Source organism: Emydura macquarii, unplaced genomic scaffold (assembly GCF_026122565.2).
Source record: "Emydura macquarii macquarii isolate MOO-44397 ecotype Brisbane River unplaced genomic scaffold, CSIRO-AGI_Emac_v2 contig_306, whole genome shotgun sequence".
In the NCBI taxonomy this organism is placed as follows: domain Eukaryota; kingdom Metazoa; phylum Chordata; order Testudines; family Chelidae; genus Emydura; species Emydura macquarii.
The window spans coordinates 6,286,252-6,428,084 of NW_027130443.1; the positions used below are offsets into that span (position 1 = coordinate 6,286,252).

General features: G+C 48.9%; 5 protein-coding genes and 1 long non-coding RNA gene across 6 annotated transcripts; 3 read left to right on the forward strand and 3 right to left on the reverse strand.

The window, feature by feature from the left end:
- Positions 1–426: 426 nt before the first annotated feature.
- On the forward strand, positions 427–12,438 carry AMH (anti-Mullerian hormone). The gene is made up of 5 exons (XM_067554348.1): positions 427–1,125; positions 6,273–6,451; positions 9,691–9,814; positions 10,188–10,368; positions 11,388–12,438. The coding sequence occupies exons 1-5, from the start codon at positions 492–494 to the stop codon at positions 12,316–12,318; spliced, it is 2,049 nt and encodes a 682-aa protein (XP_067410449.1). The 5' UTR covers positions 427–491; the 3' UTR covers positions 12,319–12,438.
- Positions 12,439–15,869: 3,431 nt separating this feature from the next.
- On the reverse strand, positions 15,870–74,058 carry JSRP1 (junctional sarcoplasmic reticulum protein 1). The gene is made up of 7 exons (XM_067557824.1): positions 73,640–74,058; positions 29,721–29,858; positions 26,458–26,504; positions 21,236–21,389; positions 20,310–20,462; positions 18,612–18,706; positions 15,870–17,752 (listed from the first exon to the last, which is right to left on the reverse strand). The coding sequence occupies exons 2-7, from the start codon at positions 29,836–29,838 to the stop codon at positions 17,183–17,185; spliced, it is 1,137 nt and encodes a 378-aa protein (XP_067413925.1). The 5' UTR covers positions 29,839–29,858; positions 73,640–74,058; the 3' UTR covers positions 15,870–17,182.
- Positions 24,894–26,090, forward strand: LOC137157142 (uncharacterized). The gene is made up of 2 exons (XR_010921006.1): positions 24,894–25,130; positions 25,842–26,090. It is a non-coding gene; the product is annotated as an uncharacterized lncRNA (long non-coding RNA).
- A 24-nt stretch (positions 74,059–74,082) lies between the features above and the next one.
- Positions 74,083–79,623, forward strand: OAZ1 (ornithine decarboxylase antizyme 1). Its single transcript, XM_067557836.1, is given in 6 exon segments — positions 74,083–74,305; positions 77,599–77,656; positions 77,658–77,744; positions 77,940–78,112; positions 78,921–79,006; positions 79,192–79,623. Coding segments are annotated over 6 exon segments (648 nt in total). The 5' UTR covers positions 74,083–74,189; the 3' UTR covers positions 79,320–79,623.
- Positions 79,624–85,746: 6,123 nt separating this feature from the next.
- On the reverse strand, positions 85,747–91,943 carry PEAK3 (PEAK family member 3). The gene is made up of 2 exons (XM_067562042.1): positions 91,260–91,943; positions 85,747–88,118 (listed from the first exon to the last, which is right to left on the reverse strand). The coding sequence occupies exons 1-2, from the start codon at positions 91,941–91,943 to the stop codon at positions 87,075–87,077; spliced, it is 1,728 nt and encodes a 575-aa protein (XP_067418143.1). The 3' UTR covers positions 85,747–87,074.
- Positions 91,944–138,012: 46,069 nt separating this feature from the next.
- LINGO3 (leucine rich repeat and Ig domain containing 3) lies at positions 138,013–140,479 on the reverse strand. The gene has a single exon (XM_067554369.1). The coding sequence runs from the start codon at positions 140,477–140,479 to the stop codon at positions 138,662–138,664; it is 1,818 nt and encodes a 605-aa protein (XP_067410470.1). The 3' UTR covers positions 138,013–138,661.
- Between the last annotated feature and the right edge of the window lie 1,354 nt (positions 140,480–141,833).

Genomic DNA, 141,833 nt, shown 5'->3' on the forward strand with positions numbered 1-141,833 from the left:
TTCCCACTAGAGAGAGCTGATCAGTCTCTAAACTTACCTCTGCTGAATTTCTTCCCATTACCCCTGCGTGCACCCATTCTTTCCAATCTAACCAATTCCGCCCCCTGGATAGTTCAGCCCCTAAGAGAAATGTCTGCCAATCCCAGTGAAGATTCAAGTACAGACAGGTTCTCCCCCCCCCCCCCCTTCTTTAAAAACATCTTAAGTCAAGGACAAGCATCCCTACAAATAAGGTAAACAGCTTTAATTTTATAACATTTCCAAGCACTGGATGCAAAGCCAAAAATAGAACAGAAAAACTCCTTTGAATCGGCCCTCCCTCCTTTATAGCACATTGGCCTCTGAATTTTTCTCAAGGGAGGTGTGTTGTGTGTTGTCAACTCAAGGTCACTTTGTTTTAAAGGGAGATGCAGTCCTCCCCTTACATAAGTTTCAAAGGATGCACTCGAGCAATTCTAGTCTGTGAGTTTGGAACTGCTCGGAGCTGGAACATGAGGCCCGTGCTTGGAATGGCTTTGCAGTGCCTGCTGCTGCTGCTCCCATCTACTGCTCTGCCGAGAAAAGGAGGTGTTGGGGAAGGAGTCTCACCTGCAGAAGAACTGAAAATAACCTTTCCAAAGGAGTTGGGACTTGGAGAAGAGCAGAGAGAAAAGGAAGATGAGAGTATATATGAAGGACCAGATCCCAACTTCATGGCATCGAAGTCCAAGGCCACAGCCGCTACTCATCTCATCTTAAAGCGTGACAGCCCAGGAGATGATTCCAATGGAGCAAAATGCCAGCAGCTCATCCCTGAGGAGGTAGAAGCTTTCCCAGATCTAGGGTCAGATTCCAGCTTCCACGCTTGGCCCATGGATGGGCTAGAAGGGCCAGTGTGCACAGTGAAAATGGACAGGAGGAACAGCTTGGGCCAGAGTCAGTTGGAAGTTGTGGGTGTCCTTACCAGCTACGAAAGTGATTTCCTCCAGGTGGTGAGACATTCCAGCTGGGATGAAGGCCACCTGGAGACCTTTGGGATCTGTCCTACTGGGGGGGGACATGCTGCTCTCCTGTCTCTGAAACACATCCAGGCTCACTTGGCTGACCCAGGGGAGAACAGGTTCCTTGTGCTGCATCTTGAGGAAGGTATGTGTTTTGTTAAATCCTAGAAAGAGTTAGCTAAGAGAATCCTGAACTGGCTGGGGTTGAGAGCAGCTCAGATACCATGCTGATAAGTGTGGTATTAAAAACCTACCAAGCAAATATTGCTTTGCACACCAAAGACAGATGTTAGTAGAAAATGAAATGGGAGGGACGGGGAGTCCCTCTCTGAGAGTAGAAATTACCTAATCAGTATAATTAACTTCCCATTTGTCTGTAAGGTAACCACAGTTCCGATGGTGGTGATCACCCCAAGTGTGGTTGCCTGTCCTCATCCATCCCTAACAGTCTCCCATCTGCTGATGTGACTTCCAGCACTGCTGGGTTAATGGACTCCACCACTGCCCTCTTCCTCTTGACAGGAAGTCTTGCTTGCCTCCTGGCCCTGAAGGGCCATCTCACTCGTTCTTCCAATATTTACGGTGAAATCTAAAGGCTAAATTTAGACAATGTTCTCTTTTTGGAAAAGAGAGGGGCGAGAGAGGCTGTGTTCCGAAAGGTAAAGGGATAACAATGTTCTTGCACGTTCCTAGCAGTGACCCAGTTCAGAGGAGCTCTTTATACCCCAGTGGGGGGTGCGGCATAAAATCCTCGAGAGAGCCGATTGCTGAGAACAGTACGCTCTTGTTCTTTCCCCAGTAGTGCCCATCTCCTGTGTAATGTCTCCAATCCCATTCTTGGCAGCAAGGGCTGAGATATGCTTCACAGTGAGTTTGCCTGTGTGGAAACCGTGCAGTCCCTCCTGGGCAGTAGATAGCATGAGGACTCTTATGCAGGCAAATGTGAACGGATCTGTCCAGGTGTAGCCGCCTCTCACGCTTACTCTGGGGTGTGAGGGAGGAAAGGGCAACATTGACTCTCCTAAATCAGTGGTGTTCTGTCTTTGGCCCTGTTCACACTGGGAACCATGTCCTGTGTCTGAGGGATCTCTTACCAGCAGCGTTCTAGCATGGGCAGGGTTTTGACCTGGCTGAGAACTATGCTAGCCAAACCGGGTTCACCTTCCCACCCCCATACACCCAGCCAACAGCATATTTAAATATATATGAGAGAGAGAGAGATCGTTTGTTCGTTCGTTCTCAACTTTTCTAAAAGCAATGTGTTTGAGGCAGGAGTCACTAGAATTCTTTGGTCTTTGTAATGCAGGTGATCAGATTAGATGGCCATAATGGTCCCTTCTGGTTTTGAAATGGGTTTAGTCATACGCAGCTGCAATGTCAGTGTTCCCTCGCTTTGCTTCGCCCCTGAGCCAGAGGGCTCATTTCCAGGGAATTCAGTCTCCAAGGTGTGTCCAAGCTTTTGGCCTGTCTGCTGAGCCTCCTTGTGCAATGGTGGCCAGCTGAGGATTTGAACCAGCCATATAGAGCTGAATAGTGCTGTCCCTGGTCAGCGGTGCCCCGATCTACCCAGTTCATCCTGAAGCATGGCTCTGTATTACTGTTCTCAGACTAAAAAAAAATCTAGGGCGTACTTGGTGAGGGAAACCATACTATAACACTGCTCCCAGGACAGTTGTTTGAATGTGTGTGGCTCTGAATAATCCAAGTTAGTTCAGGACTTGGGAAAGCATCCCAGGGCCTGCGAAACAACAGGTAGCTTTTGTCGTTAACTATTTTTTGTATTTTTTAAATGAAAACAAATTTGCCCCTCAATTTAGCGAAATTGTGTCCCCTAAGCATTCAACCATGTTTTGCTGCATTATCACTTGCATTTGCTACTAGTCACTTTACTTAAGTAATGCACAGTGTTAAGTTCTTCAAAACCAAGTTTACGGAGGCTGTGTGGTTTACTGGGTTGAACAGAGGCCTGGGAGGCAGAACTGGTTCAATTTAATCTTGGCTCTGATGCCTTTTCTAATGTGCTGATCTCTCCAGGATCTCCACACCCAACACACGGTAGCCGAGCTCCTGGCTGGACTCCGTGGCACAAGTCACTTAGCCCACATTGGGTACCCATCAGCTGAGGCACCCCAAGTCAGTGGCTTGAATGTTTTTGGTCTTAAGCGCTTTGTGACTCAGTTTCCACAGCTATAAAATGGGAACGTACTACAGAATAGTCACCTGCTCCTCAGATCTCTGGTGAGCACAAATGTCTTTCCAGGGTTTTGAAGGTGTAAAAGATGTGAGGAGGATCTCTTGATGGACCACTGCTTAGTGGCTACAGCAGAGATCTAGCTGTCCGTAGTTCTGGATTCTATTCCTGACTTTGCCGTTCATTTGCTATTTATTATTTGTATTGTAGTAGCTCCTGGGAGCTTCAGTCATGGACATTGGACCCCCACCCTTGTGCTAGGTGCTGTAAAAAACACAAAACAGAGGGTTTATGCCCTACAGTGCTTTGAACTTGGGCGAGTCGAATCCCCGCCCTGTGCCTCAGTTTCCCCATTTGTAAAATGGGGATAATTCTACCTCCCTCACAGGGGGAGAGGGGTGGTTTGCTCTGAGTGAAAAATCCCAGTTTAGATGACTTGCTGTGCAGCAGCCATGACAGTGACACAGCATCCTGCCCGTTGACTCTGCAGGATCTGTGCCTGGCTTGGACATCCGCCTTGTTCTGCGCTGATAGAGACAGAGAAAGGAAGTCCTTTGTGCTCTCTTGCTTAATCAGCCATCAGCCCCTTTGCCAGTGCTCTGAAGGCTTGCTCTCCTGGGCCAATGTGGGTCCTTCTTCCCTCGTACTTTGCCTTCAGATTCTTGGGAGCATCATTTCTCTCTCTCCTGTTCAAGTGAACTCTGTGCAGATTGACAGCCTGGCACATCCACTGTGCAAGCAGCAGTCATGTAACGTTCCCTACATACCACCCCTGCCAATCCACCTAAGCCCTGTGCAGAGGGCCTATGGGCAGGAGCTGTCTTCATGGCCCAGCCAATCCTTCCATTGCCTCCTAAGGTGGTTAGCAAAAGACAGTGGAGGATTTCACAGGGTGGCCACCTGTGCCCTAGACCCTACAATGAGGTCATCAACTAACACAAACAGTTGGTAGATAACTTACAGATGCTGACATCCCTGCCTGGCCCTGTGTTTGGGCAGGGAAGGGCTACATAGCCCATTTCCTGTCATCGATCCAAACCTTTCCATGCAGCTCCGCTGAAGCAATGTCTTGACCTTAGCTGCCAATGTTACATGCTCAGCATGCTGTGGTGCTGTCAGACGCTCTGGGAGCCATGCAGTCTCTAATCAGAGCAACTCATGTTTTGCCATCCCAGTAATTAGGGTTCTGAGCAGCAAAACTGTCCATCATTCAGCTGCACCCATCCATGGATTTCAAATCACTTCACAAGGCGGATCCTCCCCTCTTTACAGGTGGGGAAATTGCAGTACAGAGTGGGGACGTGACTTGTCCAAGGGCATTGAGTCAGTGCAGCGGTGAGGGTAGAAGCCAGGAATTCTGAATCCTAGCCCTCTTGTTGGTCCACCAGACAACACTCGTATCCCTGGGTCAGTGAAACCCTCCAGTCTGCCTGGAACCTCTTTCAGCCTCCTTGATTAAGGTCCACATATGGGTGTGTGCTACTCATCTCTTCCCAGTGGGAATCTGCCCTGGGAAGATATGAGCTCTTTGGATTTGTTGAACTGCTAGAAGCTGAGACTGAGTGACAGGGAATAGATCACTTGATAAATTGCCCTGTTCTCTTAACTCCCTCTGAAGCACCTGGCAGCAGCACCGTCGGAAGACAGGATACTGGGCTAGATGGACCATTGCTCTGACCCAGAAGGACCGTTCTGATGTGGGTGTCACCCCTCCCACTCCAAACTCCAGCTCTCTGGGCCCTGCTTCTGAACAGGCGGCAGCTTCTGATTCAGCATTTTGCCAGGACTCTGTTAGGATGAGCAATTCACCTTGCTCTGGGCCTTGGAGATCTTTGAATGACTTCCCCATTACCGCCTCCCCCTGCTTTGTAGGAACTTCCTAAGTAAATAAATCAGTGGGGGGCCCCAGAGGAATCAATGGTAGGACCTCATGCTCCTCTAAGAACAGCTTGTTACCGGAATAGCTTCTGCCAGAGAATGCATTTGTGATGTCCTCCAAGTGCCTTATCCCGTCTCCTTGAAAAGCATCCTGCTGTGACAGATTTCAGGAGGCCACACACATGCACGCTTACCCCGGCTGCTGCTGTGGGTGCCGAGAACCATCTCTGGAGGGACACCAGAGGTCACACAGCAGGAGTGAAAGCCTGGGGAAAAGAAACTAGACAGATCAGAGCTGGAAAAGGGGGAAGGTTTCAGAGGTGTAATGAACTGGGTGGGGACGGAGTGCGACAATCCTCTGCCCTCTACTGGCTGGAATCAGAACTGCGGAGTGTTCTAGGCCCTAAATAATGCCAAAAGCCATTTCTCTTTTGTGTTAAGTGGCAGTCTGGGCTTGTGAAGCAGGAGGATCTGGATTCTGTCCTCAGTGTGACTGAGAAGTTCAGCCTGGACATCGCGTACAGCACAGTGACAGCCCTGACGTGCTCATGGGAGGGCATCCCCCTGAGCCCAGAGACGCGGAAAGGCCAGGGAACTGGCAGGAAGCGGGCAATGCGTAGAAATAGCTGGGGTTTGCTAAAATGGTGCCTGGCCTGATCTTGGCTTGGAACAGGAGCAGGAAGCAAAACTTTCCTGAAATTCCATGCTGTGGGCGGGGCAGCAGAAACAAGAACCTTCTAATGCCACCAGCAGCAAGCCTGAGTGCGTCCAGCATGACAAGGGGTGGGGCAGATCCCTTTGGCAGCTCGGCTCGGAGTGACTGAAACCTAAGGAGCCTAGGAACTGCCAGTTCAGACCAGGGCTCCGTCTAGCTCATTATCCTGGCTTCTGCAGTGGCCAGTACGAGCTGCTTCTGAGGAAGGTGCAATAATCCCGGCAATGGGTGATGACAGAATAACCTGCCTCTAGGGGAAATTTCTTCCTAATCCCTGGCAGTTAATAATTGGTTTGTGCCCTGCAACAGGAAGGTTTGTAACTCGTGTGGTTTTCTTTTCTAGCTAGTGCCACTGTGTATCATGGTCTGATACTTTTTTTGGTGATCCTTGAAACGCTTGGCCTCTGATATCTTGTGTCCAGGAGTTCCACAGGTTAGCTGCATGTTAAAGGAGGATTTCCATTTACCAGCAAGAGTGTCATTCTGTGTGTTGGTCTTTCTCTGGCAGTGAAGTGGGATGCTGAGACAAAGCTCAGGTTTAAGCTGCCTTTTCAAGAGGACGTTGGGCGGTCGCTTGGAAAGCTCCAGGTTGCCTTGCTGGTGTTTTATCCTGGAAGCAGGGAAAGGAAGGGCAGCAAAGGAAGAGAGAAGCTCCTGGCCTCAGGAGATGGGCTGCACCCGAAGCAGGTAAGCAGTTGCCCAGTTCTTGCTTTCTTCCTCTGTGCCCCACTGCTATCTGCAGAGCAGGCACAGCTGAGTTGCTGCAGAGCACGCTCCCCCCACCAACATGTCTTGTGCTAGGCCACTAACGGCTCAGGCTCCATGGCCCAGTCAATCCTTGGCCCCTCTGCTGTTAGCAAGGAGGCCAAGTAGCACCTGCTGTGAAGGATTTTTTTGCAGCACACCCCACACACTAGGAGCTAGATTGGCACCTGGCACAGGCTACCAACCAAATAAACCCATCGCTTTAGTTGGCATAGATCCCCTTGCTGCACTGTAACTATTTTTTTTATTTTGTGCCATGATCCTGAGCCCCAGCCCTCCCCCATCACCTCCATGGATTCTCTTCTGAGCATCCCTGATATAGCAGGTGGAGATTCAAAGTGTCCCTGGCATTCCTGTAGGTGGTGCTCTTATCCCATCATCCAACCTGAGTCCTGCGGGAAAGACAAAGGGGACGGGGGTCTCTGTGTGCAGCCAGAACCTCCTGTGATCCTGGGCGAGGAAGGCAGACAGCTCCCAGCTTCCATTGTGTCGCGCGCTATCAATTCATCACCCAGACAAACGACAGCACCACCGAGCCCCAAGCCCTCTAGCACTGGTATACCAGGCTGTACCCAGCAAGAGAGAAGCAGGGGTAACCCCTGGAAGGGTAGCTCCCTGGCTGAGGCATCCCATGTAACCAGGCAGCAGGGGCAGATGCACAAACCCTGCTTGCCTGCCACTCAGCTGTTCTCTCTGCTCCTATAGGAATCCACTGATAAAATGCATCAAGTTGTGTGAGCTTTGAGTGGGGACGACTGTACAAACGGCCCCGTAGGGATCTGTGTTTGTTGGCTGTTGGGGATTCCAGCTCATATGTGCTCACTTCACATGGGGCTGGTAGTGTCATTTAACGGTGGGTCATCTGCGCCTTGAGATCTCAGTGCATGAGCTGAAGGACCAACTCTACTGGCACAGAGAGGCTGTAGCAAACTCGTAAAGGTCTATACGTGCTGTCCCCACTAGTGGGAGACAAAGAGCCACGTCGTTAGCCAGCCTTACACCTGCAGGCTCTAGCTGGGCCCTGAGTACTGGACCAGAGCACCAGACTCTAGAGCTAAAAGTGGCTGTGTAGACGTTTGGACTCTGAGCCCCGGTCCGTAGAGCTGGGCTCTGAGCCCCGGTCCGTAGAGCTGGGCTCTGACTTGCTGCCGCAGGCTGCCATTTGCAGTGCAGATGTACTCCGAGCCTCACGAATGACTCTCCCTTTCCCGTCTCACACCTGGCTCATCAGCTGTGAGAAGAGCCTGCGGGCCAGATTCTGCCCTTGGAGACAAGGAGATGGAACAGGAGAAAGCCCAGGCTAAATTTGGCCATGCCAGGGGAACCTAGAGAACAGCTCCAAGGACGATGCACAAGAAGGACTAAACTCCAGCACCTCTCCTGGCGCTGGGCTGGTCTTACAGCGCTAATGGGAACAGACTGGGTGGATCGGGCTCTGATACGTACAGGGAGAAGGGCTGTTGAATGAGGTCGTGCCGTTTTAACTGTCATTTTTCAGAGCCGACGTGCCCACGAAGGGCCAGATTTCCCAGAGCTCAGCTGCCATGTGGGCACTAAAATAAGCAGCCAGATTTCTCAAGTGCACGGTTCTGCTGCAGGAGAAAGGCGGGATTTGGGGCAGCGCCCCCTGCAGACACACCTTTGCCATCTCACTTATTTGCAGGAACCATCCACGTAAATATGAAAACCTCTTAAAACCGCTCACCTCAGCGCCTTCTCTCTCTGCACGTCTGGGATTTGCTTATGTCGCTGACACAAACGAGGCCGTGCATCTGTCACGGCTGATCCCGCTACAGTAGACTGAGCCTCATGCAGCTGCTGGGTTTCAGCTCGCAGGGGGAGTTTACAGCCAGTGGGGTAGATCCTCTTTGCACAAGTGAACTGAGCATGTTTGAGCCTGAACCACTGAGAGGAAAGAAACAGAGGCGGCTCAGGGCGTTCTCACGGTGTCCAGCCAAACCCCGCAGCCTTTCTCTGGCAAGGCTACCTCTGGCAGTAGGATTTCCCCTGTGTTGGGGAAGGAGGGTGTGCGATGGCCTGCCCCTGTCAGAGGCAAGGGCAAAGCTCCTGTTGCCTTCAGTGGGGTAGTAAGAAACCTGTGCTGCACAATGGCGGCATACCAGGCACGTAGCTGTGAGTACGCACGCTTGAGACACACTCTGCGCACCCTGGGCCAGCTGGTCAGGCCCCTCCCGTGTTGAGCTGCCCAAGGATGGAGGAGGCAGCTGCTCCCCCTCGGGTTTGTGGCCCAGTCGGCTGCACAGGGAGAATCCCTTGCAGGTTGGAAGCTCCTCGTTTCTTTAAATCTGGATTTTCGACAGAGCCCCAAGCCCCGTGTGGGCTCTGCTCAGTGCTGCCGGAACAGCTGGCTGGCGGTGGGGAGCATCCCTCTGACCTGACGGCCCTGGGGTGAAATCGTCTCAGGTCAGCAGGGATTAGAAAACTCACCAGCTCCTTGTTTCAGTCACAGCAAAAGGGCCAAGGGCTGAGCGGGCCGTGGGCACTAAGCTCCACTGGCCGTCGGAGAAGGAGGGCCCGGGGGAAGCGCAGGAAATGACACTGCCAGGCCCGGGGGAAGCGCAGGGAAGGACGCTGCCACGCCCATTTTGCTCATCGCCTCCTGGATTCATTTGTGATCCGCCGCTACAGACTCTGGCGCTTCCCTTTTCCAGCATTTCCTAGTGCTGAAGAGATGGACTCTCCCCCATGCCCCCCGCCCCTTTCTGCCCTGCCCTGGCCCCTCTGGCCCTGGGAACAGCCATCAGCTGTGCTGATCGGCCCTTCACATCTGCACTGTTAGGGGCTGGGCTCCTGGCCAGGAGCGGGTTGTAATGCTGCCCTCTGCATGTCCGATTCCTGCAGGAGATGGACAGAGCCGCCTTTGTAGCCAGCAACGCGTCTGGTGTGCAGGCGGCGGGAGCCAGACCAGACTCCACCGTGCCCCTCCTGTTCCCCAACAGTCAGTCACCTTGATTTAAAGGTTCATTCCTTCATGCTCAGCTGCCTCTGCAGACACGCTCCTGTTTGTCCCGCCTGTATGGGGTGAGCCAGGCAGGGACGGGTTCGTGTGCAAAGGGTCTTCCCCGTCGCCCCCCTCCCGCTGCTGTCCCCTGTCTCACCCTCACTCGGGCTGGGCTCCCGGCTCTCTGCTCTCTCTGCAGGCTTTCTGCCTCTTCAGGGACACCCGCTACCTGCTGCTCGGGGCCTCGGTGACGTCCGCCGTCCGGGCGCACAGGCAGCTCAGCTTTGATATTTCCTTGGCAATCAGGCGTCATGGCGATGGAGGTACGGCGGTTTGGGGGGGGGGGTGCTGCCCCAGACAGCTGTGAGCTCTCAGAGCAGCTCTTTGTAACGGGGTGGGGGGCCCGAAGCCCATTGGGGTCTTGAGTGCCCGTGGGGGGAGGCATGGTGGCCAAGGTAGCTCCTGCTGACTGGCCCCTGTCCACAAACACAGAGGGGTTCTTTGGGTCAGAAGTGCGGCCTAGGGGTTAGTGCAGGGCGTTGGCAGCCCGGACTCCTGGGTTCTATTCGTGGCTCTGCGTGACCTTTTGAAAACCCATCTGTACTGTGGGGACGAGGGCGGGCTCCAGGCCCTTAGTGGGAAGGGGCATCTTGCTGCTGCTTATCCCCCTTCCTCACCCTCTCCGATCCCTGCCAGGCTCCCTCCTGCCCCCCGCGGAGGCCCGGCAGCTGCTCTTTGGCACCGATGAGAAGCGTTTCACCCGTATGACCCCGGCCTTGCTCCTGCTGGCGAAGCTGCGATGCGAAGACGCCCTGTCCCCCTCTTCCTTCCTCCCCGTGGGCGGCGTGGTGGAGACGGCCCCTTACCCACAGCCCAGGTGCGTAGTGTTTCGGGACTTGAAACAAGAGGCGAGAGGGAGGGGGAGAAAGAGGGCGAGCACCCGCCCCCCCAGCCGGGGAGACTCCCGCTCACCTGCCGTCAGCTCGGAGCAGCGCAGCCTGCCCAAGCACCCCTGCTTTGCCCGTCAGGCCGCACGGGGGGCACTGAAAACCCCCAGATGACTGGGACGTCGACTCGTTTGCTGGCCCCGTGGGGTTAGAACCAAGCCAGGCTGAATAGCTGCCATGGGAGCAGTGCGGGCGCTGGGCATGGAGGGATCCTGTGAGCCGGGGGCATGGGGGGCGGCATCCTGGCAGGGCTGGTCTTTTCTGGGCTGTTCTCCGTGTCCAGGGCTCTGCGATGGGTTGGCTTCTTTGGGGGCAGCCCTGTCACATGCTGGGGCAAACGGGGGTGGGGGTGTTGCAGGGGCTGATGGCTGCGGGAGAAGCTGCTCACAGGTCTGAGTGCAGCATGTTCCCCCCCCCAGGGCTGTGTGAAATGAGTTGGGTGGGTCTCAGTCTTGTTCTTGGGAGACAGGCGCCCCCGTGGCAACCTCCCATTGGTGCTCCAGTGGGCAGGGCTGCAGCGCAGAGCCCAAGGGGAGGGTGAGCCCCGCAGAGGGTGCCGTGGGAGGGCCAGTGGGGGGCCAGGGTGGGAGGCTGGCATGGCTGCAGCTGTTCTATGGTTACAGCCCTCCCTGCTCCAGCGGCTGCCAGCGGGGCGCCGTTCGCCAGCACTAATCCCCCTCTGGGGCACGTAAGAAAGCCACATGGGCTCCGTTGTATGGGGATTCCTCTCCTGTACGGAGCCCACCGGGAGGCAGGAAGGGGCCGAGCCCTGATAACCTCATGCAACAGGAATTGGGTGGGCAGTGTCAGGCCCTGCAGTCAGGTGCCTTACCATTGTGTGTGGGGGGCTGGGCCCCATGGGGGAAGGGACCCAGAGGCCTGTGGTTGGGCCGTTACCCATCACAGGACGCATAAAGGCTCCTGTGTGACCCGCTCTGTGCCCCCCTAGCAGCTTGGCCCCGGATGGTCGAGTCGAGGAGCCGGCCTCTGACGCAGCCACCAGCCAGGCCAATGCTTCATCCCCCGCACCCGCCAGCCGCGATCAGTTCCTGGGCAGCCTGACCAGGTTCATCAGCAGGGTCCTGAGCCCCTCAGAGGAGCCGCCTGCCGCCTCCGGCCTCCACCACTGGCTGGACTTCAAGACAATGGAGACGCTGCCTCACCAGCTGCTCAACCTGTCCGAGGGGGCGGCCCTGGAGCGGCTGGTGCAGTCTGAAGAGCCCCTGGTGCTCCTGTTCCCCCAGGACAGCCAGGCCCTGTTGGAGCAACAGTTCGGGCACTGGCGGCTGGAAGGCAGCCTGCTGCAGCTGCTGCTGGAGAAGCTCCAGAACATCATCCAGGAGCTGAGGGAGATCCCAGCCTTTCAAGCCAACGCAGGCCTCTTCCAGCAGCTCCTGGCCTTCTGCTATTACCCCCTGGGCTTCCCCCTGGGGCCGGGCAGCCACGACCCCGCGGAGCTGCCTCAGGGGCCCAGGAAGCTGCGCACGTTGCTGCTTCTCAAAGCCCTGCAGACGGTGCGCGCCCACTGGCAGGAGAAGAGGAAGGTGTCACGGCAGAACCGCAGCGCTGGGCCCCGGGCCTACTGCCGGCTGCAGGAGCTGACGGTCGACCTCCGCTACGAGAAGGTCATCGTCCCCGAGAGATACATGGCCAAGAACTGCGAGGGCCCCTGCCAGTTGCCGCTCTCCACCCGCATCTCTGACTACTTCGCCCACACCGTGCTGCTGATGGAAATGCAGGAACGGGGCACGCCCCTGCGGCGCAGCCCCTGCTGCGTGCCGGTCAAGTACTCCGACAGGGAGTTCATCAGCATCAGCGAGGCGGGGATGCAGGTCAGGACCTTCCCCAACATGGTGGCGGAGGAGTGCGGCTGTCGGTAAAGGCGCCCGGCCTGTCCCGTCTCTCCCTGGCGTCCTTTGGCCTTCGGAGCTTGGAGGGAGGCGGCTGAGCTGAGGCCGTGGCCTGGGCTGCGGGTTTCACAGCTGTCTTTCCCCTGCGATCCTGGCTCGTTGTTTCACTCTGGCCCTGGTAGGTTTATGGGCCCATGGCGCTTCGGGAAGCTGATTGCAGGCCCAGGTGTCTCTGCCCCCCGGGACCGCAATGGCAGCAGAGCACAGGGGCAGCGCAAGTGGCGTGTGGCCGGAGCCCAGAGTGCAGCAACAGGTCAAGTCTGACCCCTCCAGCTTTACTAGACGTGGGCTGTGGAGGGGCCGTGACGGGCAGCAGAGACCCGGCCCCTTCCTGCCTGATTCTTGTATGTGCAGGTATTTATCCATAGCGTAGGGTTTTATTTCTCACCATTTAGTGCTGAGTGCGCTGGGGGCGTCCTGGGGGGAAATCTGTACTGGGGAGGGAGGAAGGGAGAGTCCAGCTTATCAGCACCCAGGGGATTGATGCAAGCATGCTAGCGCTACTGCTGGCTGCCATGGGCTAGCTCAGGCGCTGGACTTTGCACGCAGGCCACTCTGTCGTGGAAGCAGCGATTCCAATCCTGTGCCGAGAGAGGCAGCGTGAGGTGGGGGGTGCTGCAGGGCAGGTGCGAGGTGCATTGGCAGTGCTGGAGATCAGGCTGGCAGAGCAGGGGTGTGCTGCAGGCCAGCCCCGAGGGGCATGGCACTGCTATGGGGGAAGCTTGCCTGGCCTTTGGTTTGTGCTACGCCTGGTCTCTCACTTCAAGTGCAGATCGACTGCAGGGGCGTGGCAGGGGGGTGCCGTCTGCTCCAGGGGTCATGATGACCTCCTTTGGCAGGGGGCAGGAGGGCTGCAGGGGCAGCTAACTCAGCCCCCCACGGTGGGAGCACGCCGTGGCTCTGAGCAGCCGCCTCCTTGAGAGCGGCAGGAGAGAAGGGAAGATCCATTGCTCCCAAGGGCTCCGGGGGACCCTCCCACACACACACTTAGCACAGCTGGCTAATACCCACGCTGGCTGGTGGGCATGCCCCCTCCCCTGCTCAGCTGGCCGGGCCTCCAGACCAGCCAGTACTTTGCTGGGGTCTCAGCGAGCGAAGCTGAGCAGCAGCTCTCACAATCAACCCCCCCGGTGCAGAAACACGAGTGACCCGGGGGCTTGTACTGCTCCATGGCGGTGGGGATGGGGGCCGTGGTTACAGGCCTCTGCCACACACCTAGTGCTCTGCTGTTCCTATTTGCTGGCGGAGGGGCGGGGCGTGGTGCACCCCTTGCTATTCCAGGGCCGGGCCCCCTTGCAGCTCTGCGGATGGATCTCAGTCCCCTTCCCTTGCTGCACACCTGGCCATTCACAAAGCCCTGCCAGCGCCTCCAGGTCTGCCGTGCAGCACGCTTGGCTGTAGCAGTCGCGGATGAATCTTGCAGCATGTCACAGAGCGGTAACTCCAACCCAAGGCAGGACCCTGGTAACATCAGGGTAAAAATCCTGCTGCCTGAGCCCTGCTCTCATCATTGTGGTGCAAAAGGAGGGGAGATGGGGCGGGCAGGCAGGCTCTGCACTGGGAGTTTGCCGATGTGACCAATGATGCTTCGTGAGCTCACATGTCAGCCGGCTCAGCTGATGAGTCAGTGAATGCTGATGAGTAGGGGCTGCTGGGTTCTGGTCCAATCCGGAGGCCATTCTGCTGCTGCGGGGACTTGGTTCTGGGTTGGGTGTGTCCTCCTCAGGTGTGGGATGAGACACTTCTGTGTGGTCTGATGCTGAAGGCGACTCCCCAGCTCTGTAGCCAGAACAAGCTACAGTGGTAGACGTGCCTGGCTTTTAGTGGGGTTGGTGCTAGTTTAGCTCAGAGGGAGATTAGCAGGTTACAAATCCTGGGCGCCCCCCCTCATTGATGGGACAGGTGCAAACGTCACCCCCACCAAAGTGTGAGTGACCCCTGACTCAAAGACCTTGGCATTTGGCAAACCCACCGTCCTGTGAACTCCCTGTAGCTTTTGTGCCAATGGGATGGGTGAAGAGCCCAAACGCACCAATATTTATTTATTCGTCCCAATAAACGGAGCTGCTTTTCCCCTCCAGGGCAGCGCTTGTGACACACTTTGCTCTGATTTGTGTGGTGATAACGTCATGTCCTTCCACGGGAAGAGGACTGATTAGCAGTGGCATACTGTGGGTCTCCAATGCCCAATACTTGTATTTGCGCCTCCCCCACCGCCATTGGCAGCAGAGTGATGGGCAGATGCCCCCAGGCCGCCCGGCGGGCGGGAGGGGGAGCTGCCTGGCTCCTGTGCAGCTGGGGTCCCCGCGGCTCCCTCGTTGCGCCCAGCGTGGGGGTAGAGGGGCCAGATCGGCACAGACATCCGGGATGTCAGCATGGGCAGCTCCTCCGAGGAGGGCCCGGCCGGTGTCCCCTTTCCCCCAGGCTGGCACCCGGGGGCATGGTCCCCTCGGTACACCACTGCTGATGGGAAAACCCCTCCACACTTATACCTACGGCTCCTCAGAGACCACAGCTGCACTAGGGCACATACCTCCCCTTGCTGGCTGCCCTACTGGGGAAAGTGCAAGATTCTCCGGTACCCTCCTGCCTGGCTACGGGCCTGCATCAACAAGGTACTTACGCACATGCCTCACTAAAAGCCGGTGCGCAGACCTCACTGACGCAGGGGGTCTGGAAAGATTCCCACAACCTTCCCTGCACTTCGCTAAGCCCAGGGTTGGCATGGCCGAGCTGGGACCTGCTCTCTATGCAGAGCAGCATTTGAAGCCCAGGGCAGGCCAGAAGGCCCAGCGTGCAGGGCAGTAACACGAAGGTTCCCTCAGCGTGTCGCACGTCCTGGGCACTGGGGGGGGGGTGGGGGCACAGCGTGCAACATAATAAAGAGTGACCTCTTCAGCTCGCCCCTCCCTGGAGTGTCTGGTGTGTGCAGCACGCCCGCGAGAATGGGCTGCTGCGTTATTCTCCTTGGGCCGAGACCTCGGCTGGAGCTGCAGGAGTGAGTGAAAACGGCGGGGGGGGGCTGCAAAAAGCCCTGGTGCAGCCTTTATTCAAGTGGCTGATATTGAGCAACTGCTATGAGAGATTCCAGAGGGGTAGCTGTGTTAGTCTGTATACAGCAACAACAACGAGAGACGCCCGGGGCAGGTTTCAGTGGGTCTATTTTGTCTTCCCCCCCCCCCCTTTGTTCTTAGGAGCCCTGTCTCCTAACACCCCAGCACTGACCTCGCCTCATGCAGCGAACAGCCACAGGAGGCGTTAACTTACGCTCCTGCCAGGCAGGTAACTTGACCAAGCAATTCTGGCACCTCCCTTTGTGAGACAATGAGAAACCAGGAGGACGATCACAGCTTATGCTCAGGCCAATGGCCCCGTCCTGTTCCCAGACTGCCAGGGGAGCGTTTGTTTGTAACCAGGCAGCAGTTTTGACATGACTGAAACGCTGCAGGTTCGGCTCCTTGGGTGCGGGGTGGGTTGGGCAGGAGTGGGGCTGGTTCCATTCATGGCAAAGATGCATCCAACGTACAAAGCGTGGAACAGATTTCTTTTTTAAAACATTCAGTTTAATACGTTAGTAAAAAGGCTGTTTTTGTTAAATCAGCAGGGGTCAGAATAAACTATTTAACTCAGCTGTGTGGGGCTGCAGTGCTTTTCCTGGTCTTACTAACGCATTGAGAAATAATGCACTTCGCTGTCGTTTCTAGACATTAAAACTACCACTTAAAGGGGCCTCAAAGGGGTATTGGGGGTTGTGCCTTTTTTGCTCCTTTCTTAGAAGGCAAGCTCAAAGGTTCCCCCCACCACCCGCCTGCTTGGTTTTGCTATTAGACCTTCAGATTTTCCTGGCAGTCTCTATGGATGACTGGAAAACTAATAGGATTGTAGCATCATGGACACCATAGAAGTCTGAAACCTGAATAATTGGCAGGGGAAGAGATTTTTATTCAGCCTGTTAAAACCTTTGTCTTTTGGTGTGTTTTGTTCACACCGATTCAATTCAAATGTCTGACAAACAGTTGGGAGAAAAGCTCTCCATGTTAAAACCTGACAGCTGGAGACCCCCATGCGAAAGCTCTTTGTACATCCAAGACCTCCAAAGAGTCCTCCAGCAAAACCTGGGCAGTCTGATTATTGCTAAGGTTAAAAAAACAAGCAGAAAAATATCTGTGGTGGGAACAGAGGGACGCTCATGAAGCAAGAAAAGACAAACTCATCCTCCCTCCCCCCTTCAGCTCGCCTTTAAGTGTCTAATGCAGGGGAGTCCAAAGCTGAGCTGGAGGCTGGTGGAAGCGCATGACAGCAGCTGGCCGTTCCCAGAGCCAGCCGTGATACCTGGCACTAACACTCAGCTTCTCTGGGGATCTCAAAGCGTCTCGCCCGCACTCACAACCCCACACAGCTCCCCTGGCCATAGAGAAGTCGCGTCATCCCCATTTGACAGAGGGGGAAACACAAGGCACAAAGAAGTGATGTGATTTGCCCAGCAGCACCCAGCAAGTCAGTGGTAGAGCTGGGCACAGAACTCAGAGCTCCCAGGCCACGGCTCTGAGCACAAGACCACATTGCTGCCTCTGTAACCATGGCGCGGATGAAGCTATCGCTGGCAGGCTCTTTTAATGACTGGGGAACGCAGCAAACAAGCAATGTCTATTTGTCTCTGGAGGGAAAATCAATCGCCAGCAAATCTCACGTGTGAGCACGGCTCTCGGGGATTAAATTCTGGGCTCGTTAAGTGCTTCAGCCTGGAGCCCTGGGGGCCGGGAATTTGGGTGCCCCTGGATTTAGTGTTGCTCAGCGCCGTTGCTCAAGAACGTTAGCGGCGAGGGGCAGGTTCTCAGTCGTGCCGCTTGCCTTCCTTGACCTTGTGGGCAAAGGACGCATGCTGCTCCCACGGCTTCCTGCCCTTGTGCTCCCCTCGCTGCTGCTTATAGTCCCGCTTCCAGCTTTCATCAGGCCTGCGCTCCTTGCGGCCTGGCCCCTGGGCCTGCGAGTTGGGCTTGGTGTGGCGGCCCTTCCCCTCCTCCCGCCTGGGCCGCTCCTTCCACTCCCTCCGCTTGCCCTCCTTCCCCTCCCCACGGGCTCTCTTGCTGCTGCGCTGCTGCTCTTCTCCCTCCTCCTCCTGGGCAGCGCCCGCTGGGGGCACCCTATGGATTTTGCTGGTCTTGCCCTCTGGGGACCTGTCCTTGGGCTGCATCTCCTTCTTGCTGCCTCTCTCGGGCTGAGCCATCAGACTCTCTCTGGGCTTCTCTTCCTTCTTCTCCAGCGCTCTCAGCTTCTCCTGGCTCCTTTTCGGCTCTGTCCTGGCTGGCGAGTCTTGCTGGGTTTCTTCCACCTTGGCTTCAGGCTCTTCTGTGTCTTCTGGCTCCAACCAGCTAAACCAGCTCTTGAAAAACCACGGCTCCGCCTGCAGGGGAAAGCAGTACAAGACAAGGCGCCGGCTCTTACCGCTGGGTCCTGGGCCAGCCCAAGGATCCAGGCCTCCCGTCTGTCTGTCCAGCCATTGCCATGCAGTCGGCGCTAACGCCATCCTTAAAGAACAGGAAAGCGATTCCGTGCAGGCTCTTGCTTTGGCTCCCTCCTGTTTACACAGAGGCTTGGCTTCGCTCTGGCTTGGCCAGCAGTGGTGAGTGACTTCCCGGGCTCGGTTGTGGAGCAGCAGCCGGACAAGCAGGGGTAGCCCTCCTCCCTGTTACCAAGAGGGGCTGGGAAGGTCCCATCTGCACTAGCAGTGACCTGGCAATGGCAGTGCCTCAAATACCGCAGCCTGGGGCTCCCGAATTCCTTTATTACCAGCTGGGCATTTACTAAAGCTGGGCCTGATTCCGGGACACGGAGAGACACGGGGGGTAAAGTGCCCTCAGCCCCTATGTGCTCCAGTGGTGCAGGGATTGGGCCCAATGTTCTGAGCTGGGCCTGGCTCCTTTCCCCCAAATGGGCCCCAGGTGGCTGTGGGCCTGCCCCTGCAGCCCTTCTCATGGGCGTCACCACCCAGGGCTCAGCATATGCTGTGTGTCAATGATGCGATGGCTAACTTGCTCTGGTTTGCTGTGGGGGGGAGGAGGGGTCGGCACACTCCCCCCGCCCCAGCTCCCGCCCCCACACACCCCAACTGGGTTTCCCTGCCGAGGCCTCCATGTGCCCCGGCCTCTTGCCCAGCATAGGACTCTGATCACTAGTGGAGGGCAGAGGTAAAACCCAACCCCCCCCTTTGCTTCCCCATGGTACCTCCGAGGCCCCTCCTGCACTGCAGCTCCTCTCCTTACCCGCTCGCCGGCACCGTCCTCAGGAAGGCTGCTCTCGGGCTGGGCCCACAGTCTGGGCTCTGCTTCAGGAACCTCGTCGTCTACGTCGATGACGTCTAGGAATGGTGAGAGGGTGGGCAAGGTCAGCCCTTTGGAGTCGCACAAAGGGAAAGTCTGTGCAGTGTTCCTGTGTGCTGCGCTACAGCTGCTGTGTTCCACCTCAGAGCTGGCTGCACTTCAGTGGGGAGTGTATTAGAAATAGGCCTAAATCAAAAGCCTGCCCCAGAGCTGCCTGAACAATGAGGACATGGGACATCCTGGTTCAGCGCTGAGCTTGTGCTGTGGACCGGGTTTGTTTTTAGATCTAGAATATACAGGGCTCTCAAAAGGCAGTACGGAGGCTTGCCCTCGCCCCCCCTTGTGGAGGCTCGTCTAGACAGGATATTCCAGAAAATTAATCCAAATTCATTTTTAAAAGTAGATTAGTTAAACCACAGCACATCACTGTGTGGACGCTCTCATGCAGAAAAAATGGCCTTAAACTGATTTTCCTGAATTCACTGCCAAAGTGAAATAAGTCTGAATAAAAGCATCCACACAGAGGTTTAACGTGGTTTAAGAAATCAACTTTAAATGTACACCTTTTGTTAATTTGGATTACTTTTCATGTCTCCCTGTAGACAAGCCCTGGGAGACAGACTGGTAGCTGTCATTATCCTTTGTCTGACAGATGGGGAAACTGAGGCACAAAGCAAGGACAGGCGACCTTTTCAGAGTGCCCACTAATTGTGGGTGTCTCCGTTTTTGGATGCCCAGCCTGAGCCCACTTTTACTTCCATGTCTCAGCATGGCTGGTGGTGCCTAGTCTGAAAATGCTGCCCCATGGATCTACGTATTCCTAGCGGGGGCAGTAGCAATGAGCAATCTTAAGTGCTGGAGCAGCTTCTGTAGCTGGTTGGCTCCTGTGTGCAGAGATTGGGTTACGGGTTTGGGCTCCCAAACCGTTTATTTACACAAAAACCCTTTCCAGTTCACAGTTCAACCCTTACCGTCCTGGTTTAGAGAGTTCTGCTGAAGGCGATTAAGCCCAGCAAGTGACAGAAACCAGCCACAAACTGCCCCTGCGGCTCTGAGATCCCGTCTGTCCATCCTGGGCTAACACGAGGCGCCCCTAAGGACACTGCCCAACACATTTTGCCGGCAGCAGCAATTTGCTTCTTGCTTTCAAAGCTGCTCAAAATCACTGCTTTCCACGGCATTAGCCTATCTTCACAACACAGTCCATAGGAGCCAGCCTGACGGCTTTTCCTTTTTGACCAGAGAAACCAGAGGCCGCGTGGCCTTGGGTAGGAGTCCAGAGACCCAGCTCTGCCACAGACCTGCTATCTAAGCTTGGGCAAGTCCCTTTGCTCTCTGTGCCTCTGTTTCCCCTCCCCTGGTCTTGCCTGGTTTGACTGTAAGCTCTTTGGGGCAGAGAGGGCTCTTGCTGTGTAATTAGCACAAGGGGGGCTAAGGTGGCACCACTACAAGTACACTGCATGGGCGGCGGCAGAGCAAGCTTCCCCCAACTCTGTCCCAGTAATGTGCTTCGTTCCAGAGCCCTCTGGGGGTGAGAAGGGGGCTCTGTCTCCAGGCCCAGCACCCCATGGGCTACGCTGCTCCCCAGTACGTCCCTTGATGCTGCGCAGCTCCCAGCCTCGCCATTCTGACGGCTCTCACCTTGGAACACCTGGAAGCCCATGCTTAACAGAGCAACGAAGGAGGCGACAAGAATGCATTTGTTGAGGGTGAGCCCGTCCCAGGGGGGCTCCCCCTTCCCGGGGCCAATGGTGCAGGGCTCGGCCTTCCTTTTCACTGGAAGGGTCTTGGGAACTTAGGAGACACAAAGAAAGCGGCGTTACGCTAGGGGAGCCGGCCTTACCTGGCAGAATGGCCAGCACCCAGCTCCCTCTGGCCTTCCAAAGGGATCCAGGACTACGCACGCTAGGAGGGGGACCAGAGATCCCTTAACATCACCTAGCCTGGCCACAAAGGAGACACAATGGCACGATGCCATGGGACTCCTGTCTGTTTGGTTATATCCCAGCTAGGGGGTGTGGCCATGTTGCATGGAGCATAAGGAGGGGAGGAAATAAGTGGAGATCCTCCCTCCCAGCTCCATCTGGGGCGCACGGGATCCCAGCCGGGGGAGGGAATCAAGCTGCTCTGGTTTGAGTTATGACTCAATTGCAGTTTCAAGGGGCTCTACCCCTAAGGTTCAAAATGGGCCTGATATAAACAGCCCTGCATGGGCTCGGCTGGATAACTAAAGTCCAGACTCCTGGGCTCCCTTCCAGACTCTGCCAGTGACTCGCTGGCAAGTCACTTACGTCAACATTTTCAAAAGTGGGGCCCTAAAGTTAGCAGCTAAAGAAGCGGCCAGATTTGCAGAGGTGGCAGAGAGCGCCAGCTCCCCATGGAACTGGACTGGGCTGATGGAGAAGAGCATGTGGCTCTACCCCCATGTGTTAGTGCGCCTGGCTGATAGGAGAAATGGGGGCAGCAGGGTTTCCCCTCATTCACTGATACAAGAATTGGTAAAGACGGCTTTAAAGAGAGGGGTTGTACCTACGCGTGTGCCCGCACACAGACACGTACGAGCATACCTTGTGGCAAAGCAGAGCTGGCTTTCTCCACCGCTGTTTCTACCCTCGTCACATCCGTCCCCGGGACAGCTGGCGTTTCAGTCATGCTTTCCACAAACTCATCCAGATCCTTCTCGATGACGTGCAGCTTGTTCCTCTCCTCCTTCTCTATCTCCTGGGAGAGGCAGGCAAGTGAATGGGTCACGTGGCCAGCACAAAGCAGCCAGTGGGAGGGAGGCAAATAGCTCAGGGGATCTGTTTGCAACCGGTGGGGAGAAAAAACAAGCAGTGCAATTGCAACCCACTGGGGCATGTGTGGGATAGGGCCCCTTCTGCCCACTCGACAGCGGATTGGAGTCCGTTAGCACCTAGCCAGGCAGCTGCTTTAGCTCAACCTTTAACAGCTGGGGCTTTTAGCTCCCAAGGGCCCTGGTTCAATTACTGCTACCTTAGCCAGCCGCGGATTGAAAGGCATAATTATGGGAAACAAACAATACACAATGTGTAATTGACCTACGGAACTCACTGCTGAAGGACATTATTGAGGCACCACCCCAGACTTTAAGGTCAGGAGGAACCGTTATCATCTAGTCTGAGCTGCACAACGCAGGCCACAGAACCTCATCCACCCACTCCTGTAACAGCCCCCGAACCTATGACTGCGTGCCGTACTGTGATCACGCCAGCTCTTGAAAGCTGCCGAGGGCTGGGCTGGGTCGGGTCCTGGGACAGGAGACCTCTAAGGACACCTCGCTCCTGGAGAGCATGACTTGGTAGGTAGCACTCTTCTTTTGATTCTTTATTGAGCCAATGCCTCAGCAAAATGCCAGGGGGTGTTGGGCTGCTGTCTTTCAGCTGTGCTGTAAAACCAAGCCCCGGACCAGGTCTGGTCATCACAATAGTGGAGGCTTTTACCCTGGTGTATTAGCTACATGCCAAACCAGAGAGCTTGCTTTTAATCCCCTCAGCAACAGGATACAATTATTTGTAATGATCTTTGCAAGGTATTGTTCATCCACTAGATGTTTCGGGGCGCTGCCTGCCTAGACTTCTAGACAAGACGTGGCCCCTAGTAAAGAAGAGACACACAGAGGGGACTCAACCTGTGCGGGACCCTGGCTGTTTGTCTGTCTGTACTTACAGCCGTTTTCTTCCTATTTAAGACTGACTGATTCCACATACCAGGCTAGGATTCGCCTCCACTTCCTGCCAAACTGTCCAGTAGGATTGTTAAGCAGCTGTCACGCTCCACCCCAGAGGTAGATGACCTGGACCAGCTGCCACACCCTGCTGACCTTGACCAATCTGTGGGAGTCAGACTGCAATGCAGTTCCCAAAGAGCTGTCCTGCTTACAGTGCATCCCCCCAGTGCTGCCATGCAGAGGGGACTGGAGAGGTTTGTAAGTGCAATTAATGATGGGAACAAGGGCAGAGGAGGGGTGCAGTGTGATGGGGAGGGGGGTGTACCCCTGCCCTCTGCTAGAGAGAATCAGACCCACCCACATGGATTCAGTTATGATGCCCACTAGCGCTAGAGCCCAGCGCAGGATTGCTGTGTTAATGCCGTCCCGCCTTTGCGAGATCTGCTCCCACATCGTTTCTTGCATTTTTATCCTGCTCCCCTCTGCAAAAACCTTAGATCCCCCAAGTCTGCAAGAGAGACAGATTCCCCCATGCCACTAAAAACAAAAAGAAACGGCTGCTCACTATATTATATGTATCTTTGGGGGGGTTTTGCCCACCCAATCCCGCTCACTGTGGTGGCAGCAGGTCCTGCGGAACGCCAGGCCCACTGCAGGACTCTGACTAACGGCTGCTACCTAGAGAGGATAAAAACCTTACTACTAGTGACAGCTGCAGGAGCTCCTCCCTTAGGTCAAGAGGCAGAGGCTATATCTGGGGGCAGTTCTATTCCCTGTGCTGCACGGGGGCAGTTTAGCTAATGTCTGGGCTGGGCCGTGTTTGTAGCCATGGATTCATTCTGCTGCAGCCCTATTGAGGGCATGCCAGGCTCTGACTGGGCTGTGGGCCATGGCACGCTGGGGAGCCGACGGCGGCGGTGCAGTGCCTGCCAACAAGTGCTCTTTGAGCGTCACGGCCTGGAAGCCAGAGAATAGATGCCAGCACAAAGGAAGAAAACGCAGGGCTGGGGGAAATATTCATTACCCAGCTCGCTCTCTAATCTCCAAGGCTCTACATTTTGCCTAATGACCCATTATGGAGCTGAACCTGCCAGGGGTAGAGTTTCAGCCCCAGTGTCCGAGATCTGCTAGAACCCCTGTCTGTATTAGCTCTGCATCGAAAACACGCCTGCATCATTCCATACCCCCAAGGCGGTATGCCATTCCACCCCAGAGAGACCTGCCCGGATTCCTACACAAACTGGCTGGGCCGCATGGGGAATCGGTGCCGTGCTGAGCCTGGGATACAATCGCGCTCTTGTTATTCCATTTGATTTATCTGGTTGAAGCCCTGGCACGTGAAGGAGAGCCAAACCTTTGGGAAAAGGCATTTTTCTGAGCACAAGCGCTCTGCAGAGCTGCTTAGCTGCAGCCACTAATCCGCTTTGACGTGTCTGCCCAGAGGACAATGTACCCTTTGGAGCTTAGAAACGGAGATAAATTAGGCATCAAGGCCTGGTTCTAGTCGTAGTCCACTCCTGCTAGGGTGCAGAGAGATCAGGGCTCCCACGAATCAGACGGCAGAGATGCAGCATGGCTGACTCATTAACAACTGTCAGTTCGTAGCCGATGGGGGAGAGTCAATGCTGACAGACAGCAACAGCTGAGCAATGATTCCTTTGGCTCTGACTGCGCCAGGGTGGGACGTAATTCCCTGCAAAGCTCCCGAGGAGGCCACATTTCCATCTAAACGTCACCCCCCACAAGGACTCATGCTTTTGTTTCCATTGGGGAACACTGGAATTTCCTCACCTGCATCAAATCAATAGCTGACCAGTCCTGTTGCTTGGACTGGACTGCAGTAATGTCAGACGCTTCAGGGGAAGGTGCAAAACCCTCATGATTCATCTCACTGTGAAACAACAGCCACTGCAGGGAGAGTCACTCCTAAGGATTCGTTTACACCTTGCAGCATGGGGACTGCTTTCCTTTATGGTTTTATCTTCGCTAGTGTCACTACAGAGGCTATTTTCATGCGTCTTGCACCTCAGAAATACCATAGACGGATACATTGGATTAGCCTAGATAGACAGACAGACAGGCAGACCACAGGTGCAAAGTTTGTACCTAGACTTGGACAACCTCAAGGTCCAGCCTATAGCAGACACAGACACCAGTCATAGTTTGGTTCTGGATCCCAACTTCCTCCAGGATTGGAGATGTTCAGATCCAGGGGATTAGGATCTGGTCTGTCTCGAGAATGATCCTTTCTTGGACGCTGACTGAGCGGTGAGTCTCAGTAAGGTCCTGGGTTGCACAAGTTAATTCATTGTGTGATTGTGATGGGGCAGACAGGCCCCCACTCTGGCAAGGAGAGGGTTAATGAGAACCTGTGGCCCCAGCTGACCCCACCCCACTACACCTGCAGCAAATTACTGGCATGGACCTAGCCTAGTGCAGGGCTGACCTGGAAGGAATGCAGAGCTCTGCTTTGCCTGGGGGGAAGAGATGCCTGCCTGCAGCCCAGAAACTGGGGGAAGCTTGCTGGGTGAAAGGGATGAACTGAGCCTTAGGAGACTGGCTGGAGGCCTAGTTACTAGAAGACACGCCCTGAACAGAAGGGTGGTGGCCTGCCGAGCCTCTGCTGCATTTTCCTGTTTTGAGTTGTGGTTTCTCCTGATTTCTTTGGACCTTACTACCCTGGGAAGGATGGCAATATGTCCTGGCTGGCGGGCTAGCGCACGGCTACACTGGCTCTGTGAGAGATTTGCCTGCCCATGGAGACCTGTGGCTGGGTGAGTTGTGCTCTGCTGGGCCCCAAGGGGCAGAGTAGTGGCCGACCTGATCACTGACATGCTCTAAAGCCGGTTTTCTTGCCTGTGAACTGGCTGCTTTTTAATTTCCGTGAGATCTCTTCTGTTCAGCTGTTACGGGGGGAGGCAGATAGGTCTGATTGGCCTCCCCTTGCTCCTGTTCTCCAGATAAATGCTCCTAGTCTAATTTCTTCTATTATCACATGGTCATTGGGGCCCTCAGCAACTCCCCCTAGGTCAGTGCATCGACACCCCAGAGCATCTGCATCAGCTTCCCCACCTCCCCTTTGCCTCAGCTCCCGGAGCACCTGCCTCCCGCACCCCGGCTCTGCAGCAGCCTGTTCTCCTTTGCACAGTACGCCTCCAACAAGCTGCAGAACATCTGCTCTTGCTGCCCCCCATCTTCTCTCCCACTGCTTAAAACCCGGCCCTTTGGACATGACCCCGCAGCCCAATTCGTTTACGGGAGGCAGGTGTCCACACTTGGGACCAGTCTCGTCCTCTTTCACTGAGCCGAGCTGTGGCTTGTGCCTACACGTAACAAGCAAGGGTCTCCTTGTGGCTTTCCTCCTCGAGAGGCTTCCGAGGCATTGGGGCCCAGATCCTTTACGCTCCCAGCTCTCATTGATTTCAATGGGAGTTAGTGTCTACATGTCTCTGAGGATCTGAGCCTGTATGTCCTTACTCCTGTAGAAATCCTGCAGCTGCTGAAGCAGAGGCTGTGAGAGCACATGCTAAGGGAACGGCGGGATCAGGCCAATGAGCCACGGAGCCTTCATCCCTAGGTCACTGGTGGAAACTCGGCCCAGCTTGGTGGCTTGTGTGAAATGATTGATGGGACTCAACCTGATTCCGACAGACACATCAGAACCTCCCCTCACTGGCAACCTAACACCCAGAACTGAACGGGCCGTGGGCCTCCCCTCCCACCTTCAGGGATAGTCCCTCCTGGCCAGAGTTGAGGCCCGTTGTTGCGACAGTACAGTGGATGCGTGTCCTGCCCCTGCCCTTTTGCTGTGGGCAAGCTGAAGCTTCCTTCTCCAGGGCTGTCAACCTCACCAGTGCTAACTTAATCTAGCAACATCACAGGAATCCAGGACCTTGCTGCTGATTTACTTGGATGTACCAAGTACGTAGGCAGAGCTTGGGAAAGGGGTAATAGCCCCACCCTGCTCCCCAAGATCCAAAGTCCAGGACCCGCTGCCTTTCTTGTGGGCTGTAAGAGCTGTCACCTAGCCTGGGCCTTCAGCTCCAGATCTACGTTCTCAGTGCTGGTTATAAAGCGGATTAGTGAGTAGATGCTACTTACGTCTGAGCTACCGTTTACTTCCTCTTTGCTTTCTGGCCCCTCAGCATCTGTTAAAAAACAAGTGCAAGCAAAATAAAACCTAGGTTGTGGTATAAACACGAAGTCTGGACAGCATGAGGGACTCACAGTATGTGAGCATCTTGCCACCTACTGGCTAGGCTGCAGAGAAGAGAAAAGCCTTACTTAGTACATCAATCAATTCTCCTTTCAGGAGTAGAGCTGTGCATTTGGATCCAAAGGTCCTAGCTTCTATATGGACCAGGCTGCCTGTGCTCCATGGATTAATGCAGGATCCCGGAACTGGGGATGAAGCACTGCTATGTTGTGCAGTTACTAGAGTAGGGAAGATGTTTTACTGGGTGCTTTTCTCACACCAGTAATCACTCCGTGTGATGGGGTCCCCTGGGATGCAACCTGAGAACTGTGGGAACGCTGCGCCCTCTTCATTCTCCAGCCGGAGCGGTCCCTCACAAACAATGCCTTGGTAGTGACCAACAGCAAGCTCCTCCGGGAACTGTCGTCACCCAGCCCAACAGTGTGCAGAGCATCACCCCAGCTAGACTGCATGAATGCTCTTCCCTGCCTGGGACTCCCCTCCCCCCTTGCAAAGTCCTTTTGCCTTCCGGATGATTCTTCAGATTTTGTTGAGTTGGGAAGAGACTAAGAGAGGCCTAACTTGTAGCCATTCATTCTCCCCCTCTATAGCGACACCCAGCTTGCTGGAGCAGTCCATGGATGGGGCGTGGGGACTGTTGCCCATTGGTCAATCAGTCTCCCATTGTGTCCCTGCTTTCTGTCTGTACATAATTCCTGTTCGCCATTCGCGCTGTCTGGCCCCTCCATTGTTCTGCCTGAAAGGCTGTTTGTGGGAGTTCCCCCCCTTGCAACATGTTCTAATAGCTTCTTCAACAGTATTTCCAAACTTTACATACAATGGTAGCACATCCAGTCTGACCAGATATTGTGTGCAGCAGATCAAGACTTTTAAATAACACCAGACAAGGCATACGTTGTCCAGAACGTAGCAGAATTGTATGACGTGGCTGAAGAGGGCTGCCTGAGAACAACACCTCAGGAAGAGGGTGTCCCACTCAGCAAGGCAGGTTTTCACACCTGAGATTTGGCAAGCGAGAGCTCCAAGCCAGTTCTCTGTGTGCCACCCTGAAAATTCAGTTCACAGCACAGCAGCCCAACTGGCCTTCAAATGAAAAATATGGGTCTAGGAATGAGGCTTCCAAGTGCCAGGCCATGGGAAGTGAGAGGACACACTCCCTGTACCTCTCCGGCAAAGAAAAACTGAAGAAGAAACAGGCGCGTTACTCGTTAAACACACAGTTAGCTGCTGGCCAGCCACCCTGGCTTCTTTCTGTGCTCCTGCACCCAAAACAGAGTCAATATCCAGGGATGTTAAAACTGCAGCCACAGGTGCAATGCTGCAGTGGGGGTGAGAATCACTGGGCTCTGCTGTCCCTTGATATTTCAGACTGAATGCACAAGAATCCCCTGCAAACACCCAGGCCAGACTGCATTGTCTTAGCTGTATGATCAGCAAGGCTAGAAAAGGACTCTGGGCGCAGGCCTGACACTGGCCATATAGAAGTCAATTAGCCTGAGGAACCAAGCCATACTTCAGATCTGAGATCTCAGAAAATGCCCTGAGCTACAGAAGATGGCAATAAACCGCTGGGCATCTTGGGTTTTCCAGTGGAATAGAATATAATTAAATCTAGTCAAAGCAAAGGGAGATACTGACCCTTAGTTACATCATTGGGGTTACCGGCTTACTCCCCTCAACCTACTGCCACTGCTGCATTTACTGCCGAGTAACATGCACCCCACTGTAGCCCAAACCCGGTGCTTTGCCTCTGACCGCGTACGGCAGCTTGGAATCCCAGCTTTCCAAGGGCATGAAGAAAGCACCTGAGCATCAGCGGAGCTGAGCAGATGCTCCGCGCCTCTGAAAGTCAGGTCCTTATCAATGGCTGTTGAGGCTCTGGCTGTTAACATCACGTCACCAATGAGACGGAAAAGAAAAGGCAGCATGGTAATCCGATTTCTCCAGTGGCTTAATACGGTAAAGATGTCGCATACGAGGGTTTCTCCTTGTTTAGCTCTTACCTGTCACATGCCAAGCCAATGGAAACAAAGTATCAAAATATTCAGTACAAACTTATTAAAATTACCCCGTTTAATGAGGCTCTATCTATCCTGGGGTTTTCTATAGTCTCTGACTATAGGATTTAAGGGTCCCTTCCTGCCCTCAGTGAAGTCAATGGCAAAACTTTAACCTTTGGGCTACTACCGTAAGATTTCTCCCCTCCCCCAAGCACTAGTGATGGACCAAGGAATATTAAGAAAATAAAGGTTCCTGAAATGCAATTTAAAAGGTGATGTCAAAAGCAGAAAAATGGAATGTCCCTTTTTTTCTGTAAAGAAGGAATGATTTACTTATTAATAATTACAAAATGCTACTTGTTTTGCAGTTGAAAGATCAGGATTGTTAAATCCGGCCTTCCAGAAAACACAGAAGTGGGTCTTGGGTTGTCTTTGGGAGATCAACAGATGTAGATTGGAACTGCTTTCTGCCCCTAATTAAAGGAGCAAAAGCAAGGAACCTTTAACAAAAGAGCCTTTCTCCTAACTGCTTGTCAGGGTCTGAGAGAGAGGCATGCCCAAAACAATAAAATCCAAGATATTTTATATAGTCTGAATTAAAAAAAGACTTCTCCCATGTTGCTAGCTTGCTGTAGATGTTTTAAACCTGCTAGTTCCCCAGGCACCCATGCAGTGAGCTAGGAAAAACAGTGCAGCGGACCAGAATTTCTAGTATAAACGAACAAGCAGAAAGATAGCATTTAAAATCTTCTCTTGGGCCTTTGTTAAGTAAAGTGCAATGCTACGTAAAAAATCAAAGCCAGGTATAAAAATCCCGTATCTTCTCCTTTCGAGGTCACCTCTGAAGAATAAGGCAACTAGTCCAATGCCTACATTCCTGACATGGAGCTTGCTACTTCTCTAAAAGCTGGCACTATAGCTCCCTGTGTGTTCTAAGGTCACTTCATCAATTTCACTAAGCTGTTCTGATTGCGAAGAGCAGGATCTTAATCATATCATCGCCTCACAAGGCACCTAGAGGAAAATTTCCAATGGTGTCAACCCATCTGCCTTTTCGCTAGCCTCTTGGAGGCAAGAATAGCCTATGCATCCATTGCTGGGAAAGTCCTACTAGTCTGGCCTTCAGTGTCAAAGCAGGGACAAGGTACCTTTTCTCACGTCCTCCCTGGACAGCCTTGGAATGCTCTCTGGCAGCACTGGCAGCTCTTCTATGGCCTCAGGACACTCCAGGTCTCTCTCCAATACCTCACAGGTGCCTGTTGCCATGTCACTTCCAGGGAGTCTTGCTAAACAGAGAGGTAAAAGAAATGCACAACTGGAATGGGGTTGCAGTGGCATCCAAGCCCATGGAATTCAGGTGGTGTGCCTGAATGACAGATATACATATGTGAATAAAACGCTGCAGGCAATCATTAGCCTTGCTGTACAAACAGTACCAGCTACGGCACTTCCAGAGAGACTTTAATCAGAGGATCTTGAAGGCTTGTCACACGCTATCCCGCAACTCTTCTACTGGGTAAACCTATTCTAAAGAGGAATAATGTGAGTACAGAGAGGTGAAGTGACTCAGCCACAGAAGGAGTTAATGTCAGAGCTGGGATTACATCTCAGGCGTTTCCTGCCTCCCATTCTTGTGCTCAGCCCACTAGACCAGAAATCTTACAATGCATATATGTTTAAAGGATCAAGATTCCCTGGATCACAGGAGGAAAATACCATAGGTCCTTAAGACCCTGTTAACAGAGCACCCCACTTGAAATGCCCCTGTTCTACTGGAATTTGGATACATAAAACTGAGATCAGCCCATGTGTCATCATTAAAGATCCTATGGCAATTTTCTAAAAATAGAGGTGTAAACCGTGGTGTTCTGAACAACTTCCAATTTGGGTAGTGCCACTCTGTCTCTCTAACTTCCCCCTCAAATTCCACTTCTGCCTTGCCTCCTGCTCTTAACTGTTGGGCAATGTTGCTGCATACTGTTAAACGGCGGCAGAGCTCCACCCCAGAGACAGCTGCATTGCAGAGATAGGTGAAGCAATTCCCCTGTCGAAAGCCCTTTGAGGTGAAAGGTGCTGTAGAAATGTAGGACTACTATCATTAACAGAAGGACAGTGTTCTACTGGTCCATGGGCTAAAACCAAAGCAACTAACGCTTTCTGGGCTGCTGGTTCCCAATGCAATCTGATGTGCTCCCAATTTTCAACTGATTCAGACCAGCAGACTGTCAGGATACATCAGGTACATGATTAACTGTTCGGAGTTGGACTCTCCCTAAAGCAGGGCTTGCACAAGGGACTCACTCCCCCTTCTGGGCTCACCTTCTAAGAGTCCCCGAATAGCAAGCATTATCCCATGACTCCAATACCTGTTGTAGGCACAGCACCAGCCTTTGGTTGCAAAGGTTGTAGCCATGGGGAGGGGGGTTTCCTGATGACGTGAAGGTCCCCAGTTGCCCTCTGTGTCCCTCTGTTAGGGTGAGGAGAAGGACTTTGTCTGTGCCCAAACTGGGCTGATGCTGCTGGAGCCGGAAGCTTTGTGCAAATAGAACAGGGCGGCTGCTGGCTACCAGGAAGGGAAATTGATGACTTAACAGAAGCACCTTTCTAGTCTCAACAGTCCAGCACTGAGTTATCGATTCCTCCTCTCCTTCTGGGCTGTGGCTGCTCTGTTCACTCTGCAGAAAACCTCCTTTTCAGACAGTGGCAGGGGAGCCGAGGACTGAACTTCAGCCCTGCTGGAATTTCTCCCTCTTCTCGGACAGTTCACTGACTGCTCCTGCCTCCCAGCTACGACGCATGCTCAGCTGGAACAGGAGGAGAGTGGTACTGCTACAGACCAGAGGTCTATCAGCTGCCAGTACTGGGTGTGACGGGAATCCATGAAACCCTCATACTCACTAATGTCTGTTACCTGGTCCATTTATACCACACCACATCTGCCAGAACCTGTGGGCTGAGAGGTAATGTGTGCTTACACACACACACAAACACACCATTGTTTCTGGATCTCAGCTGCCAAATTAGGGGCATTTTGGAACACCATTCACGCCCATCAGAGAACTGAACATGTGTCCCTGCCTTCATAAGGCAAGGAAGCCAAGGCTGTGACAGCCTGGGTCAACACAGTAGATGGTCAAAGTGGTTCTAGAATGGGTTACAGTATTTGGTTCCATGAGTCAGATCTCTGATATTTCAAAGCATTTTACAAAGTAGCAGTTAAGATACCGACCATGCAGCAACTGCGTAGGCCAAATGTGGCAATTACAGCTCACACACATTATTCAAACTAATTCCTCCAGGCCCTCTGCTCTCTGAATCCTTTCAAAAGGTCTCGAAAGACTCACCTAAGACTGTTTTAAGGTGTGGTCTCCCATGCACACAACTGTCTACTTTGTCTGTAGTCTGTTGATTGTCTACACCTTAGTGCAGGACTCTATAAAGAACTTAGCATGTCTGCGGACCCTATGTAAATAAAACATAAATAATAATCTTACAATTCTACCTTCATGTCGGCAATGACTTTTCACAGGCGAGCTCAGGTCCAAGATTTGAAGTGTGACTCCACTACTGACTCACGCCAAAGAAACTTCCAAAAATAGCCCCCTACCCCTCTTCATCAGCGCCTTCAAGACAGTGGAATTACAGACTTTTCCCGTACACAGATCTATCCCCGGCTAGCCAGCAAACTACCCTCTGAATCCAGGCGAGTATTCTGCGGCCATGGGTTTTCTTGTATTCGCTTAAGAGAGTTAAAAAAAGGCATACCTAGGGCTTGACTGCAGCCGTCTTGCCTTCAGCCTCTTGTCTGGCTCAGTCTCTACCGAGTAATATACAGCAACAGGTGCTGATTTCTGCCAGAGCAAAATATCAACCAATCAGAGGAGGCTAATGCCACCATAGCTTTAATATTCAGCCCTTGGAGACGGACCAGGGTCTAACTTTCCTCTTGAGAGAGATTGAAAACGGGGGGGCTCATTCACTTCCTTTCATGACAGATCCATCTGCTGCCCTGGCTGCTGGCAGAAATGAGGGAACCGTGGAGATCTCATGTGAAGAAAGGACATAGAGGTGGAAATGGGAAGGATGAAGGAGTAGCCTATGAAAAGCAATTGGGCTGGGAATACCCTGGCAGCAATATGGTGCTAGGAAGAGGGGGCTGAAAATCTGTCAGATGTTCATTCCCCAAACTGGAACTTGAGAGCCCAACAGTGCAAAGTACTTGATTAATGACTGTAAAGTGCTACTGCGTGTGGTGCTGAAAATTATCACATGCTGTTAACAGGAGCTGAGTAACTCCTGATTTGCAAGAGGAGAATCAGGCCTCTTGTATTCAGACCCTGGAGTTATAGAAGGGTATTTCCTAGTGTCAAGAGCAGGTTCTTCACTTGCAGATGATTCAAAGGGCTGGACTTCACACACGGGACCTGCTCTGAAAACTTTTTTCTCACGAGTCCAACTGAAGACCATGGGGCTAGCCATAGAAGGGGGATAAAGTTGTGCATCTTGCTTTGTAGAGTCTCCTCACAGACATGCTGTTGTCCTGTTAACCCAGCATTGCAAGAAACTGTCTCCAGCCAAACAGCGAGGAAGGCAGGAACTCACCCTGGCCCCTCTCCATTCACCTCACCGAGTGTCTGCCTCAGCACTCTCTGGTGGCAGGTACTTAAAAGCTTAACTGAGAATCTTTATATACTCATATGATTAATCATGGGAATTTCCCCTCCCCCCCTTTAAAAAACTAAGGAAACTAAATACACACAGACACACACACGTGCAAACATTCTGTTACACAGTTAAATAGTCTTTTTAAAAGAGGGAAATGCAAAAAACAGCCCACATCTTGAGTATTCTGTGGTACAATACATAGGCCAGATCTTGGCCCCTGTATAATGGTGCCAAAAGAGCCAGAAAACCAGGAGTTCTGGACTCTGAGGATACCTGCCGGATGTGGGACTCCCTAGGTAGGATACAGCTACTATAGTGGCTTGCCTCTTGGCTCCTGAGGTGTGTGAGTGTAGGTGGTGGAAGGTTGTCCAGTGTCTTTACTTCCTGAGGCTACTGTATGCTGGGCACTGGTCCAGCAACCTCTTGGCCCCACTGTAGCGGGTGTAAACGGGAACTTAAACCAACTTTTACCCCCCCTCCTGAGCTGTGCTCAACACAGCCCAGGATCTGGGCCTGTATTTCTAAAACCAAAGGTCCCAGTCCTGTAAACTCTTCCTCACATGAGTAGTATCACTGAATTCATTGGGACTATTTGCATGTACAAAAATGATTGCAAACTTTTACCCATGCATGTAGCAGGTAACATTAAGCAATTAGCTAACACGAAAACAGGAGGAGAACACGATATTGCCAATCCCAAACAGATTAGTTTTACCCATCATGAGATTTAAAAAAAAAAAAAAAAGTTGGTCTTTTACTGGGCTTCTTGGTTCATCTTTTCAAGCTTTTCTCTTCACCAAAAGGACTAGAAACTTAAGTTTGGGTTTTTTAAAAATTGGAAATAAAGATTCCTGCATTATCATCAGACTCCAGACACTGGGGCTTTCTGAAAAAACAACTACTGTGAGACTTGCGATGAAAATCACTCGAGTTGACACCACTAACAATATCGCAACTCGGTGCAATGCAAGGGACTTAACGTTACAAACCTGGCTGCACCGGAAGCTTAACTCACTACAAATGGTTACTTTTGCATTCCTTGACTTTTTAAAAATGAAATCATGAAATCTTAATGTCGGAGTGGTGACATTTTGGCATTTCCATGACACCAGGTTCTGAGTCCACGAGCAGATGGTTAATACCTCACTGCATAGTCCAGAGGAGGGGAAATTTTGCAAAAATATAAACATTTCAATAAAGCCAAAACCAACTGAAATATTGGAGAAGGGCGTTTTCTTTGTTAATTGAGGTTTTGGTTTCAAAAAGTGCTCTGCTGTGAAAGTTTTAATTTCAGCTGCTCTCCAGACTTTCCTCTGAGACTCCAAATGCAATAGTCAAACATCGGACTGCCCAACTGAAAACTGGATGAGTGCATGCAGGCCTAGAATCGCTCATAGTCCAAGGCACGGCAAATGCTTGTCTGTTTCCTATTATCAGTATAAAAACAACTGCCAAAGCTTTGTTTTAAAAGAGACACGACACATTAGTTTAATGGTGACCTTAAAAAAGGGTCCTTCGTTGCTTCTTTATGATGATTTGAATGGCCTGACCTTGTTTCAAAAATTAAAAACCCATTATATAGACTTCCCAGGACCAAAGGGCATTAGCTGAAAGTGACAGGAGGTAGCATGTAAAATGGCAGGAAGTTACTGGGATCACTGACATACGTGATTCAGGAAAACAGATCAACACGGAGCCAGATTTGCAAGAGAGCTCAGCTCCATTTAGGCGTCAAAATAAGTTGGCCAGATTTTCAGATGAGATTTGCATGATGAGCTTTTTTTAAATCCTGGCTCCGTTTGTGGATGCTAAGCACTCAAGGGCATGGCCTATATGGGCTAGTGGCTACTACATAAGTGTTCAGAAAATCAGAAAGGGACTGTGTGCTTTTCAGGGCAGGGACTATGTCTTCCCTCTTTGCTGGGACAGTGTGTTGGCCAAATCCTGTTTTTGTGAAAAACATGGAAGAACAGAGCCACAAACACGGCCCCACCCTTCTACCAAGAGGCACTTCAGCCTGATACATTGTAACTTTAATCAAAAGCTAAAACCTCAACTGACTCCTATTGTTCTACCCTTTGAAAAGTTCACTTGTCTTTTTAAAATACGCATTTACTGCATAATAATTCAAGTCTGTCTTTACTTTGTATAATTCTATTTGTTTTAAGATTTTGTAAAACCACCATTTTATCTGTTAATTTTACCCACTTTAAAAATATTTGTAAAAACCCTATTTTAAGTATAAGAAGCCACACTGTGAAATGTAATATACCTACCTAACTGTGCAAGACACTAGCAAAAATGAAATAATGTTTGCTTTCAAAATAATATGTGAATTCTTCAGGTAGGAGTTGGCACTGAGTGATTGAAGTGTGAATGGCTGAGCAATTGAGGTGGGCGTAGACAGGGAGAATGACTGAACAATTGGTCTGAGTAAGGGATGTGGAAACATGATGAAGAAAACACCAGCCTCTTCTCAAATGTTTGAGGGAGGAAGAAAGGAGCGAAGATAATAACTTTTACCACTCAACTGGCCAAAGAGGAGTTCAGCATGATAACTTTGGAGTCAGCCCACTCAAAGGACAAAATCTGATCAGGCTTGCAACAATGTGGGTGATTAAGGATCACACCAAATGCAGATGCAGCATAGACTTACCCATATACTTACATGGGATCTTTTCCCTATAAAATGGGACAGAAAGATGAAGGCTGGATGTTCGGGTCCACATGACCACACCAGCCAGGAGTACCGATGAGCATCGGCAGAACCTTGCTCCTCACCCTCGTGCTACAGTCACCTGGCCAGTGACTACCACGAGCACCAAGAGGTTGGTAACTATAACATCTGTGAGACCCCTATGTATGTCTGTCTGTGTGTATGAGTATGAATGAAAGTACCAAGTGAAATGTGTTAAGGAAGTACACTTTATTAACAAGAGCCTCTGTATTTGTAATCACTAGATAAAGCACAATATTAATACCGTTACAGTGTTGATACTGTTTTCTTGGTATTTGCATTATTGATACTATTGACCACATTTTTGTATTCACAACAAACGTGGTTTGTTGCCTTATCCCCTGAAAAAGATCCTGTGATATTTGTTATTTGGATAACAAGTGGCATGCATGTAATGGACCCAACTGTAATATAAATATAACTGCTGATATTGCTGAAGGCTGGACCCAAAGCATTAAGTGGGAGTGGATGTATCTTTATTTAAAGACCCTCTGTCTGTCTGTGCTAACTTGACTAGCTTTTGGTCTTTCTTTATATTTCTGGCTGTGATCATTTCCATCCAATAAGGTCATTGTAGGGAATTAAAAATGCATATTTGTTTTCCTGGGTTTTAGGAGATGTAATGAAAAGAAAGTTCTAAATAGTTTAACTCAAAGCAGAAAGGATTTTGATTCAATCATGTTTCACTTGATGCTCATGATGTCGTAATCCTACCTCTGGACTCTTCCAGGAAAAACATGGTAGTCAAGACCTGAATCTTTAGTTTAAAAAAACAAAACAAAATAAGCAGTACTTCTCCTTTGTGTAGCCATCACAGAGCAGCAAAATAGGACAAACCCATTTCCCCCCCCCCCCCCCGCCCGCCCTTTCCAGGGCATTTTTCAATGTATACTTGTAATGGAGTGGGCGTGGGGCTGCTTCCACAGCCTCCACAGGCAACTGATTCCACAGCTTAGCTCTAAAACGCTGACAGTCAAGTTGTAAACACTCCAATCTTCACTGTACAATTAAACCAAGGCAGATGCAGGAAGATGTTTCCCAGAGACAAATTCTCTTCTAGATTCTCACTTGACCTGAATCAGACAAAGCATCTCTGGGACTAAGCCAGCTGGGGGGGGAGGGAGCATCTTAGTCATGTTCTCGAACTGAGATGACGTGAAGCAGAAAGGCCCTGCTGGAATGACGCTGGAGGGTAATTGATTGGGCTGATGCCATGCTGCATTTAAACTGTTCTGAGTTGCTGGATTTTATTTGTTAATGGGAACTTCATTGACTTTGTCCCCAAGCTGTCATCATGACTGGTCTGTGTGTGGAAACAGCATCTGCTTTACTTCAAAAACTCCCATCACTCATGCTCAGTGTGGGGGGTTTGCGTATCTGAACTCTGAGGAGCAGTGATGATCAAGGCTCTGTGTCCTCTGCGGCACGACCAGACCAAATTCTGCAGCAGCAACCCTTACCTTCCATAGCAATGTTAATTTATCCTACGACCAGGTCATGTTCCTCTCTTCCACCCCTCCTCCTCTCCCCCACATACTCCTTTTACTCACAGCTGAAAAATACCCATAGACAAAATTAATTAATGATTATTTTCAGCAATGATTAATTTTGAAGATGGGTTTTTGCTCTGCTTTCCAGGCAGCTCTGCTCCATTCCCTGGCCCTCTGTTCCTTTGCCATCCAGTGACCTAGCGCAAAACCTCCTCCTTCCCATGTGTGCTATGGAAGGAAGGGGCTAGTAGCCACTTTCAATAGCTCATTTTCCCAGGTCTCAGCTGCTCTGTAGTTACTAACGTGCCAGTTTATGCCTCTGGTTCCCTGGACTCCATCTCTGGCTAGCTAGGCCTGGCTGCCTGGTTCCATAAAACAGTGCACAGAGCATACCCTGCAATCCACTCCACTTTCCCTCCCATCACCGCCCCTCTTCCCTTGTGGGGCATGCTAGAGCTCAAGAGGAAGTTAGAGGCAGGTTTCAGCAGGGCAGAGAAACTGAAAACAAACACCCTGAGTGCCTGGCTGCAGCAAAATGGAGAATTTTGCTGCAAAAATGCTGAACTGAATGGCATTTTTGAAAAGTGCCGTTCTATGGCTGTGGAATTAGAGTCCACGAGACCCTGATGGAGACAAATGGGACAAGTCACCCCACTCAGAGCTATTGTTTCAGGCATTCATGTAAGCCACACAGCACTGGTTACATTCGGGGTGTTTTCCAGGTTATTTCCAGAACCCTAAGGGCCACAAATCTTTTTTAATTAAAGGGGAGATTCAAGAGTACAATTCTGTAGCAACTTCCAGTTAACAGAAGTTGGTCCAATAAAAGCTATTACCTCACCCATCTTGTCTCTCCGATACCCTGCGCCCAACAACCGGGCTACAGCAAGCTAAGCAGAGTCAGTGATTGGGTGGGAGATTGCCAAGAATATTTAAGTACTGGAGAAAGTGAAAGTGGGAGTCAGCGTGAAGTGTGGAAATCAAACACTCGCAGCTAGCTAAAAGTACACACCACCTGCAGGCCAACAACAAGCTCTTCTTCACTGTGAAGCTTCAACAGCCAGACTTAAGACGGGTGCAGCAATCATGTAAATTGATTAGGACGACGATTCATTCAGTGCAAACCAAACAGCTGGGAATGAACTATCTATTGAGGTACTTAGCTGGCCCCAGTACCTCAGTGTCTGGCACTTCCCACTCTCTTCACAGAAGGCCTGTGAGACGCGACAGTGCTATTAGCCCCATTGTACAGATGGGGAACTGAGGCACAGCGAGACTTAGGCTTGGATGCACAAAAGGAGTCAGGCGCCTAAGTCCCAGTTTCAGGCCCACTGTAAAGCACAAAATTCCGACTGAACCTTGTAGGCTCCTAAACCCACTTGACATCTATATTTTTGCAGTAAAAGTTTCCCTCGGCACCTACGTTCCTGTCTCAGCATGCGTGCTGCTGTCTTTCTCTAGGCATCTGACACCTATTTTCCAGCTAAGCCCCAGAGCAATTTACAAACTGGGGGAAAACCAGGTGTTCAGCTGCCTATTTTGGGAATGGGGCCCCATCCGGTAGGTGCCCTCTGAGCAAACCTACCAGATTGGACCTCTTGCGTGAGTTCAAACAAAACAGCCGACAAGGACACCCTCCCTCGTTTTTAGCCCAGTGGTTAGGGCTCTCACCTGGGACGTGGGACACCCAGGTTCAAGACTCCCTCCACCCGAGGGAGAGAAGGGATTTGACCAAGGATCTACCTTCTCTCAGGTGAGTGCCCTAACCACTGGGCAATGGGAAATTGTGATGTGGGGTTCCCTCAGACTCACCTGTTTTAGTTGTTGCACTGTGGATAACTAATGGAAGAGTCTTTGGGAACTGGATTCTAGGTCCCGCAAATCCTGGGTGAGCGCGCTAACCACCAGGCTATCCAGTCATTCTCTTGCTTGTGTGAGCTCTCTTGGCTCTTGGATAAATAACCAAGTATTTATCCACAGTGCAACAGCTTCAACAGGAGAGACTGAGGGAGACCCACATCAGAATATCTCCGAGCCCTGTGGTTAGAGCATTCGCCTGAGAGATCGCACATCCCTGCTCAAATCTCTTTCCAGCCTTCTCAGAAGCAGGGGGGACTTGAACTGGGGGTCTCCCACATCCCAGGGGAGTACCTAAACCACTGGGCTAGAAGTTACAAGGGAAGTCTGCCTCCTCCTCTTCTCTTCCCTTCCCCCTTGCTAGAATGGCATCGGTGCCTAACTTCAGGAAACAACGCACAGCTGAGAAATGACTAGGAGAGTTAGGCACCTCCCTGCAGCCTGGATGTAGGCACCTATCTCTGCAAGGATCTAAGCTCCCCACACTGCCCCTCTTGGGCTGGTGGAAGAGCTCTTGGTGAAGTTGCGTACCACCGATCCAAGGAAGATGTGGACATGCACCACTGCAGTAATCACTGGCGTGGCTGTAAGTCTGCCTAATATAGGTCGATGTCCTGTGCCTAGTGCAGACATGCTGTGCTGCTAACGGTGCGTTCTCTTGGGTAATAGTAATAATTCATTCATCCCTAGCTCTTATCTAGCGCTTCTCATCCATAAATCTCCAATCACTTTACAAAGGAGGTCAGTATCATCCCCCTTTACAGACAGGGAATGTGAGACACAGGGAGGTGAAGTGACTTGCTCATAACTTGCCAGCGCCAGGCTTTTCTCTTACTTATGCTGTTGTAGGAAGGCCTGAAGAAGAGATGGTCACTGCAACGTGACTCGGCCTCTTTTGGATCCCCTGGGGCAGAAGGTCCCCTCCGGGGGCTGTAGCGTTCCAGACGATTGCGGCTGTCAGAGCGGTTCAGAGAGAGTGATGGTTTCTGAGCTAGTCCTACTGGGGGCCAACAGTTTGAAATGGATCTGGAGCTGGATAGAGGTTCAAGGCGCACGAGTGATACGTGCTGTCACCAAACTGTTCCACTCAGGAGGTAGGCTTGCACGTGACACAGCAAGAGTAGTTTCTGCACGGCCTTTCCCTCTCCTGCTCCTACACAGGATACTTTGCATGGGGAAAGCCTGGAAGGGACACAAGCAAGATAGGCCCTCATCTGAGGGGAAATGGTGACTCCTCCTTGCTCGTCAAGATAGGAGGAGTTTCTGGTGACTTGCTATTTGGATCTCCAGGTGTGATGATGAATCCAGCAGGATCCCAAGACTGCATACCACCTTAAACACTGAAACACAAAGGGCAAGATCACAGTGTACGTCAGCTCCCTTCTGCACGTCACCTCCATACTTCCTGTATTTAGCTTGATCCAGCTGCCTTTCGTCCAGCTGGGACAAAGCAGCGTCTGTGCTGGACACAGAGCGATCTGTCCTCAGTGCATTGATGGCAGAGTCTGTTATCTCATGATTGTTCCTAGCAACGTTTGTTGAACAGCAATGGCCACAGGACTCAGGCCTGCAGCAAGAGGAGGAGCAGCAGCCACTCATGACCCTCAAGGATTTGCCACAGAACAGAAGCTAGTTTAATGCAGTTCCCTGAAAGCTCTCTCTGGTGGACCAGCAGCAAAAGTGCAACTTCTAGAATGGAGCAGAATTTACATGGATGTTTCACCGCTTTCTGTGGCCATAAAAAGCAAGTCCCATTCGCATTACCATCTCGCTGCTCCAGCCAGCTGTGAAGGGGTTTAGCGTCAGGTGGAGCTGACTACACCTGTTCTCTCTGCACATTAGGAATGGAAGGATTATCAGAATTTCAGCCTCTGACCGATTATTAGCTTGAATGGGCCCTGATAATCTTCCTTTCTGGCCTCAAGCCAACTTCAAGCACCTGTCCTGCTGCTGTGGTTAAAAATTCAGGTGCTCAGATGACATGAATCAATTCTGCCACATAGGACTGACTCTTGTTTTCAATTTTTGATTCTTGCACCCCAGGCTGTCTGGAGCTGACTGTGCTTGTAGAACTCCTGGGTTCAATTATGGACCCCCTTATTCCCGGGGCCCCCTGGAGCATGGTGCACTTGGCACTGCTACATGACTGGCCTGAGTTTGATTTGTACCACAGGCCACCAGAGGCTGGAAATACCTTGTCTCTGGACAGTAATCCCTTTGACCAATTAAAGAATTGTGCTGATGGCTTCTGATATAGTTCTCCATGGTTGGAATTATAGAAGTCTCAAAAGAGGAGATTGCTTTTAATTGGGGAATCTACAGGGCTCCACCTAGAGATGATTGAATCACTGCTTTTTTTAAATTATTTTTTGGTTCAGCCCCTGAAACAAGAAAAAATCCATACCAACAAAAATGGGGGGGGGGGGAGGAACCCTTGTTTGGTTTGAACTGAAAATGAGTGGTTTTTCCAGTTTTTCACAACAAAACGAATTTCAGATTAAATGACACGTTGCATTCAGTGTTGGGTTGTTTGTGGGTGCCTTTCACCTTTTTAAAAAACTCATTTTAAGTTTCTAAACAAAACATTTTGAAATGAAGTCAGAATGTGTCATTTCGAAATGGCCAAAATGAAATATTTCCACTTAAAAAAAATCCATTTTTTTCCCAGCCCAAACTACACGCTGAATTTGATCCAAAGTTGCAGTTTCAGTGGCTTAAAAAACGCATTTTTTTGGAGAATTCACCATATGTCAAAACCAATGGCCCTGTTCTAGTTCCATCACATATTATCTCTGTACGTCTTTTTGAGGGGCGGTCTGGGCGCGCCCAGCATATTCTCCATCTCATCCCTACTCTGAGGCCCTGCCTTCTGGCTATTCTCCTTTCACACAAAGACAACTGCAAGGCAGCACTCATACTCCGGAACTCGCAGAGCAAAGAGCAGCCCGATGTGCTTCTTGAACTTTGCAGGCCCGATCTGTGGGGAAAGGGGCTGTGTTCCCCGTTCGGTATTTTTCACAGGTATTTCTGACTATTTAGTACACATACTAAATCTGGGTGGCCCGGTGACTGGCCTAGAGTCCCCCAGTTTTCGGTTACTGCTTCAAAGGCAGTTCAGGTCACCGATGACAAAGCTGTTACTATCTGACTGTGAACTGAGTTTGCTGGGTTTCAGTCTTTGTCACTGGACTTTGCAAAGCCGACAAAGGAGACAATTAGTGCCAATCTCACCATACAGCATGAACTCGCCATTCATCCAGCTCAGGGTGCTGCATGTTGCTAGCAGTGGCATGGGGGGGGAAGTGCTGTGAGGGAAGCCTGCTCTGGCAGTGAGCTTGCTGTGCTTCTGGAGCCGATGGCTCTTCCCCCGGGCCCTGAATCAATATCTTTCACCGGCCTTGCATTCATATTGAATGTAAAAAGCACTCGTCATCTGTTGTACCTCCCAAAACCTTTACAAAATGGGACTCTGTCCCTGTAAGTACAGCGCTTTAGCAAGCTCTCTCTGTGATCAGTTCTCAAGCATTGATTCCTTGTATATTGTATGATTTACATATCTATTCAGAGCAGCTCCACATTAAAGCAAATCTGATCACACTCTAATCCACGTATGACCTAAATACCCAGATTTACAAATCTCAGAAGGTTTTCTCCCTCTTTACTTGGCAGGAGCAGCAGCAATTGGGTCAGCTGAAACAGGAGATGCTGGATCCCATTAAATGCTACTTTTAGTCCTGGCTGCTTTCAATAATGGTTCCATTATACGTTTTCTCACAGCAAGCGCTGCTCAGGGCTAACCGTTTTTCTCTTTGAAGATTTGCAGCCGTTAGTACCTCCAAGCAAAATACAAATGAGCGACTGTTTGAACCGCTGTCCTTGGGACTGCCTTCAGGAAAGTGGAAACAGGCGGCATTGCTGGGCTCTTAAAGGGCCACTGCTGAGAATTAGTAGGTCAAAGGGTCAACTTGTCCTGAAATATTATAGACTCCATTTTACACATGGGGAAAGTGAGGCCAAGGGAGATTCAAGGATCAGGGTGAGCTTTCACTCCTTGCCGTGCGTAAGGAGCAGCATGAAGCTGCACAGCCCAGGCGCAGGCTAGGAAAGGAACCATATTCAGTGTCACAATTCCCTCCCTGTTTTGCCCCGTTCCCCAGGATAATAATCTGCTACTGACATCGACCAGGGCTACTTCCCCTCCTCCTGTCACAGCCTGACTTAGCTGGCTAGCATATTGGGGTTGCAGATCCCAGGATCCACAATCTCCCTGCTCTTCTCCACCCACACCACAACCACCTTTGGGGAGAGTGGTGAGGGGGAGAAGAAATACCAAGCATGCAGCCTCTACTCTCCTCTCTGCACCTGCAGCCATGATGCAGAGAGGGGAAAATTTGGGGCTAAGGGGAATCTTACTCCCCCCTTACACCTGTTACAGCCGGATCATGATCTGGTCCTCAGTGACACTTTCAGAGTCAATGACAGAAGCTGGAGAAGAGCCCAGAAATTCAATTTGTAGTCCTGTCTTCAAACCACATTTCCACCATTGCTTCCTGTGTGCCCCAGAGCAGACAAATTGATACATGGGCACTCTCTCCTATCAGGATGTTTATTCATTTACAATCCTCAGAATCAAACTGCAATGAAATTCACATTTCCTTAATGCTGCTGTATCCTTGGGTTTGCTCAGAGCAGGGCATGTGCAAAATAACTAAATACATTCTGCTGCCATCTCCTACAAGTGTGAACAGTGAAGTCTGAACAATAAAAGGTGTCTCAGCCAATACAAAGATTTTATTACATAGCAGGGAAAAGCGTGTAACAGTGTTAATGTGACACCTCTTCCTGTAACTCAGACTTTTGCAAAAACGGTATCTCACAGCAGAGTTAGCGCTGGTCTTCCGCAGCTCTTCTTTGATTTATGTAAGCAGGGTCTCGGAATGGGCTGGCTGAGGGGAGGAGAACAGGTGTCAGGACCAGGCTGTATTTGCATGAGAACACCCACCCTGCTTAGGTGTTGTGCGTGATGGGACTGCTTTGCCCAAATGATTCCTTTGGCTGGTGCTGGGTTACAAATCACTTTGGTGTTAAATGCAGGGGGGATGACATGCTGTTCCCCTCATCGACTCATATGAGCAAAGAGCCTAGTCTGATGGAAAGGTCACTCTCATCTGAACAAAACTTGCTAAGCCAAGGGCTCAGAATCCAAAGGTTGATTGGGGGTGGGTGTGAATAGCTTTGAAGTGTGGGTACTGCCTTAGACTGGATTTAACCTCCCCATTGCTCAAAAATAAAACAGCTAATTAAGATTCTATTAGGTGTCTTTTAAGTACTTATTAGAGCTGAAATCATCTACCGTGGGACAGTGCTTCTGCTCAGCTTCAGCCCTGAGATTCACCTGCTGAGAATCAGAGCCCTGGGTAGAACCTCAAGAGACTGACCTGCAGAGATCATAGTAGAGAAGAGCAGGTGGTGGCACGATATGATGTTATGCAGCAGAATGGCTGGTGGGGTCAAGCAAGGTGCCTTCTCCCAGCCATGGCGGGAAGTTAATTCACTCAGATGCACCCCCTGGACTCTGGATCATCATTGACCAATGACAACTAACTGTGAGTGGGGTGTGGGAGGGAAAGAAAGGAGAGGATAGGCAAAGGACACTGCCTACGTACTCTGGGGTGGGGGTTTTGCTCATGGTTTTATGTTTATGAATCCTGCTTGTTTTGTTTTCCCAGACTGATGCTGAGTTACTTCCCTCCTTTTATTAAACGAGCCTATTCCATGCTCCAACTCTGGGCTTGTGAGAAGGGAAGTATCACCTTTTGGAGGCACCTGTATTGTTGAAAGGAACCCCTAGATGTTGACCCCAGCCCTTGTGGCTCTTGACTGTAACCGGCAGAAGGGTTACATTTATTTGACTTTAAAATAATAAAGAGGCCTAAGCCGCGGCTCTAGGTGCTCCAACACCATTGATAACACAATAAAATCCTAGCAACTGTAAGAGACCATTTCAATAGCAATGTAGCCACACAGCTATCTACAGAAACTCCTCTCTGTCCCTTTATCATTGTAGGAAGCAGACCCCGGCCCCTTCCAACCTTCTCATACAGAAGGCTTTTGCAGCATGCTTGGAAGTTCACCAGATCTGGGCTATTTCAAAGCAAGTTCCTAAGCCCGTGTGGAGAACACCCTGCCCGCTGCCCCCTCTCTTTTACAGGGAGGGGATCCAGCTAGAGCGCCTCTGCTGGCTGCAGCTGTGGCAGTATGGCACCAGGAGACAGGCGATCCCTCAGGTAGGCCAGTCCCAGGCCATGTAGTACTCTACCGGTCATATAATATGCCTTAAAGTCCAGCTGGAGGCCAATGGGCAGCCAGTTCAGTGATGTTAAAATAAATGGAGAGGCATGATCGTCAAGGAAATAAATGCTAGGCTGGCTTCTTTCAGACCCTTGTATTTCCCAGGTTCTCTCTACTGGACTTGATTCCTACCGGTCCATATTGCAGCAGCTTCTCTTTTCCTGTTGTTGCTGGCCATGAACTCTCAAGTTAAAATTCAGGAGCCTTAAATGTCACCTGCAAAAGGATTTTTAGACTTTGGCCTCATGTCCTTTTGTTTGCTTCTTAATGATGGAGAAAGAAAGCACCTGAAAGATTTGGTTTCTGAGGGTTTTTTTTGTTTTGCTTGTTTATTTTTGGTTATTTTCTCCCATCCTCTCCTCCTTAAACCTGGGAAATCTCAAGAACGTCAACTCCAAGACCATAAGAATAGCCATAGTGAGTCAGACCAATGGTCCATCTAGCTCAGTCTCCTGTCTTCCAACAGTGGCCGGTGCCAGATGCTTCAGAAGGAATGAACAGAACAGGGCAAATTATGGAGTGATCCATCCCCCTGTTGTCCAGTCCCAACTTCTGGCAGTCAGAAGTTTAGATTATGGGGTTCCATCCCTAACCATCTTGGCTAATAGCTATTGATGGACCTGTCCTCCATGAGCTTATCTAATTCTTTTTTTAACCCAATTATACTTTTGGCCTTCACAACATACCCTGGCAAGGAGTTCCACAGGTTGACTGTGCATTGTGTGAAGAAGTACTTCCTTACGTTTTTTTTAAACTTGCTGCCTAGTAATTTCATAGGGTGACACCTGGTTCTTGTGTTATGTGAAGAGGTAAATAATTTCATATTCACTTTTTTCACACCATTTATGATTTTATAGACCTCGATCCCATCCCCCCCCTGAGTTGTCTGTTTTCCAGGCTGAACAGTGCCAGTCTTTTTAATTTCTCCTCATACAGAAGCTGTTCATACAATCATTTTTGTTGCCCTTCTTTGTACTTTTCCAAAATTTCATATATCTTTTTTGAGATGGACGACCAGAACTGTACACAATATTCAAGGTGCAGGTGTACCATAGATTTATATATTGGCATTATGATCTTTTCTGTCTTATTGTCTAACCCCTTCCTAATGGTTCCTAATATTCTGTTAGCCTTTTTTGACTGCTGCTGCTGCACATTGAACAGATGTTTTCAGAGAACTATCCACGATAACTCCAAGATCTCTTTTCTTGAGAGGCAACACCTAATTTATACTTTAATGCGCATTACTTTGAACTTATCAGCATTGGGCAAGAAAATGGAGGATTTTGTGAGATCCCTTTGTAATGTTTCGCTATCAGCTTTGGACTTAACAGTCTTGAGTAATTTTATATCATCTGCAAACTTTGCCACCTCACTGTTTACCCCTTTTTCCAGATCATTTATGACCATGCTGAACAGCACTGATCCCTGTACAGATCCTGGGGGGACTCCACTATTTCTCTCCTTCCACTGTGAAAACTGATCATTACTCCTACCCTTTGTTTCTTACCTTTTAACCAGTTACTGATCCATGAGAGGACCTTCCCTCTTATCTCATGACTGTTCGCTTTGCTTAAGAGCCTTTGGTTTGGGATCTTGTCAAAGGCTTTCTGAAAGTCCAAGTACCCTATATCAACTGTATCGGCCTTGTCCACATGCTTTTTGACACTCTCAAAGAATTCTGTCAGCTTGGTGAGGCATGATTTCCCTTTACAAAAGCCGTGTTGACTCTTCCTCAACCTATCATGTTCATCTATGTGTCTGATAATTCTGTTCTTTAGTATAGTTTCAACCAATTTTCCATGTACTGAAGTTAGGTTCACTGGCCTATAATTGCCAGGATTGCTTCTGGAGCCTTTTTTACAAATCAGCATTATATTAGCTCTGCTCTAGTGATCTGCTACAGAGGTTCATGTAAATGACAGTTTACATATCCTATTTAGTACTGCTGCAATTTCATATTTTGAGTTCCTTCAGAACTCTTGGCTGAATACTATCCAGTGCTGGTGATGTATTACTGTTTAATGTATCAATTTATCCAAAATCTCCTCTAGCGACACCTCAATCTGGGACAGTTCCTCAGATTTGTCACCGAAAAAGACAGACTTGGGTGTGGAAATCTCCCTCACATCCTCTGCAGTGAAGACTGACACAAAGAACTCATATACAGCCTTATCTTCCTTGAGTGCACTTTTACCTCCTCTGTTATTCAGTGGCCCCACTGATTGGTTGGTAGGTTTCCTGCTTCTGAGGTACTTACAATTTTTTTTTGCTCTTAGTTTTTGTGTCTTTTGCTAATTGCTCTTCAAATTCTTTTTTGGCCTGCCTAATTATACTTTTACACTTGAGACTTGCCACAGTTTATGCTCCTATTTTCCTCAGTAGGATTTGACTTCCAATTTTTAAAGGATCTCTTTTTGTCTCCAATTGCCTCTTCTACTCTGTTTAGCCAAGGTGGCATTTTTTGGTCTTTGTTTTTTTTTTTTTTTTTTTAAAGGGGGTATACATTTAGTTTGAGCCTCTGTTATGGTGGTTTTAAAAATTTCCAAGCGGCTTGCTGGCATTTCACTCTTGTGACTGTTTCTTTTATTTTCCATTTAACTAGCTTCCTCATTTTTCTGTAGTTCCCTTTTTTGAAGTGAAATGCTACTCTGGTGGGCTTCTTTGGTATTTTCCCTCCAAGGATGCTAAATTTAATAATATTATGGCCGTTATTACTGAACGGTTCAGCTACATTCATCTCTTGGACTAGAGGATCTCTAGATCCTGGGCACTACTTTGGACTAAATCTAGAATTGCCTCTCTTCTTGTGGGTTCCAGGACTAACTGCTCCAAGAAGCAGTCATTAATGGTGTCTAGATCTTTTATCTGTGCATCCCATCCAGAGGTGACATCAAGCATGGAATTTCCATCCACAGAGATTATACGGTACTGTTTGATTCATGGAAGATTTTTACTAGATTTGACTCTATGCTTTCTTTCACATGTAGTGCCACTCCCTCACCAGCATGACCTACTGTCATTCCGACATATTTTATACCCGGTATTCCATGTCCCATTGGTTACCATCATTCCACCAAATTACTGTGAAGCCTATTATATTAATATTCTCATTTAATACCAGGCCCTCAAGTTCACCCATCTGAGTATTTAGATTTCTAGCATTTGTATACAAGCACTTGTACATTTTGTCAAAGTTCAGTTGCTTGCCTCTATGTTACATTTAAATGGGACTCTTTTACATTTGACTGTGCCTCATTAGCTCCTACCTATGCGTTACCAACTTCTTTCCTAGGATATAGAGTTTCCCCTTTAATAAATTCATCCCTGTTTCCACCTGAACCGTGTGCTCCTCTGCTCATCAACTTTCCCCCCACCCTTAGTTTAAAAACTCCTCTACAACCTTTTTAATTTTATATGCCAGCAATCTGGCTCTGGTTTGGTTTAGGTGAAGCCCATCCTTTCTGTATAGGCTCCTCCTCTCCCTAAAGGTTTCCCAGTTCCTAATAAACCTAAATCCTTCCTCCAAACACCATCATCTCATCCACTTATTGAGACCCTGCAGTTCTGTCTGTCTAACTGGCACTGGAAGCATTTCAGAGAATGTTACCCATGGAGGTCCTGTACTTTAATCTCTTACCTAGCAGCCTAAATTTGGCCTCCGGGAGCTTGCTCCCACCTTTCTTTTGTTATTGGTACCTACATGGACTACAGTCACTGGCTCATCCCCAGCACTGCACATAGGTCTATCTAGATGTCTTGAGAGGTTCACAACCTTTGCCCCTGGCAGGCAATTCTCCATGCGGTTCTCCTGGTCATCGCAAACCCAGCTATTTACGTTTCTAATAACTGAATCCCCCATTACTATTACCTGTCTCTTCCTAACAGGGGGCCCTTCCCCTAGAGGGGTATCCTCAGTGTGAGAGGATAATATGACATCATCTGTTTTTCCTGGTTTTGCTGGAGAACTTACTGGATATATCTCAAAGAATATATATTGTTATCTCTCACACCTTCTTTGACAGGATGGGTCCTGAAAAGTTGATAAAGGCTTCCTTCAAAATCTTAATTAGTCTCCAAATTAGTCAGTTAATTATAAATAAATGTTAAAAGAAGATTTTTTTTTGAACAGCCTACTAAAAATCCCTTCTCTCTCAACTTTCACTGTTTTCTCTTGTGAGATCACCATTTCATGTGTTCTGCAGTTGTCATAGTCTTCCAGTCTAGACAGGAGCTGAATTTCTAAAGTTCTAATGTAATAAACAAGCAAAACAAACAAACCTTTCAGGCCTCCTTAATGCTTCAGAAATCACCCCTCCCCCCCAAAAAAAAAGGGGGGAGGGAAGCTCAATTTCCCCCCTGTTTTGCAAGTCACTTTTAGAAGTCCCTTTATCCTGCAATTTCCTTCTCTGCAGAGAATACCATTCAATAACAATGAGTTCCTGCTTAAATAAATAAATGTGACCTTCACTTCTTTCAGAACAGCTGGCACTTTAAGGTTCCAGGGTCAGACTTCCATGCTGAAATAATGGAATGAACAAAATGCATATGTAACAATCATCACATCTCATGTTCTTTCACCTCTCTTGCCCCCGTTCTCAGTTTTGGTTTATGGTCACTAAATTAGATCTTATTTAGACTGCAAGTGCCACAAAGCAGAGACCTGTATTTTAAAGTGTAAACCCCATGCATGCTGCTGGCACTCAAAAATAATACCCTTCCTAGCCACCAGAGGTCAGGATAGTCAAACATCTAGTAACATCTCTAGACTGTCTGGGATTTATCTTTACTCCAGATTTATTCAGGAGCAACTGAGATGGCCTTTTGCCATCGAAAATGTCATACATATGCATCTTGTTCATTCATCTGTCAGTCTCCAAAAGAAGTGTGCATTCTGGAAAACTCAGGATTGAGACTATCCAATCTTCCAGGATGTAAGCAAGAGCAGCACGTGGGAGAAATGTTTCTGAACTGAGTTTGAAAATTCAAGGATGACACCATAGTGAAAACAGCTTCCTTTGCAGAAAACTTCCAGTATTTAAAAGTCACTTGCACAAGTGCCTTTTCCATGTGCTTCTAGAGCGTGCAACTACCTGCAGTTCTGTCACAAGGGATGGCATTCGCAAAACAGCAGGCAAATCCATCATCATCAAACCAATGCAAAGTCACCCCACTGGCCACAATGCAGCAGAGGGAGAGATTTCTACTGGGGGGAAGGGAAGCTCCAAACAGTTCTTGCATGTCACATCAGAGTCTGATCTGAGATTACTATTTAGCCACTTCAGTGTTGCATGTTATGCTGGGCTTCTCCATGTTATGCTGGGCAGCTATTTAAAGTGAGGATGGAATTTAAAAACAAAACATAACATTGCTGTATCTATGGGGCAGACGAGTTGAAAGATTAACTCCCTCTCTGGGCCAGATCCTCCAAGTCTCAACTGTCACTGACTTCATTGGGGTGCTCAGCACCTCACAGGATCAGGCTCCTGATCCCTGAATGCATTTGGCTTTTTTCTATCTAGAGACCCCTTAAATCTCTATACACCTACTGAGGGGTATCATGCTCCAGAAACACTGGGGCAAATAGAGCCATGCAAACTGGATTATCTGCTCCCAATGAATTGTGCCCAGCTAAACCCATGTTCATCATACTCCAGGACTCATTATTTTGCCTAATTCTGGAGATTAGCTTTAATGGAGGAAACTCCATTACAAAATATTAGCACCATGTTTCTTATTTTTGAACTCTGTGGGCAGGCGTTCTATTCTGAATCATTACTGCCCCTAGTGGTGTTTAAGAGGTACAAGCAAAGCCAACTTAAAGGGACATTGTGCGGAAATGTAGGTCCAAAATTAAAGATTTCAAAACTGTTTTCACTGATTTCCCCCCTCCGGTGCACTTCCTTGTTTATGTATTTTTGCATTGGACTGGTGCAGGAGAAGTGAAAGTGAATTTTTTGTTGCTGTCCAAGTGAAATGCAAATGAAAAAACCAAGAGCTTCAAAACATACACACCACATTCTTAATTTTTTTTTTTTTAAAAAGTAAAACTAACATTTCCACCCATCATTCTGATTGCTCTGTTTTGTATTCTGCTTCCCTCTTTCTCCATCCTTTGGTTCTATTTAGATGGCAAACTCTTTGGGATGGGGGCTGTCTCTTAAATGTTTGTACAACTCTTAGCACAATGGGACCTCCATCTTCAGAAAGGCCTTTGGTCATTACTAAAATACAAATTATTATTTCAGGATTCATAATCTCTGGAGCTTTTTGTAGCAAAAGGCAGGAGCATTATGTAACTTTTAACCAACTCTGTCCCTTTAAACAGATGTGAGGAAGAATAATCTGATCTTCCCCCAGACCATGCAATTACAGCAAAGACTAAACCTCTTTCAGTGAATAATGAATCCAGCATACAACATGGGGGGCAACGAACAATCCTGATGCCTAACTGGAGTGGAACAAGCCTAATTATTCCTGTATTTCGCACCTAGATACTACAGTGATGGGTGCTGTAGAAACCCAAAGATTACAAGGACATTTTACCTCTTGAATTTCACACACAGGGGACACTCCTTCCTGGGAACTAACTTCTCTCATATTTCTCCATTGTAACTGTGGGATGGCTCCATTTTACAGTTATTGGGACAAGAAATAAAAGCTTAACGTTAATAAACAAGAGAATGAAAAAGACTCCCTTTAAAACTAGCTTGTCCAATAAAATGGAGTGTGTGACCTGCTCTGGTATTTAACAGTGAATTATCCCAGCTGAGGAGCGTAGGAGGCAACTAATGACTTTTGCAGGTGAATGAACAACAAAGCCAGGCTGAGAATTATAGGACAAGATTCAACTGATCACACCACACAAGGCAGATTTAGTTTTTGACCTCAGGAAAAGTTGAAGTTCTGTGCAGCTGTTTTGTGAGGATTTCCTTTAATATCACTTTGGGGGCAGAACTTCAGTGAGTAATTGCTCCAAGGTAGGTCTAAGAAGTGAATAATTTAAGGATAAAAGTTAAAAGCTTAGATACCATGGTGAAATACAGCTCCATAAACAGGATTAGCTAGACAGACAGATGGGAATAATTGTTCAAGGCTTTATGCTGAAAACAGTGAAGTGACTGGACACACACATGATGATTGGATACATGTGATCAGACATACAAAACAGATGTTTTGCACATGCGACGGGTACATTAGCAAATTTTATGAATGCTTGTTTCTGAAGTCCTTTTGAAACTTTCACCCCTCATGTCAAGGAAGATTTTTATGTCATCTGTGAGATGAGAACAGTCTAATTTTTCTGGGATAAGACTGCCTGAAATCCTCTTGCATAATCGATAACTGACTTAACTTGTTAGGTAGATGAGCTTTCTATACTAAGGGTACAAACCCACTCTTAGTTACACCAGTGTAAATATGAAGCCACTCTACTAACTCAGCAGGTTTACACCAGTTTTACAGCTGTACGCAAGTTTGGAATCAGTGGCTAAAGCTGTACACTGAAATAGATTTTCCCATGAAATACTCCGCCAAGGGTTTCAATAAAAGAGCATGATTCATGATAAATCCAGAATGTTAATTAAAGAGGTGAAATTAACAATGCTGTAAAAATAACCAAATCCAATGCCAGGTTCATCAGTGGCTGAATGTATGGGATGTAAATGGGTCAGAAATCAGTAAAGTGGGAAAGCTGTGTAACTTGCACAGATTTGGAATTCAATGGGTGTGTGAAATGAGTGTGATTTACACACCAAGGGGATGAAAGCCGAAGGTGTAACATGAAAAGCAGCCAAAAAGAAACTGGAAGGTAAAATATTTGGAGGTTTCTTTCTTATACCCTGCAATTGTCTGTTTTTCCTGCTCCTCTTGTTCACCTTCTGTCCCCTTGGCATGTAAATCATACTGGCTTTGCACACCTACTGAATTCCTAAGTGGTGTAAATTACACATGCATTTCAAATTTCTCACCCCTTAGCATCAACACTGTGATTTCATTTACACAGATGTCAATACTGTGTGCAGTTCTGGTGTCCCATGTTTAAGAAAGATGAATTCAAACTGGAACAGGTGCAGAGAAGGGCTACTAGGATGATCTGAGGAATGGAAAACCTGTCTTGTGAGAGGATACTCAAAGAGCGTGGCTTGTTTAGCTTAACCAAAAGAAAGCTGAGGGGAGATATGATTGCTCTCTATAAATACACCAGAGGGATAAATACTAGGGAGGAAGAAGGATTATTTAAGTTCAGCACCAATATGGACACAAGAACTAATGGATATCAACTGGCCATCAGGAAGTTTAGACTTGAAATTAGACAAAGGTTTCTAACCATCAGAGGAGTGAAGTTCTGGAACAGCCTTCCAAGTGGTGCAACGGGGGCAAGAAAGCTAGCTGGCTTCAAGACTGAGCTTGATAAGTTTATGGAAGGGATGGTATGATGGGACAGCCTAGTTTGGCAATTAACTGATCTTTGACTACTAGCGGTAAATATGCTCAATGGCCTGTGATGGGATGTTAGATGGGGAGGGTTCTGAATTACTACAGAGAATTATTTCCAGGTGTCTGGCTGGTGAGTCTAGCCCACATGCTCAGGGTTTAGCTGATCGTCATATTTGGGGTCAGGTAGGAATTTTCTCCCAGGGCAGATTGGCAGAGATGCTGGGGATTTTTCACTTTCTTCTGCAATATGGGGCACAGGTCACTTGCTGGTGGATTCTCTGTACCTTGAAGTCTTTAAATCATTATCTGAGGACTTCAGTAACTCAGTCTTAGGTTAGGGGTCTGTTACAGGAGTGGATGGGTGAAGTTCTGTGGCCTGCGTTGTGCAGGAGGTCAGACTAGATGATCATAATGGTCCCTTCTGACCTTTTAGTCCATGAGTTTATGTGTCAATGGAGTTACTCTATATATACAGCAGTGCAACTGATATCAGAATCTGGCTTTATACACCATGAGTCCAGCATACCCTGCTATCTAAATTATCAATGAGAGTATCTCACACTTTCCTGAGACTTGCACTTGCTTACACTGGACATGCCTCTTAACCTGTCGAGCCTCAAAGGTGGGATTCAATACATGGCAAAGGCTCTAAATCAGGCACACACAAACAATATTCAGGCAGAAAACATAAAATGTGGTGGGATTTCTTCCCTTAGTGGGACCAACTCTTTCCACAATATTAGTTTCACGATTCTTGATTTCTGAGGTAAATTATTTTCAACAATAAAATGGGGGGCTGACAATGTGTGTGAAGCAAGATAACTTTGAGATTACAATGAGTAATGTCCCTCAAAACGTGGTATGACACCAGATATGTATCGGGCTCTATCCTCTATGTACAATGTGTCCAGGGCTTTTTTAAAAGCCATGGGCAAGAGTGTGATGTGAGGCGGGGGGAATGTCTTAAATTGCCTACAGAGATCAAAGGGCATGTTTCTGGAGGCACCTGCACTATGCATCCACCATCACTGAAACAAAGCAGCTCCCCGGTTAGTTAACATGCAGCTTGTGGCGAGTGAGCACGCCAGAAAGGACAATGCAAAGAATTTACAGCTAAGAAGTGAAGGGATGTTGCTAATGTATCAAATATAAATGTCAGAGCTAAGTTTCAAATAACAGGCAAACTATATGAATTGAACAGTGAGGCCAACCATTGGTCTGGTGCCTGCACAGAGATGTAGAGGGGACCCCGGCGCTGAAGCCAGAGGAGAACCCTGATTGCTCCTGGCTGTCAGTGTCGTGGAGGGAGCATGGGGTGTGGGGGTGTTGAAATGTTCTGTTGCCTGAGAGTGCTTCCTCTGGTTGTCTCAGGAAGTAGCACCAAGAGGCAGAGGGGAAATTGATGTGACACCAGGTCTTTGTGGGAGATGAGTGGAGTAAAATAGGGTTGAGGAAATGGAATGATGCAAGGGGCTTCCCAATCCTATGAACAGAGGACCCTGACTCTCTCCCCCACCATCTGACTCCAAATCCTATAAGTATCAGTTAGGGTTTCATGACAAACCGTGTTTGGGAGACTCTGGGGTGAAAAGAGCTTTGAAGAAACACAAGCTATTCTACATGCAAGGCTAAGACATTTCTCCCCGGACTGCAGAAAGAAGCCCAGCAACTTCAGACTTTAGCACTGCCTTTTACCCTACGTTTTCCCACTGCAATTTTCTTTACATTCAGCACTGCCTCTTGTGAAGAAAGATTGAGTGGCAGGCTTTTCAGCAAGCTGCTATGCTCGCTAGAGAGATTCAAAGCATGGAGGAAAGCAATCTGAAGAGACAGAAGCAAGACTCGTGGGTGCAGAGAGAGATGATTATCTTGAATGCAGTGTGGGTTCTTCGCTAAGGAGCATGGCCTCTCATTGCCAGCAGAACACATCAGCTTGTCTGAGCAATCCTTTCCATTCCCATGCTGGGGTCTGCCTGAAGCATACAGGCTGGAGAATGCAGTAGACTTCAGTGATACAGGCGGAGTCATCCAATAGATAGAGCATGGCCCTGGGAATCAAGAGAGCAAGGTTTTATTCTTGTTCTGCCATAGACTTGCTGTGCAGCCTTAGGCTAGTAACAGTGAGGCTCTGCACCTCAGTTTCCCCTTTCGTTAAGTGGGGAGAATAACACTTACAGTGCTCTGTTACAGTAAGAACCACCTTTTAAGAGAATGTGGCAGGATGGCCTGCCCCTTTAAGGGCCAGGAGGCCTGGGATTAGCCAGCCCTGTTTGTGCCATAATTAGCTGCTTCCCAGCCCATAGAGGCTGAACTAATTGGGATCAGGTGACAGCCTGAAGTACCTGGGCCTCATAAAAAGGCTGAGAAAAGTTAGTGTAGGGTAGGAAGGAACAACACAGAGCAAGCTGGGCTGTTCTAGAAAGCCTGTGTGTTCTAGCCCAGAGCTGGCGTTAACCCAGAGGCTGAGAGGGGGGCCTTCAGGGAAAGCACCTAAGAGTCAATGCTCTGTTCTGGAACCAAAGAGATTTAAAGGTCATCCACAATGCTCTGAGACCTGAGCCCAGAGGGTGGGCTGAAGAGGAGCCCAAGTGAGGTAGAAGACCCTTCTGTTTGTTTGGATACTAGTTGTCTTGGGAGTGGATTGAGCTGTAACACCCAGCTGGAGACCTGACCCATAGGAATCCCTGGGAGGGCTGGAATCCTTGGTGAGGGATGGCCAGGTAGAGGGTGTGTACAGTGCCAGGCTCAGCTAGGAGGGGGTGCTATGGGCTAGTTATACATATGATGGCTATACAACAGCTGAATATGATTGTATTATGAGACTCAATCTAAAATCCCCCTTTCCCCACTTCAGCAAATCAAGGATTTGTTCTTCAAATATATTCTTGGGTGTTTTGTCCTGTCCTGCTTTCAATAAGCCAAGCAACAGAGTTTCTGTCCCTTCTTGTGGAAGTCTGTTCCACAGTTCAATAGACCTTGCTGTCAGAAAGAACCTGATATTCAGCCCTTTATATAACTCAATTCTGTTAATTACACCACCCCCAAACAATCCCTGTTCCTCCTTGGGGTTTAAATGCTTCTAGATAGTTACCTAGATGTAGATGTCCAGCTCCTTAATAGGCTAATACTGGGGCAGATCCAGGCCTTATAGTGGGAGACAGCTCCCAGCAGATCGTGCCACCTCCATATTTCTCTCCATGCAGACTGCTAGGATTAAGCACTAGCAACACCACACCTTTGGAGTTTCCTCCTATGCCAGTGAGGAGCAGAAAGGCTTTCTGTTCCTTGGGGGGGAAACAACCAAGTGCATCTGGATGGACGTGCAGCAGAATGTGACGCATGCAGATCATGCTCCACTCCGGAAGGAAATATGGAGGTGAAGCACAGATAAGCAAGGTGATGGATGGGGAGAATGGATGTGATTTATAAATGGAACAAAAAGGGGAGCTGTAGCAGAGGAGGAAAGGATGGAAAAACTATTTAGCAGGCACATGCATGGTGGGTGCTTGCTAATCTATGTACCTTAGCACATGCTTAACTTTAAGCACCTAAGTAAATGCATTGGGAATGAAAATCAACATCGCATTTACACACCCTTGGGTCTTTCACTCATTCTCTCCATATGCTTAAATACTTGGTTGAATCAAGGCCTGAAAGATCAACAAGAGAAGAGGCCAGCTGGACAGGATTGAGACTGGAAAGAGGGTAAAAAGGCCTGTTTTAGAGAAGGGAGGAGAAAAACCAAGGAAAGGAATATTATAGATGAAACACTGAAGAGAACAGTAAGCAGCTCAGAAGAAAGGTAGAGAGAGCTGAAAGGAGGAGAAGAAAGTGCTGAGTGCTATGGGGAGCATACACTGAGAAATCCTGAGGGAGACAGAATTGGAACAAAAGAAATTTAGACATAATAGCAGGAAAAGCTCTCTGGGATACAGATTTAAGTTTGGGTGGTTATGAAGATGATTTTATGGATGTCAAAATGTTACAAGAAAATATCAAGCTTGATCTGAACTGTATGGAGAAAGCCATGGATGTGATTGTGTAGAAGAAGGGTGTGTTAATTGTAAGTCAGAGGGTCAGCAAAGGATCCAAGTGTTAATACCCACCCCCAAACACTTGCCTTTGTAGGTTGGGAAAGGATTTGTGGTTTGAAATAAAATGTATTCCTGAAATATTGTTTCTAGAGGCTTGGTTGGTTTTAGATAAGAGATTCCTTATGCTGCTGTAGCATCATCCCCTTCAAAGCACATTACATTAAGTAAACCTCAACATGCTTACTCAACTTTTCACAATTAGGAAACTGAGGCACGGAGAAATGAAATAAATTGACTTCCCAGGGTCACCAGCGTGAGTCTATCAGAGCTTGTATACCCTTCCCTTACCCATCGTCAGTCTTATCCATTTTGATTATAAGGCCTTAAGAAAAGAGTCAGTCTCCCAGTGTTTGTACAGTGTCTAGCACAATGGGGGCCCCATTTTTTTAGCTAGTTCCTAGGCATTACAATAATCATGATTAAGAATTAGAGCTGGGATCAGAACCCTCAGTCCTAGTCCTGTGATCAGGCCCTCTCTCTCATCTGTTTTTGCTTGTGTTGGATGGACAAAGAAGAAGGGCCCTGGTACTGGTTGGGAGCTGTGTTGCTTGTGGACCTGGGCTCCATTTTACTATTGTCTCGAATACACATTTCAAGTCTACTAGTCTGGAAAATTTGACTTCAGCATGTTTTCTAAATGACACTGAAAATGCAACAGATAAATGCACTTCAGAGAAATTTTTCTGGGAGTAGAAAAAAAGCATCCCCCTCTGCTCCTCTCCTCCCCCCCCCCCCCAACATATTTTACAGCAACTCAATTAGAGAGAAGTGGGGTGATGGAGTAATTTTCCATGGATACAGAGAACAATTGTTAAAATGTTTCCCTGCAGCATTTGGTTAATCTGCAGCATTCAAAAGTAACATGCACGCACATGCAGAGATCCGTTCAGTCTTGCTCCACTCAATGGTCATAAGGAGCCTAGCTGCTAGGGGGAGAAGAGTATGCTAATGTCATCACGTGGGACTTGTTCTGGCTCCTTTTTTTTTTTTTTTTTCCTGCATAGAGAGAGTCTGAAACCAATAATGTCTGAGTCACTGTTACCCAGTCCCAACTCAATCCTGGCACAAAGTAAAAAATACCCAGGCACATTTTTTTTTTTAAAGAGGAAAATGTATATGCACAGTAAAGTATTCTTTGTCACTGGAAGGGGGGGAGTGGTGTTGGTGAAGGGGAGAACAATGAAAAGCCTGACCTGCAGTGTGACCCCTGTGAGGAGGCAATAGCAGGTTTTAAAAATTATTTAACATGTATATTGTGGCTGTCCCTAGAGGCCTCAGGTAGGTCGGGGTCCTCTTGTACTAAGCAAAAAGCTAGGCAAAAGTTCTCAAGAAGCGACATGACAATGCAACTGAAAAGGGGCCTAAGACAGAGCCTCAAAGTGGTGATGCTGGAGGTGGTGAGAGAGGAGGGAGCTTTGGTTAAGGCTCAAAACCCAGCAGGGTGACAGCTGAAATTGACATGGTCCTGTCAGGAGTCACCTAATTCCCTTCCCATACTGCCCTGGTAACCTTAAACTACTAGTTTGAGGGATATTTCTACCTATCATTCACTTCCTCTGCCAAGTACTTCCCCTTCTCTGATTCATGAGCTGTAGTTCCAGGCCCCATTTATGAGGGGGAAGGCCAACACATTTCAAAAGCCCTCTCCATTTTTTTTTCTGGAAATACCAGTGCAGCTTCAGGAACCAAGCATTCCACATGGGGATACAGTAAATCACTAGTTTCTATAGCACTGTTCTAGCCAGAACAAATTCTCTAGTCTTTTGGGTCTCAGGCATTTAAAATGTCAATTTCCAGAAACTGATAAGGTACAGTGCAAGCTTTGGTTGGCACAGTTTGTCTGCTCCCAAAGATTCAATAGTGGCAGCATTTCTGAACTGCCCTCTGCCACTCGTGCTTAATGTTTAAAGACCTACAGGCCATTGAACTTCCCTTACCAAAAAGTCTAATGCCTCAGTTCAGCCTCAATTCAGGATACCTGCCATTGCCTCCTCATGGCAATCCTGCCACAGATCAGGCCTTTCATCATTCTCATGCCTCAACTGAGGCGAGAAGGGGCAATGGCAATATCATTAGTTTGGGGTGGAGTTGTGTCCTTTTGCAGGAGCGCTGGATTTAGCTCTGGGTGCAAAGGACAATGGAAATCAACTGGTTTTCACCCCCCCCCCCCCCCCGCCTCCCCAAATCCTATTTCCAGTAATTTCCTTGCTTCCTTACTAATGACCAGTATATAGGAACTAAAGAGTGCCAGGCCTGATAAGCAGCAGGCTGGAACACCACAGACACTCAGGATGCAACGCTGGCAATTCAGTAGGAGGTGCTCTTCCCCTTAGTTCACTACTAAACCAGTGGCCCAGAATAGTGTGAGGAAACTCCGCCCTGCTGGAGAGGATGACTGTTGGAGGAGACAAGAAACAGAAATCCTGATCACCATGGTGGTTAAATATCCGATGGGCTTTTCCTTAAGAAGATGGGCATTAGTCCTGGTGTGCTTGCCAAATTCCAACTCAGATACTTCTAGTCTACCAAAATTTCCTCTTTTTTTTTTATTTGGATATAGTGCTTTTCACTTACTGTGTAGTGTTTGTCTGTGCTGTTAAACTGCTGCCAAGCTTCACCCCAGAGGTGGCTGCATTTCAGTGGTAGTTGAAGTGAGTCTGACAAATAGTTTGACTACTGAAGATTTAGGAGGACTAAAGAGAGAGCCCAAAATAAAATGAAATCATTGCGTGAGATGACAGTTGTTTGTTTTTTTGGGGGGTGGGGTGTTGGGAGGGGTACCCAAAAGGCTAAATCTTGCCACATGGATGAGCCCAAGCACTTAATGTTTGTAAGAACAGGCAGAACATTCTTGAAATGCTCCTGGGTAAAAATTAATCATACATTAACTACAGAAGCTGACTTTGCTTGGATTGAGTGTGCCTTGACGTGACCTTGAAGCTGCATGTTTGCTGAGATATAGCAATGAGAAATGCACTGAAATATCCATTTATATAGGATTCTCTAGGGGAAGCAATATCTACTGTAGTGTCAAAAGAGTAAAAACTGGGTGGATTTTTCTAAAACTTCAGTGTGCTCTAGATACATGAAGGTTTTGGAGAAGGGTGTCTCCAGGAAGTGTGCCAGAAGTATTTTGGCGGGATGGCTCTGTAAAGGGGAATTCCAATCCCACCTTGCTTTCTAATGGGTTGCTCAGTAGCATCACCTTATCCTTAGGGAAGCTGATGTAGATCAGTAGCTAAGGCCTAAAGCTCTCACTCTAAGGCCTAGTCTACACTTAGCTGGAAATTCGGCGGCAGTCAACGTGAGTGACACAAGCTACTCCACGTAGCTTGCATAACTCCCCTTTAGTGTGCCATCTCCACTGCGCTGCACCTTTTGAGGAGGTGGTTTAATTGAATCGACTGCTGGATTGATTGAGCGGGTCTTCACTTCGGCTCACTTGAGCCGGACACAGCGATCTGACAGCGGCGAAGTTGCCGCCATCAGTGTGTACGTAGCCTAAGTCACCGTTTTCCACACTGAAGTTACTATCTTCCATATAAGAACTTTGATTTGACAGGTACTCAAATGGTTCAAAAGCAATCTAGCTAAGATTATGTTAATATCCCATGACACAGTATGTGGCTGGCTGGGTGGGCGGGAGGTTTCAAATGCACCACAAGTCCTGCATGAACAGGATGACAAAGGGCTGAAGATAGAACTGGTCTTCCTTTCACATAATAGAAAGCTGAAATAGCTGCCAAGTGTACTTCCAGAGTAGTCTGTAACTCAGGGTCAGGCAGTCCTAGCGAGGAACTCAGTAAAAGGATTCTTGAGGCTCTTTCACTTTTTCTACAAATAGAAAATGTTGATAAATTTCTTCTAAACAGCTGGGAGAACTTGAGACACCTGCTCATAAACACCGCCCCCCCCCCAGTCTCTCTCCTGCCTTCCTCCCCTCCCCCAACCATCTCAGGGCCACCCCCTAAAGGAGAAGGATCCTAGATGGGGATGAAGAGGTGCTCTTGTTCTGCGTGAGCAGTTGTATCTAGGCTCTCAGCCTGAAGAGAGCAGGCCCAAACAATCCCTACAGGGCTGAGACCCCTCCTCCATCTTGGGAAGCATGGGGCTATTAGGATCATGAAATCCTAGTCTTTGAACTACCAGAAGTAATAAAGGAAAATATGTATGTGAACGTCCCACTCCATAAGATGGAGAAACTGTCTCATCTGGGTGCTTTGTGCAGAACCCCAGTAATCTGGTGAAGGCAACTCTTGGTCTGCCCCATTGGAGAAGAAAGATCTCAACTGTTACCCGAAGATCCAGGGACCAAACATGGGGGTCAACTAATAATCAGATAAGTCATTACATTTCCTAGCAGGTAAATGGCAACTAGCAATGTCCTGTTGAATGCTGCTTTGTCCCACATCAGCAGTGCTTCTCAGTAAGGGTGGCACAATCCTCTTCCTCTCTGCTGATTTACATAAAACATGGTATCTTGATTGTCTAGTTGGATCAGGACTACCTTCTGGGATACCAAATCACTGAGGACTCCTTTTGCACATAAAGGAGGATTGTGTGTAGATATTGTTCCAGGAGAAACCAAATGAGTTGGGCTTGAAATCCTGTTGCACTCCCCAGCCCTGGTAGGATGTATCTGGTTACTATAGTTTGATTTAGAGAAATCTGGAAGTCCTCTCCTAACTGCAGATATTAAAAAATTCAGCTTTACCTGGTAATTCTCCATGTGTAGTCACCTATTTTTTGCATTCTTTTTTCGTCTAGAACCACAGAATGGGGGAAAGCACTAAGTTTTAAAGCTATTGGTTCCATAAGTGGACACTGACTAGTCAACTGAAACACTGGAAAATGTGCCAATGAAGAAATTCTGATCTGGATCAGAACTTTGACTCAAGCCCATATGTAGTTTAGGGATGTAAAAGGCTAAATGTTTAAACAGCTGCTTACCATTTAAACAGGGGGAGCCGCAGCTGGGCTCCACTCCCTGCCAAGCAAGAGCTGCCCAGCTGTGGTTCTTCATGTGCGGGGTGGTGGGGAGCCACAGTTGAGCAGATCTCACTTGGCAGGGAGGAGCCGAGCTCAGTGTGGCTCTCCCCCCGCCCCCCAACGTTTTATTTTTAGAACGTTTAAACAGCGTTAAAGCAATTTTTATATCCCTAATCTAGTTAAGATTCAGAAAATTTTCATTTCACTGCTACTTAAAGGGACCAGAGTCTTGCTGATTTCACTCTACTCTTGATAGGCAAAGATATGAGTAGCAGCACTGGCACTGGGAGATGCTTGCAGATTCAAGACAATGAGCAGGCACTGGTTTACACTGGAAATTTTTCTTTGCAACTATGAGGGTTACAATTTAAAGAGAAAAGATCTTTATTCTGCATTAATTGATGGCTCTGCCCCACACAATTCCCAGAAAAAGCTTCCCACTCATCATTGGTAAACATACTTTTCAAGCCCCAATTAAAATTCAGATAAACAATTAAATATCAAATACACTCCACATAAACCTAAAAGAATACTAAACACACATGCACCAAGGAATCATTGAAAGAAAACAAGTGCAATATAAAATTTTAAGTACATCTAATGTCAAAGGAAAGTAACTCGTAAGTCTTTTTAAATATAGCAAAAAATGATCAAGGAGAACTGAGACAGGTGAGGGCTGATAACTTAGCTCTTAAATTGGACAAACCCCAAATTTGTTTTGGGGTAAATTGTAATTTTTTAATAAACTTTTTAGTTTTGTTCATTTCTGCACAACCCAATCTTAAAAAAGCAGCGTGAACTAAACAAGGGGATAAGAAACAGGAACTCCTGAGCTCTAATCTCAGCATTGCTATCGTATGGGCTTGGGCAAGACCCTGCATCTGTCTGTGCCTCAGTTTATCCATATGTAATGTAACATAAGGATAGTAAGTTTCCAGTTTCCTAAGGATGCTGTAAGGATTAATGAATTAAAAGTGCATTACAAAGCATTCTGAACATGCAAAGACATTATAAAAATGCTAACTCTTTTTATTAGTGGTATTCCCAATGTGTGCTGCTATAGAGATCTATAGGACTATCCTATACATGTACCCTGCCTTTATGGAGCTCTGAAGTGGTCAGTTTTAATTAATATACTGTAGCCCATTCAATTCAGTACTTGATTTAGCACAACTACAATGATGTCACACTGAATATATTGTTCCAGAAGTGGCAAGCTAACTTGCTGATTCTTATGGGTTCCATTTTTGAGGGAACAAGATGTAAATAGCTGTTCCTTGACCTCATCTAGGGGGAGAACAAGCTCAAAGATAGGATGAGGCTGTGATCACGCAACTGAATAGCCACTGACACTAATTAGTAAATTAGTCCTTGAACATGATCGTTAGCTGCTAATGCTGCTTGGCTGCTGTCAGTCAGGGAATGAGCAGTTATGTGTTTGACAGCCAAGTGCTGATATTTGGGTGGAATCAATGCACTGTGGAGAATACTAAAAACTGGGAATTCAGAAAACTGTGGACTGTCTTGGAAGGTGCCATACACCAGTGATGAAGGGAAGGACACATTGTCCCAGTGACACATCCATCATCTGAATCTATTTATGAAAAATAAAATACAATTAACCTGTGAAACTCACTGCAACAAGATACTGAGGCAAAGAATTTATATAAATGAATAATCCCTATTTAAATAAATGCTAATAAATAGCCAAACTAGTTAGAATAAATGGAGCACATTCAAGGGCTAATTTGCTAATTGCTGTCAATGTCAGTTTATTTGCACAATCATAGCTGCACCCTTTCTTCAGGCACTCTTCTAAAGCACCTGATATGAATAGCTTCCTCTGAAGCACTTACTACAGGTCATGATTGGAAACAGGATACCAGACTAAGTAGACTGTTGTTGTGATCCAGTATAAGGAACATGGCAATACAGGAATTACTATTTCAACCCTTTATGTGCAATACCATCAATGTGATACTACTACTTTACAATTCTCTAGTACCTTTTATCTGTTGGTCTCTAAGTATATTTACAAATGTGACCTGAGACTCGTGTGTGTGCATACGCGCACACACCCTTGGGAAGGAGGGAGTCAGGCATTCTTATTCCTAAATTTAGAGGAGGAAATTGAAGCACAAATGTTAAATGACTTTCCCAAGGACACTACAAAACAATGGCACTGCTGGAAGTAGAAACAAGGAGTCTTGACTTTTTCAGTCAACAGCTTTAAGTATTAGACTAAGGCCAGTCTACATTAGAAATTAGGTTGGTGTTATGTTGCTCTGGGGTGTTAACCTCTCCCATCAACCGAGCTACTGCTTCTTGGGGAGGTGGAGTACCGATGCTGATGGGTGAACCGCTGTGGTCAGCATAGGTAGTATCTTCACTGAAGTGGCACTACTGCAGTACTGGAATGTTAAGTGTAGACAAGCTCTAAATTGCCTCTGAAGTAGAAAGTCCCTGTGGACTAGGTTAGCACATCTTTGTGAGGGAGGTGTGCCTACATTTGTGGACAAAACAAGAATAAACCGACTGCCTAGTGCACTGTTACTTAGGTGGAGACCCAGGGATATCTGTCTTGATTCTCTGGATCATTGCTGTGAAACATTCAAGATGGCCTTTCATGGCATTCCACAGAGGCAAGTACAAAATCCGCAGTAGAACCAGTCAAACCTGTCAATCTAAGTTAAATAAAACTCCTTATATTTCTCAACTTCAGCTTCAGGAGGTTAAAGAATAACAGCGATAGAGCAAAGTCCAGAGAACTTTTATAATGTATACAAATTAAAGAAACTTAAGGAAGACTGGAAAGCTGAGGGTAATGAAACAAACCCTTTCACCTCAAGGTCTCCGGTCCGAAGCCCACTTTGATAGTGACTAAAAGTCATTACTATCTGATGGCTGTTTGGTGGTTTACATGAAAGTTTCCTAAAGTGGCGGTGATATACTGTCCATGTCTCTCAAAGATATAGAAGCATTGTAAGCACAACTGCCCAACAGATATTTAGCTTACTGCTTATTTTGATGCCTCTTATCATTCCATAGGTTGCATGACAGCATTCCAATGCAAAACTGGCTTTGGCTGCACACACAATAGGTAATCTCATCAATGGTGGAATTCTGTGCCTGGTTCTGTGAGTAAATACTGTAGAAGCCTTCACAAGGCAGGAATGTCAATTCATCAACCTTCACTAGCATGAAAATGAAGAGATGATAAAAATACAAACAAATCAAAGTTTTGTTGACTGACTCAAACTCAGACTGGTAGCTTTTCCCAACTCCATTTCTGCTAATCGCTGTACAAAGAGCGATGGGCAAATATTAGCTCAGACAGTGGTGGCATCAAGGGCAAAAGCCTGGGCCTTACATAAAGTCCTAATTAAACAGGTTTTGTGAAGGAGATATCTACAAGGGTTGAAATCTTCCCTTTCCCTAGTCATGCAGCACCAGGAGGAGCTGCTCTGAGGCTGTTAGTACAGCCTCAGGGTTGTGGCCCTTGCACTCTTTCTGCTGCCCGTTTTTTTACCAATCGGTCAGTACAACTGTGAATCCACTGCCATACCATAGTGCCCTCTGCATTTTCCCTCCCCCCAAAGGGAGATGTAACCAAGGCAGAGCAGTGTGAAGCAGGATCATCATGATCTCTTTGCAGCTGGGGCACTCCCATACCATGCCACTTCTGCTGCCCATTAGGTCTGCAAGTGTTGGCCCCAACCATTGCAAACGTTTTAGCGAGGGCTAGTGAGCTACCATTCCAGGACTAGCGTCTTTCTGAAAGGAGTGACACAATTTATTCCAGGCTAAATTGCTATGCTGCCCAGAAGGCTTGTTCGTTTTATTTTATGGGAAAATATACTAGTTAATAACATCACAAGAATGATCTAATTGGGAGGAGGGGATAGTTTCCTCTGAATAAATCCATTTTAATTAGCTGTTTGGTGAAATGTTTAGGCACGCAGAACTGACTCTGACCTTATTCCTGCCAGAGCAGATTTTGTATACAAAAGATCCAGCATGCAGTTAGGTGAAGGGGTCTGCAGTGACTAAAAATGTTCACGAAGGAATTCCACAAAGCCACTGCACATCACAAATACTAATTACTCATGCTCAAGCAGGGACTTGTTTTCTTAGGACCTGAGCCTGCAAGGAGATCTGCATCCCATTTTTTTCTCCACAAATGCAGGGGGAATTAAGGGCATTCAACACCTCACAAGACTGGGCACTTTGTAAGGATCTGATATTGCTCCCATTACATTAAATGAAAACAGTAGCAATGAAATCAATGCAAGCAAGATCAGGCCCTAAGTGAATGAAAACACTCTTTTAAACAGTATAGCGTGATAAGGACATAGCAATACATTCTACTTTATTGTTCGTTAAATGCAAATTTATTCTATTCATAATTCTCAGCAGCAACAGGAAATCTTATGCAAGATTCAAGTTGGTGGAACATCTTAATATCCAGAACTGTAAATCCACAAACTAAACCACCATTCAGGCAAATTTCAGTTGCCACAAATGTTAGAGAGCAGATGTTTGTTTATGAATTATTACTTTTTTTATATGGAATCCACACCTAGAGCTTGATCCTGCAAAGTTATGGGAATAGAGGGTACTCGGAACATCAGAGGAGATGCTTTAGCAAGTATTCAATGTCTGTTACTGGATGTGGATCCAACACATGGCCCCAAGGACTCTGCAAACCAGCTGGCTGTAGGAGAGAAACCAGGGATCAAAAGTTACATTGGAGTGAGGTACAGGATTTGCAGTAAGTAGTCTTGTCACAGCGAAAAGCTGGCAACATTAGTTGGGGAACTAGCAACCATTGGCAGGTTTCATATTTCATGAAGCACCTGGGAAACAAATATTTTAGAATGCTGGAAAGCAGTTAAGAATGCCAGCTTTGCTTTGCTTTTTTGCAGTAGCATTTGTTTCTAACCCAGATGGTCTGCAAGATATTTGACCTTCAAAACACATCATTCTCACAAGGAAACATGAGGAGAGCTTTCCAAGGAGTGATGCTGTCATTTTGTACCCTGCAAAGCACAGGATAAGTTAGAAAACTAGCTTTTTTTTTTTTTTTTTAAAGGCCGGGGGGAGGGGAAATTAAGTCAATTTTAACTGAAATCTGGGAGGAAACTGTGAGGAAGGAGACTCGTAGGCGTGAAAGTTCTGCTTATAGGATCTACTGCAAATAGAAATTTGCTGTGCTTGAGCTGTTAGTTTAATACTTTGGGATCATGCCTAATAAGATTTTTGTTTTACTGCTTCCCCCCCACCTGCAACAGACTGTGGATGGATATTTTGAGAGATCCTGGGAACACACAATATTAAGCTACATAGCAAGGAAGCAATCATACCTAGTGATTTTTTGTGAACTATATTACACTTCATATATGGCACAACTTCAGGTTCTTGGGGGACACTTTAGTCTCGAATTATATTTGTTTGTCTTGGTACTTGGTTACATCTATACTGAACTATTGAAACAATAAAAACAAGTTCTTGTTGGAACTGAAGGGAGAAAGCACACGGGCAATCAAAATTACTTGATTTTAAGGGGGGTGGGGTTTAATGTTTTTCCCCATTTTTGTTGATTATAAAGTGTAAAACAATGTAAGAATTTCACAACCACTAAAGGGAGTTAATATTTGTCTTTGCATTTCCCTAGTCAGCAGTCAGAGGAGGGGTGAGTCCCATGCTGCTCCTAACGTAATAAGCAGTTCCTATTTAGCACATTCAAGAAGAGCCACACCAGCCTAATTCAGCTGAGGAGAACATATAGGCCATTATTCTTCCTCCCCCCTCTAAGTCAAAGTATCTATTTTCTGCTCTTATTTCCATGGGCTCTCCCCTTGAGCATAGAAACAGGAACCCCTTACAATGTCTGCAGTCTTTGACTCAATCAATTTCCCTCATTGCTGGAAAAGAGGACTACAGAAAAGGCACAAATATTATAATTTTCTCTTCAATTAAGCTTTTTAATCAGTTGATGTGATAAATTTTTTTGTTTAAATAAAGTGACAGCCATGATTTCAGGTATAACATTTCACAAGCTGCTTCACAATAGTTTCAGGGTTAGTAATTGTTTCTAAGCACTGATACTGTGTCATGATCACAAAAACTTTCAATTCCTGTTGAAATAAAGATATGGTGGAGAGGGGAGCCTTAAGAGACATCTAGCCCATCCCTCACCCTATGGCATATCCATACACAATTATTTCTCCTAAAAAACCTATCAGTTTTAAATCTCAGATTTATTTATTCCCTCTGCTGCCACAGCACACTGTTATATTGGATAACAGCTCTCTGGAGGAAGAAACACTTTGTAATTAAGAGCCTAAACCTTTAGCCTGTGATTTTTGAATCATGTACATAACACTTTCTGCAAACAAAGAAGGTTATTTCCTAGGACCATGTATTTCCTTCTAGATACACAAAAGCCCTTTCAATTGCTGTTGCCTCCTCCAAGCTAAATGAGTCTGAATTCTGTGAGCCTGTCTTTATGAAACAGACTTTCCACACTTTGAATCAATCTTGTCATCACCTTGATACTTTCTCCAATACTAGGTCTAGTCATTAGTGAGCCAGCTTGTACCTAAATTTCCATGATATTTTTATAGTTTTCAGGCTACTAATACATGTCTGTGCAACAGTTCAGCCCTTCTAGGATTCCTGGGTCACAGAAGGGTTCCTAAAATCCATGTGAACCTAGACTGTAGCTCTTAAAAATTAAAACAAAAACAGAAAAACCTTTATATTAATAGATGATGCAGTTGATTAAAAGACTGCCACCATGTTGTCCACAGCAGGATTGATGTAATGGGATATGGCTGCAAATGGTTTTCATATCTATATAATATTATTCCAGGAATCATAGAATCATAGAGTTGGAAGGGACCTCAGGAGGTCATCTAGTCCAACCCCCTGCTCAAAGCAGGACTAACCTCAGCTAAATAATCCCAGCGAGGGTTTTGTCAAGCTGCAGCTTAAAAACCTCTAAAGATGGAGATTCCACCACCTCCCTAGGTAACCCATTCCAGTGCTTCACCATCCTCCTAGTGGAAAACTTTTCCCTAATGTCCAACCTAGACCTCCCCCACTGCAACTTGAGACTGTTGCTCCTTGTTCTGTCATCACTGAGAACAGCCTAGCTCCATCCTCCCTGGAACCCCCTTTCAGGTAGTTAAAGGCTGCTATCAAATCCCCCCTCATTCTTTTCTTCTGCAGACTAAACAAACCTGGTTCCTTCAGCCTCTCCTCATATGTCTTGTGCTCCAGCCCCCTAATAATTTTTGTTGCCCTCTCCAACTTGTCCACATCCTTTTTGTAGTGGGGGGCCCAAAACTGGACACAATACTCCAAATGCAGCTTCATCAATGCCGAATAGAGGGGAATAATCACTTCCCGTGATCTGCTGGCAATGCTCCTACTAATGCAGCCCAATATGCTATTAGCCTTCTTGGCAACCAGGGCACATTGCTGACTCATATCCAGCTTCTTATCCACTGTTACCCCCAGGTCCTTTTCTGCAGAACTGCTGCCTAGCTCATCGATCCCCAGTCTGTAGCTGTGCATGGGATTCTTCCGTCCTAAGTGCAGGGCTCTGTACTTGTCCTTGTTGAACCTCATCAGATTTCTTTTGGCCCAATCCTCCAGTTTGATTAGGTCCTTCTGTATCCTATCCCTAGCTTAGTGTCATCTGCAAACTTACTGAGGGTGCAATCTACCCCGTCCTCCAGATCATTAATGAAGATGTTGAACAAAACCGGCCCCAGCACCGACCCCTGAGGCACTCCACTTGTGACCATCTAGTCATGGAGCCATTTATCTCTACTCATTGAGCCCTATGCTCTAGCCAGGTCTCTATCCATATTATAGTCCATTCATCCAATCCATACTTCTTTAACTTGCTGATAAAAATACTGTGAGAGACCGTATCAAAAGCTTTACTAAAGTCAAGGTATATCACGTCCACTGCTTTCCCCACATCCACAGAGCCAGTCACCTCCCCATAGAAAGCAATTAGGTTGGTCAGGCATGACTTTCCCTTGGTGAATCCATGTTGACTGTTCCTGATGAAGATTAGTCAGAGGCCTGATTGTCCATATATAATCAGAAAGAGGCAGTAAAAACCAAGAGGGCCCAAGCTGATGCTCACTGAAGTTAATGGGCGTCTTTCCTTTGACCAGGGTGGTTTCAGGCCATAGCAAATTCGTGGGGATTTGAACATTGGTTTCATTTTGTATGTTTTATTAATTTAAGTCTTGTACATGTGCTCAGAATTTCTGGATGGACAGGTCTTAAAATAAAAATGAATAAAAGAATGTACATAAATGATGCCCAAAATCCAGCTAGTCTCTGCAGCTAATACTCCCTTCCTAGCCAGAGCTGGATTAAAAAACAAAAACATCCATTCACATTCATCAGAAAATCATGACCTTGAAAATCATATTGTGTCAATATAACATTTCTGCCAGTTTGTTTCTGTTATATGTACCGTTCTCCACGTGCTTTAAGATAACTAGCACAGTACACTGAATCCCAGTATTTAGACACAGTCAGCATCAGGCAAACCCTTGTTTTAAGATCTCCTTTGTATCTATGACAATAGGATTAGCCATTTCTGCCCATGTTGTCCAGTTTCTACCTCCGAGTTTGGTTTTGAAAAGAGGGCTCGGGTGACCTGAAATGTTGTACATTAAAATAGATAGACTTGGCCCAATTAAAGAAACACTTGTCATTGGAATAGTCCTTTCCTGCTTCTGCATTGTTCTAACTTTTCTTTTCTTTTTAAAATGCATTTAGTATAGGTGAAAGATTTTTGCAAATGTTGCCCATGCCACCTAGGCAAGTCAGCAAAAGAACCCGTATTTCTTGACTCCAGTCCCATGTCATTGCCTCTGGACCACAGTTGGATTCTGATCCTGCAGTCAGAACAAAGAAGGCAGACCCTGTACAAATCCAATTGTAGGATCAAGGCCTTGGTTTCCAAAATGCTTTTGAATGCTTAAAAGCATAACATATTTCCCTAGTGATGTAATGTGTTTACTGTTGAAAAAAGAACTTCTGCGATTAAAATGGCCAGTGTTTGTTTACTTCCTCATTGGGGTATACAGAACAAAAATGAATTTTTACATTTTAGAATATCACTACCAAACCTTTTTCCCCTACATGGAGAACTCAAAAATGTCTGAACTATGAATAAATAGTTCTCACTGAGAAGTAGCATTACACCTATGACCAAAATTAAAACAAACAAGTAGAAAATTAAAGTTAGGAATGTTTATAAACTATGTACTGTGCAAAAAAAAAAAAAAAAAGTCCATCTGAGAGGTTGCTCTTTTAGGAAGCTGCACTGAGGTTGGGGGGGGGGGGGGGGTTTTTCCATAACATCTGGAGTGTTTTAATAAGGCCAGCATAAACACCATGGCACCGCTGGCTATGGCAGAATGAAATTCACCTCTGTGTCTGTGTGGAGCCCTATGGATTTCAATAAGGCTAAGTACAGTGGGGAGGTTTATGTGCATGGGACAGCAGGGAGACCTCAGTGAGTATTTTTATCCAGTTCATTCTTTTCCTCCTGTCCTTAGAAATAACACTAGCGAGCTAAATTAAAAACAAAGTTAATGCAACATTAGGGCTGTAAGCCAACACAGAACAAAGAGACAAGAAATGCAAAACGTGGGGCTCTGCCACCCATGTTGGTTTGGACCTATTGCACCTTATTGGGGGTATTTTTCTGCTTCTGTCATACTTGTTAAAGCAGCAGCTTAATTCATTGCTGTTTGTAGCCGCAAGCCTGCAAACCCATGGAGAGGAGGAGGCAGAGGGGTCTGTGTGGGGGGCTAGGAAATGTCTCTGGACAGGGAGGGGGAAGTAAAGGGGGTTAGTGGGGGGGCCTGCTGCTGGGGAGGCTGAAGAGTCAATGAGGGGGGCTCCAGCTGAGGAGGGGGAGGCCGAGGGGTCTGTGGATGGGGAAACTGAGGGGGTCTGTGTGGGGGGGCTAGGGGTGTCTCTAGAACGGGAAAGGGAGGCCGAGGGGTCGATGGCGGGGTGGTTCTGGACGTGGAGGGGGAGGCCGAGGAGTCAGTGGGGGGGGGGGGGGCTAGGGGATGTCTGTGCATAGGGAGGGAGGTACGGGGGGCTCTGGAGGGGGAGGCCGAGGGATCAGGGTGTGGGGGAAGGGATGGGGGAAGGCCTCTGGATGAGGAAGGAGAAGCGTAGCAGTCGGTGTGGGGGAGGCGGCCTATGGCGGGAGGGCGGGGGGGGGGGGGGCTGACTGAGGGGATAACTGGGGTGCTGGTTTCACCACAGGTAAGACTACGACGACGACGCTACAAAATCAGCAACGGTCAGGCCCGGCCTGGCCTCGGCTTGGAGCCCAGCGCATGCGTGCACAGCATCTCCTCAGGCTCCGCGTCCGCCGCCCACCCAGTTACCTCAGGCGGGCAGTCAGAGCCCGGAGGCGAACTCGGCACTGGAACCGAGCTCTGCAGGCCGAGCAGAGAACGGCGGAGCCTCCATGAGCCTTCCACCAGAGCGGCCAGCCATTAAAGCGCCGCTCGAGCCGCTCCCCCAGCCAATCAGAAGCTTCCTAGTACTGCATTTCGCCAAGCCAGTAAAGAGCCGGCTCTGTTCCCCGTTCCATCGCCATCCTCCTCCCCAACCATTAGGACGAGAGCTCATCCCTTTCCTTCCCCCCCTCCCCCCGTTACGCTCCTCAGCCAATGGGAAGCCATTCTTCCTGACGGACAGTTGGCCGTTTACGGCACAGGAGCCGTCGCCCTCGAGAGGGCCTGAGCCCGTTGATTGGGCGTGGCCCACCGGGAGGGGCGTGGCCAGTATCCCGGAGTGGTTATATATAAGGCCGCCGGGAGAAAGGGGGGCTGTGATGGGCGCCATTTTGTGCAGCAGAATCTAGAAGAAGAGAGCGAGAGTGGGGGGGGAGGCGGCGGTGGAGGGTTTCGGGGTTCGGACCAGAGAGGCCGGATGGTGAAATCCTCCCTGCAGCGGATACTCAACAGTCACTGTTTCGCCAGAGAGAAAGAGGGGAATAAAAGCACCATCATGCCCGCCGTGCTGAGCTTCAGTGCCGGACAGAGCAGGTGAGGGGCCGGCCTCCCTCACCCCCTCCCCCCCCCCCCCGTCATCCTTGATCCCCTTCCTCCGCCCTTGGGCCCCCTCGTGCTCGTCCTCTCCGCTTCCTGAGGCTCATGGCCTTCCCCCCTTTCGTGGGCCTCCGAGCTGCCCCTCCCCCCCCCCCCGCCGTGACCGAGCAAATCCGCCCAGGCGGCCCGTCTCAGCCTTGCGCCTCCGTCCCGTGGTTACGCGGCTGAGAGCCGCACGTCGGCCCGGGCGGGCCAGAGCTTCCCCCCCCACCCCCGAGAGCCGCGCCGTGAGCGGGTGCCGGGCGTTAGGGGCCGCTCTCCTCTCGTGGACGTTGGTGTCCTGGCCAGCCACCCGGGAGGTGTGGCGGGTCGAGGGGGGGGGGTTAGAGAAAGAGATCACTTGGGTAAGTGAGGACCACATGGGCGGTGACTGAGCCCCTCGGAGTCCCCTCCCGCCCGGGAACAGGAATGAGGTCTGTCACCCTCCCCCACCCCCACCCCGGTACGTCGGAGTCGTTGCTTTCCCCTCCCCCCCCTTCCCCGCAGGGCCTGTTACTACTTCCCCATCGATCAGGTGAGTCATCTGCCTGCCTTGCTGGTGGATGGGCGGCCTGCAGATTCTCCACGTCCTGCCTGAGAAGGGGGAGGACTAAAGGCATTAATAGTCCCTGGACACATACACTGCTGAGCTGCGTAAAATTTGTCTCCATGTAAGCAGAACAGCAGATGTGGTGAATAACATTCCCTTCCCCACTGCACTATTAAATCCTAGCACAGGCTAATAAAAGCATTCAAATAACCAATTAAAAGAACTGCCACCTGACAGTTAAAGAAAGGGTAGGTGTAGACATCAGATGTATCTAGCAGCTGAAATGGCCATAAAACAGATCAATAAAGGCATGAATATATTTTGCTGAAAGAGCAGTAATTTGTGGCTGCTTATCAATAAAAGTCCTCATAAGAACTTGACCTAATAGGAATTACTATCTCAAAGCAATAGACACCTTCATACCAGAAACAATTTCCTGTAATAGCTGGAACACAATTAATGCAGAACAGCGGAAGATTGGGAAATGAGAGCCTTTATGTAAGGGTATATTTACCTGCATGAAAACTAGTCCGGGTGTTTAGCCTAAAGTAGAACATAGTGTTATAAAAGCTGGTTGCTTAATCCTCTGATGCATTTTAAACTGACAGCAGTTGCTGGGATGAAAACATCTGAAAATTACTGTGACCTCTGCACAGTGATATCAGGCTCAGGACAGAAAGCAGTTGTTATCAAACCTGCTGTATGTTATAAGTCTGGCTTCCCCTTTTCAGATGCCATTTTAAGAAGCCATTTTTGTGTGTTTACAGAAAGTGGGCTAAAACTAGTTCCAGTCCAAAAGGAAGGCCACATAGACCACACAAATGAGCACAACTCTAAAATGTGGTGTTCCAAGTAACTCCCAAACCTAAATTCATTTTTGTAATGCTACAAAACTGTTGAAAAAAGATGAAATACCACTAGATTAAAAAACCAAGGATGGTAATTCTAACTTGTATTTAAAACCACCTGTATATGCAGTTCTCTACAAGTGCTTAGTAAATAAAAAGGTTCTCCTATGAGGACAGTAAGATACACTGCTCTACAATGAACCTCAAAAGGAATATTAAAATCAATCTTGAATGCATGCATTAAAGAGAACCAATTGGATTCTTTACTGTAAAAGTGCTATATTTTGGGAATCGAATAGAACTGAGGGATCAGATACAATTGATATCAGTAGGGCCTAGTCTCTTGTAATTTTATGCAATATAACTAATACATCTGTATTACAGCCTCACAGTGGCCCTCTTTATTGATCACTTTCAACATAGTGTACATGTCAATATATAGCTGTTCAGTGGCTTTTAAATCCGTGGTCTATTTGTTTCACCACAATTTTCTAACTGATTTGAAAATCTCAAACACATTTGGACTGTGCAAAATGGTGGATTATTTTGTACGTGTTTATACCGATTTGCAAATGGCTGCTGGCACTCACAGATAGGACGATTGTGAAAATTTCCCTAAGGGCCTCGATTGCTGCATCTGCTGAGATGACGCAATTGAAGTGTAAGCCTGCAGGGTGAAAGATGGTGCAGAGGGAGGGGCTAATGGGCCCAGCATTCATTCTCGGTACAGTATAAAGCTGTTCAGTCAACTTGTGTACAAAAACTAGGTTTAATAGCAGTTTTCAGGAGGATAGACTGCTTTACATAGAGAGTTCTGTCCTAATGATCAGTATTAAATTTAGCAGAGCAGAATAAATCCACTCTGCGTTGGAAATTTTTTTGAAATAAGACACTATCAATATGAGAACTTCCGGTAGTCTTTCAGATTAGTGATACTTTAAAGGAGCAGTCGTCAATTTTTTTTACTTAATAGACATTTTAAAGTATTTAGAATTACAAACTTGCTCCTTCCTTATGAGCTTTGAATGGTGAAAGCAATTTGGAGATACCAAAAAACAAGTAGAATTTACTTAAGCTCTCCAGAATGTGGAGGGATGGTGCTCCAGAACAACTAAGCATAAGGTCTGATCTGTATGCACAGGGCTGGGGTACCCTAACCATTTGACAATTGTCTGCTTCTGTTGACTCTTGACAATCTGCCCAGGAAACACTTTTTCATAAAAATTAAAATAAATGATAAAATCAGTTGTTATAACTAAAACCATAGTTAACTGTAATCAAAATGTTCATATATAAACCACTAACTGATCAGGAGGATGAATGTCTAGTCTCAGTTGTTGCAGGTGCAGAACTCTTAATGGCTTTTAATGGGAGTTAGCTTCCATGCCCAATCCCATAATTTTAATGACTATTTCATAATTTAGAAACACTGACTCCATTTGTCATGCCTGACTATAAAGTTTATAGGTTAATTTAACTGTAAAATTTATAATTAAGTTCTTAGAAGGTATTTGTTTTTCAGCCTTAACTTTAAATGTTATCCAATCCTTGGCTTTCCTGACACTTGTGTACTTAACTGGACAATGCAAACTATTAATGTGCCTCTTGTTTTTGTGAACATAGGCGCCTTCCAAGTGACCTACATGTTTCTTTGTCCTATGTCAAGGAGACTGGCACTCCTTTTCCTTCACCATATAATTGCAAGTTAGTTGAGCCTTAATTTTGCTTTCATAAGCTTAGGCTAATAGCACATTTCCAGTGCGTTTCTTGTTTTAAAACATGATATAAAACGAATGTTTGTTTTTCTTTATCTAGACTTGATCTAGTGTAACTGAAACTGTAATTTTTTTTAGTTCCAGGGTTTCTTTCAATTGCTGTAGTAACCTGGGTCCGGGGCCTCGGTGGTGCTCCTGATGTCCCTCACCCACCCCTGAAGATCCCAGGTGGGCGAGGGAATAGTCAGAGGGATCACAATCTTTCAGCTAATTTATTTTATTCTGTAAGTATATGCAAAACTCAGTCTTTGCTTCATTTTCTTAAATTACTGATCACTTCTCATATGGTGGACTATATGAAAAGGCTATAATAGAAATCGTGACTGCAGTGTTCAAGAATTTTGTGCTTTCATCTAAGATGAGTTTTTAATTTCAAATTTGTGATGAATTGGAAGTAACTTCCCATCTTATTGTAACAGGATAATCGGCTGAATGTAACAGAGGAACTAACATCTAATAACAGGACAAGAATTCTTAATGTCCAGTCAAGGCTTACAGATGCCAAACATGTTAATTGGAAGGCAGTGCTGAATAACAACAATCTGTATGTTGAAATTCCCAGTGGTGCTCTGCCTGAAGGGAGCAAAGACAGGTATGTATGATAGTGTGATACAAAGCCATTTAACTTTGCTTTCCTAGTTGAGTGAACTTCAGGGGTCCTGAAGAATGACACTTCTGTATTGGCTACATCCACTTACAGCTGATGGGTGTGTCGTGCAGGCTACAGAAGTTCTTCTGTTCCAATCATGATGCATCTGATTATTTGTAAAGTGCTATAACAGTGCTAAATGTTCCTATTTTGGGCATGTGCCAGTGAAAATATAATCTAAATCTCAGTTTTCACACTGTGATCCTGAGTCTTCAGAGATGGAAGCTAGCTCCTAAGCAGCATGAACTTTCTTGCCTTTAGCTGTTGAAAGTTCTTGTTTTTTAGCTGTGAAAAGATTGGTCTGATTTAAGATTTTCATTTAAGGAGGAAAGTCAACTTAATAGTAAAAAGGATTACATGGGCTGATTTGTGCTCTTACAAGTAAAGGAAGAGATGTAAATGCCAAATATTCCTCTTTTAGTCATAAACCCTTAATTCCATTTGGTGTTTGAGCAGTGGCACCTATTACTGTTGTATGCTAATTCTGAATGTAAAGCTGGAAGCCTAATTGGGCTGTGTGACATCAAGGGTAAATCTGCACAGGGCTGAGGTGCAGCTCCTTAGTTAGTGTGAATCTGATTACATACACTGCAACCTGATTCAGGCACACATAATTTGCAGGTACAAATGTGTCCATGAGGTCACTTGCTTGAAAATTTGCCCCCAAACAGTTGGTTTGCTCTTCCACAACACATTTGACCCTCAAACATTGCTGGAAGGAATTGTCTGTCTCACTGATGTTTCACTTTAGTTTTGCAGTTCTTCTCGAGTTTGCTGAAGAACAGCTTCAAGTTGATCATGTCTTCATTTGCTTCCACAAGAACAGAGATGACAGAGGTGGGTGTAAATTGCTTTCACCATGTGACTTCAGTAACATAGAAAAGTAACTTCATATTGATGTCATTGCAATATATTTGTAGAAATAGGCCTCTTCAAAGCAGTAATTAAGCATCTGGCCAGTGTAGTTATTGTCTAGTGACCTGAATGTCAAATGAACTTGTATTCTTTCTATTTTTTTGCAGCTGCATTGCTCCGTACCTTCAGCTTTTTGGGCTTTGAGATTGTGAGACCAGGGCATCCCCTTGTCCCCAAGAGACCAGATGCTTGCTTCATGGCCTACACGTTTGAGAAAGACTCTTCAGAAGAATAGATTGCAATGTTTGCCTCTTAGAGCTTTCTTGTTGTCTATAAAGATGAAACTGTAGAAATTTTGTCAACATCTATTACAGTACATATAATTGTTTGTTCTTTGTACAAAATATTGTGACCAACTGCTCTGGTGGTGGGATGTTGAAAATTTCAAACTTCATCTTCTCTGGATTTGTGCGCATGTTGTGATTGTGCAAATAAATGCTCACTCCAAATTAGCAGTATATTTCTTGAAGTTTAATATTGTGTTTGTGATACTGAAGTATTTGCTTTAATTCTAAATAAAATTTATATTTTACTTTTTATTGCTGGTTTAAGATGTTTAAGACTTCCCTCTGGCTAGGAATCTGTCCCAGGCTTTTGAATCAAAAAAGTAAGGTAAGTAAGGACTGCAAGACTAACTAATCCACCCTACTTGCTGACAGAGTGGCAGCTGTACAGTGATCTTTCTGGATGTTATGCCAAGTGTACCTTACACTAACATTTCAGTGGTACAGTTTTACATTGGTTAGAGCCAGTTTTTCAGCACCAGTGATGTGTGTTTAGTTAACCTGATCACCCATGGAAGGCTAAAAATGAATGAGGAAGAGTCTTGGCGCTGCTTGGGGTGCCCCAGATATTTGCTGCCTGAACATGTTCTGTGACAGTTTTACATGATACATAAAGGGATATGACCTTGGTGAAAGGAAGACTTATGATAAAGTCCAGTGGTCTTCATGTCCAACAGTTTAGAGGGGGGGGGGGGGTGTGTGTGGGGGGGAAATCCCTAACTTAGGCTACATGTTAAAGCAAGCAGCTATTTGGGGTGGTTTACTTACCTAACTCAATTTTTAGGAATCTTGAATAAGGACCAAAACTCTACCTCTTCATCTTTAATGAACATCTTTGTTCTTATACAGTGCCACATGGCTATAATCTGCCAGTATTAATCCCTGACTCCAAGGTGTTAACCTTAATCTGTGTGTCTATTTGAACTGCTGCTGGTAGCAGATTCAGTGGTATAACCCGGTCTGCTGTTTTCTAGTTCATGCCTAAATCCTGATTCCCTGACATACAAAATTTTTTGTGAGGCATAGAAGGTTTTGAACATACTCCAGTGAACTTTTGATGGCATTATATGACTTATGTCGGGCTTGAGAGAAGAGAATTCATAATGGGTGGTGGGGCACTAGCCATTTGCTGGCAGTGTCATTGCATTTTGACTAGTAATGGGTCAGCAATTCTCTACTGAAGCCTTAAATGATGAATGTGAGGACACAGTATGCTTAATATAAAGGGAGTTCTGTGTACTTCAAGCATATCCATTTTCTAATAATCTCAAACATTCTCTGGTTGCAATGACTGGAGATGTTCCATGTCTTCCTACTCCAACATGGTGACAAGGTTTGATCTGCTAGAGCAGGGGATGTGGTTGTAGAATCCCTTGAGACTTAATCACATTAATTTGCTGGAGGGGGGCTTGCTTACTCAGTCATTTAGTGCCAACTAGCAATCATTAAATGGTTCTAGTTTAAGCTCTTTCCAAAGGCTAAATCATGGCTCTGTGTCTACTACTACTCAGTGCAGCTCTTGTAGACACCAGGGAAGTCACCTTGAGTAACAAAGGGCAATAAACCAGCCAATGGACAGGTGCCCAGTGGTGCCTGGGGGGGACCTGCTGCCCTAGTTATAGCTGGGAAGCTTTAGAGAAATGATGCATGTCTCAGAGGTCAGAAACTCGCCTGCTTCCATGAGAAGGGAGAGGCTGTTTATCCTGTCATGTGTTCTCCTGCAGGGGCCTGACTGTCAGTCAGTAGGGCTAGCCAGACTCCCCTGTGTTCAGCTGGTGCATAGATAGGTACCTAGCCTCCTCAATTCTTTGCACCAGAGGAAGGCAGCAGGGACAGGTGCTATCTACTCAGGCTGTATGAAAATACCATCCCTAAAATTTCTCCCTAGTGCTACCTATGCTAGTAATGGTGGGAGGTTTAGTGGAGTCCAGGTGATTTTACTATCATGTCACCTAAGCCTACTTTGGGTAAATGTCGGTACTGGCACCTGCCTAGAAGTCTCAGTTAATGTCTCTCCTCCCCCAATCCCCCTTTTCTCTTGCTTCCACAAGTGGATGGCGAGGAAATTCAGGAGAAAAATAGTGTAGAGACAGACTGAGATGCACAGAGATGAGTGGTGGGAAGGCTGGTCCTCATGAAGGGTGATAGATGATAGCAGAACCTATGTTCTGCCTGTCTGCACATAGCAATACCTACTGTTGAGCCAGCATGTGCTTCCTGCTGGCTGTTTGGGGAGCCAACACCAATGGGGGGGAGGGGAGTCAGGAAAATTTGGTTATTTTAAAAGAAATACCCAAAGTGAGTCCAGCGTCTAGAGGAGCATTTAATTGGATTTTGTCAATTTCTCCAGGACCTCTTTAGAAGCACAGAAATCAACTGACTGGATTAGAGTGGTGGCTCGTCTGCTCCAGTATTGTCTTCCACAGTGGTGAGCATCAGCTGTTTTGGAGGGAGATGCCCTGCCCTGGCAGTTTCCTCTTGACCCCTATAGTTAAAGATCAGCTTATTTCCTGAAGTTTGAGGTTTATACTGTATTTCTTCCAAAACTCAACAGTTTTAAATATTTGCTTGTGTAACCTGGATGGTCTCATCTATAGTGTGCTTATTTAATCCTGCTAACCTCTTGGCCTCAATGGGAGCTTGGGGGAATGTGTTCCACAGACCAGCTGCACTGTGAAAGAGCACTTCCTTTTATTAGTTTGACCCACTTTTCCATTTTATTGAGCCCTTTGTTCTTATATTGCAAGCCAGGGTAAATATGAGCCCCTGAACTGCCTTCTCTCAATCATTCATTATAGCATATACTTTTAGCATTGACAGTAACTTTTAACATCCATCTAGGAACTTGGCTTTTAAGGACACATTCTGCATGGAGCTCAACTTATATGACTCTTCCCTGGTTGGTTTCCAAGCTTAGCTTTAAACTGCTAAACAATGCTGCACTATTGCATAATACAGTTAAAATAATCCCTTATTAAATTTATTTAAAGGAATCATTAAGCTTGGAGTAAACCATTAACTATTTAATGTTTAACTTTTTTCTGTTGCAGTAATGTAAAGGAAGTCAGCCAGGAATGGTACAGACTCCAGTCAGTAATATCGAAGTCTTTAAAAGGGATGAAATCGAGTTACACTGAAATCGAGTTAGTTTAGTGACAAAAGGAATTAAAAGTTGTGAGCTCTTTGGGGTAGGGACCATTGTTCTGTGGTGTTGTACAGTGCCTAACGCAGTAGGGTTCTGGTTCATGACTCAGGCTCCTGAGTGCTACCACAGTCCAAATGATAAATTAAAATAATATTCCATCTGTGTCCTTTGCCAAGTTTTTGTCATTTTACAATCCCATTTGCTTACTTTTTAAAATGATAATCTCTCCCTTTTTGCTCTGTGAAAGACCCACATAAATGACAGGAGGGCTGACTATAAAGGGGAAAAAGTGCTCTCGCATGAAGTTAATAAATACACTGTGCATAAACTTGTGAGTGACTGCACTGTAAATTTCAATGATCGTCATCAACTATTATTTTTAGCAATATTACATAAAAATTGCAGGGTTGCAGCTGTGTGCCTTCCAGGATATGAGAGATACACAGTGGGTGAGGTAATATCTTTTATACGATCAACTTCTGCTGGTGAAATAAAATCTTCTAAGCTTGAAGTTGGTGCAGTAAAAGATGTTACCTCTCCCACCTTGTGTCTCAGAAAAATTGCAGACCGAAGTTTGATTTTTAAGGTGATAGCATCTAAGGATAAAAAACAAAGGATCATAATTTTAAAAGAAAATAAAAGATGTTCCCATGGTTAGGGCACTAGCATAGAATTTGGGTGACATGGCTTCATGTACTTGTTCCTCTGCAGACATTTTTTGACCTTGGGCAAATTGCTAAGTTTTTCTCTGCTTTGTTCTCTGTTTTTAAAATGGGGATAATCCTGCCCTAGGTCACAGATGTGTTGGGAGGATAAACACATTAAAGATTGTGAGGCACTCAGATACTGCAGTGATGGGAACAGTGTAAGTATCAAAAATAGATTAAAATAATGTGTGACATTGATATGAACACTGAATAATCCCATTCACATCGGTGATATTCCTCTGGATTTATGCAGTATAACTGAGAGCAGATTTAGGCCTGTGGTAAATAAATAGCATTTTGAGACTGGAGCCAGCATAACTGATCATTTTGTTTCTTTGTTTTGCTGCTGCCAATGCAAGGTGTTTTACTGCCATCTTGCAGCCAGATGAAGTACTGCAGGAAATAATTGAAAAAAGGCTGACAAGGTCACCCAGAAAATCAGTGGCAGAGCTGAGTATAGACCCCAGATGTCGCAACTCCTAGGCCTGTGCTTTAACCACAAGACAATCCTTTCTATGAAAATTGCCAGACGCTATAATCTAGTCAGGTAGGCATATATGTGTGTAACTGACATGGCTCAGCATCAGCCAAACCAGAAATTGCAAATATTCTTTGGCTCACTGTGTTAGCAAGCAGACATCACACTTAGGAAATAATCATCTTGTGTAAATGGAAGCATTGCCGAGGAGAAGCCTGTGTTGGAAGGGTGGGGTCTGCTACAAACATTCTTTCTTGAGGACCTACCTCTCAGAAGCCGATCTTGCTTCCAAATACTTTGATAGTTCAGAAACAAATTTTCTACTGTGCTGTAAATTTGAATAGTCCGAGCAATGCTTTCCCTGGCGCTGGCCTATGCATGTGTGCTTAGCTAACTTTTATTTTAAGGTTTTTCCCCTCTGCTTCTATAAAATTGCAATTGAAACCTTTTGTTTAAGCTAAACTGAGTGGGGGACTTGACTCATCTGGTGCAGTTATTGAGAGGTGCACACAGAGAAAGCTGAGCGCTGAACTCCAGAGGTAACTTTACTGCCCCATCTACATTAGCGCTGTCACTAGTGGAGCTGAAAAAGTGGGAACACAGAATCATAGAAAATGTAGGGCTGGAAAGGCCCTCGAGAAACCATCTAGCCAGCTCCCTGCGCTGAGGCAGGACCAAGTATACTAATATCTTATTCCAGTCACAGCCATGCCTAAAGTTAGCTTCCTAAATCCATAGTTAGGAATTGAACAGGACTGGCATAGTTTTCAAAGGTGCTTAACATCTGTAGCTTCCATTGACTACAGTGTTGACAATATTTGTATACATCATTGAAGAAAAAATTTGCTATATCCAAGCATGATTTGAGAAAAGACTGAAGGAGGACCTGATAACGCTTCAAATATGTTAAGAATTGATATAAAGAAGACCATGATCAATTGTTCTCCATGTCCACTGAAGGTAGGACAAGAAGTGATGGGCTTAATCTGCAGCAAGGGAAAGTTAGGTTAGATATTAGGAGAGACTTTCTAACTATCAGGATAGTTAAGTTCTTGAATAAGTTTCAAAGGGAGTTTGTGGAATCCCCATCAATGGAGGTTTTTAAGAATAGGTTGAACAAACCGTGTCAGGGATGGTCTAGATATATGAGGTTCTGCATCAGTGCAGGTGGCTGGACTAGATGACCTCTCGAGGTCCCTTCCAGCCCTACATTTCTATGATTCCATGTCTGTTGGTGTTGTCATCATTGGGTGATAGTCAAGAACATGAATAAACACATCTTATAAATAAAGTGAGATCACGTATGGCGCTTCACCCCACACACCCATACACAAACTGTTGGGTAATAGGAACCTGACCCTAAGAGCATCCACAACTCCACTGACTTTCATGAAGGTGCTTGGGCCCCTAGGAGGAAATGGGGAAGATGTGTACTTCTAAGTCCAGCGCTGTCTACAAGTGAAATGAATGTGGTACTTTCATCTTAGTCTCTGAAATGGCCATATGTTCACCAGATGATCTATAGTTTGAGGATGAGGAGTCCTATTCTCCCCTCTGCAGGGAGGGGTAACTCCATGAATTGCAGCTCAGTGGGTTGCAATGCTGCTGCCCATGCTGGGAATAAACAGAGGACCCCTGTCCCGTGGGCTATCAATCCACCACCTTTCACCAGCTTAGCAGTCACCTAACCAAGGGAGAGCAAATGAGATTTTCAGGCAGGACTCCTGCCTGAACCCAGGGGTTTCATTTCTACTCACTGCTTGGTTAACCTGAGCCTGGCTGAATGTTTGACATTCAAAGCGGCAGGAATCCAGAGAATAGCATGTAGATGAGTTCAAACACAGGTGTGTGGTGTCTGATTCACACCTCATGCACCTAAAGTAGAGATTTACTATTCACACGCAGCTGCTGCTACTATTTGTGAGCTGGGAAGAGGGCGGGCACGAGCCCACCCACTGCTAAAGGACCCTCCCCCTGGAGGGGAGGAGTCACTGGACCCAGGACACAACTGATTTCGGGGGACAAAGAATGAAAAAAGGAGTGGACGTGGAGGGGTCAAAGGGTCAAATGAAGGGAACCAGAAGGGGACACCAAGCAGAGAACCCCAGACAGCGCCCACTGCTCCCGGAAGGTGTCAAGGGAGCCAGCGGACGCTGTCCAGAGGAACTCTGCTCCACCCCAGCCAACCTCCTCTCCCTGGTCTTGTAGATGTTGGCCTGCATGATCACCCACAGATCTGCTTTGCAGGCTCATTCTGATGGTGAGCACTGGTTTTGTGAAGTCCTTTTTCACCAGTGCACCCATGTGGGATAGCCACAAACTGAACCAAACTGCTCATCGTACCATCTACCCTCTTATACACCGAGTGCGAATGTCGTAAAAAGTAAGCGTATAAATAGACAGCATTCAAGATGTGGCAGGATCCCGGCTTTATTGAAAGTGTTCTGCTACAGGGCTGATAAATTTCCCTTTCTGAAATAGTCACCTTAATGATTATGTAACAGTCAGGTTGTTAACAAGGGTGAGTCTGTCATGTTTCTCCTTAATAATGTTTCCTTTAAGGCAAACTGGAGTCTATTTTTTAAACAAAATTACAGAACTTATGGGCAGGGGAGATTGGGGGGCATGCTTCAAGGATGATTTTGTGTCTAAAGGTCAAATCCTGTAACCTGTATTCAGATGACTGGGTGAGTAGATGTTGGACCGTTTGGCCCTCAGACAACAAGCCTTTCCAGAAAAACTCCAGGCAATTTGGTTCAAAGCATTGCATTGTGGACTGAGAACTGGCAGACAGAGCCTGAAGCAGGGTAAGAATACACTGCGGAGTGCTCGGTTGTGGGGAATTGTCTACTAGGATATACCAGACAGGGGAGTTCGGCTCCATCTTATTTTGAACAATCACTAAAGAATTGGAGAGAGAGGTTAGAAGTGTGAACAGCATGTGAGCCTGGAGGGGATGGGCCGGAGAATGCTCAAAGGGGAGCTGCGGAGGGCAGGGATATGCATAGTAAACCACATGAGGTTTATCTGACACACGAGAAATACCTCACGGCAGATATTTAGGGTCTGACTGGTGCTGTGTGAGTCGAAGGGATGCGAGATGCTCCGATGCAAGCTGGCCAGGGAGCAGGGAGCCACATTCCATCCCAGAGCTCTGCCTGGGGAAGTCCAGCTGTACCTGGCTCCTCTGGCCCTAATCTTAGTCAAAGTGCCACAGAAACTTGAGAGCAAACAGGACCTAAGTCTTAAAAGTCTAAAGAACCTTCCGCCCAGTTAGCTGCTTAAAACTCAGGGTGTCTTCTTCCGAAGAATGAAGGGCTCAGATGAGCCGTAGGGCCCAGGGAATCCAGGCATTTCATAACCGATGCGCAAGCTGTTAAGTCGAATGTGCCCCCGGGCTTTCTAAAGCCTGCAGAATCCTGAGGGTGTGGAGGAGCATGTGCTCAGTGGTCTCTGTAAGGTACAAACAGCACAGCCACTCTTCCAGCCGTAGGGTCGCCTCTGCCTCGGACACCTTCTCCGCAAACTTCAGCAGCAGCAGCACCCTTTTAATCTCCAGCCAGTTGTGGAGCAAGATGGGCGTGATTTGGTTCCTGGCAAAGAGCTCCTGGCGTGGTCCCCAGAGCAAGACCTGCAGCATGTTCTTTGCTTGTTCGATGGACACGCTCCTGCAGGGATCTGTGTGAAGAAGTAGGGAGGCCAGGTTCTGGAGCCCTTGCGAATAGATGGACAGGGCTGGGATAGTAGGCAGGTCACCGCTCCTGAGTCCAGAGGGCTTCTCCAAGGGGTTGGGCTGATGCAAGATTTCGTAGATCAAGGCGCCTACCTGGAACCCCTCTGCATTTTGGAAGTGAGCCACCGAGAGCCATTTGGGGGCTGTGCTAATTCGGTCTGGATCTCGGGCCACAGAAGTCAATGTCTTCTTCCCTATCGCCTTAGAGAAGTTGCTGATGACCAGCCGTGGCAGCGACAGCTCTGCGGCCGGAGCTTTGTCCTTCTGGCCCCGGGGAGATGGACACTGCACCAAGAGCAGGTTCTCCAAGCGAATGTCACAGTGCGCAACATTCTGCTGCTTGAGGTGCTCCAGCCCTCTGCACAACTGCAAAAGGAGCAGGCAAGCCAGGCGTTCGTAGTGACCGGGCCTGGCGTTGTGGAGATCCCGAGATCCCTTCACAAGATCAGCCAGGGTTTGGTAAGGAACCTCAGGAGAGATGACCACCTGGGTAAGAGGAGGGGATGCACTGGTGGAAACAGCTTCTTCATGTTCTCCGGGACAGAACTGACCCAGCTGCAGAGGCCTTTCCACAGGCATGAGATCCTTAGGGAGGGAATCAATGAAGTGGCCAAACACCTGCTGAATGTTGAAATGCGCCCCTAGAGACATCTGGACAGACAGACTGCAGGGATAGGACTTATGGACCTGTTAGGGCAAGAACATCAACACACAATCAGCTGAATGTGATAAAGAGAACAAAATCAATCCATGCAGGCTAGAAATGTTCCATGATCACACCAGCCAAGGCATTTGTTGTAGTCACTTAATACCGCTGTGTGATTCCCAGTTTGCTGCAGAATTTGGGGCAGATCTGCTGCACACATCGGAGACACCCTGGTGCACAAGCTAGGTCTGACATGCTGCATGGCATAGGGGGACTATGATGGGGTGACTCCTGTCTCTGGCTAGACAGGGAAAAATCCCAATTAGAGGCATGCATGTTCTGCAGCTGAGGCCAGTGATTAACTAATTGCCTCCTGGCCAGAAGGGCAGAGCTGGCTAAGGACCCGTTAGGCACCTGACCTGGGCCTTATATGGTGCTATGGTCGCTCAGTCAGTTCAGAGGTGGTAGGAGAGTTTCCTTTCTCTGGGAAAGGCTGGCTTCCTCTGCAGAGAGAAACACAGGGAGTAGGTCAGGTTTCTGTGGAAGGGAGCCCTGAGATAGGACTTGATCAGGTAAGAAGTCAGGCAGGAGAATGCACATAGAGCAGCATAGGCCCCTGTGGGGGAAGCCCTGAGCTACATGCAGGGAGATCCCTAGCGGAAGCCACTGAGGAGTCCCTGAGGAGGGGATGCAGGGAGGGAAAATCTGCTAAGACAAGAAACGTCAGATGAAGAGTTCTGCAGGAGCAGGTTTGGCTCCTCTGGGGAAGGCCTTGAGAGGTAGGGCCAGTAAAAGTGAAGTCTGTTTCTGTTTCTTCTCTGAGCTGAATGGAGAAGAGGAAGAAGTATTGGGGGAGGGCAGATGAACCAAGTTCATTTCATTTTAGGGCTATAAACTTTTGGCATCAAAAGCTGCAACAGATTGAGGGGGTCTGATCTCTCCCTGGTGTAAGCCAATGTGGTTCCTCCGGGGGTGAACTTGGCTTGAGGCGTCTAAGTCAGATGATGGCAGGCAGGGGGCACGAGACCCAGCAGGGTGAAACTAAGCCGCAGGAGCTCGCACCAGCCTGGTACACTGCGTGGGAGAGTGTGGTAGACGGGTAGGACGGTGTCACATGGGCCTGCTGAGAACGTGTGACTTGGCCAGTCTGTTTATTTCAGGTATCAGAAGGTGGGCTGATAGTCACAGACAGGGTGTGTGAGGGGGGCTGTGCTCTGCTGCCCTGGGCTGTTCGACCAGGCTGCTACCAAGTTTTCTCACTGCGGGCTGCCCATCATCATCAGGCTGTCTACGCTGCAAGCAGGTTGTGTGATTGCAGTGCGTGTGGATCGCGCTAGCTTGCTAAAACTAGCAGGTTAGCTACGTGGCGGGGTAGCTGCCCAATTACAGCCACCTGGGACCCTGGGTGTGTAGTGGGGGGGCTAACCTGGGCCCCAACCAGTGTCACTGTGGCTACGCTGCTCTTGATGGAGTGAGCTCAGGTACACCTACCTATGCTCCAGGCATGCCTCCCACCTGCTGTGTAAACCTTCTCTAGCGATCAGTGCCCCAGGCTGCCATCCAGCACCTGCTCTCAGCTGAGATCACTGCGGCCTGTCAGGCCAGGTTTTCAAGTGCTCAGCGCCCAGAATTGCGGCCAGATTTTCAAAGGAGCGCCACACCCTGAAAACTGGCCCATCGTCTGCAGGGTTCTGAGCTGCAGCTCTTCTCCGCTAACCACATAGCCCCCCACTGTGCCCCACATCTAGTTACCTTGGGGCCAATCTCTGCTTCACCTGTGACCTGCCATTATCCTGAGTGATGCTCACTCAGGCTGATATGGGGCTGCAGGGGCGAGAGACACAGCTCTCCCCCAGGCTGGCTGTCAGTGAGATGGGTTTTTTTCCCCCCAGCTGGAACAGCCCATCATTGCTGTGCTGGAACCAACAAGCCACACCCCTCTACTCTTCACCCTCCCACTAGCTGGAGGCCAAGAACAGCTGGATGGATAACCTAGCCCCCTCCAGCCCCTCTATATACAGATGCACGCAGCAATGTCTGCCTATGAGAGACCATCTCACCCTCTCGCTGCTGTAGCCTGTGAAACCTGAGGAAGGGGAGAGGGAAGAGAAATGAAAGTGGGTGCAGGAAGGTGAGGAGGAGCTGACAGGAGATGAAGCAAGGAAGGGGGGACGCGGGACATTTCCACTCTTGGCATAGTCCCTCAGACCTGTGAATATTCCTTGGGCACCATTAAGCAACAAATGCACCAAGAGAAAAGAAAAGTCTTTCAGGGGGCTGAGGACTCAGGAGTTTGGGGATTTGTCCTTGCAACCTTTCATCTCTGGTTCAATCCAGCCCAGCCCAGCAGTAAATGAAAATGACCATGCACTCCTTACTCAGGCAAAACTGCTACTGGTGAAGGTGGAAAAAGCTAACACTGCTGCCCGGGCTGTCCCTATTCTGGGGTGCAGAGGCCTTTCCCGACCACCTTTACCTAGCAGTCTGTCCTCGTTCATGTTCTGACATTGACAATCGAGAACATCCTTCCACTCGTTACGCGGGAAAAGCTTCCCTGGTTTTTATGATCCTTTTGAGACACTTGTAACGAACAACTGATGCCTCCCAAAAAGCTCCCTGGAGCATCTGACTGGATCTTGCTGATACAGCAGGAACTTCCGACTGCTCCAGCTAATCTTTTGTTCTCCCTCACTAAGGGTGGTTGCATGAAAAGTGGATCTTGGTTTCTTAGCAGTTTAGCGGCTCCTGCTGCTGAGTCTCCGCACTGCAGGGACAAACCGCGGCTTGCCCCATCGCAGCTGACTGCTGTGGCAATGCTGATGAAGTCACGAATAGTCAAACAATAACCCTTTTACCCATTGATCGCAAAGTGTTTTCACTAGAGTGGGGTCAGTCTCATAACCTCCCTTTTAGAGAGGGGGAAACTGAGGCCCAGAGAGGCTGTGACTTGCCCAAGGTCACCCAGTGCGTCCGACCCCAACTCTCCTGATTCCTAGATCTATGCCTCACCCAGCAGACTATGCTGCCTAATCCTCAACCTCACTAGTAACGAGCAGCAGTGGACGCGCTCCCTAGGAGCAGAGATCTCTTTTTCACTGATGTTCTCAGACTTTGGGGTGATCAGGGCTACAGGCGGCCTGCCCTGATTCAGGTCTTTTCCCATCTCTAACACCTATGGTTACCTTGGCAGCGAATATCTGCGGGGCTTGTTCCGAGCCACAGCAGACACGGTAATACCAGGCGTCTCCCGTTTCACAACATGGCTCCTTGTCTAAAAGCGTGAAATCTGCCCACTTCTTCTTGCCTGCAAGCTCTGCTCCCGTCAGCTGCTGCGCCTCCTCCTTTCCCCCCAGGATGTCCTGCACCCTTGCTGTGAGATGGATCAAAGACGCGAGGTGGCACTGCATCACCTTCTCATAGACGTTCGCCGTGCTCTCCAGGTCCTTGAAGAAATAGAGGAGCTCCCCATCGGGAGCGGTGAACGTCAGTTCTGTGGTGATGGGCCCGGGGACAGGGTGAGTTTTACGCAGGGCGCCCCAGGGCTCAGATTCACCCAGGCTTTGGGACTTCGACAGGCATCTTTTAGGGCTGCAGAAAGGCCCTTCCGTTGACTCGGAGTAGCTGCGACTGCCTCCCCTGCTGTGCGGGGAGACTTCGTGCAGGGTGTCGTGGACGTGCTGCGGTGGGGGGAAATAGGAACTCTTGCAGGGGTAGTAATGACGAGTCTGCATCTCGGGCAAGGACCTGGTTCTGCTGAGCTGCTTTTTTGGCAGGGGTGGAGGGAGGGGGTCACCGCTGGCCTCAGAAGGGAGCCTTCCAACTGACTCCCCTCGGCATGTCTTGGCTGGCACCAAGTGTGCACGCATTTCCCCTGCAAGGGAAGGGAATAACAGTTACACGCTTACGCAGTGACCACCTCCAACCTCAAGATGCGTCCCAGGTGCTCAGTGAGTCTGCAAGCAACCACCCGGGGCAGCTCCTGTCTACATCCGTGGCCTGGTCACCCTCTGTTCTGCCCCTGTCACCCAGCCCCACTATCTCCTTCACCCGGAAGCACCTCTGGGCTTTCTTCCATACTGCCCCTTCCATCTGCCATGCGCCCCCCAGGGCAACTGGCGCCCTCGTCTCCACCACCGCTCCACAGTCACTGCTGCCCTGGAGTCTACAAGCAGCGAGAGGGCAGGGAAGGCCAAGGGTTCAGATTCTAGATGGGGGATGGAGGAGCTGTGGGGCTGGCAGGGGCATTTCCAGGGCGGGGGACTGAGAGGGGTCATGGCCGGGGGCAGGGGAGGATGGGACGGCGACTCTCAGCTTGCAGGACAGCGCCCAGTTAGTACCAACATGTTGTGTCCGTGCGGACACCCAGTCGACCGCGCCTGGCTCCAGTGGGGCTCAGCCCTACAAATCTGGGGGTTAATTTGACCCCCTTGTTGTCCCACCAACCCTGGGAGAGCAATTATTGTTCACCCCCTCTGCACATCTCCAGGTACGCAAGGCCTAACTCCCCCTGCTAAGTCACCATCCCCGCAGTGAGCTTTTCCCATGGAGGTCACTGAAATACTGACCAGGTACGCCCCTGGGGGCCAGGCGGGTAGCAGCAGGCACAATTCACCCCGTGGGCCATACTCCTTTGAAAAACTGGCCGCCAGCTGCACCCAGCTCTGAGTCAGCGACTCGGTTGCCCGGTTTCCTCTGAGGCCTGCTGGAGGCCACTCACCTATATTGCTGTAAATGAGAGCACCCTGGGGGCCGTGCTGGGCAGAGCTGCCAGCCCCCGGGTCCTTCATTGGCGAGGGAGGGTCAGCGGAGCCAGGCGAGCTGAGACCGGAGCCGCAGGCGTCGGGGCTGGAGCCGTTCGTTCTTCCGGCTGGGATGAGCTCTCTGTAGGGAGGGGATGGGGAGGTTAGGCCGAGCTCCCAGAGGAGTTTCCTCCATTCTCTGACAGCTCGAAAGAGAAGCCAAAGAAAAGGGGAAGTGGCGACTCCTGAGGCCTCACTGATGGCCTCCAATGTGCAAAGGGGCTGGGGCAGCATTGGAAGTTTGCCAGCTTGGCCATTGTCTGTGCCGCTTCTTTCCAGCAGATGGCAGCATTGCCACTCATTCCATCCTCTGCAGACTGCCGCAAGGGACGCGGCCGGAGAGGTAAAAATCTCTTGCTCCTGGACCTTAAGGTCACACGGAACCATCGCGATCATCTGGCCTGACCTGCTGCACCCTGGAGGCTGCAGAACCTCCGCCAGCACCACCGGCTTGTGCTGGTGAAAGAGACGAGAGCTTCCCAGCTTGAGTAAGGGAAGTTGGGTCCCATAACAGATAGGGCCCCACCCGCCTTGTCTCGCTAATATCTTGGGACCGGCAGGGCTCCGACAACTCTACTTAAAGGCCAAGCCGCGCAGCGCGCTGGGGCTGCTGGGCACGTTCTTCTCCGCTTTTTGCTCTCTCGGGAGGGTGCTGGACCCATGCATTCAGATCCGTATTTTTGGTGCCTTCCTCCCCCCCGGCGCGCGTGCGGATGGGAGGTTGAATGCAGAGCATTAGCAGACCCTGGAAGGGTGACCTTGTTTTCTCCTCTGCTCCCTCCCACGAAGGGACCCTCTGTGGGTATCGCAGGCTGGGATCATACTGAAGGTGGACATGTGGGAAGACCCAGTCACGTTCACACAGGTACAGCAGCACCTGGAGCCTGTGAGTGTGTGTGTACTTCTGCCCCGGTGAGGTGACCAAGGTAGGTTTGGAGCCTCGAAACATGTCCTGTAACTGGGGCGAGTCCCTCATCAGCCTCCCTGTGTGTGTGTCACCCTTATGAAATGGAAGATGGGATTCTGGGGAACAGAGTGATCTGGAGGGCTCTAAATGTCCCAACAAAACACTCAGGTTTGGAGGGGAACATGGCTATAAAAAAGTCAGACAGAGGAGATGGGGCCTCTTACAGCATGGGGAGGAGTGGGGAGAATAAGAGGAAGAAGTGTTCTGGGCCGAGAGCCAGGCGTTTAGGTCAGACTCTTAAGAAAGTTGCTAGAGGGAACCACATAGAGGGGCCAGACCACTTCCCAGGATCAGGCCCAGCATCTCCAGCAGTTTCAGTTCTTAGCCCGATCGTGTTGTGCAGCAGTTTATCGGGTTTTGTTTGTTTTTAAACACACCCTAAATCCTGCAAACATTTCTCTACATCCACCTCCTGGGGAAGCCCATGGAATTACATCCGGGATTGGGCCCCCATGTCTTTTTTTTTTGAAAGCACCTGATAACCTAAGAGCCTTTTAAATGAGTCTCTGTTTGACTCAGGACTCACCAGGCCACCTCCACGCCGTGCCCTGACTGCCTCAGTAATTGACTTTCCACCAGGTAATAATGGCTGTCGCCCCGGAACTGCCTGAGCTTCTCGTGCAAACAGCTCCCGCAGGGGGAAGTTTCGAGAGAGGAATTCAAGTGAGCTGCTTTACTAGAGCAGGGGAAGTGTGGCCAGGGCTGTTAAACCACAGATGACGCTGAGACTTTTAGCAGCCACCTGGTCCCCTGCACGTTAACCAGACTTAAAAAATTCTGCATCTGGGTAAAGGGGTGAGTGTCATGGGGAATGCACGTTTTGGGGCATTTTGTCTAAAGGGGAGAGTATGGGACAGGGAGACATTGACTTGAAGCATGATCTTGGAGAAATCTCTTCCTCCCCTCCACACCCCCCAAAAACATCTGTGAACCAGGGGGGTGTTGAAAACGGCTCCACCGCCCGGGGGCTCTTGTGAGAATTGCTGAAGGTCAGTCGAATGGTGTGGAAGTGCAAAGCATTATCCGTGCATGCTCATCCTGCCTGCCTGTGTGCGGACGAGTGCCTGGCCACGTACGGTGGTACAGCAGCCCTCATGGATCTGCAAACAGGCATGCCTAGCTCTGTGTATGGGACATATCTGTGCACACGCCCACATCCCTCTGTCCCTGCGTGCTACCAGATTCCCTCTGCAAAATGTTTCTCTCCTGTGTTAGCCGTGCATGGCCCCCAGCATCTTAGCCCTTCACCTCCGTTTCATCCCAGATGTTTGACCTCCGGAGGTTGCTGAGCCGGAGGCTCAGGGACTGGGGCAGCAGGGGAGGGTGCTGCCTGGGAAATACAGTGTTAGCTAGGCAGATTCCTAGTGCGGGCTTTGCAGACACTGGCAGGCCTCAGAGCTTGGCTGCTGAGGATTCTGCTGGAGACAGGAAACTGCTCCTTGTTTAAGGGGATTGCCATCACCCCGTGAGCTGATAAGGAGCTCCCGTTGCCAGGTGCTGCAGCCACAGTTGCCCTGCAAGTTCATTCTAGGATGAAACCAGTGCCCCTGGAATCAAAAAGGACGTGGCCGTGATTTTTCAGTCTCCTAAAAGATTCTTAGGTCCCTCGTGTCCTGTCCATCAGCAACAGTGGACTCGGCCGGCAAAGCTGGGAAGGTCAATCCCAAAGGCTATTAGAACCCCTGCCGTTCAAACTGGAAGGTAGATCAGGGGCTTAGGGCTTAGTAATGAGCCTCTAGCTCGCTGATTTCAATCCAGGCTCAGTTGGCAGCCTCCAAAAGCAGCAGCTGCTCCCAGAGCTCTATGCTGAGAGCGTGGTGGGTCGCATTCCAGCCCCCAAAGGACACGTCTCCGCATCGCAAGACTTCCCTGCTACAGTCAGCAGGTCTGACTCTCAGTGTGTTGGCAGAGGGTTACAGAGATCATGGCTAATACGCAACCCAAAACTTCTGTAAGTGCCCATATGCAAAAGGTGGAGAGTCGTCTCCTGGGTTCTGTGCCAGCCTCTGCCACTGACTAGCTTTGTGATCCTCAGTAAGTCACTTAACCTCTGTGTGCCTCAACTTCCCATTGTCTTGGCAGTGAGATCAGTTAGCCTGTGGAACAGAACTGGAGTCAAGATCAGTGGTGTCTGTGATGCTGGCTGGGTGGGGGTGGGGGGCATTTATTCTATTATTTAACATCAGTGTGTCAAAATCATAATAATTCATATGAGATATGCCAAGTCAGGTACTGTTAGAAAGGCTATAATGTGCTAAGTAAGATGATGATGTTTATGTTCATGTGTTATATGTGTAATGGAAGTTATGGATATGGTTGCTCTATCTGTATTTCAAATTGTGCTGTGTCTGGGCGACACCCCAGACAGGATGGCTGCAGCACTAGCCTGCTTAATGGCCCATTAAAGAAATTCACAGGTACAATGGGCCCGGGGGAGAAGCCAGGGATATATCTGATGAGTCACCAGGACTTACTCATGTGACCCTGGACGCCATCTTATTCCTGTAAATTTCCACAAGCAGCATGGCAAAGGCCAAAGGACATAAAAGACAGCTGCACCACATCCATTTTGTCTTCAGTCTACCTCTGGATCAACTCTTCTATAACTGACCTGAAGCTGTGAAACAAAGGACTGAGACCCATCCAGGTACTGGATGTACACCAGAGGGACTATACAAGCCTGCAAACTCCACAATTCTACTAGAAACCTGATATATATGGACTTTCCAGTTATTTGTATGTATCTGATTGCTTTAATTATTTAACATTTCTCTTATAATTTGTTTCTTTCTTTTTATAATAAACCTTTAGTTTCAGTTACTAAAGGATTGAATGGCAGCGTGGTATTTTGGGTAAGATCCAAACTTATATTGATCTGGTATTGTGGCTGACCCTTTGGGGTCAGGAGAAACCTTTTTGGTACAGAGCATAGAGTTTTAAATAACTGATCTCTTTACTAGATCTAGTGGTGGATTGGGAGCCAGAGACTGAAATGCAGTAAAGGGGGCTGTGTATATTTTTATTTTGGATTCTTGATAACCGGTTTGGGGGAATCGGAAGCACCGTTTGTGGCTGGTTGGGAAGTCTGACTTCAGTGTCACCCACCAGTGCTGGGAGAATCTGCTCTCCTTTTGCAGCCTTCCCTGACCTTGGCATTTTCAGGTGGCTACCCTAGGCACGGACGGATCACAGTGCCCATATGTGGGGTTTGGATTTGGTCCTTTATAGAGAGAGGCACTTGTCATAACCTTTAGATAAAGGTTTGGGGCTGGAATATGACAACCCCAAAGTTAAGGATATCTATAAGATCTATAAGATGCCTCTGTGTTACCTATTTTCTGTATTCCTGCATCTGAAGAAGAGAGCTGAAGTCTCTTGAAAGTTTATGTCTACAAATATTAAACTTGTTAGTCTTTAAAGTGCCACAGAACTCTCGTTGTTTTTGCCAAAGTTAAGGAATATTTGGGTCTGAGGCCCTGCTTCACACCCATCTCTGGTCTTTTCCATCTCTAACCCTTTATGATTTCATTGTAAATAACTTTCTTCTCTCTGCTGTTATTGAGTCATTTAGTTATTGGGCACAAATGCAGTAATCAGGTGAAATTCTCAGGCCTTTGCTGTGCGGGAGATCAGACTAGATTATCATAATGATCCCTTCTGGCCTTTAAAGTCTATACATTAACTTTGGGATACAGTTGCTGGGAGATGCCAGGACTAGGAAGCATTAGCAGAACAGGAAAGCCTGTTACCTTTGTGTTTTCCCTGGGAGAGGCGGAGGTGCTGCTGGCTCAGGTTCCAGAATGTCCTTCCTTTCCACAATCATCCTCCTGCCGAGTGGATCTTCTCCTTGGCTAGTGCATTGATTCCCATCATTTCCTCTTCCTGGGCCAGCCACTGACTTGTGACTTGTTTGCTGGTGCAGCAGGAGAGGGGCTGTGCTGCTAAGAGACATTGGGAGAGGAGGATCCTTGCAGCTGCAGCAGAACACTTGGTGCAGGGAAGAGATCGCCCTGGTAGCTGAGGCTGCTGCGGGGAAAGGACTTGCCCAATACTTTGTGTAACCACGTCACTCTCAGGAGGATGTTCTTTCAAACTAAGTTTCAAAACCTCTTGCAGGGCTGTGGGTTAAACTCCTCCTTGTTGTTGTTGTGTCTCTCAAGGCAATGGAATTACACCAGGGACAAATCTGTCCCCCCAGGTTTACATTTCCTTCCTGATCTGTGATGCTTACAACACCTACAAGATTTTATAAAATGAGAGCATTACTAAGCTACTGAACAGTGGTGCCTTTTGTTTACTGTTTGGCCTTTACTCAGTGTGGACACTGGTCACTTTCCCTTTATGATTCTCTCTCACTAGCCAGTCCCAGCACTGCAAGGAAAGGCTAAATGTTTTTTAATATGTTTTTAAAAATTCTGCTTGTTTTCTTTTCTTATGTTAGAAATATTGGGAATATTGAAGGCCTGAAGGGGTAAAGGTAGCTAGGTGGGCCAAATAACCACCTGGGCTGTACCTGGAGGAGGAGACAGAATGCAATGAGGGTTAATTAAAGAGGAAGTGCAGCTGGACATGGACAAGAGGGGCCTATGTAAAGCCCAGTAGCTGAAAGTAGAAGGGGGCTGCAGAGAGACACTGCAATCGTTGGCAGCATGAGAAGGCAACGTAGGAAGTAGCCCAGATCTGTGCAGATCTTGACTGTTCGTTGTAGAGTTCCTGGGCTGGAATGCAATGTAGAGGCGGGCCTGGATTGCTCCACCAGCTTTTGGCAAAGTGGCACTATTAAGCGGGCAGTGGAAGAGAGACTGCCTGTGGGTCGAGAGAGATTTGGACGCATGCAATTTCCCCTGAAGGGGAAACGCACCAGAGGGCCAAGCCACAAAGTGGGAGCAGTTGATTCCTGACAGTGAGTCTGAGAAAGTGACGGAGTGCAACTGCAGGAAGGGGCATCGGCCTGGCAGAGCTGATCCCCAGATGTGGCCAGAAGGAGGTGCTCTAGCAGAGAGTAGAGCACAGGACAATATCTCCCTGGAGGACTTGAGATTTGGAATGGAAGCTAAGCTGGCATTTTGGGGAGGTGTTGAACTTTAACAAAGACCGCCTTTCTCACAAGTGTTCTCAGGCATTAGAGTTGAATAGCTGTCAACAGAAACATCTGAAAAAATTCCTCCTGCTATCCTTTTTAGGATAAACGGTGTATTTTAAAAAACATTAAATATCATGTTTTAAAACCCTAGTGTAGATGGGACAAATCATATTTTAACGTATGTTAGCTCCCTCTTTACTCAACAGGCTTAGGCTGACACTGGGGAGAGGGGTCAGTGAATCAAATTCTGCACCTGGATTTAATAAGGAGCTGGATAATTTTAGGCAGAGAAATAACAGTTGCAGATAAAGATCTCATGCTCCAAGGCAGATGTGGATCAGTTGCAGGGGTCAGCACTAGAAAATGCCCCCTAGGGAACAATCCGGCATTGCTCCCAGGGAGATGGACGGGGTGGTTTAATAGCTCTCTTCACCTGTAACATCTATGATAGGAACACAGGAATTGCCATACTAGATCAGTGAAAGAGTCCATCTAGCCCACTAGCCTGTTTCCAACAGTGACCCTTACCAGGTGCAAGAAATTATAAAGGTGGGCAGGAATGGAATAACTAGCCTATAGAAGAAGCTTTTTCCTAGCCCCTATAGTTAGAGGTGGCCTTTTGCCCTGAAGCATGAGCATTTGTATTCCTTCCAAATGGAACTGGATGTCTTCATGTTCTGTAATGCAAGGTCCAATCGTTTTTGGATCCTGCTAAATTATTGGCCTCAGTGATACCTGTGGCAGTCAGTTCCACAGGCTAATTTGGCTTTATTTAAAAATGTTTGTGTTTTTCCTTGCATGAATTTTAATTGTTTCCTCACTGAATGTCCCTTGTTCTTGGATTATGAGAGTAAATAGATCTCCTTTCTTGGTTTTGTGCATTATTTTGTATACTTTTCTCATCCCACTATTATTCCACCTAAAGACAACTTCCTACAATGTCCTGGATAAACCTTACTGAATTAAGTTTAAGTATCTCATTGTATTAGCAGTGCAGATGTTTGCATTATTGTGGGATTGTATGTAACTTGTGTAGGAGGCGTGACTAATGTAAACCTTGGGAAGTGTTATGAACCTCAAAGGAATCTATTAACCAATGGGTTAAGGCAAGAGAGAACTGTTAATTTAGTAGTTTTTCCTAGGAAATACTTGGGAGGCGGGAAATACAAAGACTTACCTGCAGACCTGATCCTTTGAAGCTTTGCCCTGGGGAGGGGACATTTGTCTACAAATGTACCTATTCCCAGGGTCAAAAGGCCCAGACAGCATAAAGGAGAAACTCTCAGCTAACAGCTGTAATGAACTTGTAAACACAGAAAAACTCCTGGGTGGGGTTGGAAGAACTGTTCCCCGGCCCAAGCCCTTGTTGGAGTGGGGATAATCTGGTAAGTTTTTTAGCGTGCGTGTAGACTCTTGCATGGTGTAAGTCTGTTTTCTCTGTAATGCTTTTGCCCAAAGAATAAATGGGCTTGCTAAAAGAGGGCTGAGTGCTAACTTAGCTGTGGCAGTTACAGTGTTTTGTTTACCCTCACTGTGGAGTAAAGTAAAGCAGACCTGCTTAAGTAGTCTGATTGTGCTAGGCAAGTCAGTGCAGGCAAGGAGCTGCGCAGCCTGGAAACATCGTCGTCAGGAGGGGAAGAGATGCAGGGTTCCTCCCAAGAGAGATGACCGCTGGGGAGCCAGAAGCCTAGAGTGGGTGTCTGCTGCAGTGGCAGAGGGTTTTCCACGTCCCTGGGAACCGTCTCACACTGAACACCGCAGGAGGAAGGGCACAGTCTAAATGGGCCAGTTATCTCATCATCTCTGGCAATTCCTGTGTGAATGTTGCTGCTGCTCCACTTCTCAACTGCACGCTGGTGCTGCCCTGCTCTGTGTCTGCTGCTCGCCGGGCCAGGCTGAGAGACTAATGAGGAAAGACATTCAGCCAATGGCAGCAGAGAGTGGAATCGTACCGAGACGCTGGCAGCTGGGCCAAACACATCCCTGGTGTTAGTGCCTCCAGGGGAGTCCGCGGTGTTACAGTGAGAAGGATTTGCCCTGTGCTTTTTGCACTGGAAGTTGATCTGTCCCAGCTCTGCTCTTGTATTGACTGTTGCTGATAGAAGCGATATACACCACAAACTGCCCGGTAACCCTCGCAGCAGCCACCTGGACACCAGCATCTCTTCTCCTTGCTTGAGAGGTGAGGACTAACTCAGATAACAAATTACCACCCCCCATTTACAGTTCTCGAGCATCCTGCGCACTGTGTGTTTGCCTGGATTTCCAAGATGGATGGAGCGGGGCGAACCGAATGAATCACTCTGTGTAAATAATGAGGGGAACAGCACTTGCCGGGCTCTGGCCAATTTGTAAATTGGCAACAGCGTGAATGGGTAGGCGGTGGAATAATCTGTCACACAGTCAGATGTCCCAGTGCTGCTCTGATCTTCCTGCAGGATCTCTGTAGTCCTCTGCCCCAAAGGTACCAGCAAGATGATTTCCTGATTAACGGGGCCATACCTGCATTAAACAGCCTGATGAGGCCCCTGGGGCCCTAAGTATTTATAGGTTTTAGGGACAGGCAGATTTGATTGGCCTGAAACAACTGAACTGTGATCCTTTGTCCCAAACTGTGGGCCAAGCACTTGACCCTTCTCCCCAAGCTGTAACTCAACCCTGGCCCCAATCTAAGGCTGCTCACAGAACCTTGGAAGTTCCAGAACGTTTGGATACCCAGCCCCCTCCTGCAATAAGGGCACAGAGGCGTGTCCGTATGAGGCAATGCATTTCCTGACCCAAATCCCATGACGTGGGGTGGCAGGATTTCAACGATTAGTACCCCTGCAGCAGAGGGGGAGTGCTGAGAGTGTTCAGCACCTCAAAGGAGGATTGCATCCCTGCTCCAAAAGAGAGCAGGCTGTATGTGAGAGCTGGGACTGCACACTATATCCATAGGAACAAGCATGGAAATGGGGTGCTCTCCAGATGCTTGGGAAATTAATTTCAGGTTCAGTTAGTCCCCATTTCTGAGTCTGAAGCCAAACATTAGCCAGGAGAAAATCCAGAAGCCTGCTTTTCTTGCAGTACTTCCAGTGCAGACCTTCTCCAAATACCACCCCTGTTTTGATCTGGGATGTTTCGTAAAGCGCCCATTAACGTAGCAGGGCTGATATGACAGACACGGGCAAACTCAGGCCCGCTTTTTCAAAGTCATTCTGCATTCAGAGAGTGAGTCGTGTATCGTGGGAGAGGATACGCTGTATTCGTCATACATTAAGCTCCATTAATTGATGGCAAATGATCAGATTATACCCTTTGATGTCAAAACAGTGACAAGAAAAGAAACGTATGTGCAAGAGCGTTTTCAAGTGTAAAACTCAACTCACCCTTAAGTGTATGGAGCCACGACCAGGGGATGCCAAAGCGAGCAGTTCCAACAGCAGTAAAACACAGAGGCCAGCAAGGGAAACCCACCTGCTAAACTTGCTTAGGACTGACTGGACCCTGGGCAAGGAACTCCTCCCCCTCTCTTAGGGCAAGAATGAAGCATATTGGCAGGAGAGTGACGCTCGCGCTAATGTTGTTCATCCTGTCCCTGTGCTGGCTGGGGGTAAACAGAGCACTTCTGTCTGCAGGTCTGTCAGCCCAGCACCTTTCATCAGCAATTCATTCATCAAAACAACGGAAAACAAATAATGAGCTTTTAAGACAGGACTTGCCCATGTGCTGGGTTTTTTTTTTTTTTTTTACATTGCTGGCTCCCGCTTCTGCCTGCCGCGTGGTGCACCTGCGCCCTGCTTAATGTTTTAAAATCAAAGCTGCAGCGATGCGGAGACTGACACGCACATTGCCCTGCAGACAGTGCGGCTCAGCCAGCCTCAATACAGGAATGTGGTGGCTATTTGACTAGACGGGCCCAAAGCAAATAGATGCATTTTCAGGTGCTGCTGGCTGTTAGCTTCCATTGTCCTGCGCAAGAACGTGACCCACCTCCCAATGATGTCAATGCGACTGTTTCCCTTCGCTTGAATGGGAACTGGATTTGCCAATAAGAGAATGGTCGCTTACAGATCTGCTTTGCAGGCTGATTCAAATGCTGTTTCTTGCTTTTTGAAGCATTCTTCCCCTGCAGCATACCCACAGCTGTAGTTTGGCCTTATTTATTTGACTGACTAAGGTATTATAACTAATCATAGCAGAGCAGTGAAACTTGGATTTATATTTCTCCCCAGACACATTATCTGTGGCTATTATTGATGGTGTTCAGCGACATGGTCGGTGAATTTCCTTCTTTCTAATAAGTGTTAATCACCATGCAGCAAGCTGTTTTTAAAAAAGACTGAATCCATCAGATTTCTTCTTAATGTGTAATGTTACCTTCAAGGTAAACTGGAGACCATTTAAAAAAAAAATTGCAATATTAGTGAGTGAAGGGAATGCAGTCCCACAAGATACCCACATTTGGAAGGAGGTCAGAGCAAGAGGAGGCTGACTTTTGAAGAAACATTAACTGCAAATATTATAATAGATATTGCCAAGATTACAAAACCCAACATATAAACAACAATATTCTTTTAGATTATTAATTTTTTTTTATCAAAATTCGAATCCACTTTTCTCACACATTCTGTTTTCCTGTTTACATTTCACAACAGAAGTAGATTGACTAGAAACAGAAACCGATCAGTTTCTCTTTCTATCTGGTTCTCCTGCACTAGGCCAGTATTGTTGCCTCTGGGTTTTTGGCACTGCAGGGAACAACATTAAATTAAAGTGATCAAAGGTGAAGAATTCAAGAAAACATTCTATTCTTATGTGGTTTTGTAAAACGTTTTCCCCCTTAACAAATCTAAATTTAGGATCTAAATTCTGAACCAGTGTCCATTTCAGTTTCTGCATCCTTGCTGATAAGAGGCTCTGATTCAGCAAAGCGCTTAAGCACATGCTTAACTTTAAGAAAATTCAGGGCTTTTTCAGGTGGTGGGGGTTATACTATGGGCAGCTATTTCTTATGCTGGTTGAATGTTGTGATAGTGAAGGAGTTTTATGGAGGGCTGATATTGTGTCATATCAATGTTAAAGAAAATATAATTGATTTATAAAATAACGGGTCCTCAGCTGGTTTATATTGTCATTGTTCCACTAATGACACCAGTTGAGGATCTGCCTCTTTGAAGAACAATCTGTAGGCCAGCTGAAACAGTGACAAGAAAAGAGCATGGGCAGTATTGAAATTCCATTGTACGGGCATCTTGCTCTGATGCACATTTTCATTTCCAGGCTCCTGCAGAAGAGGGGTGAGACTGGGGAAAGGTAGTGAGAGAGCAGAACGCTAGGGGCCTGTCCAATGGCTACTATTATCCTTGACAGATGCCATGGCACTGGGCAGGAGGTACAGTTGTTGAGCCAAAGGTTAAAAACTAAATCAGTTTATAAATTGGTCCAGTGTTAAATCACTTTGCAGTGTTAAATCCCAAAATGTCAACTTGATCAATCTACTTCCGTTGTGAAGTACACACAGGAAAATAGAACGTGTCAGAAAAGTAAATTAGAATTTTGATAAAATTCTTTTAGTTTTTTAATAATCTAAGAGCTCAGTTTTTCTTGGGCCTTTGGACACACTGAACAATTCTGTTGGAAGCATCTGTCCTCCCTGAGCATCTCCCGCTCACTCTTCCATCACCTCCACACACCTGTCAAGGTTGTCATCCTGTGTTTCTCTGGTGACCCCTATTTTATATTTCTTAAACTGGTACGTTTGGTCTAAGCCCCATTTGTGTCCTGGTGCATCTCCACGAATAGGTCTCCTTTGCTTCTTCTCTTTCTGGACCCCCACATTTGTGAGGCAACTCACCAGGGAGGATCCAGTTCCCCTGCCGGCTCTGGGACATCCATATCACAGGGTAAGGCATTGTAATAAAAAGCAAGCAATGAGAGTTAATTGCTGTAGCAGTGTCCATCCATCTCTTGGGATGCCAAGGAATATCATAAAAGTAACAATTTCAGTTCCATTTTGTATTCCCAGGTCATTTTTGGATATCACTTGCTCCCTGAGCTAGGAGTGGCAAGGATAATATTACCTAGCATTTTTCATCAGTAGATCTCTCACTAGACTCATTTGCTAATAGAAATGTTCCACTTTTGCTGGTGAAACTGTATCTTGCCTGTTTGTTAGATTCAAGATTTTAAAAGCCTACCTCTTTAACTGCAAATAAATAAACAGCAAACATCTGACAGTACTGGCTGCTTTGTGTTTATACAAACTCTAACATTATCTGGAAATTAATCTGGTGCACACTAGCACTTCAGGTAAAAGCTAAATTAGTTTTGCAAATTGGTCCAGTGTTAAATCACTTTGCAGAGTTAAATCCCAAAATGTCAGCTCCGTGATAACACTCCAGTCACAGATGTAAACAGAAAATTAAAGGTGGCAGAACAATTCTGCTAAGTGCCAGATTAAAGGGACACTATCACCTTGAACTAGAAGGCACACAATTTAGGTCTACGCTAGAGGCTTGACTACACTTAAAAAGCTGCAGCGCGTCAGTGAAGAGTAAGACACTACCCATGTTGATGGGAGGGGGTCTCTCATCCGCAGAGGTGATCCAGCTCCCTGAGAGAAAACCTAGTGCTGTCCACACCAGGAGTTAGGCTGGTTTAACTACGTCACTCAAGGGTGTGGATTTTTCACACCCCTGAGCGACCGTTATACCGACCTAATTTCCTAGTGTAGGCCAGGCTGTTGTAGCGGTAGTGCGTGTCTGAAGGGGTTCTTTCAGCAATGTAGTTGTTTCAGCTTTCTTACTCGCCGAGAGGTAGCTGGGTCTTCTGTGTCCTATCGACAGTTTCTGCACCAGGGCGTAGGTTGGCGTGCCGACATCTTTCAGCGGGGTGAAGTTTTCACACCCCTGAGTAACATAGCTAAGTTGATCTAAGTTTAGACCAGACCGCAGACTTTTGTGTAGATCAAGTTCATTGCACACACCAGGGGCTCACTGTATTACGGCATTTTCCCACCACAAGCCTCCAGTGTCCAATCTTCCCATCCCCTGCTGTTGTAGGGACTCCCTGCAACCCCCCCAATCTTCCCCTTGCCAGCAGTTCTGGGTCTCCCTTTCTCACCCACCATACCAGGGATCCTCATTCTTCCCCCTTTGCCAGTGACTCTGTGTATTCCCCACTTCCACTTCATCCATGCCCCCCCATTTTCCCCCAATCCTCTATATGGTCCCCTTCCCCATAGCATGTTCCTCCAAGGTCTCTCCACCCAGGGTTCTGTGTGACCCCATTCCAGAATTCCTCATGGTGGAGGCTCTGTGTGTACTCCCATTCCCACTTTCACCCCATTTCTTTCTCCTTCTCATACTAGGGTCTCCCAATCTCTCCCCAACACCAGGGGTTCTGTGTGCCCCCCCCCCCCCCCGTTCCTTTCACACATTCTAGGGTCCCCCATTTCCCACCCTTCCATGCCAGGGGCTATGTGTGAATGCTCATTATCCTCTTTTCCCTCTTCTCACCCATGCCAGGGGCTCTCTCTGTCCCCCATTTTCTCCTCCCTGCCAGGGGCTGTGTGCACCCGCCATTATTCTTCTTTCTGGGAGATAAATCATTCACAGTGTCAACATGTTGAACTCTCTTGGGAGGATGAGCAGAGATAAGATGGAGTATTGTTATGCTGGAAAGCATTAATGGATACCATTAATCAGTTATTTGCTCTGTAGACAACTGCAGCGGTGTATGAAGCTGTGGCTGGCGAGAGAGCAGTCAGGGACTTCAGGTGTTCCCTTTTTGGTTTTTTTTTTTTTTTACCCCCTCAAAATCAATATGGTGCTGGCCACTGATGCCTAGAATATTCCCTGAAATTTTTGAATTGATCAGATGTAATCTTCCAAAGTTATCAACTAACGACAGACAGAGAAATGCCATTTGAGTTAGTGTACGGCGTCTGCAAGCGTGGCTAAAAATCATGCTTCTGAATCTTTATTTACCAAAAACCCCCAGTGTTGTTACAACAAAGACTCAAGCTTTGTGTAACTGAAATGTGAGAGACTTTCTCTATATTTTTTCAGTGCTGGAAAGAATGACACCATCAGACACCCTGACAGCGTCAGAAGTTGAGTAATTGCTTCTTTTGTATTTACATCTCGAGGAATGATTTTTCACAAGGGATTGTTTAGCTGCAGGGACAAACAGAGAAAAGACGCCAAATGGGTGAAGATCAGATTAAATATATTATACGCACACATTTAATGTAGATAGTATGTGTGTGACATGACAGAGTGTCCTAAAACCAGCAAATGGACTGACTTAAGGGAAGTCTCATCTAAGGTGGACATGTCACATTTATACCTCAGGTTTTTCAGTTTCGCCACAAATCCTCCCTCCTGGGATTAGATCAGAAGAGGTTCCCCATCATGGGAGTGGGGTGAGACTGATGCTAGTCCTTCGCTGAAGTGTGTGTGTGTGTGTGTATATATGTGAATTGATTGACAAAGTGAGTGTCCATCAGTAAGGCTTGGTTTGATATGATTCATACAATCAACCTCTGGCTGAGGCAAGACTGTGCGAGCCTCAGAAAGGGACAGATGGGTTTTTAACTGGATGAAGGCACAAACTGAGACGCTTCCAGTGTGAGACAACTTCCTGAATGGGGCTTGGGAGAGAGCAGAGAGGACTGGGCTGGGAGGTTAAAGCCAGCCAGGGTCTGTTTTAGAAGCAGTTGAGGGTTGGGGGTCCAGGAGATGGTGGGTGGAAAGGAAGTTCTGGAGGCATGTGGATGTGGGTCAGTTACAGACTGGCAGTAAATCAGAGCTATCACAGGGAGCCAGCCTGGGTGGACAGCTCCACGCTAGGCCTGCAGGCTCTGCTTGAGCTAATGTGCTAAAAACAGCAGGAGAGAGAAGGTGGAGCAGTTGGTGGCAATTAATTGGGAATATCACAGGAAACCGCATGGGGCGGGGGTGCAGAATATCCTGGAAAAGTTGGGGGTGTTGGGGCCTTTCCACTGACTTTTTTGGGCTTTGGATCAGGTTGCTAGGGAGGAACTGCAGCCCTGACACCCCCAAGTGTTCCAAACTCACCAGGAGTCAGGCCCCAAACAATCATGGCTTAAACTCATGAGCCTAAAAATAAAATACAATTGGAATTCCATTAATTTGCTGCCTTTCTGGCCTGAGGACTCATATGTCCAAGCTTTTCTCCCCAACTGCAAGAGGGGGGAAAAAAAGTCCTAAACATTTCGACTAATTTCATTGTGGCTTTTATTGTATTTGAATATATTTAATGTTGTGTGTATCATATATATTATATTTTAATATAATTACTAAAGATGAAATGAACTGAATCGATAAAGTCCAATTTGGAATGGTTTTCCCCCACAGAATCAGCAAATATCCTATGGAATGGAAATCCTGGTTCCCAACTAGCCCTTCTACCTGATTTTTCATGGAAAAACAGTTTTCAATGAAAAACTTCCATCTAGCCCTGATCTGTATACTGAGAATGCTTATGGGGTTACCACAGGCATTGCAATATTCAGAGCTTGACACATATCTTTACATGCATACCCTTTCTAGTTATTTAATTCTTGTAAGGAAATAGATTTGCCATTGAAATAACATAACAGAATTGGCCAGCGGATCCTGAAACACGTAAATGTAATGATAGTCTGTTTCGATCCTTGAGTAGCTAGCAGGCTTTCTCAGAGCCCGGCTGCTGTCCTCACTCGTTCCAGCCTGTGGCAACTTTGAGCAGACTCTCCTTGGACTCGCAGCATTGGCAGAGCTGAGGTCTGTAATGACCTCCAGCACTGATGCAGATTCTTTTGTTTGTTCCTAAAAGAATCAAGTTTTCACTTTTTGTTTCTCATTTTAGTCTTCTGTGCCAACAGGTATCTTGGATGTTTCAGGTATAGCCAGTAAATCTCACCCATTTCCCACGTCAATATGTCCTCGTCTACACCCAGCATTCCACAGACTACACGCACACAATGCAATCTTGACTAGCCCGGATGGCCCCATTTCCCTATATATCTAAGAATCTGGTTTGGCAGCATTTCCATCTCTCCCTTTGGTGTTGGGTGCCTGAGACCTGCTCTCAAGCAGTGTCCTCCTCTCCCTCCAGGTGAGATCATTCACACCGAGATTTCTGCACTCATTACGCCCACCTCAGCTAGTCTCTTTTGCTTCCCATCCTTCTGGCCATGGTAGGGGTTGAGGGCTCTGATAGGGGGTGGGTTTGGCCTCTTGTAATGCAAACAGAGCTGAGCCATATGCTTTTCATATGTCAAGCCAGCTCTTGGTGCCTTAGATCGAAGACAGGCTGCAGAGGTCCCCCTTTTCTCTCCTCCAGTCCCTGCTGAGACTGTTTGGGAGGTTTAAACTGCTGGAGATAACTCCTTGGATTGTCCCTCTGTCAACCTTCATTGTCACTGCTGCAAACTAGAACTTCCAAGGAGATGTTAGAGATCCTCTCAAAAGTACCCAGCTGCTGTGCGAGCACAGAACTGCTCTTCAATCCCGAAACCCTTCTCCACTCTCAATCATGCTTTGTAGGGAAAGAATTTTGGATTGATTAATCAGTTAACATTTGTAAAATGTAGACTTTGGGGGGGGATGATTTGTTAGCTCAGCGTTAGAGTATACGCAATGCTTAATTTTTGCCAAGGCTGAACCCTGACACTTCTAGGCTTGCCAGTTAATAGCCCCGGCATCTCTGGCTTGCCGCATCAGTTATGAATATAAAAAAATTGCTTGAACCTCGGCACCTCTTTCATTACAAATGAAGCACTGACTATAAGATCTCTGGGGGAAGGACTGTCTTTGTTCTGTGTTTGAACAGCACCTAGCATGATGGGGTCCGAGACTGGTGCTTCTAGGCACTCGGATAATACAAATTAATGAATAATAATAATGCGATCAGTTTCCCTTCAGCCTATGCAGGATTGCTCCCTATTTTCTTATTATACATTTATTAGTGTTTGGTGCAGGCTAGTTGTAGATATGCCACTTTGGGAGAGTACCTTGACAATATAAAGCACTGTACTACAGGGTTCTCCATTGATGGCCACAAATATAGCTTGTGATACTTAGCACTTTTGTTCTGTAGCCACAAAGGACTGATCTCATTAGCCCTGTTTTACAAATTGGGAAATTCAGATATAAAGAAGCCAAGAGGTCAGGTATAGAAGCCAGAGATCTCTATTCCCAGACCTAGGAACACTAGTTGCTAACAATGCTCCTGCTGTACCTTTCCTGAAGAATTCTGCCGTGGGAAATGCTCAGTCTTATAATACTATTGATTCAGCATAATGATGTTTCCATTCACACTGTCCATCCCTCTTTCCTGGCTCCCTTGTGCATCTGCTGTTGGAGAATCATTTCTTGCTCATTTTACACGTAGATGCTGTTTTCATTTGCTTTGGAATGTGGCTTCATAATTTGACTGTAAAAAACCAAAACGATCTAAAGCCATTTCTTTTTGTTTTCCTTTCCCCATCTCCAAACCGTGTCCTCCTCTTGGTTGCAGCTAGAACATAGGGCACTTAAATGTGCGTGGTGTTTTTACATTATACCCAAGACAATAAAACCGGAGTGTGAGTGAGGGGAATATAACCATCCTATCAGAGACGTGTTTTAAGAGGGCTGTGTGTGTGGAGCAGGACTAACTGGAGGCTGCTGCAGAGAACCACATTTCACTTCAGGTCCCCTCGACAAAAGGTGATGTTGGCTAATTTGAATCTAGTCGTTAAGACGTTGTTTCAAAACACAGGGCCTGATTCCTGGAACCACTCAAGCAGGGCAAACAGCTGCAAAGCCAGCCAATCCGGTTTATGTAGGCGGAATCTCTGGGTCGTGTAAAGCAGGCATAGCATCTCTCTACACACCTCTTGGCCCCAGGTGAGGGTTGTTCAGGGATCCTCTATATCTGGCTGATCCCTAGGTGCTGTAATGGCTCTAGCTTTTATTGGGAACCAGTTAGGAAGCCATGGCAGTGACATACGGCCACCTTGTCCCCAGCCCTAAAAGCTGTACTGAGTTGAATTTGGATACAACTTGGTATTGGGGCCAAATTGCTTGCCAGACAAACCTGATTGCTGTGTTTTGTCCCCCCCTAGAATTAAAAAATTAGTGGGTGAGGGTAACAGAACGAATGTTTATATTTGGCTTTTAATAAAACGTGATGCAGTGTCATAAAATCTTACACTTCCCTTAACTCGAATCGACTTGGATACGTGCATTGTCCTGTGCACTGGAAATTGGCAGAAAGAGTGTAATCGAAAAGTAATGCTAAAAGGCAGCATATTGAACTGTGGGAGGCATCTTGTGGGGGTACTGCAGGGATTAGTGCTGGGATTCATTTTAGTTAGCACCTTCATGAATGATTTAGGAATGTGGGGAATTAGTAGCGCATTCATGATATTTGCAAGTTGGGAGGAGTTGCAAACTCTAGTGAAGGCAGAAAAGTGACCCAGAAGGAAGCACTATGTGAAAACATAGGTGGAAAATAACAAAAATGAAACTCCACTGGGGCAAATGCAAACTTACGCATAAGGAGAGTCTTTAATGCTTATTAAATGGCTGGAGAAACCTAGAAGATGATAAATAAGAGCAAATTAGACAGGAGTTTGCAGTTCAGTAGAGGAGCAAAAAAGACCCATGCTGTTTTGGGTTCCATGGGCCAGAAGCAGCATGTCATGGAAAGGGCTAGCCATAGTGAGCACCTGATATTCTTGTTATCTCAGCCAACAGGTGGCTCTTCAAAATCAGACGAAGCCTTTGGCTTTGAGGACAGGTTTACCATGTTGCCAACCCCAGGAGTTCCAAAGTCATCAGTCAGACCCCAATAAATCACAGATTGGACTAAAAATTAAGAGATTCATTAAAAAGATGAAATTATGATTTTTAGCCTGTCTGATTTTTTTTTTTTTTTTTTGAACTCCTTCCCCCGCACTCCCACTGTGTGTCTGACAGGCCCAGTCCAACCAGCTTGTGCGCATTTATTGCCAGTAGGAAGCTTTTGGTCCTGATCCGAGAGTTCTCACAATAGAAGCCAAGAACTCTTTGCATGCTGTGATTTTGGAGGAGGTGCTCGCTGGTTTTTTCTCCCTCACTCCTTGCCTTCCCGAGCCCTGGCACCCATCTATTCCCACAGCTGGCACAGCTCCATGTGCGTGACATTCCTCGCCAGTGTGGCAAAGTCACTTGTCTCCCCTACGTGGGTCCCTGCCATTGCTCGGGTGGGGCAGGAGCGACATTGAACCTTGGCACACGTGGAACTGCATAAAACTTCACTTCCCCCCCAAAGTCAATTGCTATGGCCACCCCCTTCTCCCCAAAGTCCATTAGTGACCCCTGACTTCTTTTCTGGGCCTGTGCTATTGCCCCTGCTCTCCTGCAGGATGGCCTCAGTCAGACCCCAGGGAAAGCCACCTTGCAGAGTCTGGGGATTCCCCCCTGCCCATATATGGGTTACCCGAATCACCAGCCTCCTGTGGCCAGGGCTTTCCTGGCGGCTCTGCCTTATGGCCAGGTCTAGAGCTCAGCTGGCTGCAGCAGCAGGGTGGGGAGGGGAGGCAAAACCACGCCACTTGTGCTAGTGTCGGCAATGCTGCCGCTGGAACAGTGGGAGAAGCTGAGTGTTGCCAGCTCTCATGGTTTCAGTGCGAGTCTCACGATACTTGGTGGTTTTCTTAAAGGCCCAGCTCCTGGATCGTGTAAATACAGGAGAATCTTAGCTTTCCTTTGAGTGTGACCCTAAAGGTTTAAAACCCAGAAGGCAAAACCCAACGGTTTAAAATCCAAAAGCCCAGCTGTTCTTTTTATTAAAAGATCAACAACAAAAGCCTCGTGGTTTTTACGCCAAGCTCGTGATTTGTAGGGCCTGACTCGTGATTTTTGAACACTTGCAGTCGGCTGTATTCAAAGTTGTCTCAGCCACTCTTCACCCCCCCTCATCGCCGTCCCAGGGCTGTGTCAGCAATCGGCCGGAAGGCAACTTGGAATCAGGCGGCAGGTGTAAATCGAAAACTGCAGCATCTTTCCTGGCGGTTTCCTTGCTCTGAACCCAGCAGGCTTGGGACGGTGTTTTTTTAGCTTCAGATTCCATTTTCCCTTATGTAATTTCCTCCCATCGCCACTGGCTATCCCCCCACGCACCACACTGAACGATTCCGCTCCTGCCTTGATATCTCTGCCTTTCTAGACGGTTGTCATGTGCCCCCGGCAGTCATTGCTAAGCCAACCAAGACATATTTAGCTCTTAATCTTTCTTCATGAATCAATGCCTCCAGCCTCTGGGCCGCTGTTGTTGCTCATCTCTGAACTGCCTTCAATTTGTCAATATCTTCCTGGTGATAAGGGGCCGTGTACAGAACGCAGTGTTCCAAAGCTGGTAGCTAATGGGCTCTCCGTTGACCTCCGTGGATTTACTCCCGGTTTACACCAGCAGAAGCAAGAAGAGATTCAGGCTCCGTGTATCTGTGAGTCCACCTGTTTATCTCTTCTCCTCTGGTTGCTGCCACTCATTTACAATAGGAAGAATGACTGTGGCGGTCAATAGAGAATAACAATGAGCACTAGGAGGAGAGGAGGCAGAGCGGCCCTTGGCAGAATTTCTCCTAGTACAGAGACAGAATAGGCCTGGGGTATGCAGGCCTAGATATAGAGGCAGGGCTGAGGTGGGGCTAGGGGTGAGGAGGAGTGTGCTGTTGGCAGGAGAGGGATGGCTGGAGCGATCAGTGCTCCGGCAGTCCTGGGCGTAAGAGTAGCCCAAAGGCGTCAGCTCCCAGGGCAGCCCAGAATCTGGCTGGCACGTTTATCTCCTCTGCTCCCTGGGCTGGGCCTTGGGTGCTGCAGTTTGTGAGAGGTGCTGACCTGGGTGTGGCCGCAGGAGGAAAGAGTAACAGAGCTAAATCTGTCTCCCTTGCCTGAGGAGGGAGGTGGGGCCATGGGGCCTGGGTGCAAGGATGTGACAAGGAGTGAGAGGAATTTCCTGGGAGGCTCCAAGACGGCGGCACACTAGGGTGGATAGGCAGGCCCTGAATTTGGGTGAGCTCTATGGAGCCGTGGAACAGTCTCCCAAGGGAAGTGGTGGGAGCCCCGTGGTTTAAAACTAGCCTCGATAAATACACTGTCGGGAACCATCCTGCACTGGCAGAAGCAGGGACGGGAAGGTGACGTGAGGCAGGATCTCGCCCATCATGATTCCAGGGGCCCAGCAGAGTTGTCGGGGGGAGGAGGTGTCTGGCAGGAAGGGAGCCAGGCCGTGGGAGGCGTCCTCCTCTGCGGGCTCTGCCCGGCTGTCACGCTCATTGTCAGACTCTACCTCGGCGGCTGGCATCATCAGAATCACTCACAGGGCAGCGTGTGCCTCCTGACGGGCAGCTGCCCCCTCCTGACCATTAGCACGTGGCTCTGGAAAGTCGCTGCAGCATGAGTGGGAGGGGGCCGTCAGTCATTCACGGCTCTCTGGGGTCCTGGCAGAGGGGGGGGGAAGCCCCCTCAGTTCTGTCAAAGAACTTCCCTCCTTGCCTGCCTCTGCCCGGCCCCTTTTCCCCTTCAGGGGCTTCTGTGCCGGCTGATTTCCTCCCTCGAGTCAGGACCCATGAAGCCCTCTCAGCTCTGCCTTCCTGGGGTGCTGAGTAACGGGCAGCGAGGTGCAGCGGGATGGGGTGGAGGGTGAGGGAGTGGGGGAGAGAGAAGCAGAGCAGTCTCATCTTCTCTCCTTAAACACCTGCCTGGGCTCAGGCATCCCAGAGCCTCAGCTGATAAACAAGACTGACAACGACCTTTCAAATGCTGCTCGCTCGCAGGCTGCCAGCTCTCAAGGCACTTCTCGCTTTTCATACTCCCCCTCTCTCCTCATTCAGATTCCTCCTTACAACATGTTCCCCTGGGATGCCAAGTGCTATTAGCCGCCCTGTTCCCTGGGAGGGAAGGGCTGGAATGCAGTTGTCAAAAGGCAGCCTGTACACAGGCCTGTGAACCGGAAGGCCTGAATTCTACTCCCAGCTCTGCTTCTGGCTCACATGACGACCCGGGGCAAGTCACTTGCCTTCTCCATGCCTCAGTTTCCCTATCTGTCCAACTGGATTCTTTGAGGGGAGCCACCCCCCTAGCAGCAGAACACCTCCCACATATGAATGGATTTGTCCTGATGAGACGATGGTTGTTTTCACTTCACAGAGGGGAAGAGGAGGGACACCAGTGTGATGACGTCCATATGGTGGTGCACCGATTTAGTAACAGAGCTGAGAATGGAGCCCCCAGATGACACAGCCCAGTGCACTTCCACCAGAAGGTGACACTCACCCACTTTTATAACGGTGCTTTGGGATGTTGGATGGTAAACACGGGGTGGATCAAACATCACTAACAAGAAACACGCACAACAAGTCAATGTATGCAATCTGCTCTCGGCAGAGAAGCCTCCTCTGAGCAGTCAGCCCTCCCATCGCAGTATCTCAGCCCCCCCTCCCCACACACACCCCATGGTCTGCTTTTGTCTGATTTCAAACCAATGGAGCTTGCAAGTCCCGCTGGGAACGTGGCTCACCTTCGACATGACTGAAGAGCTCCATGCAGACACATGGCACTATATAAACAGTAATATCCTGACCTGGGAACCCTTCTGATGGCACTGAAGAAAAACATTAGTAAGGCATTTAAATGGTGTTGCCATCCTCTGAAACCACAGCTCTTGCCAGGAGCTCCCTTCTCATCCCCCAGGCTCCTGGGATGTGCAGCTTCCACCTTACTCGTGTGAGGCTGATGCTCATGGATAGCAGCAGAGATCAAATCTGAGAGCACTGGATCTTAATGCATGAGTCACTCCTGGCTGAGCTAAAGGGCCCACGGATCTTAGTGGAGGCCGTAGCAGGCTCACCAACCTTTCTGCGGCTGGTCCAGGGGGGGATGGAGTGCCACACCTCGTGGGCTTGGCTTACACTTGTACACCAGGGGCAGCTGGAGAACTGGACACACTGTTCATAGCAAGTACCTCCCGGCCCAGCCTTGTCTCGGGCTAAGCTGGTCGGGAAACTTTCATCAAAATACTTTTTTTTTTTTTTTTTTTTTTTTTTTTGCTGCAAAATGCGAATGCGTCAGAACTGGATCTTTTCACAGGAACATAGGGTTTTTGGCAAAAGCTTCCTCTGGTGCAGGATGGAGTTTCTGGTGGGAGAAAGACTCCATCGTCGCCAAGAGCCTGGCGTGGAGGACTCCCATGTTTAAGTCCCTGGTCTGACTCAGACTCTCCCACTGTGCGCTGACCAGCAGGCTATAGTGCGCTGACCAGCAGGCTATAGTGAGCTTTCCCCCTCGGGATTGTGGCGGTGTTTGGGGGAGAGGTTGAGAGTGGGCATGCTTTGCCATTCTCTCTGCTGGGACAATGAGGTTGCTTAGCTTTGTGTTTGTTCTGGGTTTCCTTGCAGGATTTCTTTAGTTTTATCAGCGTTTTGTCTGCCTTCCCGTGGGCTAGTTGGTGCAGCTAGGAAGCATGCTGCTGAGGGTGGGTGTTTGTTTGTGCATGAGGGGAGTTCTCAGGTTGTATTTTTGTCCCCTTGGTCCCAGCAGCCCCCTCCTTCTGGTGTCTCTCAGGCCCCCCCTCTCGAGGTCGGTAGTGACTCTGAGTCTGAGAGTGCGGGGGGGGGACGGGAAAAACTCAGATTCTTTGGGTCCTGGACTCCCTGAGCAGAGATACTATTGGTAAATTTCTGGATGAGACTAAGTGGAAGCATGGAGTAGAAGTGGCAGATTGGTTTCCTGACCTTAATCTGCCCTGTTTTCTGCTCAGCATACGATGAGACGTGTCTGTGTCTGAGTTTGACAGACAGAAGCGGTACAGATTAAAAAAACTAATGGCCAAGGTGCATGTTTCTTTAACCAATGGAAATGTTGAGGATTCGTGGAGATAGGTTTTATTGTGGTGGTTTCATTGGAGGTTTTGGGTTTTTTTTCCTGTCTTTTTCTTATTTTTTCAGATGAGTACTGGTCTGATGGATAATTTTGTATGTGGTTCTCTGCAGGTGAAGGGGTGAAGCAACATTACAAAAACATATGGCTCTTTTTGAGTACCTGTCCCAGAAAAAGATGGACATTTCATTTTTGCAAGAGATACACAAAGATGCTGGCAATCAAACTAACTGGCTGGCTGATGGCATAGGGGAGGCTTTTCTGAGTCATGGTTCCACTGCAAATTGCAAGATGAAGCCCAATTTGGGGGTTGTGCAGGAAGTTGTTGCAGGCCCTTTATTGACAGTTTGAGCTTCTTTTGACCAATAGCATCTTTTTTATTAATGTCTATGTTCCTACGATAGGGAGAGACAGGGTGTGGGTTGGTTTTTTTTTCAGAGCTTGGGTGCTCTTTTAACAAATTGTTTGACGTGTGATATTTTAATTTTTTTTTTGGGGGGGGGGCGACTTTAATTTCAACTTGATTAGAGATTGGAGAGGAATCACCTGAAACTGCACCCACCATCTGCTCAGTGACTTGCAACTCTTTTACAGGCTTTGGACCTGACTGATATGTGGTGACATTTTCACCTTTATGTACAGAAGTATACCTGGTTGAGAGCTAGTGCCAGCTCTTTCTCTGTGTCCCTTTGGATTGTTTTTTCTCATAATTTGCCTCATTTGCTTTCTAGTTGTATTGTCCTACTGGGATTCCAGATCATGGTTTGGTCTTATTTATGTTGTCTCTTCCTTCTATGCAAGGTCGTCTCCATAGTGGCATTTTAACACTCGCCTTTGACAACTTGTTTACTTTTGCCATGCTTTCAGTTATTTTTGAGGAGCCTGAGTTGCCTCAAAGGATGTTTCCCCCCTCCTTGAAGCAATGATGGCAGGTGTGTGAAGTTAATATTAAATGTTTTGTCAGCAATACACGCAGCAGATGATCTTGGGCCTCTGGAATATGGAGGGAGTTGGGGACCGTGGAACTTGAAAAAGCCTTTCATGGTAGTATTGATGTGCTGCATGAGAACTTGAAATATAAAAACAGCTCTTGCAGGACCTGTTGGGTAGCAAAGGTCAGGGATATAATACAATAATAATACTATATATATATATATATATATATATATATATATATATATACCAGGCTGGGGGGAGGAGGGGGAATCAGATAGAGTTGCTCCCTGTCCGGGTTATTATATGCTCTTTCTCTCAAGCCTCTGCTATGCATGTAGTGAAAGTACCTTTCTGGCCTTTCCCTGTTCCAGCTTGTACTCCGGGGGAAGTCTTTGCATATGCTGACGATGTGACTGTGTTTACTGCTTATGAGGGTGATGTCCAGGTTTTGACTGAACGTCCACACTCCTTTGCTCAGACTTCCTCTGCTCGCGTAAATTAGGGGGAAAAGCGATACACTCCTGCCAGGGGCTTGGGTGATCCCCCACCCCCTGACTTCGATGGGACGGATGTTGTGGAGCCGAACTGCCTTTATGGCAGTGGGAATCATGCTGGGACTGGATGATATGTTGGGTCGGGATTGGAAAGGAGTTATGGAAAAGATGGAGGGGAAGTTGCAAAGGTGGGTGTGGTGTTCGCCTGGACTCTCCTTTTGAGGGCGGGTGCTAGTCATTAATAATTTGATTGCCTCTATGGGCGTATCGTTTTGGATCCCCCTCTGTTCTTTTTAGAAAAACCTCAGAAGATTCTCTTGGACCTTTCTTGTGACGTGTTTATTATTGGCATAGTTCTCCTTGAACTGATCGTTTCCCTTTTCTTTGTTCTAGCTTTCGATAACCCCTTGGATGACCATCCCTGCTGCTTAAGACCTAAGAGCAGATCATCATCCGCTGATGTTCACATGCAAGCACACCAGGCGGCTCAGGCAGCGGGGTGTAGCTGATGGAACTTTGTGAGTTGCTCACCTTGATCACTGACCCTTCATACCCTTCCTGGTTTCGCTGCAGAGGCCCCAGATTACCTCACCATTGCTTTTCCGCTGCAGCTTTTCTTGTTGAGCAAGGAGTGTGCGTTAAGCATCCATCCTGGCCTCCATTTAGAGAAAAGGCCTACATGGCACCAGCACCCTAATTTCAAGGGACTCCTACCTCAGTAGGGTAAAGCACTGGGGTGGGGAGAGAAGGAAACAATGATGACCCTGTGCTGCTGAACTAGAACACGGGGTGGCCATACCAGGTCAGACGATAGCTCCCCGGTGTCCAGTGACCTGCCTCCACCAGTGGCTGGCAGCAGATGCTGCAGAGGAAGGTGTTTCTACCCCAGAGAACAGTTATGAAAGAACCACCCAAAAGGGGAAGTCAGTTAGTGGTTTGTTTATGCCTTGCCCTTGTCAGGGTTGGGTTTTGGTTTGTGAGTGTTAGTTTGCTTTATCTGATATCACTGCGGTTTTGTCTGCATCCTTCTTTAGAACTGGCTTCACAAAGGGAAGAAATATTAAAGAAAGTTTTTTGAAATACTAAAGCAGAAGTCCCCACGCTGTGGGGCAACACTGTCTTAGGGGGGCACCGAGGAATGTTTGGGGGGCATGCCCGGGCTCAGCTAGTCCCCATGGGGGGCAGGGAGAGAGTGCCTTTCTGTCCCGCTCTGCCCCAAGCTCTGCTCTGGCCTCGCCCCCTGACCGTGGTTCCTGGCTTGGCCCCTGGTCTTGCTCCAAACCTCGACCGCTGCCACCCTGCGCCTGGCTGCAGCCTTGGCCCCTGGCCACTGTTCCCTGCTCAGAATCTGGCATCCCTGGCCACTGAGGCCCTGTTCCCAGCCATGGCCCCTGATCGTAGCCTCACTCCCAGCCCCAGGTGTGGGGAGGGGGACACAGACAGGTAAAGGGGGGCCATGATCTAAAAAGTGTGGGGACCACTGTACTAAAGACTGTTAAAGGTAACTTGCCCAGGGGAACAATTGGCCTGATTGACAATAGTCCTACAGTCCCTTTGCACCACAAAGCAGTCACATGGATGCCCAGGGAGCGTTCATAGAATCATGGAAGATTAGGGTTGGAAGGGACCTCAGGAGGTCACCTAGTCTCATCCCCTGCTGACAGCAGGACCAACTCCAACTAAACCATCCCAGCCAGGGCTTTGTCAAGCTGGGCCTTAAAAACCTCTAAGGATGGAGATTCCACCACCTCCCTAGGTAACCCATTGCAGTGCTTCACCACCCTCCTAGGGGAAAAGTTTTTCCTAATATCCAACCTAGACCTCCCCCACTGCAACTTGAGACCATTGCTCCTACTTCTGTCATCTACCACCACTGAGAACAGCCTAGCTCCATCCTCCCTGGAACCCCCTTCAGGTAGTTGAAGGCTGCTATCAAATCTCCCCCTCACTCATCTCTTCTGAACACTAAATAAGTCCTGTTCCCTCAGTCTCTCCTCATAAGTCATGTGCTCCAGCCCCCTAATTATTTTCATTGTCCTCCACTGGACTCTCTCCAATTTGTCCACATCCTTTCTGTAGTTGGGGACCCAAAACTGGACACAATACTCCAGATGTGGCCTCACCAATGCTGAGTAAAGGGGAATAAATCACTTCCCTTGATCTGCTGGCAATGCTCTTACTAATGCAGCCCAATATGCTATTAGCCTTCTTGGCAACAAGGGCACCCTGTTGCCTCAAATCCAGCTTCTTGTCCACTGTAACCCCGAGGTCCTTTTCTGCAGAACTGCTGCCTAGCCAGTCGGTCCCCAGTCTGTAGCTGTGCATGGGATTCTTCCATCCTAAGAGCAGGACTCTGCACTTGTCCTTGTTGAACCTCAAGCTGCCCCCTTCAATGGAGGCCCCTGTTCAAGGGATACCCTTGGGTGGGCTGGGACAGGTGGGGAGAGAGTCACTAGGACATCCTTATTCTGGGAGCCATTTCCCTGAGCCAATGATGAATTCCCCTGTGAGTTTGCATGAAGAAGGCCTTTCTGCTTGTTTTTACTTGAGAAATATCAGGGCTGTCAAAGTGCATTTCCTCTGGTTCGTAGGACTCCTTGGATGACTCAGGTGTAGGTTAGGGCCTTCCTCTGATCTTAACTGAAGTTCAAGAAGTTTGAACTAAGATAAAATCCTAGACAAAACCCCTCATGAAGTTGATGGGCATTACCCGTATCCTACCCCAGGAGAATCAAGCTGCTGAATGGTTCATAGGGGATGATCTGTGCTGGCCTGTGCTGTGGAGAGTGGGTTTCAAAACGCAATCAGCTGATCACTGGGAACTGGCCTGAGAACTGTCAACTCTTTTCACACAGGCCACCGACCGAACTGACGTCAATTTGCCACAGCTTTTGATGTCCTAGTTGGACTCAGACTGATCACTGGAGGTGAAAGGCTCTACACCATCCATTACTACTCCTCCAAGCTATACAGGCCCTGGATTCCAGGAACTGAAGCAGCAAACTTCGAGCTAACTGAATGCTTTTTAATTTATAAGGAAATTGGTTTTTCCCGCCCAGCGGGAGATAAGATCTTTAAACGCACCTGCTGGAAAATTGCATTTTCTAATTGTCTTATTTTTTTGGCAATTTTTTTTAGTACTGTGCCACTGAGAAGTCTCTTCAGCCCCTTGTTTGGTGATCAGTGGGTTATTTTTAGGATTGCTGCTCATTCTCACGGTTTCGCTGCGCGTTCATATTGCTTTGCGTGGGGAATGGAAGTTCTACACAGGAATTAAAGGACCATTCGAAAGGGCAGTAAGTCTTGCTGATTTCATAGCAGGTTTGCAATTCGCTTGTGCAGGCCAGTCCCAACTGATGGTTGCTCAGTTCCTCTTGTGTGGAAGGGGAAGTGGTGGTCTTGATCCAGTTCCAAGCGGAACCTCATTGATCTGAGTGCCACAGGTCACACGCTGATCCAGAGCCATATATAGACTATGAGACTGTGATCGGCTTTGTGTTGAGGCACTTAGACACCATACTAATGGGGGAGCAGGACAGCAAGCTTAGATTGCATGCACTTTGCAGCAGAACCCACGTCTTCACTGGTTCTTTGGGAGGCACCTCCAGCAGTCCATTTTTAGTGACAGCTAGAGATCAGCCTGGATGTGATCCAGAGCCTCCTCCAGAGTCGTAGGGATCAGGCTTATCATGTCCAACGATGCCATTTGACTCCTGGCAGATGCCTCTCACTGGAGAGGGGCTAGGGCTGCTTCCTTTCCAGTAATTCCTGGGGCCCTCCGACTGGGACCGATTGATTCCGTGCCGTGGGAGTATGCCTTGCAGGATGTTAACTGGCCGTGGGGCCCGTGACCCGTCACTGCGTCACAATGGGGCGTCATGACATGATTATTTTTGATGCAATCTGGCTGTTTCCGAAGGGTGCCATCATGTTACACTGCATTGCCCTGATGCTGCCACATTTGTGACATACAAATTTGGCGACTCAGCAGAACACGCTGATGACGCAGGGGACAGAGGAGAAGCTGTCACTTCATTTACAGTCATCAAACGCTCCCGCCATGACCTTATCTACTCCCTTGCTAGTCTGCCTTCCCAGGGGCCATAGGACATCTTGACCTGCAATGAAAAAGGCCAGAGGGACTATGTGAAGGGACGAGCCAATATTTGGACACAGGGAACGGGGCTGTTGATCTCTGAGAACAAAGACAAGGTGCGGGGATATTCAAGCCGCCACAGCGAGAGGGTGCGTGACTGCAAACCACACAGTCAGCTTGAAATCTATTGTCTGAGCAGCACTGGGGTGTATGCTAGTCCAGTGTGTGTGTGGGGATGTCATATTGCTTTTGTGTGAGGCTTCAACTGCAAAGAGAAAAGTACATAGAAATGTGTGTACAGCTAACGGTTCTTCTTCAAGTGAATGGTCCCTGTGTGTATTCCACGTGTGCCCTGGGCACCTGAGTCTGGAATTTTTGGTAAATGGTGTCCACTGGCCTGCACGTGGGCCGTAGCTCTCCTTGTGATCTGAACCAAGGGGATTAATAGGGGGTGTGGGCTGACGCCTCTCCCGTTCCTTCTTACCGCTGCATGGTCTGAGTTGGAATCTTTGGTGTCCTCGGCTCCTTTTTTCCTACTGCATCATTGCTGTAAGATATTGTACATAGTTAATTTCAGTAGTTCTAGTAATCTTTATAGGATCGTCTGCGTAGTATTGTTAGACAGTGTTCCCCCCATGTTCTTCCCCACTAGATTATACAGTCACCAGACTTCTCCAGAGGAAAAAGTCCGCTGGTGACTGTATAGTCTGCATAGTATTGTTAGATAGAGTTCGTCCCCATTTTCTTCCACTCCATGGGAAAAAGTCCCCTAGTGGGGAAGAACATGGGGGGGAACACTGTCTAACAATACTATGCAGACGATCCTATAAAGATTACTAGACCTACTGAACACCTTGTTGCCGAAGGATCGATCTATCTAATCTAATCTATTTTATCATCTTGATTTTGGGACAGGTACTCAAAAGTAGACAGGCCATTCATCCTGTTTTAAGCCTGCTTTTGTCTGGTTTGGCCCCTGTCCAGCACTGATGTAAAACTGGACATTTTTTTTTCTGGTATCATACATATATGATGCCATGTCGAAGACCATGCTGCTCCCCCCCCCACATTGCATGCAAGATCCCATGAGCAGAGGCAGGGTCATGCAGGTGAGGGTGGGCCCATACCCTTCCCGGAAGTACCAGAATGTCTAGCATCCTGGAGATGCATTAGTGTCCAACCTACACAAAAGTGGCAAAGCCTCTAGTGAATTCTGCACCTCATCCCAATAACATGTTATGTTAACTTGCTGTCTGACTTGTACCACGTGTGACTTTACACCTGACGCAGCTCCAGGACCCAGTGTAGCTCATTTCACAGCAGACTTTTTACGTGGCGTGGGGGATGTAGGGCGGCAGGTAGTTTTGCCATCATCAGTGTAGCTTCTCCCCAGCAGAGGGCAGCATTGCCACTAATTCGCTCCACCTTTATTGGGTGCCCAGGGATTCGGTGGATGCCTGGATCTGTGGGGGAGGCAGGGGTGGGACCTGTCCCCTTCCTCCCTATGTCTTATTCCCCATGTGATCCGCTGGCTGCTGGCCACAGGCCCCGTGTGGCCCAATTTATTTCCTGCTCATCCCAAAACGTTTGTGGGATGGTGCCATGGCAAGGCGAGTTGGGGGGAGGAGCAGGGGGATGCAGGATGCGCTCCTCTTCTTTCTTCTCTGCCCCTTCCCAGGGGGAGACCCAGGAGGGAAGCGGGTGCCGGAGTCACACATGGAAAGAGCTCAAGGCAGGGCCAGATTTAAGGATCCCAGGAAAGGGTGAGGGCCCCTTTGGGCCGTGACGAAACACCCGTGCAGCTTGGTGAGGAGGAGCACCCGGGGAGCGGGGAAGCAAGCAGCAAGGGTGTATGGACCAGCGAAGGCCTGGCTGGGGCTGAGAGGTGGGCTGGGTGCATTGTGACACAGAACGGTCGTCTTCTCTGCTCACCCTGACAATGCTGACTAGGCGTCTGTGTCTCCCCCCACTCCTGCCCCACTAGCCCCCCCTCCTGTCGAGCGAGCCGTTGACCACATTCTCCCCCACCCCAAAGTGCAACCCCCTGCTCCTCCCCGATCTCCTTCATGCCGGCTCTGATCTTGCCTCCGCTCCCCTGTTTGAGCTGGGGGGGTGCGGGTGGAGAGGGCGCGAGCCGCGTCAGACGCCAACGGCAGCGTCCAGTCCAGTCCCCCGTCACTTGCCAGGTCACATCGTTCCCCATTCACGACGGGTGCAAACGTTCACGAAGCCTGGCCTGACCACGGACATTATCGCTGCCGACGGCCGGTTTGAGAACGTGCGTTGAGAGGGCTGGAGGGGAGTGAGTGCTGACTTGGCTTCCCGTAACCCGGCGCTCTTCCTCGTCCCAGGCACACAGCCCCCGAGCCGGGGATCTTGGCGCACACCTAGGACATTGGCCCGTTCCCATGTGCATCCAGTTTGGGAATCAGCTGGTTTCATACTGGTTAAGCCCTGGTTTAGGTTCCATGTTGGCTGAGCTGGGGCTGTGCAACACAGAAATTGTGAGGCCTCCGCCGGATGCCATAAAATGAGTCTCAGGGAATTGGGCAGAGGAAGGGGAAATAATTCAGGGCTTAAGACAAGGGCCAGTCAGTTCTGTGACGGCCAGAACCTGCCTCAGGGTGACGGTGTGAGACAGTGGAGGAGAAGGAGAAACCAGAAGCCATTGTCAGCTAGCAGCTATTGGGCCTGGTGGTCCTGCTGCAGATCAGGAGCTGGGTCACACCAGTGTGAACCTGTGTAAATGGGATCAGCCGCAGCCCTGCGTGGTGAGTTTGGAAACGGGTAAGAGAATGGAGAAGGAGTCTGATTTTAAGCTGCTGTTCTCTTTGAAAACAGAAAAACCCTAAATCCGGCAAACCTTTCTCTACATGCCGGGCCAGCTCCACCCCTGGGCAGCCCATGGAGTGACACCAGGGATTATGTTGGCCCTGGAGTGTGTTGTTTTTAAGCACCTGATAACCTGAGAGCCCTTTAAATGAGTCTTCATTTGGCTCAGGGCTTCCCAGGTGACCTCCAAACGGTTCCTTGGTGGGCTCAGTGATTGAGTTTCCACTAGGTGATCATTGCGGCTGCCCTTGAGTCCCTTGTGCAAACAGCTGTGGGGCTGGGAGGTTTCCAGAGAGAAATTCAAGTCAGATGCTCTTAGAGCAGGGGACGTGCGGGCGGCCAGGGCTGTTAAACCACAGGTGCTGGTGAGGGGGTCCCTGCCTGTTAACCAAGCCCTGTCTGATGCTCTTCTACAATCCAATGATGTGGCTGGGTAAATGAGTCGGTATCCAGGCGTATGCGTAGCAGAGGTGAGATATCACCAGGTGGTGAGAACGTGGACTCCGAGTTTCTCCTCTGTGCAGTTAACTTGCTGTGTGACTTTGTCAAGTCGCTTTGCCTTTCTGTGCCTCACTTTCCCCAGTTGTAAAGCAGTGATCATGATACTGGCCCACCTTTGTACAGTGCTGTGAGAGCTCCACGTGGCAGGTGCTGCATCGGTGACCCTCGAGAGCTTTGGTTGGGAAGATGAGCTGGGAGACTTGGAGGGAACCCTAAGAACCAGAGCTACTCCCGTGCCGCAATTCCTGGCACTGAGCAAAGACCCGTCAGTGTCTCTGAGAGGAGCACGCCTCCAGCTCAATGAACGTGCAGCGGGGGCGAGAGGAGCTGAGTGCAATCTGGAGCAGCCTCCTCGAATCCCTGCACCATGCGGACACTCCAGAGCTGCTGCCTGTGCAGCAGAAAGGTATGAGAAATGTGCGACGAGGTGAAACTGAGGAAAGGGAAAATACAGGCTGAAGATCAGAATAAACTCCTGGGATCTGCTAGGCGGGGGGATCTGGTTGCCGGCGAGGGGTGTGGTTCTGCTCTGGGAGTCTCAATATTGTTTTTGGTTTCTAACCTGGCTAGAAAGTGCCCTTTTTTGTAACCAGTGCAGTATGGGGCTCTGTCTCCTTCCAGTAACGGCAGATTTGATGAACCGGCTGCACCGTGCACTGGAGAAGCATGGTGTTACATTTTGCTTGCTATCTACGGCAAGCACAACACAAATAAGGTCCTGGGAAGTATGGCTACTCCAGACCTCTTCAACAGACCAGTTCCTGCAAGTTCTGATACCTGCTGGTTCTGGGCTGGTTGGAAATGCTTTGAGAACAAGCCTTACCCCCTTTTTTTTTTTTTTTAGCCCTTTGGGTTCTGGTGCTATCCAGCCCTGGCTAACACAGATGAAAAATAACAGGGATGGGGGAGAAAATTGACAGAGCTTTTGTGAACCTCAGAATGTCCTGGGTGTGGCATAACCCCCTGGGCTCAGTGAATGAGCCACGTCTCATGCAGGAGCCAGCCACGAGGGGGTAGAATGGCCTGCTGCTTCCTCCCGGCTCAAGGAGACATCCCTTGAGCTCAGCTGGTTTAGTCCGGCGCTTTTGGTGCAGAAGGCCCTGGGATGGACGCCTGCTGGCTCCATAGAGAGGCAGATGCTCTTTGCGGAACCAATTCGCCCAGCCTTCCTGATGCGATGGAAGGAAGGGAGCAGCCCCCACTGGCCCTAGGAGTTCTCCAGGGTCCTGTGGGTCGTGAGTTCTTGGGCTGCCAGGGTCCTGTGGAGCCTCCCTCCATCCCATGAGCTCAGGTGACGTCAGTGTACGAGGGCCACTGCGGCAGATGTCGCCTTATGCCCGAGCCTGGGAAGTGCTGAGCATCTCAGTGCCCCTTGGCTCAGGACCTCTCACGATCAGGCCACTGGGACAAACAGCAAGGGAGCGTTGAGAGGGGAGGCACATGGGGGCATGAAGGAGGAGGGGACAGGAGGCAGCCGGAGGGGGCAGGCAGGGAAGGCAGGGGTCATGGATGGGTGGGAGCAGGGTGGACAGGTGTGAGGTGGGTGCAGGGAGAGTGGGGCAGGTGCAGCGTGGGGACAGTCCTGGGTGAACCCGCGCCACCGCCCATCTGTCTGCCCCGAAACCAAGGGAGAACTGGAGCGTCTGCGGATGTGCAGCCGGAGCCGGTCCGGGCAGCGCTGAGGAAGTGACAAAGTGCTGACAGCTCTTCCTCCAAGCAGACAGCGTGGGGAGCAGCAGAGGCTCCTTCGCTCCATCCATCACCGCAGCGCTGGGGGAGAGGAACGCGGGGGAGGCGTGGCAAGCAGCTTCTGCTCACTGGGCTATGTCCCTGCCAGGGCCTGGCCTGCACCAGCGGGGGGCCACGATGGGGGGGTGCGTCCCCAAGAGTAGCTGATGGGTTGGGACAGTGACATGTATCTGCCAATCATCCCGTCTCCCCTCCTTTGGCCTTATCCCTTCGCCTCTTGGTTACAACGTCTTTGCACCGGTGAGTCGGATTCGTCTCTCTGGGGCTGCTCGTCTGCGGAGGAAACGGCTGGAGTGACGCAGGCCTGGTGTGAAACCGAGCGGGCTTTGCTGAGCTTTGCCGAACCCCCCCTTGGACCCAAGCCTAGTTCTGAGTGAGCCGAAGCCCAGGATCTCCTTCGAGTGGGTGCAGACGTGTATTGCACTCAGCTGCGCCCGCACCCTGTGTGCTGCAGCCAGAGAACTTTGCTTAGCAGTACCCAGCGGAGCGGCGCATGTGCCCCCACGTCTCCTCGTGGCCCCTCCCAAGGCAGTTTGAGGGCACTGCCCCCCGACTCACCCTCCACCCCTTTTGCGTTGGAATCTCCACTCACGGATTCTGGTGCAGAGGAACTGGGGTGGGGGTGGGGTGTCAGCCTGGGCTGGTTCCTGGCTTCCAGCAGAACCAGGCAAAACCAGAGCTTAGTTTGTAATGAAAGAGGTGCCGGGGCTCAAGCAATGTGTTTACCTTCATAACCGGTGCAGCATGCCCAGAGGTGCCGGGGCTAGGAACAGCCAAGCCTAGCGGTGCCATGGGTCAGCCCTGGCACAAATTAAGGACTGGGCAAGACCTATCAGGTTCCAGCTGAATTTTGTATTGAGCTTTTGGGGTGGTTAGAACTTGAAATTCAGAGTGAAACTCTGCAGAGGGGGGTTGAGCCCCACAACACGAAATGGAAAAGAAACGTCCCTGTAGCCACCGGGAACCGAAACGGGCTCCGCGGGAGAGCTTAGGCCACCACATGGGTAAGAACCACAGCAGTGTGTGCTGCCCACAGAGATGTTCTGCAGCAGCATCTGGTCTTTCTTCCTCTCTGGCAGGGGCACAATCGGACCAGAGAGGGAGAGCAAATAGGACGAGGCTTTTGCTGACTGCCAGCCCTGCAGAGTCACCCTGGGCTGGGCCAGCTACGCCGGGCTCATGGCTCCTGTGTCACCCCTGCTCAGGAAGGTTCGGTTACCGACCTCAGCAGAGCTGGTAGGGGCAGAGCTGGGGAAGGGCCATTTTGCACAATCACTTTTCAGAGTAGACCCACGCTTTCCCGTGACAATCTTGTGCCCTCCATTAACTAGACAGCGCTCAGGCAGGGCCCACGAACCAGCCTGTGTATGAGATCCCAAAGCTCCCGGCTCACTCACCTGTGGATCTCTCGCTTGTTTAGACAGCGAAATTGAGCTGGGTGCGCCCCTGCGTGGCTGACTTTGGACACCATGCGGGTGACCGTTCAACTTGGTGGCGGTGCCTCCAGTCACTCGGGGAAAGGTTATAGAGGGCAGCTTCCACCAATCCACCATGGATGCTGTAGTGTACGGCAAGGAGACAATGTGCTTCACGTTGCCTTGGGCTGGTGGCAGCAAGGTGGGATGCTGCCATATAACGCAGGAAGAAAGGGCACCCTAAGGCACGTTGCATGGCCTGGCTACAGCAGGGCAAGCGGCCGCAGGGGCACGTAGTCCAGGATGCCTGCTGCAGCATCAAGGGGCTTTCACTTCATTAAATGGGTTTGATGGAAAACATCCCCAGAACTCCTGGCCCAGGAAACCTGCACAGACTAGCAGCATCCGGCCTGTCCTTGTCAATTTCTCTTCAATGTGGCACTTGTCAGACGGTTCCTAACTCTGATCTACTACCAGAAGGAGAGCCTCTCCCAAGGAGAATGGCCACTCTGCGCAAGAGGTCTCAGTCTGCATCTCAGTGCTTGGACCGGATGGGGCTTGATCAGGGACAGAACGCGAGGGAAAGAGACTACAGCTGCAGGGCTGGGAAAATGTGCAAAGGAATCAGCAGCAAACTGGCTCGCCAGGGCCTTGGGACCCCAGAGATGCTTTAGCCGGGGCTGCAAGCTGAGGAGACAGTCAGCACAAGGAGTATGGGTTGTGTGTGTGTGTGTGTGTGTGTGTGTGTGTCCCCGCATGCATGCCCTTTATTAACCTCCCAATTTCCTTGCAAGTGGGAGGGTAGCAGAGTTAATCTGGTGCCACGTTAAGGGTATATTTATGAATACTCTGTTAATAATAGATGAGCAGCGGTAGCAATTTGTCACCACATGTGCATTCAGTGTGTCTTAGTTATTAGTGCGCTATTATTACCCGCCACAGGTGGTGTTAGCATCATCCATCTAGTATTTAAAAAAAAACAAACCTGACAGGCATAATTTCCTCGTAGTTGCTAGTAATTTATTAATCCACCATGAATATTCATAAACTATCTATAGGTGCAACCTTAATATAAAGTGGGCCTGTTAACACTTTCTTAAGTTCTGTGTTTTTCCACCTGACAAGAATGACACATGCCAACCTCACCACCTGAATGAGTGAAGGTCTCATGATTCATTATTGGTTTGTTTCCAGCCAGCAATGGACTTCAATCGGAAGAGTTACTGAGATGGGAATTGCTTTGGGGCAGGGACCATCGTTGTCTTTGTTTGTACAGCACCTAGCACAATGGGGTCCTGGTTCATGACTGCGGCGCCTAGACGCTGCCACAGTGCAAATAATAGTAAGCCAGAGAGTTGGAGCTGTCTCGCACTTAGCAGCTGAATAATTGGATATAAGCCTGGCAGTTCAGAAGGGATGGCCAGCTTGATCACGCAAGGTGGCAGACAGAGAACCCGGGAGTGTGATGACCTCCGTGTATTTATGGAGCAGGGGCAGCAGCAGAACAAGCTTCTCACCCCTCCCATGAGCTTCAAGCCTGATGTGCAGAGCCAGCCGTCGCTAAGGGCCACTGAATCCTCAGCCTGCCTCTTCGGGCACTGCTTGCAAGGCAGACACCTGTCCGTGAGGAGCTTCCCTGAGACCTTCTCCTGGCTCTGGAGAGGCAGAGCAAGCCTTTTACTCAGACGCCTGAGCTTGGTGACTCATCAAAACACACGTGGCCGAATGGGGCATTGCTTGGCTGCTTGCTAATAACGGAAGTGAGGCCTCAAAGGCCTCGAGGTGCCTCAGTCCCATTGAAATCAGTGGGAATTAGACACCTCAGTACCTTTGAGGATCTGGGCCCTAATGTTTCCGGTGGGGGTGCAGATCCTGCAGTCAGCTGGAGTGGTGTCAATCTGGAGTCACTCAGCTGGAGTCAGAGTATGTCTACACTGCATTCTAAGCCCAGCTTTGTGGGACCTGGGCTTTCAGCTCGCACTTGAGCGTCCACACTGCCCTGTAAACCCAGGTTTACAGTTGCTGGACCCAGGTCTCACAGCCATGCTAACAGGTCCATGTTGTACAACACAGACCTTCTGACTCGGGTCTGTGGCTTGAGCTGCGTCCAGACTGCAAAATGACAGGGCTTGGACCTGAGTCAGAGCGGGACTTGGGCTCTGACCCACCCCTCTAGCAGGGTCCTAGGACACAGGTCCTGAATGCTTGCTGACCTGAGTCAGACTGATTTGTGTGTGGATGGGAGAGGGGCTTGGGCTCGAACCTGAGCTTAGTGTGCAGTGTACACATACCCAGTGGGGCGAATTCTCCCTTCAGTTACACCAGATTTAGACTGGAGCAAGTGTATGGAGCGCGGTGGAATGACGCCTGCTTTCCAGAGCAAGAGAGGGCCAGCTTCAGATGAGTCTGTCTTGATTCATGCTGGTGTAGCTGAGTGCAGAATTCAGACCCTAACTTGGAAGCATCTTCACTAGAAATGATCTTAAACCAAATCCTCTGGATCTTTACAGCTTCAAGCTCTGGGGTGCTCAGGGCCTGGCTGGTTGCGGCTGCACCCCACTGCCCTTCTTTCCAGGGCTTTCGTCATCGATTCTGCCTTTGCTCACTCTTTACTCAGCGTAGGGAGAGTAAAAAAAACGACACAGGAAGCGTTGCTTTGCTCAGGTATATTTCTCATGCTTGTTACATATAAAACTGTGCATGTTCCATACGCACAAGCCCTTCCATAGGAACCAGCCGGGCACTCCCAGCTCCTAGGTTTTCATCCCTCCCCCCTGTAAATAAAACCCCCCGACACGGAACGTGGACTCACTAACTGCACGGACAACATCACTTGAACTCCTGTTTACAACATAGCATGCATAGCTCTCTGGGGCTGGGGGTCAGGTTAGCGTGCTGAGGGGCTGTGGGCTGGAGGGAAGGCTCGGTAATGGGGTAGGTGGAGAGGAAAAGCTTGCAGATGGATCCCAGTGGCTGGCTGTCCAAGGGCAGAAATATTGGCAATTTCAGCAGTGGAGGAGTACAAGCCCTACCGCTTTCCAGATAAAGGGGCAAAGGAAAGAGAACCGAGCTGACATCAAAGGACGGGCGGACAGGTATGGCCTGGGAGCTGAATGCCATCGCTTGGGGCTGTTTGGATTGGGCGTTCTCGTTAGACCCTTGCAGAGAGGGGCTCAAGCCATGGCGGTTGGGTGCAGACCCCCAAGTTCAGTGCGAGCGTGGGGGGGTCAGCCCCAGTGGTCTGCTTACTGGGCCTGTGCGGCTGTGCTATGGGCATGCGCCTCTGTGCCATGGGCATGCGGGTATCTGGGTGCTGTGGCCCGGTGTTAGCCATCAGGGCAGTGGGCGGGATGCAGTGGTGTGGCCAGACACTGGGCTAGGAGCTCACACTCACCGCGGTAGCCTGGGGCACATGTGACCTAAGCAGCTGCATAGCACCTCTCCCCAATCCCATTGACGATTTCTGCCAGTCGGGTCCCCAGCCCCGGGCCCACCTGGGACTGAATTCCCCACCTGCCCCAGGCCTGAGCTTAGCTCAGTGAGCTTAGCTGGTGGCTCAGTCCACGCAGGGTCATGGAGCCTCATAAACCAGCATGCAACGGCATCACTGTGTGAGCCTGCAGCCCATGGCTGAATAGGGGTGATGTGGCGGTGGGGGGCTTCTGGTGATACTTGGGGCTGATCCCCCTGACCACGCGTAGGGGCTGGTTTGAACTAAAGGGCGCCCACGTGCCTATTTTACCAGGCAGATGTCCTAGTCTCCGAGGGCTGTAGGCTCCGGGGAAGGACATGATCCCAGAGATCAGCTACCGGGGCCAATCCCCCCATACCACCATCTCTTTCGAGGTTCTTGCGTTGCCTGCCTGCCCAGCCAAGTGCTGCTCTGGGCTCGCTTCAGAGCTCGTTCCCCTTCCTGACCTTTCCCCCACTGGAGCAGCACTTGGGGGCAAGGTGGAGGGGACACAAGACTAGCCAGGCTGAGCAGCGGGGAACACGTCCTGACCGCGAGAGCTGCCGGACGCTGAGACAGGCTCCCAAGGCAGGGGCGGGGGGGGGGGGGGAGGGGGCAGGGGGGGCGGGAGCGGGAAGTGGGGGAAGCCATATTGCTTGGGGCATTTGAACCTGGGCTGGACACAGCTCTGGCGCAGAGCCCAGGGCGCAGGAGACGGCCTAGATGAGCTCTGCTCTCCATGTGTCTTAGGAACCAGTCAGGCAGTTTGATTCTTTGACTCAACCTCACTCCCTGTGGTGACCTGTTCAGCTTCCATAACATCCTCTGCGTGGTCTATGTTCAGGGGCAGATTCCCCCCGGCTGTAACTTCACCGGGTGCTTTTCGTCTGGGAAGGGATTTGGCCCAGTGTCTATAAGGCTCTTTAGGATTAAATTGTCAAACCCCTTGTGCCTAAAACGCCGTCACCAAATAACGTCTGTGCAGGGTCCCCGGGCATGTGCAGGCGGAAGTCTGCTCCCTGCCCTGCCCTGCTCCAGGCGCACCAACCCCTTTGCCACCATGGCTGGGCAGGACGGTCTGAGTCTGCCAGGAGGGCCGCCTGCCCAGGCCTTGTACTCAAGGAAGCTGCTGCAGGGCGGGGGTGCGTGGCACGGCCTATCGCTGTGGCAGCTGCCTGCGGTGACCTGGCACCAAGAGCAAAGGAAGGAGGAGAAAACACATAAGGATTTAGAAGAATGGCCCCCCCCGAGAAAAAAATACCATGAAAAGAAAGGATGGGGAACAGAAAGCCCCTCCACCTGCCCCAAGGGAAAGGCATCAGGCCTCTCAGTGGACCCCTTCCTCAGGGCACCTCAGTGTCTGAGAGTTGTTTTAATCCGCCAGGGGCGCCAAGAAACCTCCATCTCCCGTGTGAACCTTCTCAGAGCCAGTCAGTGCCGGAGATGCCGGCAGCCCCGGTGGATGGGGGTAGGAGATGTCAGGGGGAGGACAGAGTATCTTGAGGTCGTTGGTGCAGAGCCACGGGGACAGGCACAGGAGCTGGTATCTGTATGCCAAGCACGTGTGGTAATTTGCATGTAGCTTTATGCCTGCAATTTATCATGGGCTTTGTTAACACCTCCGGGAGCCAGGCATGCGGCTGACTGCAATAATAACACCACTCATCATCTCAGCTCGTGGGTGGAAGCGTCTCTTGAGGAGGCCTGTTGTTCTCTTAGTTTGCCCTTGAGGCACTGACAAGCTAAGATCTTTGGTTTTCTCCACCAGCCGTTACAAAATTCAGTCCACGATCTACACACGATGCTGCTTTCCCCAGATACCCCGGAGAGGTGTCATTAGCCTTGTGTCCCAGGTGGGGAACTGACACGCACAGCGGGGAAATGGGTTCACCAAGGAACAGCCCAGGGCACCTGACTCCCAGCCCCATTCATGGCCACTCATTCTGCCCTTAGGAATGGGTTGCACGTGTCCAGGCTGGTGAAAATGCTTGTGCACGGGCTGCGCACGGCACTGTACATGTTCTCGGCCAGCTGGGCTGTCGTGCTGCTGAAATCCCCATTGAATGCACAGCTGCTGGCCCGCAGGCTGGCCCGCTGTGATTCTGCTGATGCAGCCTTGTTGGGGGGGAGAGGGAAGCTCCCGGGTTTGCAAATTTGACCTCAAAAGATTTGACCTGTTTATTCTTACATTTTCCAAACCAGAAGGGGGAAATGACTTGCTTTAAAAACAAATGGAGAGCGTGGCTTCGGTGGATCCCTGCCTGGCTGGGAAGCAAAGACAAAAACTGCATGAATGCTGCAAAGTGAAACTGACGAGTAACTCTCATGCCAGCATGGGAGTCTCGGCCCAAGCCGGCTTCTGCTCCTGCCGCTGGTGCTGATGACTTCAACAGCAGCAGGACCAGGCCCGTCAGCTTTATACGGCCCTTGCTCCACATTAGTAAGGGCACTTTCTTTGCATGCAATGAGGACCTTTGCCTGCTGCTCCTGCTGCTCATTTCCCCAGGTGATGTGAGGATTCTCTGGCTGTGACACGCACCATAATTTGCTGAGGGGTCTGTGATGCCACAGATGGAGGAGGCCTGGGATTTCCACAGGGTGATAAAGTCATCAGAGCAGATAAATACGTCTGATGCTGAATTTTGTGGCGGCTTAAGCCTAGCACTGGCTGGAACTTTTCATCCAAAACATTTTTTTGATTGGGGGGGGGAAGCAGCTTTGGCAACACCAAAAATTGTTAGGGGAAAAAAAAAAAATTCAGAGCAAGTCAAACAGTTTCAACTTTTCAGTTCAAAATGATTTTTTGTTTTAAAATGTCCTTAATGTTTATTATAAAAGGGGGAAAAAAAAACCCTCTCAACAGTCGAAATGAAATGTTTTGTTTTGACCAAAACGATTTTTGATTTGGTAACATTTTAAATTTTGTTGTTGGTTTTGGTTTGATTTGAAATTAAATCCCCCCTCCCGCTTATTCAGACCTTCCAGTGAACCAAAGAAAAAAAAATCCATTATTTGCACAGCTCTACTTAAGACTTCAGCTAGAACCAGCGTCTCCTACTGCAGACACCCAGCCGTCTGTCACTAACGCTAAATGCAAATCTCCGTTAGCAGTATAGGGCCTATGACAGTGGAGCAGTTTGGACAGTACAGGCCTGTGCTGGGCATGCGCACACTAACCAGTAAGTTAGCATTATAATGCCCTTAGCTTGGGTCTCCATGGATCTCAAAGAGCTTTGCAAGCAATACATCGTGTATTAAGCTTCACACAGCACCCTTGGGAGCTTGGCTGTAACGGGCCATCATATCGAGGGTGCTGACTTAGAATTAATGAGCAGGGATTATTACATATGAATAAAGTGAGGCACAGACAGGGGAACTGGGCCAACCCTGTCCTACCCACCAGCCAACACTCCCTCCCAAATGACTTTACAAGTAGAGCCGGCCAAATACCAGCAGACTGTTTTTGCTGGCCACGTTTTGGGATGAGTAACGTAGGCCGTGAGTGCTATCCAGCCAGCGCTGCATCACAATACACACCAAGGGACAGGGAGGATAATAAAAAGCCATGAGCCAGAAGTAGCACGTTCCTGTCTAAATGAGCTTGGTGACTAACTGCGCAGAACAGAAATATCGTCCCTTTAAACACAGCCTTGGGAGGGAAGAGGCGCAGCCGTGTGCAGGTAACGGAACGCATTAGCATCAGGCTGCAGAGAAGAAGATGGAAAGTTGTTCAACACTCACAGCTGGGCAAACCCCAAACCTGGGTCACCCCCCGTCTGAGCTAGTTACTTGCCTCCCCTCCCCTGGGTTCCTTTCCTCGACATATGGAAGCTCTTTGGCTGACACAACCAATATTTTCACTTCAACTCAAACAGACGCTGCTTAATTTGTTAACAGAAAAAAATGTGGCACCAATGTATCATCAACAAGAATTATTATTAGCTGCTGGGAAACGCGCGCGCGCACACATACAGGCCCTCCGGTCCCTTGGTGACAGCGGGCAGAAGGGTTAATTGAGGTGGCTGAAGCTGCAGCCGTTTGCTGTGCTTAACAATTCTTCCCTCATTTCTCTGTGGGCTTGGGGGGTGGGCGCGCGCCTTTGTTATTATAGTGTTTAAATATCTGTTTATTTTCAAACCTTGTTACAGCCCCACAGGCACCAGAACATCTGGCCTCTTTTTTTCCACTGTCTCTGAAGGCCCCGCAGAACTAGCAAGCCAAAGGACTAGACCAGCTGGTGGGTTAAATGGCGAGCGCTTTGATAGAAGAAACAGCTGGTTTTTGGGGTGACCCTTTTGTTCCCTGGATCAGGCTGTCTGCATGGATCAGGCTCTGACTGCCCGGGTCTGGCTTTCTGTTTCAATAGGCCTGGCTCTTGTGCTCTGCACAGGTCAGGGCTTCTCTTTTTACACCAGTGGCTCCCTCTTTTCATGTGGAGTGCCCGCTCAGAAGGCCAGGGTCTCCAGACTGCCCTTGCATGCACATTAGTGCAAGCACAATTCCACAGCTAAGCTGCACCTGCAGCTACCGTGACAATCGATGCAAACTGGGTAACTGCACCATCAGCTGGGCAGTTCGCTGCACCGCCGGCCAGAGCATTCCCTCTTGCACCCGGGATGGGCCACAGAGTCTCTTTGCCCCCCAACAGGATCAGAGCGTGGGGCTCCTAGCAGGCTGTATGTCCCTTACCGGGGAGCCAGAGCAGCTCTTCATCCCCCTCCACTGCTTGCCCAACTCCCCTTCGCTGTCCTCTGGGAGCAGCTCCACCGAGCACAGGAATGAGGGATTCCTCCTTACCTCCCTCCCCACCCCCCAGCAGCCTCTGCCAGAGGAGCGGTGGAGGAGTAGGTGACTGACTCCATCGGAGGGCAGGGTGGCGTTCCTCTCCGGTAGATCATTCCCGCAGGGGCACTAGCGCAATGGCCTCTGCTATAAAGCACAGACTCCACTCCAGTCTCTCGCTCTAGGTCACCGGAGCCGAGGTCAGGCGAAGCAGCGTCCCCTGTACTTCGTGCTACGTTCCCTCCACTGGCCTGCCTCGCCTGCCAACGCCCGTCCCAGAGAAGAAGGGGAAAAGAATCAGAGACTGGAGAGGCCAGCAGTCGCGAGAGACGCAGTCGATACGGGGTCATTTTTTACTGTGGAGGTTTCCTCTGTGCCTCTCAAGGTGCCCCCCGCCCCCTTAAGAGCACCCCGCCACTTGCCAATGTGGCAGAATTTGTTGCCATGCCTGTCTTCATGGCAGGTAGCCGCTGCGAGCCTGATGTAGCCTGCGAGAGCATCATCCTGATCTTCCACATACAAGAGGGCTGGCTAAGCACATACCAGGGGCTCTGAGCCTTCTGAGGCCTGGCTGTCGCTAACGGGCGGCATCTCCCGTTTCTGCTTCCCACACTAGAGCCCAACACCGTCATCCCGGTCTCTGGCTTCTAATGCCTGTGTGCTTTGGTGAAATACCGCTCCGCGTCAGCGGAGTGGCATTACTGCATGCACAGAACCGTACGTCTGGGTGGGGCTGTCGGCTGGGGTTATTATTGCTTGTGCAGGAGGTTCCCTCCCTGGGCCATCACGGTTTGCAATCTTCAGACGCTGCCCCTTATTCAGAATGCTAAAAGGAACTCGTCAAAGGAACAGCTTGCTCGAGTTTCCCAGGCCGGTTGGAGCGTGCCCGGGGGCAGCCGTGATCCGCCCTCACTCTGCCGTGCGGGAATCCTTTGTTGCACAGGAAGACTTCTGTTGGAAATTCATTTAAAAAAACCCCCAAAACAAATTCGAAACGAACCATAAACAAAACAACGACCGAGAAAAAGGTTTCCAGCTCGTCTCTTAAAAAAGGAAGCGGGTGCGCCGGGCCCTGACGCAGCTTGCCTCATGGTCTGAGAAATGCATAGTTGATACAAAAGAACATTAGCTACATTGGGAGGTCCTGAAGGGCAAGGGCTGTGCATGCCTCCCTGACCCCCCCTGCCCTCTGGGATCTCGGGGGCGAGCCTGGGAGTCTCACAGCTCAAGGAAGGTGGGATGTGCTCAGAAACTGGAATAAGCTACTGGCAGGTATCTGGGGCCATGTCCGATGGGTTTCCGGTGATACCTCTGCTCAGTTCAGTTGTATGGCAAGGCCGATGAGGAAAACCATTCACTCCTCCCTTTCACCTCCAAGCCCTTGTGGTTGAACCGAGCCGACGTCCCCGCCAGGTCCCTTCGCAGGTTTTACTGCCTTGATTCTCAGGGGAATGAAGCCACCTGACGAAACCAAGTGGGTCGCTTGGAAAACAAAGCAAGGGCGCTCCGACCCTCTGCCCTGCCCTCGGAGGGCCACGTTTGGCCACAGGCACTTGACTAGCAGTCACCCTCCCCGTCGGGATGCTTAGATCATCTTCATGTTGAACTTCCTGGCGCCGCCTTGCCCGGCAGTGGTGGTGGGGCCATCCACTTTGCGGAAGGAGTACTCCACGGTGAAGTTGTTTTTGTGCTGGCCCCGTCCCCGGCTCCACACAAAAAGGAGCAGGAAGCAGAAGAGCACCACCCCGAGGAAGGTGATACAGCCCATGGCCGTGGAGACCAGGATGGTCTTGAGGTCCAGTGTAAACTTTAAGAAGACCTGTGTATCGTTGTGGAAGGTGTCGTTGAACTCGCTGAGGTACAAGGTCCGGTTTGCATAAAGGGAGCCGTCCACAGGATGCCCCTTGACCGTCAAGGTGGCAAAGTAGGTGTCATTGCCCCCAGCGTTGCTAGCGATGCAAATATAGGTGCCGCTGTCTTGGACCTGGGCAAAGCGGATTTCTAAGGTGCCCCCGGGCAGGACGGTGGCTCGCCCGGCACTCTTGGTGGTGATCATCCTGTGCTGAGGGGAGACCCAGATGATGGCAGGAACAGGCTCTCCGTCCGCACGGCAGAGGAAGGAGACGGACTGCCCTTCGCGGGCTGTGATGTGCTGCAGCTTTCGGTCCCTGATTTTGGGCTTTTGGCAGGTGAAGTACTCAAAGAGGATGGAGTCCGGGAAGTCACGCAGGGCGTTGCCCTGGATGTCAGGCGGCGAGGAACACATGGGCTGCTGCCCGTCGAAGTTGAGCGTCTTGCGACGCTGCAGGATCCAGAGGAGGCGGCAGTCGCAGGCCAGCGGGTTCCTGTCCACGCGCAACGTCTCCAGCGTGTTCACTGAATGGAAGGTGCTCTCCTCCAGGGTGGAGAGGAAATTGTTGGAGAGGTTGAGGAGGCGGATTTGCCTCAAGCCAGAGAACGCTTGAGGCTCCACTGAAACCAAGAGAGCGCCCACCATGTGCAGCTCTCGCAGCCTGATGAGGTCCTTAAAGGACCCTTTGGGCACAGTGCTGATGGGGTTATAAGACAAATTCAGGTACATGAGGAACACCAGGTTCCTCAAGGCGGCCGTGGGCACAGCCGTGATGTTGGTGTAGGTGATGGAGAGCGACGTGAGGTTGAGGCCCTGGAAGCCGGTGGGCGAGATATCCTCCAGCAGGGGCCAGTTGTCAATCTCGAGCTGCAGGAGATTGTAGAGCTTCTTAAAGTTCTGATCTTCCACCACGGAGATGCTGAGGTGTCGGAGCCGCAGGACCTCCAGGTTTTGGAGGTAGGAGAGGGATTCGGCCGAGATGGCCGTCAGGTTGCATTTCTCTATGGTCAGCTGCTCCAGGCCTAGCAGGCCAGAGAAAGCCCTTTGGGAGATGTACACCAGATCATTGTCTCCCACTTCTAGGTTCTTCAGGTTTCTCAGGTCCTGGAACATGTAGTCCAGCAGGATGACTATTTTGTTCTCGCTGATGTCCAGGAGGGTGAGATTGGTCAGCTTGGTGAAGACCCCCGGAGGGATCAACTTGAGCAGGTTGCCTCGGAGCCGCAAGATCTGAAGGTTAAACAGGCTGTTGAAGGCTCCAGGCTCCACATTGGTGATGATGTTCTCGCTTAAATCGAGATCCTCCAGCAAAGGGTACGGGGACAGGTCCCCCGGGTTCAGGCAGCGGATGCGGTTCTTGCTGAGCTCCAAGATCTTGGTCTCAGTGGGGATCCCCTCGGGGATGGAGGTGAGGCGTTTGCGATGACACACCACGGACTTGATCTGCGGCGCGCACTCACAGCGAGCTGGGCAGGCCCCCACACGGGCTGTGCTCAGAAGAATCAAATGGAGGCCCAGGACTGGAAGCCAACATGTCATTGTGTAGAGCATGATCTTATGGTCGCACTACCATTCTCCCATGCACCTGGAAGAGAAAGACAGAGGCAGTGTTAACCGACTGAACCCATGAGATGCTAGCGAGGGCCTGTGATGCTCCAAGCCCAGCTGCCAGACAGCTTTGTATACTGTTGTGCTGTGACAACGCTTAGCAGCTTTCGCTCAAGGACTTGAAATGCTCCCCTCGCTACACTATCAAGAGACCTAGAGGGAAAATAACAATACTTAGCAAGCCCTTGATGAATTCAAAGCTCTATGCAAATGTGAATTAAATCAGCCTGACAACCCCACTGATACTGTGAAATATCAGTACCATTTTGAAGCTGGGGAAACTGAGGCACCGGACTGGGACGTGACTTCCAAAAGGTCATGCAGCAAAGGCAAGATTAGAACTCAGGACCACCTGTCCCCCCAACAAGTCCACACTAATTCCTCAGCGTGACCTCACTGCCTCTGGCAGGGCTGGCTGCTAAGCTCCGGTACAAGTCAGGATAAGTGTTGATTTAATGGAGTAACTCAGGTTTCACACTGGTGTAACTGAGAGCAGAGGCTGGCCCTTAACGAGGTGCGGCCCAAGTCATGGTTCTCAGGGCCCAGCAGCCTTCAAGCACCTTGTCTCAAGATCCCCTTTGGGATAAGGCCTTGTCTACACACACGTTGCACTGGGTTAGAAAAAGGTGTGCTGTTAACCAGTGTAACTTTGAGTGTAGCCGTTCTTATATCAGTTTAACTGCAGTTAATTTCAGAAGGGCAAGCGAAACTGATGCAAGTCAGGTTTAAACCCACATGCGGGTCCACATACTGAGTTGCACCAGGGTACCCCCATTGGGTTAACATCACTCTTCAGTTAAACTGATGCAACTTCTGCGTGTGTAGGCTGGGTTTATATATTTTCAGATGCACACGTTTGGGTCTGTGGCCTGGTCCACACTTAAAAGCTGGGTCAACATCGCTACGGTGCTTGTAGGGCAAAATTCACATCCCCTGAGTGCTGTAACTATGCTGACATAACCCCTGGTGTAGATGCAGCTAGGTCAACAGAAGAATTTTTCTGTTGCTGTAGCTATTACCACTCAGAGAAGTGGCTTATCTACAATGACGGAAAACCCCCCCGTTCCAGCCCACTGAGAAGTGTCTACTATATTGTGATGCTACAGCAGCAGTGTTGCAGCACCCATAGAGTAGACATGGCCTGTGATTATCTTAACTCGGAGCGAATGTGTGTGTGCGTAAGTTGTAACTGGTGCAATGGTGCACTGAATGGCTCTGCCCTCCCATCCCAGCCTGGTCCCACAGGACTCCCATTACGATGTCATCCTGCCCTGCCGAGTGTTCGTTGGGGGTGCGT

Coding starts and splice junctions, on each gene's coding strand:
- PEAK3 (XM_067562042.1), bottom strand. CDS start 91,943: ATGCGTGCACACTTGGTGCCAGCCAAGACATGCCGAGGGGAGTCAGTT. Junction 88,119..91,259: donor CGCAGATATTCGCTGCCAAG/GTAACCATAGGT, acceptor TTGCCCTAACAG/GTCCATAAGTCCTATCCCTG.
- AMH (XM_067554348.1), top strand. CDS start 492: ATGAGGCCCGTGCTTGGAATGGCTTTGCAGTGCCTGCTGCTGCTGCTC. Junction 1,126..6,272: donor TGTGCTGCATCTTGAGGAAG/GTATGTGTTTTG, acceptor TTTCTCTGGCAG/TGAAGTGGGATGCTGAGACA. Junction 10,369..11,387: donor GCCCCTTACCCACAGCCCAG/GTGCGTAGTGTT, acceptor GTGCCCCCCTAG/CAGCTTGGCCCCGGATGGTC.
- LINGO3 (XM_067554369.1), bottom strand. CDS start 140,479: ATGCTCTACACAATGACATGTTGGCTTCCAGTCCTGGGCCTCCATTTG.
- JSRP1 (XM_067557824.1), bottom strand. CDS start 29,838: ATGGCAACAGGCACCTGTGAGGTATTGGAGAGAGACCTGGAGTGTCCT. Junction 21,390..26,457: donor AAGTAAACGGTAGCTCAGAC/GTAAGTAGCATC, acceptor TGCCTCTCCCAG/GAGATAGAGAAGGAGGAGAG. Junction 17,753..18,611: donor AGGACGGTGCCGGCGAGCGG/GTAAGGAGAGGA, acceptor TTTCCCCTGCAG/GCGGAGCCGTGGTTTTTCAA.